At 42.3% G+C, this 140,964-nt stretch overlaps 11 protein-coding genes across 36 annotated transcripts in view; 5 read left to right on the top strand and 6 right to left on the bottom strand.

Moving 5' to 3' along the window:
- The window catches only part of LOC114765332 (acyl-coenzyme A thioesterase 4-like), an 8,552-nt gene extending 275 nt beyond the window's left edge, over positions 1-8,277 (bottom strand). The window contains exons 1-10 of one of the 2 annotated variants that reach the window (XM_028955490.1): positions 7,543-8,277; positions 7,172-7,271; positions 5,731-5,921; positions 5,132-5,286; positions 3,781-3,900; positions 1,351-1,433; positions 1,147-1,240; positions 757-837; positions 513-654; positions 1-123 (exon numbers count right to left, since the gene is read on the bottom strand). The exon at positions 1-123 is cut by the window's left edge and continues 275 nt beyond it. In XM_028955490.1, coding sequence (XP_028811323.1) covers positions 1-123; positions 513-654; positions 757-837; positions 1,147-1,240; positions 1,351-1,433; positions 3,781-3,900; positions 5,132-5,286; positions 5,731-5,921; positions 7,172-7,271; positions 7,543-7,843 — 1,390 coding nt within the window. In that variant the 5' untranslated portion in view covers positions 7,844-8,277. The remainder of the gene's footprint in view (positions 124-512; positions 655-756; positions 838-1,146; positions 1,241-1,350; positions 1,434-3,780; positions 3,901-5,131; positions 5,287-5,730; positions 5,922-7,171; positions 7,272-7,542) is intronic. The other variant, XM_028955491.1, reaches the window with a different exon arrangement.
- A 4,626-nt stretch (positions 8,278-12,903) lies between these two features.
- Positions 12,904-21,203, bottom strand: LOC114764729 (acyl-coenzyme A thioesterase 4-like). Its single transcript, XM_028954602.1, has 10 exons — positions 20,636-21,203; positions 19,841-19,940; positions 19,218-19,408; positions 18,874-19,037; positions 16,494-16,613; positions 16,175-16,257; positions 15,859-15,952; positions 14,196-14,276; positions 13,969-14,110; positions 12,904-13,344 (listed from the first exon to the last, which is right to left on the bottom strand). Exons 1-10 carry the CDS (start codon positions 20,943-20,945, stop codon positions 13,214-13,216), a joined length of 1,416 nt encoding a protein of 471 aa, XP_028810435.1. The 5' UTR covers positions 20,946-21,203; the 3' UTR covers positions 12,904-13,213.
- A 2,200-nt stretch (positions 21,204-23,403) lies between these two features.
- Positions 23,404-37,650, bottom strand: il15ra (interleukin 15 receptor subunit alpha). Of its 3 annotated transcripts, XM_028955293.1 has the most exons (10): positions 37,401-37,642; positions 33,965-34,156; positions 33,833-33,850; positions 33,506-33,529; positions 33,008-33,109; positions 32,347-32,550; positions 26,474-26,497; positions 25,755-25,821; positions 25,579-25,653; positions 23,945-24,917 (listed from the first exon to the last, which is right to left on the bottom strand). In XM_028955293.1, the coding sequence occupies exons 1-10, from the start codon at positions 37,465-37,467 to the stop codon at positions 24,740-24,742; spliced, it is 951 nt and encodes a 316-aa protein (XP_028811126.1). In that variant the 5' UTR covers positions 37,468-37,642; the 3' UTR covers positions 23,945-24,739. The 3 variants fall into 3 exon arrangements, with proteins under 3 accessions (XP_028811128.1, XP_028811127.1, XP_028811126.1); XM_028955295.1 differs by lacking the exon at positions 33,008-33,109 and having other exon boundaries at positions 23,404-24,917; positions 37,401-37,650; XM_028955294.1 differs by lacking the exon at positions 26,474-26,497 and having other exon boundaries at positions 23,944-24,917.
- Positions 37,651-37,998: 348 nt separating this feature from the next.
- On the top strand, positions 37,999-43,587 carry rbm17 (RNA binding motif protein 17). Of its 4 annotated transcripts, none has more exons than XM_028954519.1 (13): positions 37,999-38,116; positions 38,618-38,759; positions 38,854-38,970; positions 39,086-39,252; positions 39,379-39,488; positions 39,651-39,701; positions 39,976-40,108; positions 40,348-40,499; positions 40,662-40,721; positions 41,222-41,301; positions 41,656-41,754; positions 41,987-42,059; positions 43,256-43,587. In XM_028954519.1, exons 2-13 carry the CDS (start codon positions 38,637-38,639, stop codon positions 43,357-43,359), a joined length of 1,269 nt encoding a protein of 422 aa, XP_028810352.1. In that variant the 5' UTR covers positions 37,999-38,116; positions 38,618-38,636; the 3' UTR covers positions 43,360-43,587. The 4 variants fall into 4 exon arrangements, with proteins under 4 accessions (XP_028810352.1, XP_028810354.1, XP_028810351.1 ...); XM_028954521.1 differs by having other exon boundaries at positions 38,001-38,116; positions 38,621-38,759; XM_028954518.1 differs by having other exon boundaries at positions 38,008-38,116; positions 38,632-38,759.
- Positions 43,588-45,647: 2,060 nt separating this feature from the next.
- Positions 45,648-51,592, top strand: pfkfb3 (6-phosphofructo-2-kinase/fructose-2,6-biphosphatase 3). 9 transcript variants are annotated; one of them, XM_028954511.1, is made up of 17 exons: positions 45,648-45,862; positions 46,844-46,972; positions 47,055-47,151; positions 47,311-47,377; positions 47,690-47,764; positions 47,853-47,909; positions 48,232-48,356; positions 48,625-48,832; positions 48,917-49,063; positions 49,146-49,250; positions 49,334-49,463; positions 49,542-49,604; positions 49,732-49,796; positions 49,884-50,063; positions 50,159-50,181; positions 50,495-50,545; positions 50,654-51,592. In XM_028954511.1, the coding sequence occupies exons 1-17, from the start codon at positions 45,781-45,783 to the stop codon at positions 50,658-50,660; spliced, it is 1,611 nt and encodes a 536-aa protein (XP_028810344.1). In that variant the 5' UTR covers positions 45,648-45,780; the 3' UTR covers positions 50,661-51,592. The 9 variants fall into 9 exon arrangements, with proteins under 9 accessions (XP_028810344.1, XP_028810346.1, XP_028810343.1 ...); XM_028954513.1 differs by having other exon boundaries at positions 50,495-50,558; XM_028954510.1 differs by lacking the exon at positions 50,159-50,181 and having other exon boundaries at positions 46,847-46,972; positions 50,495-50,558.
- Positions 51,593-58,740: 7,148 nt separating this feature from the next.
- prkcq (protein kinase C, theta) lies at positions 58,741-72,317 on the bottom strand. 7 transcript variants are annotated; one of them, XM_028954062.1, is made up of 19 exons: positions 72,216-72,298; positions 69,006-69,864; positions 68,226-68,619; positions 66,926-67,125; positions 66,776-66,836; positions 65,964-66,150; positions 65,847-65,878; positions 65,658-65,743; positions 64,175-64,304; positions 63,822-63,931; positions 63,632-63,746; positions 62,631-62,791; positions 62,336-62,509; positions 61,610-61,701; positions 61,340-61,402; positions 61,120-61,258; positions 60,738-60,926; positions 59,291-59,419; positions 58,741-59,203 (listed from the first exon to the last, which is right to left on the bottom strand). In XM_028954062.1, exons 3-19 carry the CDS (start codon positions 68,341-68,343, stop codon positions 59,045-59,047), a joined length of 2,145 nt encoding a protein of 714 aa, XP_028809895.1. In that variant the 5' UTR covers positions 68,344-68,619; positions 69,006-69,864; positions 72,216-72,298; the 3' UTR covers positions 58,741-59,044. The 7 variants fall into 7 exon arrangements, with proteins under 7 accessions (XP_028809895.1, XP_028809896.1, XP_028809897.1 ...); XM_028954063.1 differs by lacking the exon at positions 72,216-72,298 and adding an exon at positions 71,258-71,995; XM_028954064.1 differs by lacking the exon at positions 72,216-72,298 and having other exon boundaries at positions 68,226-68,424; positions 68,572-68,619; positions 69,006-70,707.
- Positions 72,318-73,783: 1,466 nt separating this feature from the next.
- LOC114764426 (ankyrin repeat and SOCS box protein 13-like) lies at positions 73,784-75,762 on the top strand. 2 transcript variants are annotated; one of them, XM_028954069.1, is made up of 6 exons: positions 73,784-73,892; positions 73,995-74,182; positions 74,357-74,513; positions 74,856-74,990; positions 75,227-75,418; positions 75,497-75,762. In XM_028954069.1, the coding sequence occupies exons 1-6, from the start codon at positions 73,850-73,852 to the stop codon at positions 75,649-75,651; spliced, it is 870 nt and encodes a 289-aa protein (XP_028809902.1). In that variant the 5' UTR covers positions 73,784-73,849; the 3' UTR covers positions 75,652-75,762. The 2 variants fall into 2 exon arrangements, with proteins under 2 accessions (XP_028809902.1, XP_028809903.1); XM_028954070.1 differs by having other exon boundaries at positions 75,227-75,332; positions 75,497-75,755.
- Positions 75,763-77,176: 1,414 nt separating this feature from the next.
- LOC114765242 (speckle-type POZ protein-like) lies at positions 77,177-79,242 on the top strand. The gene is made up of 8 exons (XM_028955322.1): positions 77,177-77,313; positions 77,399-77,544; positions 77,658-77,785; positions 77,897-78,062; positions 78,162-78,217; positions 78,402-78,524; positions 78,619-78,761; positions 78,865-79,242. The coding sequence occupies exons 1-8, from the start codon at positions 77,177-77,179 to the stop codon at positions 78,995-78,997; spliced, it is 1,032 nt and encodes a 343-aa protein (XP_028811155.1). The 3' UTR covers positions 78,998-79,242.
- Positions 79,243-87,903: 8,661 nt separating this feature from the next.
- On the bottom strand, positions 87,904-99,711 carry net1 (neuroepithelial cell transforming 1). 2 transcript variants are annotated; one of them, XM_028954361.1, is made up of 12 exons: positions 99,547-99,711; positions 98,355-98,421; positions 95,417-95,476; positions 92,049-92,156; positions 91,804-91,965; positions 91,133-91,195; positions 90,430-90,526; positions 90,274-90,350; positions 89,667-89,924; positions 89,394-89,564; positions 89,085-89,271; positions 87,904-88,947 (listed from the first exon to the last, which is right to left on the bottom strand). In XM_028954361.1, exons 1-12 carry the CDS (start codon positions 99,645-99,647, stop codon positions 88,655-88,657), a joined length of 1,644 nt encoding a protein of 547 aa, XP_028810194.1. In that variant the 5' UTR covers positions 99,648-99,711; the 3' UTR covers positions 87,904-88,654. The 2 variants fall into 2 exon arrangements, with proteins under 2 accessions (XP_028810194.1, XP_028810195.1); XM_028954362.1 differs by lacking the exons at positions 95,417-95,476; positions 98,355-98,421; positions 99,547-99,711 and adding an exon at positions 93,412-93,629.
- Positions 99,712-115,435: 15,724 nt separating this feature from the next.
- On the top strand, positions 115,436-123,983 carry mkln1 (muskelin 1, intracellular mediator containing kelch motifs). 2 transcript variants are annotated; one of them, XM_028954545.1, is made up of 18 exons: positions 115,436-115,561; positions 116,015-116,084; positions 116,548-116,690; positions 116,791-116,879; positions 117,112-117,221; positions 118,002-118,194; positions 118,920-118,997; positions 119,132-119,197; positions 119,413-119,525; positions 120,907-121,119; positions 121,208-121,429; positions 121,550-121,679; positions 122,086-122,233; positions 122,387-122,501; positions 122,605-122,744; positions 122,938-123,040; positions 123,125-123,179; positions 123,261-123,983. In XM_028954545.1, the coding sequence occupies exons 1-18, from the start codon at positions 115,482-115,484 to the stop codon at positions 123,380-123,382; spliced, it is 2,190 nt and encodes a 729-aa protein (XP_028810378.1). In that variant the 5' UTR covers positions 115,436-115,481; the 3' UTR covers positions 123,383-123,983. The 2 variants fall into 2 exon arrangements, with proteins under 2 accessions (XP_028810378.1, XP_028810377.1); XM_028954544.1 differs by having other exon boundaries at positions 122,938-123,179.
- A 664-nt stretch (positions 123,984-124,647) lies between these two features.
- On the bottom strand, positions 124,648-135,613 carry podxl (podocalyxin-like). Of its 3 annotated transcripts, none has more exons than XM_028954916.1 (9): positions 135,477-135,613; positions 130,737-131,135; positions 130,622-130,660; positions 130,318-130,460; positions 129,662-129,697; positions 129,198-129,312; positions 126,999-127,057; positions 126,637-126,753; positions 124,648-126,138 (listed from the first exon to the last, which is right to left on the bottom strand). In XM_028954916.1, exons 1-9 carry the CDS (start codon positions 135,505-135,507, stop codon positions 125,971-125,973), a joined length of 1,107 nt encoding a protein of 368 aa, XP_028810749.1. In that variant the 5' UTR covers positions 135,508-135,613; the 3' UTR covers positions 124,648-125,970. The 3 variants fall into 3 exon arrangements, with proteins under 3 accessions (XP_028810749.1, XP_028810751.1, XP_028810750.1); XM_028954918.1 differs by having other exon boundaries at positions 124,648-126,135; XM_028954917.1 differs by having other exon boundaries at positions 130,318-130,457.
- Between the last annotated feature and the right edge of the window lie 5,351 nt (positions 135,614-140,964).

Raw genomic sequence — 140,964 nt, 5'->3', positions numbered from 1 at the left:
TAGCTTGATGCAAAAAATCTTGGCTTTTGTGGAGATGCTGCTGTAGAAAGAGCAGTATCTTCTCCCAGGAGTCTTCCTGTGCATGTGCATGTGGTTCTGTGTGTCCTCCCCACAAAAGGACAACTGTAAAACAGCAGGACTTTAGTGTGCATGGCCTCTGACATCACTTTATTTTAAGATATTATAAATCCTGCCTTCACAGGGTGCAAAGAAGGAGATTGGTGCTGCAATCTCTTCATCGATGGTAACTTAAGCACGTTGTAAGTCGCTCTGGATAAGGGCATGCCAAATGTCCTATCTACACCATGTCTTAATTGTGAACTCAATCACATAAATACATCTTAATCATTAAATCATACTAAAAAGGATCAGAGTATTACAGCACCACTGTTCAATGGTAACCTTAATTGATCATTTTGTGGTTTTAAATGATGTCCCACTTTACAAATATAAGTTTTGAGGTTTATTGAACACCAATTCAGTGTGCCTGTGAGTGAGTGTGTCTCACTTACCTTTCTGGTTTGACCCTTGAAATGTGAAGTTACTAAAGCGGAAGTGGGGTGTGTACGGGGGCTCAATCAAATGACCAGCGCCTGGGTATGACAGCACTGTCAGGAGGTGATCATTACCCGCCTTACTCATCATCTCCGTCATCTGTAGTCACAACACATTCAACAAACATGAGCAGAAACAAAATTACATGGAAGAAAAATAAAACTGCTATGTTTAAACGATTTTTGCATAAGGGGAACTTGCATCTTCTGCAGATTCCAAAGTAGCCCAGCTCTGATCATCCTCCCCAACAACCAAAAGAACCGGACATTTTATGCTTCCAACCTGAACACATACAGATCCAGAAATATGTTCTGATTATTAAAGACATTTAACATGTACACATTAAAAGAAATATTCATTAGCATACATGAAACACAAACTAGTGAACAGAGCCCTATCAATAGTATATATTTTCCTTTTTATTAAATATAAATCTTTCTTAATAAGCAAATTTACATTTATTTCAGCAAGCCCAACCCCCTCCTTACAAACACAGAAACAAAGAAACAATCACACCACAGAGTGCTGTGAAATGTGTCTCTGTGAATTGCAGATGAACCAGCACCAAACGGGACATCAAGTGCTACTTACAGCCACTTTCTGTGCAGGGTCACTGCTGATTGGCAGTATGTGATTTCTCCCGATAATGTGATTGTTTTTGTCCGTAACCATCTTGTCCACATTCCTGTAAATCACAAATACATCATCTTCAAAAGCTGGTATTGAGCATTGTTTTTAGACTCCTGTACTGCAACCACAAGATGTAAAACTGGAATACCTCTGGGCATGACTCACTTGTTAAAATGCAAAAAGGCTTGATCAATACTTTGGTCAACAGGCAGGACATGGCTTCCATTGATACTCACACAACACTGTGGCTATAACAAACAGATGTCAGGTGCAATATGCAAATTTATATATGTGTAATGTTTTTGTTACTGTTCCACCCAAAGAAATAGAAATATTACAATATACAGTGGGTTGCAAAAGTATTCAACTTTTCCACATTTTGTCACATTACAGCCACAGACATGAATCTATATTATTGGAATTCCATGTGAAAGACCAATACTAAGTGGTGTACACTTGACATTTACGGCATTTGGCTGAGAAGTGGAACAAAAATCATATATTATTCCAAACATTTTTTACAAATAAATACCTGAAAAGTGGGGTCTGCATATTTATTCAGCTCCCTGAGTAAATACTTTGTAGAACCACCTTTTGCTGCAATTACAGCTGCCAGTCTTTAAGGGGATGTCTCTACCAGCTCTGCACATCTAGAGACTGAAATTCTTGCCCATTCTTCTTTACAAAACAGCTCCAGCTCAGTCAGATTAGATGGACAGCATTTGTGAACAGCAGTTTTCAGATCCTGCCACAGGTTTTTGACTGAGCCATTCTAACACATGGATGTGTTTTGTTTGAAACCATTCCATCAACTCTGACCAGCTTCCCTGTCCCTGCTGAAGAGAAGCACCCCCAGAGCATGATGCTGCCACCACCATATTTGACAGTGGAGATGGTGTGTTCAGAGTGATGTGCGGTGTTAGTTTTCCACCACACATAGCGTTTTGCTTTTTGGCCAAAAAGTTCCATTTTGGTCTCATCTGACCAGAGCACCTTCTCCCACATGTTTGCTGTGTCCCCCACATGGCTTGTGGCATACTGCAAACGGGACTTCTTAAGGTTTTCTTTTAACAATGGCTTTCTTCTTGTCACTCTTCCACAAAGGCCAACTTTGTGCCGACTAATAGTTGTCTTATTGACAGATTCTGGTCAGCACTGTTTGGCCTGTGAGTTTAGGCAGATGGCCTTGTCTTGGTAGGTTTACAGTTATGCCATACTCCTTCCATTTCTGAATGATCGCTTGTGCTCCGTGGGATGTTCAAGGCTTGGGAAATCTTTTTGTAGCCTAAGCCTTAACTTTATCCCTGACCTGTCTGGTGTTTTCTTTGGACTTCATGGTGTTGTTGCTCCCAATATTCTCTTAAACAACCTCTGAGGCCGTCACAGAGCAGCTGTTTTTGTGCTGACATTAGATTACACACAGGTGCACTCTATTTAGTCATTGGCACTCATCAGGCCATGTCTATGGGCAACTGACTGCACTCAGACCAAAGGGTGCTGAATAATTACTTTTCAGTTATTTATTGGTAAAAAATGTTTGGAACACCACTTTGTATTGGTCTTTCACTTGGAATTCCAATAAAATAAATTCATGTTTGTGGCTGTAATGGGACAAAATGTGGAAAACCACTCTACAGTGCTCAAAAAAATAAAGGGAACACTTAAACAACACAATGTAACTCCAAGTCAATTACATTTCTGTGAAGACAAACTGTCCACTTATGAAGCAAAACACTGACAATCAATTTCACATTCTGTTTTGCAAATGGAATAGACAACAGGTGGAAATTATAGAAATCAGCAAGACATTCTCAATAAAGGCGTGGTCCTGCAGGTGATGACTACAGACAACTTCTCAGTTCCTATGCTTTCTGGCTGATGTTTTTGTCCCTTTTGAATTCTGACGGTGCTTTCGCTCTAGTGGTAGCATGAGACGGAGTTTACAACCCACACAAGTGGCTCCGGTAGTGCAGCTTATCCAGGATGGCACATCAATGCAATCTGTAGCAAGAAGGTTTTCTGTGTCTGTCAGCGTAGTGTCCAGAGCATGGAGGGGCTCCAGGAGACAGGCCAGTACATCTGGAGATGTGGAAGAGGCCGGAGGAAGGCAACAACCCAGCAGCAGGACCACTACCGCCACGTTTGTGCAAGGAGAAACAGGAGGAGCACTGCCAGAGCCCTGCAAAAAGACCTCCAGCAGGACACATGTGCATGTGTCTGCAAATACTGTCAGAAACAGACTCCATGAGGGTGGTATGAGGGTCCGACATGCACAGGTGGGGGTTCCAGCCGAACACCATACAGCATGTTTGGCATTTAATAGAGAACAACAAGATTGGCAAATTTGCCACTGTTGCGCTGTGCCCTGGCACCCAATTCCAGACCTCCATGGGTTGATAAATTTTATTTCCATTGGTTTAATAATATTTTATAATACTTGATTCATTAAGATGTAGGATGTATTCTTTTTTTCCCTTTATTTTTCTAAGCACTGTATTGCGTATCAAAGCAACTCTAACTGCATATTAACATTCAATACATGCACCAAATCTGCGGAAGTGTGAGTGTGTGTATGTAAATGTACATAATACCTACCTGAACTACCTTGGAGTGTGCAACCAGGGTCAAAGTCACACATGCTCCTAAGCAGAGCCCTAACAGAGCCATTCTGTCTGGTGCAACCAGATGATGGGACTGCAGAACCTGATACGCTTTCTACCACACATGAACCAAAACATATCACAATAAATTTATAGCTACATTCCTTCATTTCTTTTAATAAACTTATAGCTACATTCCTTAGTATTTTAGTGGACAATGTAGGTAACAAAATATAGTGGTGAAAAAGTCTTTGCCCCCTTTCTGATTGCAATATGACTAATATGCAAAAATTTAGCAATGTTTCAGATCATCAAGTGTTGTGTCAACACAACACAAGTAAACACCAAATGTGTTTTTTAAGTGAAGGATTTTTTAATAAAGGGAGAAAAATAGCAAAAACACAGAACAGTGGTGTACTTTCCGGCCGACAATAATTACATCACAAGAGGTCACAAAAGACCCCACAAAAACATCCAAAGAACTTCAGTTAAGCTCTGTGTTCATCATGATAAAGAGACTGGACAAAAATGTCCTGCATGGCCAAGACTAAAACCACTGCTGAGCAAAAAGAACATTAAGACGTCTCAATTTTGCCAGAAAACATCTTGATGATGAAATACTCTGTGGACTCGTGTTTTTCTGGCATAAAAGATGTGATGGGGCAGTAAAAGAACTGAAAATAATAAGAACAGTAAAATATGGTGGTGGTGATGGTCTGGGGTTACTGCTTCAGGACCTGGAAAACGTGCTGTGATAAATGGAACCATGAATTCTGCAGTCTACCACAAAAACCTGAAGAAGAAATGTTCCTGACCTCAAGCTGAAACCAACTTGAGTTCTGTAGCAGGACAATGATCCACAGTAGGAAAGTCCACCCTTTTTGGCTGAAGAAAAACTTTGAAGTGACTTTGGAGTGGTCTAGTCAAAGTCCTGACCTGAATCCTGTGGCATGATCTTAAAAGGCGGTTCATGCTCAAACCCTCCAATGTGGCTGAACTACAACAATTCTGGACCAAATGTGGACCAACATTTCTCCACAGCGCTGTAAAAGACTCATTGTAAGTTATCGCAAATGCTTGTTTCTAATAATTGTGGTCCAACCAGTAATTAGGTTTAGGGGAAAAACACAGAGCCATGTAGGTTTGTTTTTTCTCCCTTAATATCTACCTTCACTTAAATGCATTTCGTGTTTACTTGTGTTGTCTTTGACTCATTTTTATTATTATTTGTCTGTCTGAAATATTTAAATGTGCCTAACATGGAAAAAAGAAATCAGAGAGGGGGCAAACACTTTTTCAAACCACTATACTTCAATTTTGACTTAAATTAATATAAATTTTTATACCTCAAAGTAACTAGGCTTAACGTCCAACCTATCTGGAGAAAGGTACTCTAATGCCAGAGAAGCGTAGCCGTGTGATGCCAAGAGTGCTGCCCGATACTCTACAAGGCCTCCTCCTCCACCCCACAAATCCAGTACTCCTGGGAATGGTCCTGGGCCTGGTGAATGACAGAAAGAACATCAATACTACCAACCCATCATGCATTGCCTGATCAAGTGACCCACTCCTGTTAAAGGCTAATTGCTAGGTAGTTTGTGTGTGAAATTTGAAAATCGATACCGATACTATTTTACAGGAATAGAAAAAAACAAACAAACACAGGAACAGGAATACACTTTTTAAAGAACTGAAGAACTGCCCGCTTTAAAGCACTTCCTGCAAACGGTCTTGTCCACATCATTTGGACGGGAGGGGCTGCCCACTGCAATGCCTGTTGAAAATTGTTGTAGTCTTTCGGCAATTTCTATGAACCAGCAGATGCAAAACTAGAATTTAACTATCGATATCATTGCTTAAGTGATATTGAAATCGATTATTATCTGAGAATCTACTTTTTGACAACATTAGTGTGTGTGTATGTGCGTGTTGAATGTATTTGTACCCGGAGGCAGAAATAGCGTTCCTTTCACTTCATGTTCATCAATGTCCACACGCTGTACGCCTGGTGCTGTGTACCATCGCTCAGTCACAACTGTTGCCAGGGCCTTGATCTCACTGAATCCTTTACTCACATGGCCTCCGTACACCGATACGGTAACTACCAGTGGTTTGAAAACATCCTTTTTACGTAACCTATCAAACGAGAAGAGAATCATGCAGTATGATATTATTGTCATACATAGCAAAATTAAAGCATTGGCATTAAGTTTGAATTGATAAGAATTTGATCCTGAAGAATCAGTTGTCTAAATCAGGGTCCAAAATGAACATTTAATGTGAATATTTAAAAAAGCCTGGCCATGTAACTGCTAACTACTTATTACAAAAATGCTATTTCCCCATTTCCTCAGACCTCATTTAAAAAATCACAATTGACTCCATGCCCATCACCCACCTCTCCACCCTCATCACATTAGGCAATTGGTGGGAGTGCTAATTTTATACCTTACTTGCAGTTTAATTTAACAATGGTATTGTGTCTCATGATGAATGGGAATGGCAGGGTTCATACACATTTTTACAAAAGAATTTCCATGTTTAAGGAAAAATTTCATGACCATTTGTTGTCTGAAATTTCTGTGCAAAAAGTCAACTTTTCCCAAAATATTGTTAAGCTAAAATTATGACAACCCAGAACCCTGAAAATCTACAATTCAGCAGCCATTCAGTACTCTTTACTTGATATTCAATAAGCAAAAAGTGGGAGAGTTGGAATGTTGACTCCACCTACCCTGTTACAACAAATACATGATCAAAAGCAGTCCACAACTTGGACTTTGCCAGAGGCCAGTCTCGAACTCTGGGGCGGATAGAGTGTCAGAGGAATCTTGGTCGTACCAGAAAAACAGGTCATTAACATCGGTGGCAGATGAAAGGCAGAAGGGCAATCAGGAGTGAGGCTTGATCAATGAGGATATGACTTACAACAATTATATCAATGAATGAGTTTGCACTTGTCTGTTCACATCTCTGACATTTTATGCTGTGTGCTGACGTCAGGGACGCTCCTGCGTCCCCTGGTTGCCCGGACAGCAGCTGTGTCAGTTCTGCTGTAATTTACATGACATTTAAAAGGGGACACGTGCTGGCAGAGGTGCTAGAATATAGAAGCAATGCTTTTCATTATACATTCATGTACCAATCAGATTTCAGTGACCTTTCCACAATTTGCGTGTTTATTTCGTATTCCAGAACTTTCATGACCTGGAAAATTCTCTTTTCAAATTCTAAGACTTATCCAGGTTTTTAATGACCGTAAAAACCTTGCAAACTTTGGTGTCCAGTAAGGGTCCTTCCAAGTAACTACCAAAACAAGAGTGAAGAAGCCAATTTTCTGCCACCCGCCAGTGACGCATCAAATTTTCACTGCCTTTCTATTTTACCTCAGTCCAGATCTGCTCCCTGGGATGGGCTTCATGCTCCAGAGAAGACCCATGGGTTTTCTCCCCACGTACGTTCCTCCCACACTTGCATCCTCCACAACTACAAAACACAGTGGACGCAGCCTCCATAAGACAATAAAATAAATCCAGCCAGTAAATATAGGACTTTGGAGGAGGGCGTGACTGTCTCATCATGTTACAAGGACACATTATACATGTTCCTTAACATCACATGACCAGCTGGAACTCTGAAAAATCTTTTATTATGTCCACTTCAAGTTTTTTACTCAACATAATGCTCGACGTTGTTGTTCTGATTCATGCAGACACAGGTAACAGATTTGTCCAGATCGTGTTGTGGGTTTATTTACCATTAATTACTCCGTTCTCGTCGCTGATGTAGTGGCCGAACGCCTCCCAGAAGTCCTTGTCCTCGGAGTGATGCAGGGAGCGCAAAGTCACCTCTTGTTTGGGAAGTAAGTTTCTCAGGACGATGCGGAATTTCTCGTCCACCAGTCCCCGCTGTGGCCGCACGGACAGCAGCGGGCAGCACGAACACTCGGTCATGGCCACGCGTGTCCCGACTCCACGCCACGGAGCTTGTCCGCCGCGCAGCCACGCAGAGTTCAAGCGACACGGACCCGCCAATATCCGCGCTCGGGCAAGCGCCATGTGACCCACTCTGGGGACGACACGCCGCACAAATACACCACGGCTGTGGTCTGCGGTTCAAACTTCAGTCGAGTACAAATATCGCGAGTGAGAAGCAAGAGATTAGATAAAGTTGGCAAGCAATTGGCGGGAAGTTCGCGGTTCAATAAATCATTAGGGAAAGGTTGTTAGAGCACAAGAGGCAACTCTATCCAGCAGTGGCAAGCAGCATGGAGCACCTCGTTCGTGTTTTTATCCCGACAAGCAGCCAGCAGAGAACGGAGAATAACAGTGGAGAGTAAGGGACCGTCTACAAAGAGCACACCCTTAAACGCGAAGCGACGTAGTAACGCAAAGATACTACATACTGCATCACACTACACACTCCAGATGTTTGTCTTCAAGAAACTTTGCACCAATCGAGTGTGACGCAACCATCTATGAAGTGATCAATTCTAGTTCACTAGCACCCCCAACTATGAATGCAATCTTTTTATTTACTCTGTTGTAGTTTCTATACATAAGTCATACAATAAGGTTACAAGTTAATCTAAATATTCTCTAAAGAGGAAGGTCTTGAGCTGCCGTTTGAAAATGCTCAGTGACTGAGCTGTTCTGACCTCGAGGGGAAGTTCATTCCACCACCGAGGGGCCAAGACAGAGAAGAGTCTAGATGAATGTCTTCCTTTTACCTTCAGAGATGGAGGGACCAGGCGTTTACTATTAATTAATGTCTAATGGCTGATTCTATAGTGTTAAACCTGAGTTTACTGAGAGAAGATGACAGTCATCCAATAAGTAAAGAATTAAAGAAGTTCATTTTTGACATAACAAATGCATGTACCAGTTTTTCTGCATCATGCAGAGTTAGGCTCCGCCTTACATTTGAAATATTATGGAGGTGAAAGAAAGCATTATTACAAATTACAAAAGTGAATGAAAGTGAAGTGATTGTCACAGCACAGCACACTGTGCACACAACAAAATGTGTCCACTGCATCACCCTTAGTGAGCAGTGGTCAGCCATGACAGGTGCCCGGGGAGAAGTGTGTGGGGACGGTGCTTTGCTCAATGGCACCTCAGTGGCCCCTTGGCGGATCAGGATTCAATCAGATCACTGTCAATTAGGGCTGCAACTAACAACTATTTTGATAGTTCACTAGTCATTGAGTATATGATTATATAGATTATAAATGGCATAATTATATAATGGCTCATATTCAACTACCAGCTTCTACATTTAGCCTGAGACTACTTAAAGTACAATAAAATACTGAAGGAGAATACCTGTTCATCTGGAATTATGCAAAGATGAGTGGACCAAAATTAGGGCTGAAACGATTATTCGAGTAACTCGAATGATTCGATTACAAAAATGTTAGAGGAAAATTCTTTGTCTCAAGGCTTCATTCAATTCGTCACCAAAGTCCATCTATTATCGTATCACTCCCGCTTTGTAGACTACTGTGCAGCACCGGTATCATTGTTTTACACGGACTGTTTTAAATGAAGTGCATTTCAAAGATTTAAGGAGGCGCGATTTATTTGGAGCTCTATGGCAATGGCGGAAAATGAAGATACCGGTATGCGTAAAAGGCATAAAATGTCTAAAGTGTGTGACCATTTTATGCTGCAAAAGGTGGACAACGTAGTGCAGTGTATACACTGTGAAACGGACCTGGCTTACCATAAAAGTACTTCATCAATACTACAGCACCTTAACCGAAAGCACCTTCACGTGAACCTCACTTCTCCAAGTGGACTCGGAGCTTCTAGAAGGTATCAAATTTTTTATAATGGCTAACTAACATTGGCGCTTCATAGAACGTACATTATTAGTTTTATGAGTCGATAGTGACGAGGCACGACAAGGCATGAGATCTCACTCATGTAATTCATCCCTCCTCATCTCTCCCTCCTGCCACACACACACACACACACATATACACATACACTCAAAACACACCTTCCCCATACATAAGGTAGTAATAATAAATGCAACAGATGGACAAATCTACATTCATTAGCATATAGATTTACTTTTGGGGGAGTTTATAGCATTTGTTGCACAAATTAATGTTTTCTTCCCCACAGTACATCACAGTGGCGCAGGCTTGCACATGCACTAAGACAAATTATTTACAAATAAACTGTACCTTTATACATTTTTTTCCTCTTTATTCTCAGATGGGCTATAGCTGGGGATACACCCCTTTTCCTTTTTTTTAAATTAAAATAAGACTAAGGGCAAATAGGCTAACCTATGTTTCATAGTTTTTTTTCATGTACATCATGAATGTTTCAAAGAAAGATTGATTAAATGGGCTTAGTTCTGGAGCCAGTAACCCAAAGGTTTTAAGCTTTGATCTAATAAAGTATTGAGTTTGAATAAAAAACTTTTTTTCTGAGGAACAGCCAATTGCTTGGTCATGTTGCATAACACACTATTGATAAGAGTTGTTTAAAAACGCAAAAGTATGAGTTATCCGATTACTCGATATCTGATTTACTCGAAATCAACAGAATACTCGATTCCACTCCACAGCACTTTAAAAGACTCATTGCAAGTTAACGCAAATGCTTGTTTGCAGTTGTTGCCAATAAGTGATCTGAAACATTTAAATGTGGCTAACATGGAAAAAAGTAAAAAATCTGAAACAGTGTAGACAGTGTTTATATATACATTGAATAGACTTGTAATGGTCTCCATATTGTAGTAATAATCTCTTTGAATAGCTTTGTTAGTATACTGTCTAGTATGCAGGTCAAGTTTTTCGGTGTTGCTAAAATTTACTGTGGGGTGATCAGGCTGAACAGGAGCAATCCTAGAGCTTTTAAACTCTAGTGGGGTTTTTTTGTAAGAAAATGCTTATCATTGTTCATCAACCCAATGCACAGTTCCCGTGTGAAATGTTCAGTGAAAAGTGTTGGGCCAGACAGGTAACACTTGATACCATTTATGTGTACTGCAGCCTGCTCAGCTGTGTGTAAGGTGGAACTGACAATTCAAAAACGGAGCTAACTTCAGCATCATGTTTTATTTTACAATATTTTTGGGCGTACTTGATGCCGCCCAGGGCAACTGCCACTGAGGCGGAAGTTGTCCAGGCTAACGTGTTTACTCTGCAACATCAGCTACGTGAATTTGAAATCATGAAGTCCTCAGGGTTAAAAGGTGAATTTCAGATTAACTAGGAGGCTGCTGTTATTCTTGCTGTGTCAATTAGCCCTGAGAGATATTCAGTCTAGGCTGTTGGTTTCCATTTTGTTTTTAAGATGATTATTTTGCTTCATCCTTCATGTAGCAAGCTTGAGTTCATGAATATTTTCATCGTGCCAGGGATCTTGTTTTTTGTCATGATTCTCTTCTTCTGGGTTGGTGCCACATCATCCAAGGTTGTGCGAAGAGTATAATCAAATTTCTCAGTTATGTTACACATGATACACATGACAGTTACACATGATAAAGTAATCTAAAAATCTGAAATGCTACTATTTAAAGGTAGGATGATAGGATCTTGACTGTGCTTATTTCAATATTGCAGCTAAGTATCAAATTTAGAATGTGCTTGTGGCAGTGAGTGGGTTCAAAAATATTTAGTTTTATTCAAATTGACTCCAGAATTGAATTAAATGCAATTCTAAAAGAATCCTTATTACTTTCTAGGTGTATATTGAACTACCAACCATAATGGCTTTGTCTGTAGATAAAGGTATTTCATTTGTATTAAACTATTAGTGATCATTTTTCTATTACATTTATAAAACTGGTGAAGTCAGGGTATAGACACAGTATCATTGTCTATTGTGCAGTGTCTATTGTACAGTGTCATTGTCTATTGCGTGGGTGGTCTATGTGATAGCTGTAAGCTGTTAGCAGACACCAGGCTCAAAATGTACAAATAAATCGCATGCAATGAAAAAAAGCTCATGAAAAAATCTAATGATTTATATGCACACAGTGTAAGTGCTATACTCGGATGTGACCTCACAGCTCATGCTACACAAGCAATATGAACACATCGGATTGCTGTACTCTAGAGCGCAAGCACTAACTTTAGCATTATTGCAGTAATTTTGCGAAATTTTCAAGATATCAATTTATTAATTTGTGTATATTAATTTGTTGTGTTGTGTATTCATTTGTGTATATTAATTTGTGTATACAGAACACTGCCCCCCACCCCACTGCATCACTATTGGAATGGTATTTTCCTGGTTATGATGCTCACAAGAACGTCTTGAAATGTGTCTATTATATCAAGAAAGGAGTTTTCTTAGTGGCCAATATAATGTTGTGATTGCAAGCTAACAAGCTAAATGTGTCGTGGAGGAATTGCTGAAGATAAATTTACGCAATAGGAAATTGTATTGCGTGTGTCCTTCTTCCTGTCTCACAAAGTGTGTGTGAGTGTTTGTGAAATACCAGTTTAGTCATTTAATCACTGATTATTTATATAAAAAACAATTAAACAATAAATATTTTCCATATAATTAGATGGGAGATGAGGCAATTGTTATAATTTGAGTCTTGGTCATGTCAAAGATAAAAAAAAATTGATTGCATTAGAATGTTTGCTGCCGTAAAATCCTCATCCATCAATATTTTTTTATGATTTTTGTTTTTCAATAATCACTTGATCAATCACTTGAGCCTTTGACAAAATTATCAAACATTCAATTATTTTTTGAACATTCAAAAAATTATTGAATATTTGATCGTTTTGAAAAGGGCTGAAGTTGAGCAAGTGATTATTGAAAAACAAAAATCATAAAATAATATTTATGTATGAATTTTTTAAAATTCATTTTTAAACATTGTATGTGATCAGCCCACACAGACCCCTGAACTCCACTAAACTCCTTTGAGGTGAAAGCACAAAGATTGAGAGCCAGACCTTCTCATCCACCATCAGGATCTGACCTTTCCTCATAGTTCGATGAAACCAGACTGTAAGTGCAGCTCAATCTCTAACTTTACTTTATAGTTCGAATGGAACTATATGGAACTTGTTCAGCAGAATCCTTCTCCTGTCTGTTTTTAAAATTAAGACCAGATATGTAATGTGTGTAAATGTAGGTCAAAGGTTGCATGTTCTTTATTACACTGTACAGACTCTGCTCAAGTCACAATCTTAGCAATCTTCGCAAAAGTAGTGTACAAAGTTCCTGTGTGAAGGATCAACTCTCACTATAACAGGTGAACTTGTGATGTACAGATATAGCAAAAAATTAAATCCATGAGCAAATGTCACCATAAAGAGCAGCTGTGCAAGGCTCCTCCAGGGTCAACCTTGATTTAACCTGCCCTGTCATAAAATTATCATTCTGATTTCAAAAAGTGAAGCAAAACAGGACAGTATTGCATCTTTAAAACATGTAGATGTGCTCCTAAAGTTTAGCCTGAGCCATAAAGTCTTGGCGTTCACAGAGATGCTGCTGAAGAAAGATCAGAATCTTCTCCCAGGAGTCTTCCTGTGCATGTGCATGTGGTTCTGTTTGTCCTCCCCACAGCAGGATAACTGTAAAACAGCAGCCAGGGAGGGCTTTAGTGTGTGTGTAGTTGTTGTAGTCCTGGTTTATTTGTAAGCCAAGCATAAATACAATCATTTTTACAGGTGGCATTGATGAGAATTTTGGTTAAATAAAAAATGTGAAAAATGTCTGCAGTTGCCTGAAGAAATAATGCACCTTATTTGCACACTGTACCTGCAACAAAATCCCTTTCTGGATCTTGGTCGGTTATACGTTTAAATCTCTCTCAAATTGTACTCAAATCTCTCTCAAACTGTAGACTGTACTCAGGTCGTGTTTTAGATAATTCCCTAGATTCAATATGTGCTTGAATAACTCTGGAATGTAATTTGAAAGTTTACTTAGTATTACCATCTTCTGGTTTTAGTGTTTTCCCTTAATCACTGGAATTGGACTGTAAATCCGTACTCATCATCAATTATGATATCAAGCTAGCAGCAGTTACACCATCTTCTCTTTAAGAGGTCAAGGTTTTTATGTTTATATTGACCAAAACTCAGTTTACACTGTTACATGTATGTCATGAAAGGACACAGTAATTGTGTGTATAAAAGATGACCTATTTGAGGACTTTCCTTAGTTTGATAATGACTGTTCATGTACAAGCTTACCTTTGTGATTTTGTCCTTGCAACATAAAGTTGCTGAAACGGAAGTGGGGTGTGTACGGAGGCTCAATCAAATGACCAGCACCCGGGTATGACAGCACTGTCAGGAGGCGATCATTACCCGCCTTACTCATCATCTCCTTCATCTAAAGTAACAGACAACTAAAATTACACAGAAAAGAAACAGAACTGTAATATTCCATTTAAACACTGTGGACAATATGAACTCACGTCTTCTGCAGATTCCACAGTAGCCCAGTTCTGATCATCCTCCCCAACAACTAGAAGAACCGGACACTTTATTCCTCCAACCTGAACGTTTCCACATGCACACACACACACACACATTTTATTTTTTAAGGCATTTGATGTACACAATCAAACTAAATTTACATCTGTCCATTTTCTAAGGACCGTTTCCAATTCGGGGCTGATAAAACATACCACATATATTACATAATATTCATTTCATAATATGACACAAATAATTTGTATTAAATGTGTATAACCTGAATTCAAATCACATGAGCCAAAATTTCATTCACAACAGAACACATGTTTAAACTAAAAAATGTGACAATGCTACAGATCTCAAAATGGTTCTTATCACGTCAGCGTTGCTGGAGAAGGTGAGGTGAGCGATACGCTGAGGTCAACATGCATTGGTGGAGGAGGTGCAACAGTCTGGGCGGGCATCACCAGTAGGTGCAAGACAGATTTGTTTCTGACATTATAGTACCCATCATCATGCCCCAATTCCGCCAGCACACCCCCAAATGTTCATGGATGATAATGCTCCACCACATCGTGGCAGAATTGTCACAGCTCGACTTGTGACAGTCGGAGCCTCATATGGTACGAGGCCATCAATGTCCCCTGACCTGAGCACATCTGGGACCAGTTGAAGCAGAGACTGAATGATCGTACCCCACCCCCGTGTGACCTGGCAGAACTGCGTGTAGCACTTGTGGAAGAATGGCACACATCGCCTCAGAACAACATCATGAAGCTGGTGAGGAGCATGAGACGTTGCTGTCAAGCTGTCATTGCGACAAATGGTCAAAACACCCGCTAATGATATTGTCAATTTTTGTTATTTGGGGTTATCCCTGTTATTGTAAAAGTTTGGGGGGTAATAAATATTAAACTAATGAAAATGGTGTTTCTTCACATACATTATTAGTAATATAAAAAAAAACTTTTACTTATTTCATTCAAATTCAGAGCAAATAGGAAAAGCACTAATGTAAATAACAAAATATCTAACAATCAACAATATCTAAATATCCAACTTATTGGCATCTGAGGGCCCAGAAAACCACAGGCATCCAATAAAAGTTTTAGACCTTCTACCTTATGCACAGAGATATCTCCAATTTCTCAAAATCTTTTGATGATACTTCTGAGAGACACCCCCTCTAAAACGTGCCTTTTCTTGATAATAATGTTACAGACCTGATATCAACTAACTTAGTTGCTAGATGTTCTCCCAGCCAAATCATTTTAAAATTTCTTGCCATTTTCAGCCATTAGTTGCCCACATACCACATTTTTGACACCTGTAGCAAACAAATTTAAAGCTCATTTAATCTATAAAGGCTGAAGGTTTCCCAGTATTGGTTATCTGTGTTCTGTTGTGATTAAAATATTGGCTCATGTGCTTTGAAATTTTCATTTTTATTAAATGCCCCAAGCTTTCTAGAATTTGGGATGTAAATCTTGTAAATTCTCATAAATTTTTACTTTTTATTAGCATCTCCTCTTTTGTAGTGGTGGCATACTACAGAACTATGCTGCCCCAATTAAGGTTTTGCAATAAAAATACTGGCAAAGTCTCTTTACATTTACATGTTTCACCAATACCAAGAACAATGGGACATCATGTGACACTTACAGCCACTTTCTGTGCAGGGTCACTGGTGATCGGCAGTATGATGTTTCTCCAGATCATGTGATTGTTTTCATCCACAACCACCTTATCCATTTTGCTGTAAATTACACAAACATATTCAGAACCATTTTCATTTTGGCATGTACTTTGTAGTCAGATTTGTACAAAAATGCTTATTATTTTTGTCAAGTATTTTGGCACATGGCATTTTTATGGCATTTCAGCATCCTTCATTCCTCTTATACTGTCCCACATTGGAGCATGTTTCTTCTGCATTAGTACACCATACTATGCTGAACATTGTGATCCATGAACTCACTTGTTAAGATTCATGAAGGCATCCTCAACAGATTTGTCAACAGGCTGGGCATGACTTCCACTGATACACACACAACACTGTGGCTATGACAAACAGATTAGATGTCAGATGCAATATAGGAATTTGTGTTGCTGTTTTAACAATAGCAAGGGAAATAGTACAGCAAACATAAAATGACAATGATTAGCAACAAACATTATTATTGCATATTAATTTTTCACCTTTTAATACATATAGAATGTCTAGCAAGCTAAAGTCTGCAGAAGATTTGTGTAGTTGTACGGAAGTGCTTGCTTGTGCCTTTGTGACTAGCACCAACCTGAACAACTTTGGAGTTTGCAACCAGCGTCAAAGCCACACACGACCCAAAAGAAAGACCTAACAGAGCCAACCTCTCGGGTGCAACCAAAGGATGAGACTGCAGAATCTGATATGCCTTCTGCAACACAATGAACCAAAACACATATAATCACATAATCAGATTTCCTTCGAGTTAAAAAAATAAAAATATGTAGAACAACAGCAACAATTCACTCATGCTGTGACAGGGCTTACTGTCTTCACTTCCCCATGCATACTACCACAATATTACAAAATACAGCACTGTCAGTTTATGATGCTAAAAGGTCACTCTATTCCAGTATACTCTGTGTCAAACTTTGCAGGCCACTTTATATAGGTGCCACTGATGGCCCAGCAATATGAAGTGCTGATAACACACAAACTACAGATCCCATAATGCAGTGCGCACTTTGCTGACAAACTGAGCACCCTATGGACTGAGTTCAAAAATTCAAGCTGCTTCACAACTCATTTGCAGTCATTGTGGAAACTGCTCCCATACAGATTCAGCTGTAGTTTAAGTAAAAGTGAAGTGATTATCATTATGATACATATCACATCTCCTCCATACTGCACTGACCCACCTGGACACTCGGAAGGGAAATTATGTTAAAATGCTCTTCATTGACTACAGTTCAGCATTTAACACAATAATCCCTTCCACACTCACCACCAAGCTGGAGCACCTGGGACTCAGCTCATCTCTCTGTCAGTGGATCTCCAACTTCCTAACCGGGAGACCACAGGCAGTAAGGATGGGTGGACATGTCTCAACCTCCATCACTCTCAGCACTGGAGCCCCCCAGGGCTGTGTTTTGAGCCCCCTGCTGTACTCTCTGTACACATATGACTGTACAGCCACTACTATCTCCACCACCATCAAGTTTGCTGACGACACTGTCGTGGTGGGCCTGATCTCTGACAATGACGAGACGGCCTACCTGGAGGAGGTTGGAAATCTGGCGAACTGGTGCCAGAGGAACAATCTCCACCTGAACGTCAGCAAGACAAAGGAGTTAATAGTGGACTTCAGTACAAAGCAGGAGAGGACCTACCAGACCCCTGTCATCAACAGGAGCCCAGTGGAGAGAGTGGACAGCTTCCGTTACCTCGGTGTTAACATCACGCAGGACCTGTCATGGTCCTGTCACATCAACACCGTGGTGAAAAAGGCCCGGCAGCGTCTCTACCACCTCAGACGCCTGAGAGACTTCAGACTGCCCTCCAAGGTGCTCAGGAACTTCTACTCCTGCACCATAGAGAGCATCCTGACGTGAAATATCTCAACCTGGTTCGGGAACAGCACCATGAAGGACAGGCGAGCCCTACAGAGGGTGGTTCGATCAGCCGAACGAATCATCCGTACCAAGCTCCCTGACCTTCAATCTATCTACAGCAAACGGTGCTGCACCAGGGCCAGGAAGATAGTGAAGGACCTCACCCACCCCAACAACGGACTCTTCTCTCTGCTGCGATCAGGGAAGCGCTTTCGCTCCCTGAAGTCCAACACAGAGAGAATGAGGAGGAGCTTCTTCCCGCAGGCTGTCCAAGCTCTCAACAACAGTACATAGAACTCATGCACTTTCACCTCCAATCACTCCGGACTCTTTTGCACAAAACCACTTTGCACAAAATGACTCTGCGCTTTTTAAAGTCCTTACTGCTCTTCTTTTATGGCTCTTTCTTTAAACATTGTAAAAAACTGTAACTCATTTGCACACCTTCACCCTACCAGTTACACTTATTTTATGTTAAAGACGTAAAAGTGTAATACTTGGTTATGTTTGCAATATTTGCATATTGGTTCATTGTTTACTTGCAACATTTGCAATACTGTGGTCTGTAGCAGTTGCAGAAAGCATTTCACTGCACATCATACCGTGTATGACTGTGTATGTGACAAATAAAATTTGAATTTGATTTGCAGCACAGCACATGGTGCACAAAACGAAATGTGTCCTCTGCTTTCAACAATCACCCTTAGTTAGCAGTGGTCAGCTATGACAGGCACCCGGGGAGCAGTGTGGGGGGGTGGTGCTTTGCTCAGTGGCACCTCAGTGGCACCTTGGCAGATTGGGATTCGAACTGGCAACCTTCTTATTATGGGGCCACTTCCTTAACTGCTAGGCGCATTAAAAAACACGTTAGGCAAGGCAACTGAAGCACTGCATTATGGGACCTGTAGTTTGTGTGTTATCAGCACTTCACATCAATGGGCCATAATAATAGATCTTTATAAAATAATCTGGCCGTGAGTTTGACACCCCTGATTTAGATTAATTTACAGTACATGGAGAACAGCTCATGAGTGCTGCTTGAGTCTAATAATTTGTATTTAATTTGTAAAAAAGTTTTACCTCAAAGTAATTGTTCTTAATATCAGACAAGTTTATCCTGTCTGCAGCAAGGTACTCCAGTGCCAGGGAAGCATAACCATGTGATGCTAAAAGAGCTGCCCGATACTCCACAAGGCCACCTCCTCCACCCCACATATCCAGTACTCCAGGGAACGGTCCTGGGCCTGATTGGTGACAGAAAGTGTGATCCCACAGTTATGTGTTAATACTTCATGGATTAAACGAATTATTCTGCCACCGTGCATTAGCTGACCTCACCACTGTGTGCTTTAAGCTACATTCTGAGTGTGCTGAGACTGTGTGTGTTTGTGTGTGTATGAAAGCACGTGCTGAAAGTATTGTACCTGGAGGCAGAAATAGCGTTCCTTTCACTTCATGTTCATCAATGTCCACACGCTGTACGCCTGGTGCTGTGTACCATCGCTCAGTCACAACTGTTGCCAGGGCCTTGATCTCACTGAACCCTTTACTCACATGGCCTCCGTACACCGATACGGTAACTACCAGTGGTTTAAAAACATCCTTTTTACGTAACCTATCAAGCAAGAGCAGAATCATGCAGTATGATATTATTGTCATATATAATTAAATTAAATGCAATGGCATTAAAGTTTGAATTGATAACAATTTGGTCCTGCAGATGTGTGAGATGTAGATATGTATTTTCTATAGTTCTGACCTGTTATTTGTCTCAAAGCGCAATATTACAATGTCATTCTGTCCAAATGACAAGATGCTGAAAGACACTCATTTGGAACCACAAGATCCACATTGTATCAGTAGGGACATTGCTGGTTTATCTTCCCAATATAGCCATTTATTAATATTAAAGGGAAAATAACAGTTTTATTGCAAAATACAATTGAGATGATGTTTTTCAATACGAAATTGACAACAGCAGGAAAAAATGGGCAAAACTTTGTGTTATAGCACTAATACATTACTACTTCAATAATTAATCTAATACCTCAGTCCAGGTCTGCTCCCTGGGATGGGCTTCATGCTCCAGAGAAGAGCCATGGGTTTTCTCCCCACGTACGTTCCTCCCACACTTGCATCCTCCACAACTACAAAACACAGTGGACGCAGCCTTCCATATCAATAATAGCTTGAGGATGTAGACCTAGATGTATAACACTCAGGTCAGATGACTGATCAACTGTCATGTACAGATCAGCAGACAGATCCCACTTAGGTCCTGCTCCTGGACGAAATGTCACTATGACCTCAAATTGTATAAGGTGAGTAACTGCTGGTTTGCTCAGATTAGGCCATGAGCCACCTATTACAGCTAAATATTAACACACAAAGCTTGCTTAACTTCATCTTGGAGATGTACTCAACCCCTACCGGGCTTGCCAAAACCGTACTGTACTCACTATTTTATAAATTATAAATACACACATTAGTTCCAATTATGGAGCTTAGAAACACATCTGAACACACAAACAAGAGATCTCAAGAGTAGTCGTGCAAATTGCTCATCTGTGCTGAAAGTTTGTATTTCCATTACTACACTATGAATATGACCTGGAGGTCAGTTAACTTGATCCCTGGGATGTGCTTATTACTTTTATACTGTAAGTAGGTTTCACTCACCTCACTTTAATAACAGGAGTTTACCAGGGTAACAACTTAATGGCCGTGATCAAGGGCATTAACATTTCCCCCCGTTTCATGTATACTTCAGAAGCATAATTCAGGAGCGCATGCTGGTCCAGGTAACAGATTTGTCCAGATCGTGTACTGTGGGTTTATTTACCATTAACTACTCCGTTCTCGTCGCTGATGTAGTGGCCGAACGCCTCCCAGAAGTCCTTGTCCTCGGAGTGATGCAGGGAGCGCAAAGTCACCTCTTGTTTGGGAAGTAAGTTTCTCAGGACGATGCGGAATTTCTCGTCCACCAGTCCCCGCTGTGGTCGCACGGACAGCAGCGGGCAGCACGAAGACTCGGTCATGGCCACGCTTGTCCCGATTCCACGCCACGGAGCTTGCCCGCCGCGCTGCCAGGCAGAGCCACCGCCGTTCAAGCGACACGGACCCGCCAATATCCGCGCGCGGGCAAGCGCCATGTGACCCACTCTGGGGACGACACGCCGCACAAATACACCACGGCTGTGGTCACGTAAGGTGGGAGAAGTGTGCTGTCCAAAGTTGAGGTGAACACCTTCCTCCCCACAGACGGCCACGAGGGGAGACAGGCTCGTGTAAATTGGCTACAGCATCCACGGCCCACAAAACAGAGACGCAAACTGTGGCAAAAGCACCTCTGAAAAAATGTCTCCGCTGCAAGGTCCGGGCACAGCGGCCGGTCAGGACTCCGTTCACCTCCACCGCCACACTGTTCCACGGAAGAGGCGGGCACTGCTGCCAGCAGCCAATCGCGCCATCCGCTCCGCGCATGCGTGCTCTGAAAGCCGCCATGCTTCTGCCCGATCCGCCCCTTTCATGCGCATTCTTCCACTGAGATCGAAGCCAGCGAGGATGGCTGTGGTTTTACTGCAAAACTCGCACAAGAAGAGTAGTTTTCATGTACAGTATGTTATATTAATCTGCCTCAGAAACTTACGTTTATATTTCCAAGCTAAGATTACACGTATTGTTTTTCACTTTTAGTTGAAATATGACCTTGATAAAACACTCAAGGTACAAGAGCTTATTGTGCGTGATTGCCCCATCTGCCTAACACGTGAAGACTTTGGGGTTTTTGGATTGAAGAAGAACATGGAAAGCAATGTAAGCAGATATTTGCAACAGTTTGAGTATTTTTGTGGGAGGGTATTGGGAGATTTTGTAATCATTTCGGCACTTTTTGGGAATGTTTTTTTCAAAATCATTGCAGAATCAGCCTACAGATATGTATGTCAGTCATAATTGCCTCAATGATTTTTTTTAATTAAGTCAATGTGGATTAATTCATCTTAAAATACTGGTTTATAATAACTAGGCAATGGATGTCCATATGGATTTCCATATATGGTTCCCACTTGGAAGATGATTGAGATGCGTTTACCTGTGAGTTCAAAAACTTCAATATGTCACATAAATGCCGCACACTTAATAAGGCAAAGGTTTATAATACCTGCATGGAGTAGTCAGCCCGGAGACCACTCCATGCTTTGTGTACAGTTTCAGTTATTGCATTCGTTTCCATAGGGACGACCCGTATGCATGTTTCTGTAATCCTTATTATATGCAGCATGTTCTTTACAGAGACATTTGAGGGAGGGGGGAACACACTCTGTCTCTCTCATGCACTGATGCCTGCAGAGTCCAGTGCCTCATAGACAGGGCAAAAAGAAAAAAAAATGAGAAAGATACATATGGCCATAATGCGCCTGCTTTTTAACGGGTGGTTAAACACGTTTTATGAAAAAGTGGCGCTTTGAACGCTGTTTATAATGGTCTGTGCACATGCTCAACATGACCACGCATTACGTGGGCTTTTCTTACACACTATAACATGTTTTTACACGCTGTGATGGGCAGATGACTAACTACGCCCACAGCCTAGTGCCGCATGCATTTAAATTTATAGTGAAGTGATTGTCACATGTGATACACAGCAGCACAGCACACAGTGTACTACACAAATATACAACTATATATTTAAAGGAGTACTACACAAATATATACGACTGTTACATGCTGAAACAGAGCTCCCCTTTCACACTCTGTTTCACCAAGTGTGATGGTTAACACATTTTATTGTGTCACCAATCACTTCACTTCTTATCTCTGCATATCTGACACATCAACACCATCTGAGCGGCTGTTTTCTGCAGCAGGCAACGTAGCCTCGAAGAGCAAGCCTGAGCCAGGAGCATGTGAACATGCTCACATTTTTGCCTTGCAATGCAAAGTGTCTGAACAAAGGGAGAGAGAGAGAGTAAGTGTGTGCATCTGCAGTGTCTTGTAGAGAACCCTAACCCTAACCCTTATTTTTATTGTCTAAAATCTATATTTGGCAGATGTAAAGCATACATGGTTTTTTTCGTGTTAGTCCATTTTTATTTTATTACTAAAATAAAAGCACAAGGATCATCTGTTTGTGCTCTTTCTAACGATAGTTTTGTTAGTGCTGTTTTTGAATAAAGGGTTGGAAATTAATGCTTGTCTTTCTTTTTTTTATCCGGCTCTCTGATTAATAAAATCAGTGGAGAAGGGTGGATTTCAGAGATTTTAGGTTGTCACATAAAATACAGAGGCATTGCTCAATAGAAGTTAAAGGAATAAATAGTTTCTAATTTATTAACACAATGTTACCCTAAAAAAGAGAAAAGAAGAGAGGAAAAAAAGAGAAAAACTCCAGAGAGGGCCAATGCAGGAATAGAGTTCAAGTTCAAATGTATTTATAAAGCACAAACAACACAGTTGACCAAAGTGCTGTACACAGTCAAAAGAAAAGAGAGTGAGACACCGAATAAAATAATAACAACCAATATAATAATATTAACATGAATAAAACAGTAAAACCAACATCTCAGACACATATAAAAGCCAAGGAGAAAAAATGTGTTTTGAGGGAGCTCTTAAAAGCAGGAAGGGATCTGCCTAATGTTCAAGGGCATTGCATTCCAAAGTCTTGGAGCAGAAACTGAAAAAAAGTTTCCTCCTTGTCTTAGGGACAACTAACTATGAATGTCCTGCTGACCTGAGAGCTTGTGGAGAAGCATAAAACTGAAGCAGATCGGACAGATTTGTGGGGCAAGGCCATGACGACATTTAAAAGAAATAAACTCTGCCCAAGCACTGTATTTTAAACACTCACTCATCTGATGTTACCTGGCAGAAGAATTAGAAGAATGAACAGTTTCTAATTTATTAATACCAGTTGATTACTATTGCAGTTACATGTAAATATTGTATGTAAAATTGTATGTTACTGAAAACTCCAGGAACCAGGAAAAAAGCCAGGAACCAAGCTGCAGAAATGGCTGCTTGGTCTATTGGGGAAAGAGGGAGCACCAGCAAGAAAAGAAAAGGAAAGTCCCAGAGTCCACAAGAGAAAATTCTTTTATACATTTTAGACATTTCCCAACAAGTTCCCACAGACCAATCAGGATTTTTCCTTTGCTGTCTCTGTCTTTGTTTCTTTCTCGTTACATTAACACCTCAAGTAAATGGCTGGCCCTTGACTCCTCCTGCTTGGGGGGTGTCGCAGCCCGACAAACACACAGGCGGGGGACCTCCATGCAAGACAAAACCCCAAAATGTCATGGACCTGGGACTTCCCATCTTACAAACAAAAGAATTTTTTAATCAAACCGATAACGAATCGGGAGCCAATGTAACGATGCTGGAACTGAAGTAATGTGCTTGTGTGTTTTTGTACCAGTTAAAAGCCGTACAACAGCATTTTGGACCAACTGAAATCGATCAAGTGACCTCTGGTTAAGCCCAACATGAAGTGAGTCCAGACGATTTGTAAAAAAATCACAGAGAGAGAAGTGGTTTGACTCTCGACAGTTGTCTCAATTGAAAAAAGCTGGTTTTGACCACTGAGCTTTAGGTTTGGTTCTTGGTTTTATTAGAGTTAAAAGCTGCAGAGAAAAACACCGGCAGAGCTGGGATTAGCTCAAACAGGTTCATCTCAAAAATGGAATAGGACGCTGTCAGGGTGACCTGTATGCAAATGTAGTTTTTTCTGTATGGTCTGAATGGTCGCTATACCTCCTCAAACGACATGATGTCCTCGGAAAGCTGAGATACGTGCAGTCAGAAGGTAAAAGTTCACAAAAAGCACTGGACTCACCGGCAGTCATCAAGGTTTCCGGATTTTGCATAACAAAATTCAACCCGTTGGACGTGAAGAAATCTTTCAGAATGAAAGTTTTATTGGCTAGCGTTCTGGAGTGTACAAAAGTCATCCTGGCATGGGCTGCTCCTCGTCCACGCCGATCAAGGGACCCAGACCGGAGCAGACCGGCTTGATAAAACGGCACAGGATGAAGCGTCTCCAAAAGAAAGCAACAGGAGAGAGCAGCAAGAGGGCCTTCAGTTTGACCAGCACGGCACTATGTTTTCCCTGACGATGGCGCTTTCTGCACACAGGTAAACCAGAAACACGGCAGGGGTGTGCCGGTGTATTACAGAGGAACGGGGGCTGAAAAGTTTTCTGTACCAGATCGACAAGGTCGGAGGTCCAGGAGTGTTTGCCGATCATAGTTCACACAGGCACCATCTTGCAACAGTAACCAAATGTCCCAGGAATGCAGGAATCGGTCTAGATGTTATGAATGTACTAATTTCTGTGTAACATAGCTGGAGAAAAAAAATCCTAACCATACCTTTATTTCTTAGTGTAACTAATACTCACTTTCATAATTTTCTATGTTGTTTTGGAGGTTTATCCTGGATTTTGGCCCAGTTGAACTGGAGGTGAACAGCTGCATTTAATAAATTTAATGTTCTCTGAATGCGGATATGGTTGTTGACAGTGGAGTAAAGTGGTCCATCTGTGGGGCTTTTAACAAGCAACATCCATGTATGTCACACCAGCACCAGTCTCATAACAGCTTTCTGACCCGGTATAGCCTCACATTCACAGTTCCATATCCATATCATTAAAAAAAAAAACCAGCTACTTTGTACCTATTGCTCAGATTACATTTGTTTCAGTATTGCAAGCAGACAAGAAATATGAAAAAATACATATACATTTCAGAATGTACATTTTATTAAAAAATAAACATAGCACTTTACATTAAATTTGTGTCTGGCAAGTCTTCCATCGGTATTTCGGTGCTCACCCGATGAACCCATCGTTGTCTCTTTTGGCTGAAAAACAAAGATTCAAAGGAAGAAATATTGAACCAAAACACACACAATATGTATACTTAAAAAGGCATTAAAATATCAGACACTATTTTATGACTTGCCGGCATTTCAGTCCAACAATTATTCCAAATCCCAGTGCCAGAAGAACTATCACAGTGACACCTCCTCCTGACACAGCATATCCAACAAAAAAGAGAAAGGAACAGTTATGCAACAGAAAAATGATCTACAACATGCATCGTGTTCTCAAATGCTGAAATGCAAAATTGTCGCACATAGCACAACGGGGACTTGGAGCAGCACCAAATGCGTTCCTCATTCTTGACACACTGAAAAAGGTGAACACAATCTAAAATGTAACAAAATTGAAGTAATCTGTCACACCTATTTTAGTATTGATGTTATGCAAACAAACTAATCAAACCTGCTTTAATCTGGTTTATTTACAAGGCTAAAGTATTAGGTGTGACAGACTACTTACATTTTTTGCTTCCTGGTTAGATAGAATGCAGTGGGAACCCCTGACAGAATGTTTCAAGTCCAGCCTAATGTGCTTGTTACATGACTTGTGAAAAGTTAGATTGTGGAACACAGCACAGCATGTGGTGCACACAACAAAATGTGCCCTCTGCTTTTAACTATCACTCTTAGTGGCAGTGGCTCAGTGGCACCTTGGCAGATCGGGATTCGAACCAGCAACCTTCTGATTACGGGGCCGCTTCCTTAACCGCTAAGCCACAACTGCCCAGGACCAATATCGTCTTTGAAAGAAAGCACATATGAAGATTAACAATGCAAAGGGGAACAGATTTCTACTTACCAATAGCATTTGTAATATACTTTTCTGAGAAAAGAGAAGACAGGAGGTGAGTAAACAAGAAATGTGTAGTATTTTGCCATATGAATTCATAAAGTTAATGTAAAAATTGTAACTATTACATTATAATTACAGTACTGCCTGGCAGACTCATAACTAGAAGGTTGCTTGTTCAAATCTCAAGCAGTCAATGTGTCACTGAGGTCCCCTTGAGCAAGGTACCGTACCCACACACTGCTCCCCAGGTGCCTTTCATGGCTGCTCACTGCTCAATAAGGGTGACGGGTTAGATGCAGAGGACATTTCTGTTCCACTTCAAATGGATAATAGGATCCATTAAAAACCAGGGATGAAGATAAATATTGAAGTCATCACAAGAATATTTTGATTATTCAAAGGTTACAGATAAAACAGCTAAGAAGACCCATGTCCAAACAATAAATAAACATACACACTGTATTTCCACAGTGAACTGCTTCAAAGTTGCACTCCCCAGCACTCACTATTATCTTTAAAAGCTCCTCCTCTTTCACCAGCTCTGCTCCTAATAATCTGACCCTCCGGATTTTCTCCCTCTCATTCACACACATGTATTCTGTCTTAGTCCAACTGACCTTCAGTCCTCTCCTCTCTAGAGCAGATCTCCACCTCTCCAGGGTCTCTTCCACCTGCACCCTACTTTCAATACAGATCACAATGTCATCAGCAAACATCATAGTCTGTGGTAACTCCTGTCTCATCTTCTACCCCTAATTGGGATACAAAGAGACAAGAACCATAATTCGAAAGTTTATTTTGTCTCCAAAAACCGTGATCCTTGGAGACATTTTTTCCATAGCAAGAAAAAGTACAATTCTGGGGTTACCAAGCTTACAGCCACCATCAGACAACATCTCATGTATCATGGCCCCAGTCTATCAGTTCTATCGGCCCTTACCTCTTGTCACACCCTGGCATAGCGCATATTAGTGTCATCAACTTCACCTGTCCGCCCCAATCAGCTCCTGCAACACTCTGCATCATTACACTCTATATCAAATGGCTGCCGATTTTAATATACGTCAATTGTCTAAAACTGCAATTCTGTTCTTTGTTTAATAACTAAATCTGTTTTTATTTAAAACACTTGCACCTTGGTCCTTCATCCCCCGTCATGACAGAATGACGATCCCACACTGCCTTCCCACACTGCCAACCAACACAGATGGATCAGCTCCCCAACCAGGTGGGGTTGCTTTGGCAGCAGTTTCAGGAGAACTGTGGCACCTCATCACCATTACTGGCTCCACCCACCACAGCTCACACCTCTCATGATGTCATAGAGAATCCCCCATCAACGGCCGTGCTAAATCCATCACATTCCCACAATCCCTCACTTCAGCTCCTGCATTATCGCCAACCCAGCCAGTCACTTTGCCTGTGACCCCACCAGTCACTTTGGCAGTGACTTTGTCAGGGGCCTAGATCTCTGGCTGCCTCGCGCCTCTGCCTCCCCATGTCTCTGCCTCCCCATGTCTCTGCCTCTCTTGTCACAACTCCCTGTGTCTCTGCCTGCCTTAAGTGTCTCTGCCTGCATCTCTGCCTTTCTCGGCACCTCTGCCTGCATAACTGCCTGTTTTGGTACCTCTGCCTGCGTCTCCGCCTGTCTCTGCGCTGTTCCTGGCGCCTCTGCTTGTCTCTCTGCCTGTCTTGGCACCTATCCCTGTGTGTCTGCCTGCCTTGGTGCCTCAATGCATCTCTGCCTGTCTCGGCACCTCTGCCTGTGTCTCCGCCTGTCTCTGCCCTGTTCCTGGTGCCTCTGCTTGTCTCTCTGCCTGTCTTGCCACCTATCCCTGTGTGTCTGCCTGCCTTGGTGCCTCTGAATGCATCTCTGCATGTCTTGGTGTCGATGCCTGCGTCTCTGCTTGTGTCAGCATGCTCTGCCTGCATCTCACCTTTGGTGTGCTACTTCCTTCCTTTGGGCTCTTGAGCCATTTGGCTGCTCCCTTTTTCTCTGCCTGACTTGGCACCTCTGCCTGTCTTGGCAACACTCCCTGTGTCTCTGCCTGTCTCTTCACCGCTCCCTACATCACTTCTTGTCTCTCTGCCTATCTTGGCAACACTCCCTGGGTCTCTGCCTGTCTCTGCGCAACACTCCCTGGGTCTCTGCCTGTCTCTGCGCTGCTCCCTACATCACTGCTTGCCTCTCTCCCTATCTTGGCAATACTCCCTGGGTCTCTGCCTTTCTCTGCGCAACACTCCCTGGGTCTCTGCCTGTCTTGGTAACACTCCCTGGGTCTCTGCCTGTCTCTGCGCCGCTCCCTACATCACTGCTTGCCTCTCTGCCTATCTTGGCAACACTCCCTGGGTCTCTGCCTGTCTCTGCACAACACTCCCTGGGTCTCTGCCTGTCTCTGCGCTGCTCCCTACAACACTGCTTGCCTCTCTGCCTATCTTGGCAACACTCCCTGGGTCTCTGCCTTTCTCTGTGCAACACTCCCTGGGTCTCTGCCTGTCTTGGCAACACTCCCTGGGTCTCTGCCTGTCTCTGCGCCGCTCCCTACATCACTGCTTGCCTCTCTGCCTATCTTGGCAACACTCCCTGGGTCTCTGCCTGTCTCTGCACAACACTCCCTGGGTCTCTGCCTGTCTCTGCGCTGCTCCCTACATCACTGCTTGCCTCTCTGCCTATCTTGGCAATACTGCCTGGGTCTCTGCCTTTCTCTGCGCAACACTCCCTGGGTCTCTGCCTGTCTTGGTAACACTCCCTGGGTCTCTGCCTGTCTCTGCGCCGCTCCCTACATCACTGCTTGCCTCTCTGCCTATCTTGGCAACACTCCCTGGGTCTCTGCCTGTCTCTGCACAACACTCCCTGGGTCTCTGCCTTTCTCTGCACAACACTCCCTGGGTCTCTGCTTGTCTCCGTGCCGCTCCCTACATCACTGCTTGCCTCTCTGCCTATCTTGGCAATACTCCCTGGGTCTCTACCTTTCTCTGCGCAACACTCCCTGGGTCTCTGCCTGTCTTGGTAACACTCCCTGGGTCTCTGCCTGTCTCTGCGCAACACTCCCTGGGTCTCTGCCTGTCTCTGCGCAACACTCCCTGGGTCTCTGCCTGTCTCTGTGCCGCTCCCTACATCACTGCTTGCCTCTCTGCCTATCTTGGCAACACTCCCTGGGTCTCTGCCTATCTTGGCAACACTCCCTGGGTCTCTGCCTTTCTTTGTGCAACACTCCCTGGGTCTCTGCCTGTCTCTGCACCGCTCCCTACGTCACTGCTTGCCTCTCTGCCTATCTTGGCAACACTCCCTGGGTCTTTGACTGTCTCTGCGCTGCTCCCTACATCACTGCTTGCCTCTCTGCCTATCTTGGCAACCCTCCCTGGTTCTCTGCCTTTCTCTGCGCAACACTCCCTGGGTCTCTGCCTGTCTTGGTAACACTCCCTGGGTCTCTACCTGTCTCTGCACAACACTCCCTGGGTCTCTGCCTTTCTCTGCGCAACACTCCCTGTTTCTCTGCCTGTCTCTGCGCTGCTCTCTGCATCTCTGCCTGTCTCTGCACCTCTGCATGCATCTCTGCCTGCCTTGGCGCCACTCCCCATGAAGCTGAAGAGGACACAGGAGAGGGCCTGAGGACAAGGGCTTGAGTGATACATCAAGGTCATTGATTGAATCAAAGGGGGAAAAAATACAGTGTTGCAAAAATATACATTGTGGCAAAAAATTACCTTGAGCATTGTTGCAAAAAATGTGCAAGACACGCAATTGTGGGTGTACTTCAATGTATAGAGAAGTTATTTTCTAATTTGTACTCAGTGTTTGAGTAGGCTATACCGCAGATAACTTTGCCCGTGCCCATGATGCAGCCCATGTCCATGATATGTCGCTCATATAAAAAAACCAACACTATTTCAGGCTACTGTTTGTTCTGTGTGAAATATATCAGTACATATATACACACTACATACTCATGTTTTCAACATGTTAAATTCTGTTGTTCAGGAAGGACGATGTGGTCGACTGGCAGCTTCCATTGCTTTTGTTTATTTGAACACTTTTGTAGTCAAGCCCCAAAGCTTACATTGGTTATTTAAAGTGATAGCATTGAGTTGCATTACATTTTTTTTTATTGAATACTACATCTGACATTAGTTTGTACTTATTTTACTCTTGCTTGAATTTTATTTTGTAATTTTGAGATTACATATATTGGAGATATGCATGTATTGGAATGTTAAGAAATTAATGGTTTTTCATTCAGATATGTAAATTAGAATGTTTAAATTGCTATATTAGTCAATTAATGTGAAAATAATTGAGAACAGAATTGACTCAGAAGAGACGATATCTATTGTGGTTACAGTGTTATCCAAAGGAATACGCTGAATATTTTGAGTCAAAGTCTGGAGAGGTAAATGTGAAGCATGTACAGAGTGCCCAGTCTAATTGTGGTTGCAAGTATACAAACAGGAGTAGCTTCACACCTACTTGCATTACATTTAGTTTACATGTAATCCAATTTTAGTTGGACTAACACAGTAATTTGATTTTCTCAAAATTTTCTAAATGTACTGAGAGTCACAAGGCCTCAAAAGCCAAAGCCTATTTACAAGGTAAAGCAGTAGATCTTGGCCAAAACACTGGACAGTAAGATTAAACTTAACTCTTACTTCAACTACTATGTTGGGGGAGAGCAGAGAAAAAACATGAACTACATGGGACAGAATTAAAGTGTTTCAGTCATTACCACAGGTGTATCAAGCACCATCCATGCAGTCTCCATGTACAAACAAGTAACCTAGTGGGTAACACACCTGCCTATGAACCAGCAGACCCAGGTTCAAACCCCACTTACTATCACTGAGTGTCACTGAGCAAGGCACTTAACCCTGAGCGTCTCCAGGGGGATTTTCCCTATAACTAATGACTGTAAGTCACTCTGGATAATGGCGTATGGATAAATGCCATAAATGTAAATGTAAAGGATGTGATAGACCTTTGCAATAAGATGGTTTGTGAGGGTTCATTCGTGCAAGTCAACTGTTAGTGTAATCCGTGGTAAGTTCAGAAACAAGTCATAAAGTGGGGTCAATGACTGCTAAGGTCTGAAGTGCATAAAAGTCAGCAATATTCTGTTTATTCCAAAGCTGTAGAGTTCACCTACCGTGGCAAGAGTTGAATGGAGTGGTGTAAAGCACACTACCAATGAACCGTGGAGCAGTTGAAGCCATCTGTGGCATGATCAATTGTGCTTCTCTGTTTATCGGATGGATGAGTCTGTGTTTGGTGGATGCTGGGAGAATGCTACCTGCCTGACTGCACTGTTCGAAGTGTGAAATTTGATGGAGTGACCTTAGTTCCAGTCAAGGGTAACCTTAATGCATACCAAGATATTTTGGACAAGACAGTGCATCCAACTTTACAACATTTTTAGACACCCTTATCCAGAGCGAAATTAGTACTGTGAAGTAGTAGTTTGGAGAAGGCCCTTTTCGATTCCGGCATGACTGTTACCTAGTTCACACAGAGTGGTCCATAAAGACATGGTTTGATGGGTTTATCAAACACCTTTGGGATGAACTGGAACAGAGATACTCATCAAACACCAGTGCAGCAATACCACCAAACACCAGTACCACATAGACCAAAATCTTGTGAAAAATATTCCAAGACAAGTGGAAGCTGAAGCAGCTTCAAAAGGAACACCAACTCTGTATTAAAGTCAATTTGTTTGAAATGCCTGTTGGTGTAATGATCACATAGCTGTAAGGGTAGCTTATATGGTTGTACAGTCAGTGAGAAAGACAGGGTGACGTAGACATGGCTGGTAAGTTTGTCTTCCTTACAACATCAATCAGAAGCATATATATATTCACAAACACACAGAGGACAGCATTACCTATAATGGGTTGTTGACTGGGTAAGCTAATATTTTTAGCATTTGCAGATCTTGTTGTTATTGTATTTGCACTGGTTCCTGTTGGTATGGTTGGTGTGTTTGGATCTGATCCTGTTGAAATGTCTGGCCTGACTGCTGTAGTAGGAGACGCATGTGGTCTTAAGGTGTATGTGGTTTTCTTGCTCTCTGAGCTTGTGTCTGCATCTGAAACATATGTAACACAAAATACACTCTTAACTCAAGCAAACTGATAAAGCAAACAGCCACAACATTAAAACCTCTGACAGTTAAAGCCTCTATATTGTTACAGTGAAGGCCGTTCGACAGCCAGTGAACTGTCAGTTTTTGAAGGTGATGTGTTATGTGCAGGAAAAAGCAAGGATCCCATCTGCAACAGAAGCTAAAAAGCTTAATGGTGTTTCTGAAAAAGATATGTTGCTGCTTGGCTGTGTAGTTACAGACCAGAGTAACCATTATGACCCGTGTGCACCTCTGGAAGATACAACAATGGAGGCATCCGAACTGGACCATGGACTAGTTGAAGTTCAGAAGTACAAAACAAAATTCTGTATCAAAATTCAAAAGTAAGTGATCATCTCAATCTTGACCCCATCACAGAAGTGAGCCCTTGACAAACCCTCAAATGCTGAAGACTTCAGACCTTGAATTACTACGTCCGTGCTCTTCTCTTGATAGATAAATGGAGTTCTGCTTTCTGTGCAATGGGAGCACAGCGTGGTAGCTGTCGTCTGATTAATTGTTCCTATATAGGCAACAAAATTGAATATTTTAAGGATTGGTTGTCACAGCATATTTTCAGATAACGAATTGTGTATTCTGCCAATTTACTATGCTGCATTCAGATGTCAAATATACACACACCCACACACACAATTATATCCAAATATCTGACCAGTAGTAAAAGTACATCAGTGGTACATCATTTTTTTTAATGTGATGTACATCTCATATAAGACTTGTATTTATGTCTTATGTCTTGATGTCAAAAATTGCTGACAATTTTGAATGGCCTGAGGGTGTGTATCTCTTTCTGAATCTACATTTTGCTCTAAATAGTTAGTTTTTCTATCTGTAAATTACAGCCTCGTACTTCTGTTTTTAAAAGGGTACAGTAGACATAGAGGGTATGTGTTCTCACCCGGTGCTGTGGTAGCTGGGGCAGCTATGGGATCAAAGATGAAATTTGGTTAGTGACATAGAACTGAACACAAATTCAGAAATGGAAAAAATGTACTTTGTAAAATTGACACGGGTGGGTTAGTGGCTGTTTATCTGCACTAGGTTTTACAGTAATAACCAGAGGTGAAAGTAGGCCAGTGGGGGCTGGTAACATGAATCACATAAAGATTCAGTAATGGCATGCAGTACTGGACAGTAGGGAGCTGACTCCCTAAATCTGACTGCCTAAATATTCAGAACCACAGTCAACATTCAGAAACAGCTCCTGGACATTATTATTTCTCACCATTTTTGTCTGGAAAATCTGTGGAAATAAAGATTGAATAAGGTTACTAAACATGTGTGCTTTTATGCATTATATTGCAACAATTACAAAAATAATATCACATGTTTATTGTATTTATTCTCAGATTCTTACATATGCATTCGAGTGGTAATGAAGTCTCCCACGTGGGTAGGTTTGTCATTTTATTGATTTTGCATACAATGAGGCTTGATGTTCCTGCGCGCCTCTTATATCCTTTTACACACATATAGCGGATCTTAGTGCCCACGGGGTGAGAGTCACTGATTGGTACCGTGCTCTTTATTGTATGAGGAGGGCCACAAGCTGTAGTGTGCAGACATAAAAAAGAAATATGTCAGAGGTAAAATGCACAGAATTACCTTTACATACAAGAGAAAAGCAGTTACTGAAAATAACCTTTAGGTAGAGGAGTGGAGACTGGGTTTAGGAGAGTGTCCATGAATTAGCTCAGAAGGATATGACTGGACCAAATTGTGGACAAAGAGGATAATCAGAAAGCCATTGAAGCTTTTTGTGATTAGATTAGATTAGATTAGATTAGATTAGATTAGATTATAGTAAATTATTATGCAGAGAATGGGTGCAAAGACAATGAAATACAGTCAGCATTGTGAAATTTCATGAATTGTCATGCATATAGTTGTGATTGTCTTTTACAAGATATTCCACTATTTTATAACAAGCCTAATCATATTTTATATTAAAGCCTACTGGCCTACACAATGCATTTATTGCCATTGAACCTTATAACATGAATAAATATTTAGCACAAAAATAAAAATGAGTTAAATAAATTAATTAGTAAAATGTGTGTCATTTATTATGTCATGAATTTAGTGTAATAGCTGTTAATAGCGGGATCATGTCTTCATAACCAAAGCCAGGACAAGTTTAATACTTGAATACTAGTTAGATGCACCTGGACACTGGACTTCCGAGTGCTCAGTGAGAGGTGATTGTCTGCATACCAGGAAGTCAGTGTCTGAGCCTGTAGGCTGACTCATTGTCCACACATCTGGTGAATCGGCGTGGTGGAATCTGCAGGATTAATTACTGTGCTGGAGCCACATTCACGGTTGACGGGGGTTCAGGCATTATTTTTATTTTTTTTATTTATACTCATAAATGCATGTCTGTCTCTTGGTCTCTCTGTGCACTTGTTATATCTTATATATACATTTTATGTACATTGTATGTCTTCCCCTCTGTGCAGTTGTAGTATAAGCAATTTCCTTTGGGAAGTTTTCTAATTCTGATTTCAGTGACTGCTTGGGGCTACGCAAGAAATAACTGTTTGACTGATACAAAATCAATATAATTTTCTTCATAATTTATAATTGAGATTTTAATGCAGTACAGCTGTGTGTATATATATCTGCTGTCATAAAACAAAAATGGACATCACATAACACAGGATTACTTGGTAGTAATATTACCATTTTGTATGTTGTAATCGGTAACATTATTAATATTAAAGTAACAGCTCTCCACAGACTCCAATCTGTAGGTGGGTGGTAGTAGCCTAGTGGGTAACACACTCACCTACCAGAAGACCCAGGTTCAACTCCCACTTACCACCATTGTGTCCCTGAGCAAGACACTTAACCCTAAATTGCTCCAGGGAGACTGTCCCTGTAACTACTGATTGTAAGTTGCTCTGGATAATGGCATCTGATAAATGCTGTAAATGTAAATGTAAATGTAGGCCATGTATTCTCTTTATTCATTTTCCCTTTCCTACAGCTGGCACAGACATCAGAATTAATAAGCAACTTCAGAAGATCAGATATCTGCTTTTCTTTTTCTGATTTTCTTGGTCACAATGTGCATAGAAATGGTTGTGCTAGTCACGGGGGCTGGGTGGGAAGTGGCTGAAAGTATTCCATGCCACATGCATCAGAGGTCAAAGTTATTTACTGCCATTTGGACTTCTTCTTGTGAATGAGAGAGCTTTCGTTTGCTTTTGTGCTGTTCACACACCTATCAAGGCATGACCTGTCACTTAGCTGAGTCGGTGTTAAGTGTCCTGATCAGGGACAGAGGTAGTAGTGAGGGTTGGAACCTGTGATTTTGTGGTGATCGGTTTCATAAGTAAGTGCTTTTCACTTGTCTAGTACCTCCCATAGAAGTATGTTAGGAATCCGTGCTGGCAGGAAATAGAGGATGCAATCACACGACTTACACAAACAGGGGATTTATTCCAAGATAAGCCACATAGCACACAGGACCAGATAGGAACAAGAGGAAACCAGAGCAACACCGCTGACCCCACAATCACAGAAAATCACAGAAATGCACACAATACTGCTATTAATGTATAATGCTAATAATGTTTATGCTGTTCCAAAGAGTATCATAATTTCTGTGATTAAATGATTCTATGATAAAAAAGTATATTGGCATGAATTGTGTTTTTCTTTAAGGGCAATTTCTTTTCTTTGGTCCTGTTAATTACAGAATCTGAAAGAATTTATAAGAATTAAGTACAAATTACATTTAAAAATATAAATAAAGGGCCTGAGGGATCTGTCAAATGAAAGTGCTGTAGGTGGACGATAGTCAAGAAAACAAAACCAAAACCACCAGCAGTACCTTTGTACTCAATCTAACATCTCATAATAAAAAAACGACACAGTGATATTGTACAAAAATCAGTATTCTGGTACTTCGTCTTAGTCTGAATCAGATCCTGTTGTCAGATACTCTAGTCATTTTGAAATAAACAATCTGGACCCTAAAAAAGATTGAGGAAACAAGCATTTATTCGCTGTTAGAGCATATTCCAAAAATGCCACAGCAAAATTACAAGATTCAATATTCTGATAAATCCTTTTACTTTCTCTCAACTCCTCCTGTCGATTTCTCTAGACACTTTGAAATAAATTATCTGGGATGTAAACAATTATGCAAGTCAACAAGCTCTGTTTCACAATTGATAACTTTTTGCATGTGAACAGAATGTATCAGATTCGATTATCAAAGACTGAAATATCATTATTTTGCTTTTTGATATTCTGAATACAATGTAGCAATAATTAGAGAAGCAGTGCAGACTGTGCACTTTACAGCGGCCCGTAGCCTCTATTGCAGGGTCCTGGAGGGCACCATTCCTGCACATTTTTGTGTTTACCTTCATTTAGCATGACTGATTCTGGTGACCCCTGCTCTATTGACAGCTTCAACCGTGTTATAGGGGGCCCTATAAAACCCTCACACAACCAGCTCACAGCACACCACACATGACAAAAATATAATAAAGTCAACTTAGTACACTTAAGAAGGACATTCATACATCTATAGAATTCCTGTCAACAGGGCTTTGTTTGGTTTACATAGCTGGGACTAAAATACACTCCATTTAATATGGCAATAAATAATAGGACGTCAAATGGAAAAGTCTGCATTGGCTGAATTCAGCTTAGCTTTCTGTCAAGTTCTGAGTGACTGTGAGTGAAGAAGAGTCTTTGGAAATAAACGAGGGAAGCCTCTGGGTCCTTTAGAAACACAGCATTCGCCTTTATTTCGCGGGAAATGGTGAAAAACTTACATGTCGTTTCCATGCCATGGAGTAGGTTGTGCGTGGCGAGCAGAATGATCATGAAAATGAAAGGCATATCCAGTGTGAGCCGCTGCCGCGGCGCGTCTCTCGCTTTTACTACACCACACCCCGTTCGCTTTCACTTTCACCTGTTCCTCTTTTTTTTAAATCCTCCTCACGCCATACAGGGATCATATTAATGTCATCGTTCTTATTGCTCTTCGCCAGAAAACGCACTGTTTTTTTCCGCGTTTTTCCAAATTCCCTGATGTCACAGTCCCAAACGCAGACCACACGAAGTAAACTAAATACTGAACGCATTTATTCGTATAATGTCACAAAACAGTAACATTTGCACATTAAGACATATTATAGCTGGACATGTTTTCTGCTGATTATTTTGTCGAATAATAAATAATGCAGGAAGCAGAGCAACGTTGTTTCCCGCTAAAACCATGAAATACGCAGAAATGAATACATTCTTAATCTGTCGGAATTTATCGGGGCTAAAAAAGTACATTATGTACGATTTTAAAAGTACAAATCTTATACTAATGTCTGAAAACAGCCACCAAGTGGCAGCAAAGTGCTGTGCGTCAGCGCCAATGGTGATGACGTCATTGCTCGGCGACGCCAACTGATCTATTTAGCACTGCGCAGAAGTGTGTGTAGCTGTATTTGTCATTTATTTCGATTTGGGCGAGCTTTAATCGTCTTTTGACAAAGTAAGTGTGCGACGTTTCATTAATAGCTACAAATGTGCAGAGATTAATGTATTTGTCTACGACAGAGAGTCGTGTTGATCTGTAAACTTCGTGATGAATGAAAAAAGAGCTTTAGCCTTGCTAGCTGCTAATTCATCACACATTTGATAGTGCAGCCTGCCCTATTACATTGCAGGTTGTGTTAGTTTGTTGTAGTCGTGTCCTATGGCGTAGTACATGTTATGTGAGCTCATGTTCCTGTGTTTGGATAAAACAAAAATGTACATGAGTCGCACAGAGGCCTACGTTATAATATGATGTACACCAAATCCTTCAAATGATGACTGACAGACAGTTCTTCCGTGACTGATTGTCAGGTCAACCTAACTGTGATGTAATTCTGCAGAGCTCGTTTTTAAGTTGTATTTACTTTTTTTTTTGATAGAATTTTGATGCATGTCTGGTTATAAGTAATCAATATTATTATTATTATTATTGGTCTTTGGCAATTGTGTGATGAAGAAGTTGTTGAACAGTGATCATGTCACTCTACGATGACCTGGGCGTCGCAACAAGCGACGCCAAGACAGAGGGTTGGTCGAAAAATTTCAAGCTACTCCAGTCTCAGCTGAAAGTGAAGAAAGCCGCTCTCACGCAAGCTAAAGTACGTATTTGTGGCGTTCAAGGACACTGCTCTGTTCACAGTGGATGTCTGACAGTGAGTGTGCATGATTTATATACAAGTTCATCATTTGCAGAGCCAGCGCACGAAGCAATCCACTGTACTTGCTCCAGTCATTGATCTGAAAAGAGGAGGGTCAGGGGAAGACAGACAGACCTCAGACACGCCCCCCCACATAGCAGCAGGAATCAAGGTGTGTTTCAGCATGCATATATATACATTTTTATGCCGTCTGCTGTGATTTTCTTAATAGTGTTAGGATAAGATGATATTGGATAGTAGCGACTGACTGTGTGTGTGTATTGCAGGATGCCGCATCAGGCAGTTTTTCCTCTGGTGACGTTCTTATCCCTTTAGCGGATGAGTATGACCCCATGTTTCCCAATGACTATGAGAAGGTGGTGAAGAGACACAGAGAGGAGAGACAGAGACAGAGAGAACAGGAGCGGCAGAAGGAGATAGAAGAGAGAGAAAAGTGAGAATTTTTTGTTTGTGTTGTCTGCTTTGGGGTGAATTTGACTCCATGAGTATATAAAAAAGCTGCTGATGTGTTGTCTTCAATCCTGTCTGACTGTGATTCATATAATAATTTCTGTTGCAGGAAAAGGAAAGAAAGACATGAGGGTGGAACCCCTAGTGGATTTTCTCGCTTTCCCACAGATGGAGAGTCAGATGAGGAGGAGGACTATGAGAAAGAGAGGAAGAAGAGAAGTGAGTGTGAGCGTTGGAACAGGAGCTCAGATTATTTTTAAATTTTAAATATGACTTATCAGTATATTTATGTAGCTTGTAATCACGCATGTGCCACCTTACCCCTGAACTGCTTTAATGTACCTAAAAATGTTTTTTGTCTGCTGTCTTTTTTCCTTTCAGGTATGGGAGGTGCTGCAATTGCCCCTCCTACCTCACTGGTTGAAAGGGATTGTGAGTATTGTGTAGATACCTGGTTTCACTCAAGTGTCTAATTAATTAAACCATTATCATGGATTCAGTCGTTACTGATAGCTTTTTAATGTTTTTATGTAGCATTGTAGCCTAAAGTGTTATTATAAAGGTGCAGAGGTGTTTTACATTTCTATGTGTAAAAAAACTGGCTGCAGAAGGTGTGAATGTTTGCGTCCACTAGATGGCACAGGAACTCTACTGCCAGGCTGGGCTGTACCTTTGAATTAATGTTTGTGTCTTGTTTTATGGACAGCTGCCTCATATTCATATGATGATGATGGGCGAGGGTCCAGGTCAAAAGCAGCAATTCCGCCCCCCAGTTATGAAGACTCTGAACGCCCACGCTCTCCACCAGGACCTACAAACTCGTTTCTGGCCAATATGGGGTATATCCTGTCGTTTTAGATTGGGTAGAATTTTAAGGATAATGAAGTATAATGGAAGTATAGAAATTATAATTTTAATGTATAAATACAAAATAATTTTTTGCCTGTAACTGGATAGGAAGACCCATGCCATATTCAGTTTCTAATGAGAGATGGGATTTAGGATGTGTCTATTAATGTCTGTGAGTGTCTGTTGTGTGTTGCACACTGTGCATCATGTGTTCCTATTTGTTCCGCAGTGGAACAGTGGCGCATAAGATCATGCAGAAGTACGGGTTCCGTGAAGGCCAAGGCCTGGGCAAACATGAGCAGGGCCTGAGCACAGCACTGTCGGTTGAGAAGACAAGCAAGAGAGGAGGAAAGATCATCGTTGGAGAGGCTGTAGAGAAATGTACACGCACAGTTTTAAACCATAAATAGAACACAAAGAAAAGAAAACAAAACTGATTTAGGATGTTGTTACTCTTTGTGTGTTTTTTTTTTTTTTTTTTTCCTCTTATGTCCGTAATGTTTTTTTTTTTTTTTTTTTTCTCCACTTTTTGCTGATTAACAGTAGCTGCAGGATCAAGTCAGAGTGCTGCTGAGACTCCTGGTTGGACAGTGGCGGCTGTAGGTTAGAACTTCCCTTCTTTTCTCACTTTTCTTATTTGTTTATTTAGGACAACAAATCGATTCATGCATTCATTACACACATTTGAATGAGACAAACACTAGAGTGTTTTCAGACAAGATTGTTCAACAACAACAACAACAACATGGAGTTCACTTCAGCAATCAGAAACCACAAGTACGTTGGAGACTATGAACTTTGGCACCTGAAGGACAAGTTCAGTGCAGAGTAATTATGGGGGCAGCTTTTGTCCTGATTGTTTAGATCATGCTAATTCATTGTGGGGTAAGACAGCACTGTGGGGTGTCCCCTGCTGTGCAAATTCCTGCCTGTAACACCTTACACCCGAGGTCTTGAATGCACCCTGCTCCTACTGACTCTGAAGGTCAAGCTGTACGATCACTGACACGCTATTACATTTTCCAACAAGTGCAACAGTTTTTCTGATCTTGTAATATTGTGATTGTAATTATTTTGCGTGGATGCTCGGCCCTTTCTTATAGCTGATGCAGCAAAGAAGACAGCGGATGCAAACCCTCTGACTGAAATCCTCAAATGCCCAACCAAAGTTGTGCTGCTGAGGGTGAGCTGTTTGTGTTTGTGCGTGTTTTGCCCAATTGTATCATTTGATTTTGTATATATCATATTTTATAAACAGGCTGGTTTATTTATTTTATATGCAGGAACAGAAATGTGTGAACGTTAAAAGAGACATATTATTCATTTATCTGTGGGGGCGTCTTCCTTCTCCCAGATAGAGTGGGGCTAGTTGTCCTTTGACTTGTGGTTCTGAAAACATATTGCTGTTGATTATTTTATAATATTTTTTTCCAAGAAATCATAACCTGCTTAGTGAGGGATACAAATCTTGTTAGGTGCTTTCATTGCTGGTTTCAGCAGCACGTAGCACCACCTTAATATCTCTCACTGTGTGCAGAACATGGTGGGCCGAGGAGAAGTGGATGAAGATCTAGAGGTTGAGACAAAAGAGGAGTGTGAGAAATATGGCAAAGTCATCAAATGTGTCATCTTTGAGGTGAGTCAGTGTGTGAATTCAAGAATTCTGTATTTTACATTAGATTGTATCTATTTGTATATATTTTTTTTTGTCAAAATAAGTCTATGCATCATCTAATTTCTGCATAAGCAGTATGTGTTACTGTTGCAGTAATTGTAAATACATGCACTTGTATGAAATTGTGTTAGGGAGGGTTGATGCGGTATTCCCATATACAGCTTTATTTACTGTATTATGTGTGTTATCTCAGATCTCTGATGCTACTGATGATGAGGCGGTACGAATCTTCCTGGAGTTTGAGAGAGTGGAGTCTGCTATTAAAGGTTAGTATAACATGACTTTCAATTTCACTACTGTGCATGTGTGTCTGCGTGTCTGCATGTCACTCTAGTTCAGGTGTCCCAGATAAGTGTGTTCTTAAAAAGGTGGAACTCCCTCATGTGTTACATCACCCTCTCGAGAACAGAAGCCCAGTTCCATTCGACTGAGTTAAAGAAATGTTTTCATTTTAAGAATTTCTGTACAGAAATCTCCTGAATTTTAATAATCTCAGCTGTAACTTGTGAACTTGTAACTTGTTTCTGAAAAACAACAAAAATCTTCCCAGTGGCAAACTGAATTGAAGGCATCATTGCTGGACTCACCACATACTTCAATGTATTACTCCCATAAAAGTCCGTCCTTTAAACTAACGCTTACGAACACCAATCTTTCAATAGAATGTCAATAATGTATGAAATTGTGTTAGGGATATTGATGATATTGAGGACAAATCAATCAAGTCTGTTGAAACAAATGAATAAATACATTATTTGAGAAGAGACAGAAGAGACATTCACAGATGAGTTCTACCTTATCTTGCATCAGACAGACCAAAAATCTGTAGAAAGATAAATATCAATAAGAAGTGTATGATTATGCATATTCTACAGGATCGTGTAGGATCGTGTGCTATTTTTAACCTGTTTTATCCACTCATAAGCAAAAAGGAACAACCGATTTTGCTTAATTTAGTGAAGTAAAAATGGTTTTATTATTGACATTAAAATGTAGTGGAGTTAAATAAAGAGTCAGTCCAAATTTAAATAGTTTACTAAAAAGCTGCTGAATGGGCACTTTAATTTGCAAAGCACACAAAATTACACTATAAGCTCTGGTGGATGATGGCAAAATAAAAATCTTGGATATTTGGTTAGGGTTTTATTAGTCCTCACGCTTGTTCCTTCCCTTCCTAATGTGTTCACTGTTCAGTGCAAGGGTACCATAACCATTCGAATCCCCTTACTGGAACACATTTTTTATGAATTGATGAAACGGGAATCAACATTTTGACCCTGATTTGTCTACAACAGGGACAAAGATGTAAAACTCAGGGGGAGGAGACAATCGTAAATGAAATGCATCACCATCTATGGTCCCACCCCAAAGAACTACTACTTTTTCTCACAAATTTGCTCAGATTCCGTCAGGCAGGCTTCCATATAATTATGTGTGTTGACCAAACCTGCTTTCCCTGCAGCTGTGGTGGATCTCAATGGCCGCTACTTTGGGGGACGTGTAGTGAAGGCTTGCTTCTACAACCTGGACAGATTCAGAGTTTTGGACCTTGGAGAACAAGTGTGACCAGCCATTGAACACCTACCTGTTGTGCTCTGAGAATTACACACCCACCCTCATCGAACCCGTCTAATCTATTTCCTGTGTATATAGCAACAGTACAGCATGTGTCGTGGATGTAGAGAATAAACTCTTTATACTGGTGAACCCGTAATGGTTGATCGTAATGCCTTATTGTTTTATTTGCTTTACCTGGAATAGGCTAGAATAAATGTAGTACATGTTCTTTTAAAACACTTGTCTTTCATTTTTGTGTTCTTCAGTGTAACATGTGATGTCATATTTTTGTGGAACAACTATTCTCCCGTCCCAGTGTGGCCTGGCATGGCCTTTTAAGATGTGTGACACTGTTCCCTAGAGGAACTGAAATTGGGGAGACCTATATTCAATGTCTGACATAACTCACTGTGCCCCTTAAGAATACATCTTGTTTCATAGACTAATGATGGGTGGGTGTGTATAAGAATAAGGTTCAATGATGTAAGAAATGTATCATGAGTATTAGATAATGTTAATGAAGTCCCTATTGAGGGATTTCATTCAGACTGTTCACATAAATACACACTGAAAGACCCCCTTCACACACACAAAGTGTTACACTCCCCAAAGTGGTTATATGATTAATAGATAGCGTCATACTCAAGCCCTTTAAGACCTTTCAAGAGGTCCTCAGTTTCATGAGGTTAATTTTGTGATAAACTCTCCTCTCTACTTTAAGACCAAGAAAGTTTCACTTATGTCACACCTATCAGGTCATCAGCTTGTTTTGCTCCCTTCAACACCAGTACATATCTTGGTGATGGACTGATGGCAGAGCTCTACTGGTCTCTTGGTGTTATTTGGCCCCAGGTCTTGTTCATGCTTCTTAGCCACGACCAAAAACCACCTCTGTGCAGCCCAAGTTGTAGAGCATATACTCTTGAGCAGCCGGACGCCTGGGCTCTCAACTGGGAATACGAAGCCACCGTACCTGGCTTTACTCTGGATTGATATTGCTGGACACTGTCATGGACATTTGGCTTCAGTGGTGGTTATGAGAACTCCGCTTCATTGTGCAGGAACAAGATATTTAGGCTTAGGCCATTAAATGCCCAGAAACAAAATATGTGCATCAGCATAATACAAGAGCAAAATGTGGAGGAGAAAGCATATAAAGAAAGTGTAGAGTTGATTAACAGAAACATCATATCTACTCAAGTTCAACCATCAGCCTACATCCACAAAATCTTACCAATCAAAGCAGGAGTCAAGAAAATTATCAGCATGTGTTCCACATCTGAAAAGGAAACAGAACATCAAGTCCATGAAATGAGCAGCAGCTGAAGATTCATTACAGGCTCTGCAGTGAAGATATTCAGTACTTGTCATTTAACAGACTTCAATTTATTGCATACAAGTAATGTTAAAATACCTTTTATTTCCCAGATATGATGGTGCCCAGAAACGTCAATGATAATCCGTTATAGTGAAATCCAAATCTACCCCAAAAAATCTTTTAGACCATAGGGTGAATTCTGATCCAGATCTGAATTATGCACTTTCATTGATCCAGCAGCAGTCGTGCCCGAGCGCAGGTTAAAGCTACAGTGCAGCATGCATGCACGGTTTATGCAGGGAATCCTCCAGTTTACATTAGATGTGTGAGAGTGAATGCATAATCTTTATCCTTTACTGTCACCTATTTTCCACGCGTTGCCGCCCGTACCTGCAGATGCGACAGTCGCTGTTTGAAAGTATCAAATTAAAATGATAATAAATGTGATGGATACGATTAAAAAAGAGGATGTCTGAAAATAAAATGAATAATAAAGAAGTCACACACACAAACACAATTTGACACAAAAACAATTTAACAATCGAAATAACAATTACAGTATATTTAATAAAGATGAAGTGAGCAATCTCTGTGTTTATTTGAAATGAAGGATGCTTTTTATTAGGATGCTAAATCTTGCTGACGTGACTTCCTTCACGTTTGTCCAGATGCGGCGACTGGCGGCATCTCGCGCTCACGTGAAATACGTGCTCGGCACCATCACTCATTTATTCATAATTATGTGTGAATTTGTGTGTAACAATAACATCTATGCCGCTATTAAATGTCCACGTAGTCCTCTTGAACATTAAAAATGCATGCATTGCGCAGCGTTATGCAGAGTATAAACTTGATCCGCGCTGTTGCTGAAGGTTCCAGGCGGGGGCGCTCGTGTTTATATATGAGCGCCGGATCTCCGCCCCCACGCCTACGTCACTCCGTCACGTCGCGTGCGCGTCCTCATCCGCCTATAAGACGCGGAGCCGGTGCCGCTGTCGCCGTGCGAGAGAAGAAGCTTCAGAGTTGCTCGCCGTGTCTCTATTGGCGGAATTATAATCCATTTCCACCAGTTCGCTCAACGCTCCTGCTCTCCATCCGCCGAGCCCCGAGGAATGCCCAGAGAACTCACCCAGAACCGGATCCAAAAGCTCTGGATTCCCTGTAAAGATGACCGAGCCTCCATGCCGAGCCGAGGTGAGTGCGCGTCAATGCCGGTAAAAAATCTTTTTAAAACATTTCCACACAGTTTGTAATACGTGGCGTCGGGTTGTATGAATCTTCATCGGGATTCGGGGCGCATAGATGCCTGACTCGTCGTCATAGCAACCACTCCTCCTCCTCCTCGTCCTTTCTTCTTTACATTCCGTGTGTCACCCTGGCGCCTCCTAATGACGTCATTACCGTAACATTATTAGTCCAGTAAGCTGCCTGGAGTGGCACCTTAATCTTACCTCTGCATCCGTTATCCTTATTCTGCACGTGTCAATATTGCAATGTAAACAGAACATTATCTTGGCATTTATTGTAATTATTTATCTGTCTGTCTGTGTGTGTGGCTATTAATGAGTTCAGTGCTGGTCTGCTGACTGAGTTTCCACTCAGGATGTTCTTAAGGGAGATTACAGAAGCAGGCGCCACATTAGCTCATTCATGCACCTTGCCAAGCAGTGCTCAGTAAGCACGTCCACACACACTGATGCAAACACTGCACATCAAAGCCTATCTATTTGTGTGTATGTACGTGTGGTTGTGCAATTTATTGCTACGTTTGAGGCGTCTGAAGCTGTGTACATTTTCACAGGGTTAGCAGTGCAAAGTTGACGTAGTGGACTGTGTGTGTGCTGTGTACAGTACAGAATACTGGAATGGGGGAGGGGGGTCATCATGTCTGTCTGTCTTTTTTTCCTTTTTTTTTTTTTTCCCCCATGTGCACACAAAGGAAAGCTGCCGAGTTGACCTCATTCTGCATATCCCACACTGCAGCATGAGCCATTTTACAGGATTATCCAGTCACACACACACACATGCACACAGTGGGCATTGATTGATTCATTCTTAAATCAGTTATACTCTACCTGCACACCCATTTGTTGCATTAATTACTGCTGGTCAATAAAGCAATCTCACTCTACCTCTCTCACTCGTGCTCTCTCTCTCCCTCTGACTCTCTCTCAGCAGCAGGGGACCCTCACTTGGCCAACCCCCCCACTGTAATTGTGATGGTGGGTCTCCCCGCCCGAGGGAAGACTTACATATCAAAGAAACTCACTCGTTACCTCAACTGGATTGGCATACCCACCAAAGGTGCGTGTAAGGAATACATCCAGTCTTTGTCTGATTCCAAACATTCATCTGAAATGGTTCATGTTGTTTTTGGGAAATGCAGTTTTTAACGTTGGAGAGTATCGCAGAGAAGCGGTGAAGCAATACAGCTCCTATGACTTCTTCAAATCGGACAATGAAGATGCAGTCAAAATACGAAGGTGATTATTCCTGTTACACTTTGAGAAGCACAATCCAGGGCTGAATGCCAGTCATAGTACTATTCACGAATAGATATTTTGATTTTAGGGCCATTCTAAAGACTTTGGCATTATGGAAGAAGGCTTGATTTAGTAATCTTCTTGTCTTGGTCTCTTCAGACAATGTGCCTTAGCTGCCCTCAGAGATCTGAAAGCGTACCTTTCTGAGGAGGGGGGGCAAGTTGCAGTAAGTATTCCTGCAAGTGAACCCACACATGTGACTCATGTACTGGATCATAAACTGTGTAGTGTGGTTATTATCCTGGTAAAGTCCCCAGTGTAGTACAGTGAATATACTCACTAGCTGTTTTTTTTTTTTTTTTTTTTTCTGCAGATATTCACTGTACTACCCTGAGGATATTATGAAATGTATGAGAACCGCTGTGTTAATCCACTTAGTTTGAAATAACATACATATTGTATAAAGTTGTAAAGATTGGTTGATTCTGTGGCCATGATTCCTGTAGAGGTAAGGTGTTCATTTTTCCCCTCCCTGCAGGTATTTGACGCTACAAACACCACCAGAGAAAGGAGGGATCTGATTCTGAACTTTGGGATGGAAAACAACTTTAGGGTGCGTGATTGGCTTTAAATTAAATGCTTCACTTTCTCTCTTCACACCTTTTCCAATTACAGCATGGTAACTGCTTGTGTTTCTGCAGATCTTCTTTATTGAGTCTGTGTGTGAGGACCCAGAGGTCATTGCCACCAATATCATGGTGAGTTTAGGATCTGTTTCATGTTTCCCTCTCTAGAGTCCTGTCTCAGATCATATGTCCTATTTTATCTTACCTGAGGAAATCAGTGATTTAATAGTGAATTAGAGTTTTAATCATGTCGTGGGCAGTTTTCACTGGGAAAATCAGGTTCCATCATTCATCTTCTTAGTCATGCAGACTTATAAAGAGTTATTGTTTTCAGTTTAGGACTGGGATTTTATCCTCCTAACACAGCATTTCTGACTAAATTAGGACCTCTGTAATAAACCCAAAACGGAGGTCAGACAGGGCTTCTTGACTTGTCATTTCACCCTGCTGACAGGAAGTGAAGGTGTCCTGCCCGGATTATCAGGACTGCAACAAAACCGATGCCATGGCGGACTTTCAGAAAAGGATCGCATGTTACAGGCAAACCTACCAGCCGCTGGACCCTGATAACAATGACAGGTAACCACACAGAACAGATATACATCATACCTGGAGTGCAGTAGGTAGCGGATTTTGGAACTGAAGGACTGCCAAGAATGCCATTACGGGCCATGTAAGAAATGAGAGATGTTCTCTAGCGGCAGTATTTGTCTTGTCCATTCAGGGATAGGAGGGGGGTAGGATATCCTCTAGGATAGGAGGTGGATGGGCGCAAATGTCTTGTGTTCAGCCAACCTTCATGCTAATTTAACTTTTTTTTTTTTTTTCTTGTTTCTTCACTCCACAGACATCTGTCTTTTATAAAGGTGATTGACGTCGGCCGCAGGTACTTGGTGAACCGCATCCAGGATCACATTCAGAGTAAGATTGTCTACTACCTGATGAACATCCATGTGCAGCCACGCACCATCTACCTCTGTCGTCATGGGGAAAGCGAAGACAACCAGCAGGGCAGGCTGGGAGGCGACTCCGGTCTGTCCGTCCGTGGGAAAAAGGTCATTCCTCTATTTATATATAGTTTGGTTGTGGGTGGAAGTGCATGCATGGATGATTGAATCATTGATTTATTGTGTGAGCAGTTTGCTGCAGCCCTGGGTGGGTTTATGGAGGGGCAGAACCTGAAGGGTCTGAAAGTCTGGACCAGTCAGCTCCGCCGCAGCATCCAGACGGCAGAGGCTGTGGGGGTCCCGTACGAACAGTGGAAAGCTCTGAACGAGATTGACGCTGTGAGTCCACCACACACAAATACACACACACAATCTCTCCTTGCCTTTCCACTGCCGCTGAGCTGCAGTGTTCCAAATGCAGGGGGTGTGTGAGGAGATGACGTACGATGAGGTGAAGGAGAAGTTCCCTGAAGAGTTTGCGCTGAGAGACGAGGATAAATATTACTACCGCTACCCCAGAGGGGAGGTAGGCTCATTTTCAGTCTGCTGTCCAAGGGGCGAGAGTGACAACAGTGGTAATGGTGGCGCTGCCATTTCTACGTCTCTTAGTCATATCAGGACCTGGTGCAACGAGTGGAGCCAGTGATCATGGAGCTGGAGAGGCAGGAGAACGTTCTGGTCATCTGTCACCAGGCTGTGATGCGTGGTCTTCTGGCTTACTTCCTGGATAAGAGTGCAGGTGGGATCTGTAAACCTTCTAGCATTAGCTTCTCTGCGTTTGCAGGTGTGGCTTCTGACCTTTTAATCTCTGTGACAGATGAGATGCCATATCTGAAGTGTCCTCTTCATACAGTTCTGAAACTCACTCCTGTAGCTTATGGTGAGCAGCTTGATCTATCTCTCTTTCTTATACACACACTCACTGTCATAAGATATGTGGGATTAAAATGAATGGTTTATTTAGGGCGATTGATTTATTGCAATTTTTTTTTTTTTTTTTTTTGTAGGTTGCAAAGTGGAGTCTATCTTTCTCAATGTAGAGGCAGTCAACACCCACAGAGAGCGACCAGAGGTAAACCAGCTTACAAACCCTGAACTGAATCCAATCACGTCTCCCCACATCAGCCACAGTGAACCCTGATCATCTTCTCTCCTGTAGGAGGTAAAGAGGGGTCCTGGGACTCTTATCCGCAGGAACAGCGTCACCCCACTGACCAGCCCCGAGCCTCTAAAGAAGCCGCGGATTGATGGTCTGGAGGAGTCCATCATTCCGGAAACTGTTCCCAAAACCCTGTCCCTCTGTGCCGCTGCACACCTGCCCCTGGCTATGGCCAGTCCAGTGAGTCTCCCTCCTTCCACTCGGTCCCATTCTTTCCCAAACTCGTCTTCTAACCACCCCTCTTCTGCCATTTTCTCCTCTGTCTGGCATGACAGCACTGGCTTGGCAAGGCTTGTCTGTAAGTACCAGCTCTTCTCTGCTTTCTGTCCCCTTCTTGCAGGAGTAGAGTAGGGACTGGACGAGTAGAGCTCAGTTAAAGTAAACAGGCCTCTGTGTGTATGTGTGTGTGTTCTAATCACATCCTCATGCTTCCTACTTTTGCTCCTCTTGCTCTCCTCCTGCCCTCAGTTTAATCACTTCCTGTTGTAGTATTATACCCAGCGTTCTCTCCCTCTGATGTAAAGCTACAGCTCCACTCATTCAACACTCATTAATCATATGTATGTGTGTGTGTGTGGTGTTTTTCTCTGTCTGTCCCTGTCTGGATGAAGGTACTCCATGCTGAATTATCTCAAAGTGATGTCAATGCTGGTATTTCAGAGGTAAACCTCTGGGGTGTGTGTGTTTCACTCAGCAGTTTTGAGTTACTAGTTCGCTGGTTAAGATTGGATCTTGGTGACTGAATCTTCTGTCTCCTTTCCTGCTCCCAGAACATGAAGAGATGCGCCACACTGCCGTAGCCTCCCACAGCTCTACCAATCAGATTTCTCGGATGCACCGCCTGACCTCAGCCAGGAAGTGCATTGATGTAGTAACAGACGCTTGAAGCTTCAGGCTGGAAGGAAACTGGGGCCACGCCCCTCCTGCTGCATCGGACTGTATCAAAGGGAAATCGAACCCTGATATGATGCTGCTTGCTTTATTTTTTATTTTTTTTTACATGGTGTATTTGTGTTTACTGACTGATGAAATGAAAGTGCGTGTTCTGTCCTGACAGACCTGGTGTTTACTGTGTATGCAGCGTCTCGCGTGTTTTTGTACTGGTCTTAAGGTTGAGGTAATGCTGTTATTAATTATGTCTTATGGAAAAAGCACCTAGAGTGCCTAGTGCGTTCAGGGCTGCTACCCTCTCCTGCTCATAGACTGAGCCTGATGGCCTGTCTTCACTCTATTTTTATAGAACAGTAACACTCTTGAGACTCTACTTTTTATCTCTCATTCTTCCTCTTCTTGCTTTTATGTTTACTCTCTGAAGAGCATTTTTAAAAAAGCTTTCTTCGTCTGTTGAGTCTTATACACGTCTAAACATATGCACAGATGTCCCTCACTTTACTGCTTTTCAGGGTAACGCATGTTCTCAGAAGGGGACTCTAGAACAGAGAACGCACTTTTATACAGCTGCTGATTGGCTGCTTCATGATCCACTAAAAATGGGATCGTGGGATTGAACAGCTTTAGTAACTTGATGCAATATGTTAACCAATTAATGCAGTTCAAGTGGTTTTGCTTCTAATACTTGAATCCAATTTTGTAAACCATATTTTTTGGTAAAACCTATTTATTTGTATCTACAGCAGACCCCTTGACCCTTCAAGAAATGTACAGAATTTATTTTGCATTTGTTGGATTAATAAATTGTATTAAAAATATCTGGCTTTGTCCCTTTTTTTTTTTTTTTTTCCTCATTGCATCTGGAATATGTTTGGTTTTGTAAATTGAGGTCACTGGAAGATGACCGCCCCATACTGAGTCTAGACAGCCAGACAGGTTTGTCTGTGGCCCTAATACGTTACAGCCTTCAGCTGTCCCTTTCACCCTCTGACTGGCCTATTGTTGCCACGGACACCAGCCTTCCCGGCAGACATTACCCAGGCGTCATTTTCATATTATGCACACAGCGACGTATCACGCCCTGTTTGACATAGATACTCTCCAACAGCACTGCAGTCACACTGTGGTCATTTCATGAATAACTGAAATAAATAAGCTGTTATTACATGATGTCATGTCATCTTTGTAAAGGACTGTGCGTAGGTGATACCACTCATTCAAATAATGAGCCACTCGTATTGACTCTGTTTATCGCTGCACCTTATGTAGGTCTAAGTCTCTTTGTTAACTGGAGGAAGTTAGCATGGAAACCCCAGTCCGACATCAAAAACATGTTGGTTCAGATACTCATTGTTGAGTTTTAATTTAAATATGCTAAAAAAATATTATTCTCATCAATGCATGATGACCTTTTTGTTTCATGTGCTCTATGTAATTATTAACTTACAATTGCACAACAATAATATGATATGACTTATTCCTGATTACGTGACAGTGGGTCATGAGAGGAGTGGCATTCATTCTGCAATAAATTATTAAATATTAAATATAATGTGTTAATATACAAAATAAGGTGAAAATTGTAAACACATGATAATGAATAAATAATCTTGCTTTTTAAATTATGTGTTTCTTTATTTGCAATCAGGTAATGTTCGCTGCATTAGGATGTGCACCACATATCCAGGGTGGGGCATTGGTAGTTTTAACACTGAATCTCTTGCAGGGTCTGGTTATGAATTGAGTCATTTATATTCTTATGAATGAGCCGTGGGCCTCGGGGGGGTGGACTTAAACCTTGTTGCCAGACGACTGAAGTCCAAAGGAGAAAAGTATCAGATGAACAGTGGCAACTGGACACAGTCTGACTCAGCGTCTGGAGTGACCCACTGTGGGTGACGATGTGCCTGCTCACATGTCCCTTTCCTTTTCAAACTACAGTATCCATGCCGCTCATTAAAACATACTCACTGATTCTAACCAGAACTTTTATATTAACACTTTAATCTGTTTGTATTACATGTATGTTGAGAACACTACATAAATCAATGTCACATCCAAAACTGCTAGTCTGGCACGTGAATTTATCTGTAAAGTATGACATTGGAAAGTGATGAAATTTTCATCATCGCTGAATGGATCTGGGCGCACGCTAAAACGTTGCCTTGCACCTGGACCGTTGAAGGTAACAGACACAGGCAGTGCAGGCAGTATTCCCAAAATAGTCCTGTAATTCTCACAGGGATTAGATGACGGAGTTGAGGTGCAGTGAAGGGCTTCTTAGTCATGTTGCTCACACTGTTCACTTACATTCCTTTGCATTTGCAGATATGCTATATAAATATGCTAAATGTATATTATACATTTGAAAACTTTTAGTTGCATAGGCCATGGTTTCTTATGTCAGGACGTTTGCACACCACTAACGCTCACATACACACACGTTGACATTGACTCTACCTCTGCGACATGTGCTAGTAAAACCAAAAGAAAACAGCCAATCAGATAATGCTGCACCCTCTTGGAGCGGGAACTGGAGCATGTGACTTCTGACATCACACCTTTTGTAACTTTACAATCTGCCTTTCCCTGCACAGATCTGAGGATCTGACGGGAACAGCAGCAGCAGCACTGTGGCCTTTTTTTAGACGCTTCCTTGTTCACCGTCATTCTGAAGGCCAGAAGAGAATCGCTTCCTTGTGAAAAGCAGGTTCTTGTTATGCACGAATGAATGCGGTGCATGTCTTGGAAGTTGGAAGGAGAGGATGGAGGGTGTTCTATTTTGCCATTATGTAGGACAGGGAGGCCAGTGTGGGGGAACTGGTTCTCTATCTTTTGGAGCAAACAGAGGAAGAATCCTGAGAGAAAAGTTTATTTATTGTTAAAGAAATTATTTGTCAAGATCATTTTTGCTGTGTTTTTTACAACCAGTTCTCAATGAGAGCAGCAGGGTGGTAGTATTCTAAGACATTGTGTAAGACATTCACCTATGAATCAGAAGCTTTACAGGATCAACCCCACTTACTTCCATAGTGTCCCTGAACAAGACACTTAATACAGATTGTAAGTCACTCTGGTGGTGTTATTATTATTGTTGGCTTAAACCAGTGTTATGCATGTTTCATATGTAATCACGTGATTGGTGCGGTCTCCAAATGTTAAGAGGAAAGTTCCTTGCCCACCACTACTGCTCTAAACGCTGCACAACAGCATCAACACATGGGCTTCCAAGGAAAAGTCTCTTCTAACATAAGCTTTCAAAAGGCTGTCCCATATTATATCATTTACATTTACATTTACAGCATTTATCAGACGCCCTTATCCAGAGCGACTTACAACCAGTAGTTACAGGGACAGTCTCCCTGGAGCAACTTAGGGTTAAGTGTCTTGCTCAGGGACACAATGGTAGTAAGGGGGATTCTGGTTCATAGGCGAGTGTGTTACCCACTAGGCTACTACCACCCAACATTGGACAATGCCCAATGTTGGACAATGTCGGTGGAGATGATGTCTAGGGTGTTGTTTAAAAAATCTAAAATAGGCGCTGAGTGGGGTTGAGACCATCATCATCTTCATCAATTAGGATTTTACCAACCTATCCACCACGTATCTCTAAACCTGCATCTGCCACATGAATAAATGCGAAAGGGAACAAAAATCTATAGAGCAGGGCCTGGGAGGACAGGCCACGATAGCTGAGACTGCTTTGGTAGGCAAATAGTTTTGAGGTAGACAACACGGCAAACCAGGCTCTTTCCTTCCCTCCCTGCGCCCTTCATTGCTTGCATTGGCAGTCTCCTCCTCCCTCTTGGCTTATGTCCCTTGTGGTGATGAAAAATTTATTCTAGCATGTGTTGAATGTGCCGCTGCTCACGTACGACCCACCCGGATAGGGTGGGCCCATCGTTTTTCTTTCTGACCATTTAATCCCCTCTCATCCCTCTCTCAATCTGTCCATTCCTGCCTAAACCCGCTCACCCATTTATTTTCATACCCCTCTTGTTCTCTCTCAGGACTAAAGCATCTAGAATTCCCCTGTGTCCACCATGGCGCAGGTAACACCACAGTGTCATTCCCAGAGTCGTTGGATTTGTTTGATGATGTGCCACTGACCAGAGGAAAACTTCTGACTCATCAAAAGAGAAAAAGCTCTTCCCCGCAGGCCCAGCCTGCATCCTGCGGAGGTGATGGAGGGAGTGAGAGAGCTGGAAAAGGAGGTGGAGTTAACAAAAGTGGACGTGAGCTACATCACATCCCAACTTAGGTGCCCACATTTGACCCGGAGGACATGCGAGTGGATGTGTGCCCCTCCCCCACCCATGGCAAACAGTCACCTGTAAGAGGTCTTCAGACACACACACACACACACAAAAAGCACTGACACTCACATGAACTGGGCTAATCTTTGTTAGGTGATAACCGAAATATAACCCTCATCTATTTCAAACATAGCAGCGGTGCTGCCGTCATCTGGACTCAAATACTCCACCAGACCCAATTCTCTCTTCACCGCCTGTAGGACACGCCATGTTATTCCATGTAGACAGTGCATCAATAAACCAGACCTTTAATAATATTAATAACATAGAGTCCTGATGCCAGGGGTTTTAACGGAAGGCGTGTGTCTGGATTTTGGTTCCTTGAATCTGCATATGCATGAAAGTGAAAGTGAAGTGATTGTCATATGTGATACACAGCAGCACAGCACACGGTGCACACAGTGAAATTTGTCCTCTGCATTTAACCCATCACCCTGTGTTAGCAGTGGGCAGCCATGACAGGCGCCTGGGGAGCAGTGTGTGGCACCTTGGCGGATCAGGATTCAAACCGGCAACCTTCTGATTACGGGGCCGCTTCCTTAACCGCTAGGCCACCACTGCCCCGTGCATGGTGAGTGTAAAATACGCCATGGCAAAGTTCAGAGTTCAGCTTGAAAACTGGGAATTTTACAGTAGAATGAAATATGATATAACAGCACAGGATGTCTGAGTTGTTTTTGTTGTTTTTTTCCAGTGGCTTATTACAAAAACAAAAAGATTTTACAATCATGCCCTGCTGTGTGTGTGTGTGTGTGTGTGTTTATTCAGTTTTGAATAACAGTCAGCACTATGTCCGAAAATTCTCCATCACAGTAAACCTTTTGTAGCTGAGCCAGGGACACTGGTTATTTATTTTAACAACAACAACATCATCATCTTCATCATCGTCATCTGCACCAGTGCAGCAGCAACAACGTTCGCACACGCACATAAAGCCATGTTACAAAGAATTACAAGAATGGACCTGCTAAGTGTGTCAGGACCTTTGCCAGGCCACAAAATAACACCCATCATTATGCCGCTCATGTGATTCCGACCAGAATCTTTGCACCAATATAATATTACAGCCGCTGAATAAAACAACGCTGGTATGTCACATTTTGTATAAAGTCCTTTGTCTGTCAATCTGAGGTCAACATACGGTGCAGGTCCCAAATTTAATTTGGAACATTATGCATGTACTGTGTGTGAGTGTGTGTGTGTTATGCTTTGACCATATTGTGAACAACCAGAAATCTCTGGTCTTGCTCTATAATGGTGTGTCTTGTGTTGTGGCTCATTTCTGAGGCAATCTCAGCTTCAAAAAAAGGTTTGTCATGCCATTTGTTTCATACACCATTTTGCTTCTTGTGTAAACTGGGAATGGAGCAGATTTTGGACAATTCAACATTTTACCTTTGCATTACTTGCAACATGCAAAGTTAATTAACATAAATAACCACAAAATAAAATGGGGCTGTTTGATGGCTCAAAAATGCTGTTTTTGTGTAATAGTAGAACAGACAAATCTTTGTGAGGATCAAGAGTGATAATATGAAGCATTTGTAATAAAGATTATATTTTGTATAATAGAACATTAGTACTTCTGTTTAATAAAATCAATTACTCTGTAAATATTTGGGGAAGAAAAAAAAAAAAAAAAAAAAAAAAACAATCTAACATGCAGGCATACACACAAACACACACACACTGATTGCTGTATGATGACATGTTTAACCCGGTTGACTGTAATTTGACTTCCATTCCCGGGAAGGAAGACGTGAAGACGTTGGAGATTAATGGCCAATCAATACCCAGCCAATGGTCTGGAGGGCACTTAGCCAGTCTGCACAAGGACTGTGATGTGTATGACTGAAGTAGATGAAAACATTTACATCCAGCATTTATCAGATGCCCTTATCCAGAGCGACTTACAATCAGTAGTTACAGGGACAGTCCCCCCCTGGAGACACTTAGAGTTAAGTGTCTTGCTCAGGGACACCATTGTAGTAGGTGGGATTTGAACCTTGGTCTTCTGCTTCTAGGCTACTACCACCCCTGAAAAGGTTTTAATGCAATAATTTAATGCAAAACTTTAATGCAATAATTGTAAACTGTGATGTTGAAAAACTTCACGTGAGCCTTAAAATGTGAGCCTGTGTGTGAAAGAGAGAGAATGTCAGAAATGTTCTGACTGAGTCACTTTCGATAAACCATGACTCACAGGGTCACATGAGGGCCATTTCCACTTGATAGTCCAACCTGCTGTTTCATTTCACAGCCACGTTGCGCCCCCTACTGGTAAATGAAATCCTGAAAATCAACAGGAAAAGAACTCCTCTCCAATACACATGAGAATGGCAGGATCATAGGGTGCACTTCTCTGGACCCAAATTCAACCCTAATCTAAACCTTCTGCTCTTTATATTTTTTCACAATGACTGTATGACAGTATGTGTTAAAATACTCTCTGTGCTCTGGACTTTCCATAAAAACTAAAACAGTAATATAACTAACAAGAAAAACTTCCATGGGTTATATTTGTCACGCGAACCGGGACCAGAACGAGAGAGACGTGTAGGAGGAGACGAGAGACCTCGGTGCGGCGGGACGCAGGGAGGCAGGTAAGTTCCTCCGCGTTTATCTGCGAACGTGGACGGCGCGAGCCGCAACACCACACTGATGTTGTCGTTCGCGTTTTAAGACACAAGACAGGGCGACAGGAAGGAGTTCGTGGGTCAGGAGAACAGAGAGGACAGGTACGGTCTTACTGGGTTGAAGGTTTTCGGGGCCGAGTCGAATGGCGTGCATCATTCAATGACTGAGCAGTTGGCAGCTGCTCTCCAGCCTAATATATAGGAGTCACGTTACCTCGTTTCCGTGTTACTCCCGGTCACATGATGGAATCATGTGACAATATTTTAATATTTTGAACCTTTGTGGTGCCTTGTGGGATGTTTTTGACTTTCTGTTCCACAGAGAACCTGAGTAATTTGACATTTGCAAAAGACACGTTTCATGAAAGAAGTGGCAGATGGAATAGGGAATAAGGAAAAACATTTTGACCAATTTTGACCATTGTAGAGTCCTTGTGTGGATAAGACATATATTTCCATGTGTGTGTATGTCTTACTCTGTGTGTGTGTGTGTGTGTGTGTGTGTGTGAGTCTGTCTCTTTTTGGTGACCTTGGTGGGAGTCACAGGAGTCACTTACCAACTAACTGCTGATTGGCCACAACACCCCATTTAAGGAGACTGTTACTGTTTTGGAAGTCTACTAGAGACCCTGCCCTGAGTTGCTTTGTGTGCTTTAGGATTTTCCTTGGTTGCGTGTTTGTGTGGTTGCATGTTAGAGTGGTTGTGGGATTTAGTGTTAGAGTGGTCGTGTGTTTGTGTGATTTTGTGTTAGAAAATGATTCATTACAGGATGTGTGTGATGTAATGACATATTTATAATTTCATAATCCAACATAACTTAAATCTATATAAGACAGAAAGTACAATGAAAGCTGGAAAATGAGGATGAGGCAATTTGAGTGATTGAGTGATATGTGAAACACATCAAAGTCACATCAGAGTAACTTTCTAACAAAAGTGATTTAATTCTAATAGAAGACAAAGACTTCTATCATATTAATCAATAAAAAGAAAAAAAACAATTACACACATTTTGGAAAAATATTTCATTCTTGTGCTACAATAGCATACATATTACAATATGCAAAGAGTAAAACACACCTCTATATACACACACATGCACACAAACCCAACACAGCATTAACTGTTTTTCTATACATGAGTCTGCATGAATGGTTTGATGGTGTATAATAAACTGATCATGATTTTTTTGTGTGTATGTAAAAATCTTCTATACAGCATTAAACATCACTGTACACCAATCACAAACAAATCTTACCACATTTTAGTACATTTCTATGTGTTTAGTGGTCATAATGTGTCATAATGTGTGTATCATTGAATTTTGATGCGGTTCGTGCCTGGATTGACAAAAGAGAAATTGCTGAACATGGTCTGGTCCACACTGTTAATAAGCGTCCGGTCAGCACAAGACAGCCTGGGCTTCTCATTAATGAACTCCTTATCAAAATTACTGCAGTCGCTTGGAGATTTCTGCAAAAGAGAGACAAGCACACATTTTAAAGAATACATCCACACACACATTCCTACGCAGAAGCCTAGCTTTTGTTGGTGTCTTACCACTGTTGGCCTGAATGGTGGCTCCACCTGACGCTTTTCAAGCGCGTTCCAGTCTGTGTCTCTGAAGAAAAGGTGCGCACGGATGTTCCCCCTCACCCCCAGGCGACGCTCAGGCTCACGAACAAACAGCTGCAACCAACACCATCCCATTGTGAGAGTCAGCTGTCATCACTAGGGATCTCCCAATGACACCCAACACTGACACAGACTCACTACATTCAATATACATTGAAAAAAAAACTTTTTTCCTTGTCTGATAATCAGTACATGGATGTGTTAGTCCCAAGCCTACAAATTCCACCTTAAGAAATAAGAGGACATAAGTGGTGAATTTGCACATGGCACAGCAACCTAGAAGTGTCTCCTGTACCTCTGTCATCCCTTGTTTTTCTGTAAAGAGATTAATGAAGTGAAAGTGAAAGTGAAGTGATTGTCATTGTGATACACTTCAGCACACAGTGCACACAACAAAATGTGTCCTCTGCATGTAATCATCACACTTGGTGAGCAGTGGGCAGCCATGACAGGCATCCGGGGAGCAGTGTGCTTTGATCAAGGGGAACTCAGGTGTACCTTGGCGGATTGGGATTCGAGCAACCTTCTGATTACAGGGCCACTTCCTTAACCACTAGGCCACCACTGCCCCAAATAGATTTGTCATGGCCTGACTGCTCCAGCGGGGTGCTCCAGATCTGTAATCCAGTCCAGAGTTTACTATTGACTTTGTGTGTTCCTGATGACCTGATTGTCTGCGCCTGATTGTCTGCGCCTCATTGTGTCATTGTGTTTCGACTTTGTCCTCTCTGTATGTGCAATATTAAAAGTGAGTCAACGATTATATACTTTTTCCTGCCATCGTGATTTTGTAGGCATTTAATTAATTTATTTGTATAAATGTGTCTGTTGTATAAATGGGGCAGTGGTGGCCAAGCGGATAAGGAAGCAAGCCTGTAATCAGAATGCTCCTGGTTCGAAATGTGTCTGTTGTATAAATGGGGCTGTGGTGGCCTAGCGGATAAGGAAGTGGACTCGAATCCCGAATTGCCAAGGTGCCACTGTGGTGCCACTGAGCAAAGTACCGTCCCTACACACTGCTCCCCGCCTTTCACTTTAAATGCACTATGGGGGTCTCTGTGATACGTTATCTCAATACATTATATGCTGTGTCTGTTGTTGTGTAGACAAAATGACTCATGGGATTGCTCATAGGAAATGAAGCATGAGATTGCTGTGTCTTTCACGCCTACATTTGATGTTTTTTGGTAAATTGGTGTCTGGGTAGGAGGTAAAGGAACTCTAAACTGAGCACAGCTTCCTCTATGAAATCCCCTCAGCTTCCGCATTGTGAGCGTACGGGATAGGTTGGGAGCCAGTGACTGTAAATATGCAGATGAATTTTTCCATAATTAATGGCTTTGACAGGAACAGTTGCTATGCAGACAGTTACCTTGACAAGAATATCCCGAGCTTCCTTAGGAAGCCAGCGGGGATAGCAGGGGTCATCTGTGCGTATCGACTGGAACAATTCCTCCTCATCGCGTCCATGAAAAGGAGACTGGCCTATCAGCATCTCATACAGCAGCACCCCAAAAGACCACCAGTCCACAGAGCTGCCGTACTTCTGCCCCAGTAGGATCTATCCATGGAGACAGATGCTCTGAATCCCAGTGCAAATGGAACCGCATGTGTTCAACAGTCATTAAAAAATGATCTGCCATAACTAAAGCTTTAATGTTCGTCCTCGTATAAAATTCATGGGAATCTTTAAGGCAGTGTAACGGTACTGTACAAAATGACATGATGGTCAATACACTGGTGGGTGTGGGTACCTCCGGAGCAATGTAATCTGGTGTTCCACAGAAAGTTGAGGTTCTAGCCTCCCCTGTCATGTTCTCTTTGCACATTCCAAAATCAGCAATCTTAATATGGCCATCCATGTCCAAAAGGATATTATCCAGCTTCAGATCCCTGCAAAGATGAAAGAAAATCATTTTTTCAGTTGTCTATACACATTTGTCCAGGGTCACATTCATTTGTATAACCTTGTACCTGTAGACAATGCCTTTGGAATGAAGAAACTGGAGCCCACTGACTATTTCAGCAGCATAGAACCTGTTAAGGAGCAAATAAAGAGATACATTACATTAGGGACACAATACTACACTAAAGCTTTATCTATCATTAGAAAAACCCTTTTCAATTATTTAATTACTTATTTGAATTATGAAGAATTACTTATTCTTATTTATTTTGTAACATTTTCCATTGAAACACTTTTCATGCAATGTACATGCATGTGCAGTAGTTTATGTAACTCACGTTGATCTGGGGACATCAAATCTATGACAGGCCTGTATGTGGAACATGAGATCTCCTCCATTTAAATACTCCATCACAAAGAACAGGTTCTCCTGTTGATGCACACATGTAAACACAGAACAAACCCGACTATAAATCTTAACTATCCGTGTGTTTGCACAGAAGAAAGAGACCAAGGCTGACCGCTCTTTTACTTTTATTTCCCATAATGGGATGATGAATGTAACAAAATAGTCTGCATGGTCTGTCATCAGAAGGCAAAATGGATGGATGATCAGTAAATAGATAGGAAAGGAAAGAAAAAAGCAACAAAGAACATAAATAAAAAAAACTAACATATAAATTTTCATGTTTTAAAATTAGCTTGCACTGTGTCTAGCACCAGGATGGATGCCCAGTTGTTGTTGGGCAAGTAGTGGCCTAGCGGGTAAAGAAACAGAACCATAATCAGAAGGTTGTGGGTTAAAATCCCAAACTGCACTTGTTCCGCTGAGGTCCCCTTGATCAAGGTACCATACCCCACACACTGCTCCCCGGGCGCCGGCTCATGGCTGCCCACTGCTCACCAAGGGTGATGGTTAAATGCAAAGGACACATTTCACTGTGTGCACTGGGTGATGTGTTGTGTTGTGTCAAATGTGACAATCCCTTTTACTTCACTTCACTTTCATCTAGCAAGTTCTCAAGAATGTATGACTCCCCAGGCCTTCATCATGTGCCTGTCACCTTGGTCTGGAAGGTGCAGTAGAGGTGTGTTAGGAATGGCTGTTCCCATGCCAGTGAAAGGACCCTCCTCTCCACCATGGTACACTCCACATCATCGTCCATCAGAACCACGTCCTTCTTCAGGGCCTTCACAGCAAAGAACTGGCCAGTGGCTTTCAGCTCAGCCAAAAAGACCTATAGTATGAACACACACGTACCACGCACACTGGTGCAATTTATAATGCACACATTTCCTTTGAGTTCCATGGGTTAAATGGCACAGTTTCATTTATATTTCTGCAACAGGAAAACTCACCTTGCCAAAACTGCCTTTGCCAAGCATCTTGTGCAAGGTGAACTGCTCCAGGGTGAACTTATGCGTTTCTTTCCTGGGCACAGCATACAGCGGCTCCTGTTCTGCCTGCACCAGCGGGGTAGGTCTGGCCCCTTCAGTCACCTCCCATGAAATGCCTTCCTCTGAAGATGTCAAAGAGGCAGAAAACAGACTTGGAATGACAAAATCATCTATTGGCGAACAAAGGGTCAGCAGACATCCCTGCCTGACCCTGACAGTCATGGACAATATTTTTTAAATATCTAAGACTCTAATGTGTATGATTGGATGGCTATAGATTATACATTATGGACCTGATGTTAATTACATAATTGAAATGCAATTTATTATACTACATCTGGGCTGTTGTTCATAAGGTAATCCAAGGTCATTTCAGATAACAGATTGGATTGAACAATGGGTTGTTCAAAGGGAAAACAGTTCAGATCACCTAATCCAAATCTCAGTTTTAATCGAAAAAATCTGGATAATCCTGATCCCAATACAACAGTGGATTCAGTGCGAATTTCAAGCACAGATATCCCTAAAATATTTGTACTCAAACTACATTTCAAGGCCTTAAACCAAAAGGCCTACTGTCCGTTGTATTTTTGGTTTCTTCCACACATAATTGATTTATGGCTCCTGGTATTTTTGGTCTGCCTGTTGTAATTTACATAGCCAGTAGTCTAGACTGTGAGTTCCATTTAAAACATTTGTGAAATGGATTTGGTAATCCTGAAATTTCTGTTTTTGGATAACAGTGATCCAAAATCAATTTTTTTTGTCACATACATAGTCATACACGATATGATATGCAGTGAAATGCTTTTAGCAACTGCTACAGACCACAGTATTGCAAATATTGCAAGTATACAATGAATCTGGTGTTGGTTTGAAAAACAGAATAAAAGTAGATCCTGGATAGCAAAACAAAGGATTTCAAAATCCACATCATGTACTTTGTGTTTGTTGTGTTGTACCTTTCCTCCCAGTGTTAGAATTCCCACACCCTGATGGTTCCCTCACCACACCTGGCTGCCCAATGCCCACTGGTCCTTCCCGACCGATGATTTCATTTTCCTTGGAGCTCCGTGCCTGTTTGTACATGCAGGATCACTTGATGCTCAGTCAGTCACCATGACTCTTTTAGCCTGTCAAAATCCCACTGACCTGCTGGCTGATCTCAATGGTGGCAAGAGCCTCGGCCATTAGCTTTTGGTTCACACCACACAGGTTGGCCACTTTCTTCTGACACTTGTGGTGAACGTTCATTCCACACTCTACAACACAGGAACATCACATGGACCACCAAGAAATGTGGGTTGGAACAAAAACGTCCTGTCAGATGTTCCTCCAGGACCAGGGCTGGGAAACGCTCATCTAAGTTAGTGTCTTCATGTATTATGTTGCTGAGGAAGATGAGGTGTGCTTCAAAGCATTTAAATGATTCAAACCTTATTTTTTATAGTCATTGGAGAACTTTGACAAAGTCATGTGCTGCCGTCAGCTCTGTGGTGCCTCACCCTCACATTTGAGTCCCTGTCTGGCCAGACCCCAGAGCAGAGTGCCACAGTGCTCACAAAATGTGGGGCTCTTGTAGTTATACACCTTAAACCTGTGTGGCATGTCAATCTTGAAGCGCTCCTTGTGGATCTGAAATAAAAACAAAAAATCTGAAACATTCACTATATCATAAAATATGAATTTAAAAATCCAGATCTGACCAAAAAACATTCAGAGCTATGCATATTATTCTGTAAAAATCTTGTCACTGAATCAATGGGGGTGACATCAGCACCAGTAATAGATGTGATGCTTGTGGAATGATCTAAAATATAACAAAATGTTCTGTATTAAATGCTTTTAATTTGGAAGTGATTACTTAATTGGGCCAAATATTACATTTCTAAATATATATTTATTAAATTGAAATGGTTTTGGAGCACCATCTGAAGTCTGTCTATGCACATGCTGGATTACATTGATACATTTAGCAGTTATTTTTAATCGTTTTACTGAAAAACAATACGTTGTGCCATAAAATGTGACTTGTTTTATATACTAGAAAACCTGAACATGTGAGAAATCTTTAAACTTCTATTGTGATTCTGTATAAAGAGAACTGTATACAATTCACTAATGTAAAGAAAACATTTGAAATGTGTGTAATTATTGCAAAATTAATTACAATGTATTTAATAATTTCAGATGTTATCAAATATTGTGATGGTTCTGCGATGCAGTGATAAATTGTAGCCAAAGAGCAGCCAAAATCAAAATTACCCAGTAAACAAACAAACACACACACACATACACACACATACTGACAATTTTTGCGATGAGGTCCCTCCAGCTGTGACTGACCTGCATCCTTCTTTTCCTTGTTGGTCACACTGAATCACGCAGTGGTACCCTCATTTTTTGTAGAAGTTTCATTTACAAAATGAAATGAGACGTAAAAGAGCTGTCATGGTGGCGTGGTCGACAGACGGACACATTCGCACGACTTTCACAAACAGGGCTAGTTACAAAGTAAATGAGCACGTACCAAAACAAGAAATACAGGGCAAGGCCCTGACAAGGACAAAGCACAAAAGACAAACATTTATACATGCCAACTGCTGTACACAATCAGGATGAATGGCCCAACTCTGGCCCAAACTCTGGCCCAAATCGCAAAGTCGGACTGCCCCCCCCGGAGTCAGTCCCTGACAGGACCTCATATGACAAGGTTGTAGTTGAGGGTATTGATAGCTGGCTGCTCTAGTAAAAGTTGAATATGTTTTGCCGCAGCATTGTATGTATGCGTGTTTGTGCGTTTTCACCCATTCAACCCCTTTACCTGTTATAAACCCGACTAATATTCGTGGGCCAGAACCTTATAAACTGAACCGCACCACTATGATGTATCCATTCAGCAAACTCAGCACCAGCAAGATGCATACCATGAGCTAACGATGACAGGGCCCGTCACATCATTGGTTATGGATAAAGGTGTGGCATTACCATGGTTTCCTTGCTGTTGACAGCAGAGCCAGTGCATTTGGCGATGACTTTATCAATGCATTTCTTGTGGATGGCAGCATTGCATTCTGGGTGATGGATAAGAGACAGATTTTGCCAATGTTTCAGTTGACCAAAACGTATGTGTGCAGGAGTGGTGCTATTCTTCTATTTGATCCAGTTGTCACTCACGCCTGCACTGGTATCCTTGTTTATTCAGACCCCTGCAGAAAAAAACAGAGAAGCTATCATGAGCGAGCAGGAATCCCTCATTCAGATTTATATGAAATTAAACTGAAATATTCCTACCAGACGAAATCTTTGCATACAGAGCAGAAAGTGGGCTGGGGGAAGAAGGTGGCAGTGAACTCATGGCATTTCACCACATGGACCTTGGCCTGCTTGATGGCTCCACGTCTCTGGTGTAGTGCGAACAGACCTTCTCTTTCTCTCTCCCCTTCAACATCCTTCTCTCCCTCACCATGCCCTGCAGCATCTACACACACACGCAAGTTGCTAAGAGACTGAACAGAAATAAGCTTGCAGTTGCTTTTATGAGCATCTTTCATGTCTCTGTGAATGCTTGTGTGCGTGAACAACATTCATATATAAACAAATTATAAACTACATAGTAAAATATTCCAAATCATGCCCAGGCAGTGGGCCTCATCTCCACCAATCACTAGAGGCTGCAAAACTACACCCGAGCTCCTTCTAAATTCTCATTCTGCATCATCTATAACACTGTGTGCAGTTGAATGTTGCCAGGAACGTTGGAACCCAGGTGACAGATTTTTCGGGGTCTACACTTTTTTCTCATCACCCTCAGGATCAATTATGAAATGTAAAATCGCTGTCTTACTGCATCTAACCTTGGCATGGATGGCGTGCTGTGAGTGACTACCTGACGAAAAATTACATGAAAGACCGAGTTTTGGTGAAATTCAGCATTTTAAAGGATGTGTTTTTTGTCTCTTCTGTTTCGTGTTTCTTGTTTGAACATATAAAACCTCTATTTACAACCTGGTTATGATCCACCAGCACAAATTGCAAATATTAACTGATTTCCCCCCGTTTTAGGATTTTGTTCAGGAGTGTATATTGACAGAAGGCACACTTACCACTTCTTTCCAAAAAGTAACGTGCTTCCATCAGCAAACGACCCTGTGGCTTCAGCTCTACCTGGTAAGGCCAAACATGCATATGTAAAATCGACACAGATACAAAAACAATTATGCATCAAACAAACAAACTCAAACATACAAACCCACCCAGATCTCCAGCTTTCCGTTCTCCTTCTTGCAGCGAGAGGCGAGTGTGTCCAGCTGGACTGTGGCCTCGGACTTCAAATCGGCGGTCTTGTCTTTAACCACCACGTGCATTACCCGGCCGCGGTGGACATGGGCATCAAAGGTGCTGCTCCAAGGAGGGTACATGGTGGGCCGCTTCTGTTTATACACTGGACCCTTCTCTGAGATGCACATATACACACAGACACACTGGAGGTTGAGATGATGAGGCATTTAAATGGTCAGTGTTAGTGACTCATTACATTTATTTCCACAGTGTGACCGAAATAAACACACACACACACACACACACACACACATTCCACATGCATCAATGTGTACACACACCCCTGTTAAAAATACTCCACAATAAATCCTTTCCCCACCTCTATTCATCTGTACAATTCCATTAAAAAAATGTATGCTTATTTATTTTGTTCCATTTTCTTTGTTTTTGAGTTTGAGTTTAATTGAGGCTATTAGGAAAGTTTTTAAACATCAGGTGTGTACATGTTTTATATCCAGTGTACATATTTTGCAGTAGCCTCTCAGTACATTTCATATCAACTGCTTAATAAATTCCTGATTATGAATAAACGAGTGGAAGGACATGATGATGGAATTGCGAAATATTTTGTATTCAGACTAAAATGAGACTGAAAAGGAAAAACCGAGAAGCAGGTCAGATACTGATGGTGTGATGGTTATGACTTGGCAGTAATAAACAGCAATCCAAATAGAGGCTTTGTGCTATTTAAAAAAATGACTACAGGAATTTTGTGCTGGTCCATTATAAATGATCAAAACCGCTCAAGTAATAGCTAGCACATAATTAATATAACAAGAAATATAGAAATTACCTTCACAGGAATAAAAATAAGTTTACATACAACAAGGTTTTTAATTAACAACGGCGTCCCCTGTCGTCAGTTCATCTTCTTCATTCATTTCAACATTTGAAAATACAAACAGACAGTTTTGACAGAAAAATATGAAACCGGAAAAATCCCTAAAACCAACAAATCCTCCATCAACTGCTGTAAAAAGTACTGCCTCTGCTCGCCATTTCTTTCAACTAATCGGACGACATCGCATAATTGGCCTGCTGGCATGAACATGAAGACCATGAAACACATCAGATTAGATGATTTGTGACATACACACACACACATGCATCTGATTTCGACTTTTTTTCTCTCTGGCTCTCGCAGATATTGTAAGTAGCTACATGCATTAGACCAGCTTGACCCGGGGAGCTGTAAGGACATTCAGAGGGACGCACCTGTCTCCATGGCTTCCTTCATGTAGACGGCGCAGTAGGGGTTGAGGACTTCCTCATGGTAGGCCAGGCCAGGGTCCATCTCAAAGTTGGAGAAACCAATGCGAAGAAAGGGAGACATGGTTCCTAAAGACGACGTGTCCTCAACACAGACCTTCAGACGGCCTTGAGTCACACCTTCTTTCTTTTAATCCAGAGCTGTCTGAAGGGACAAGAGAATGTCTTATCAAAAACCAATCATCAAGCTGTGGATAATGTACCATGTATGTGTAGTAGCAGTGTGTGTGTGTGTGTGTGTGTGTGTGTGTGAGTGTGTGTTTGTATGTGCATGTGACAAGTTCTTGGTTACTACAGTCTCTGTCCCCTCCTCTTCTAATAAATCCTAGCACAGAGATGGCTGGAGGAAGAGACAGAGAAAAGTAAAATGTACATTTACAGCCTTTGCCAGACACGCTTATCCCGAGAGAAGTTCTGGAAACATTCTGACACTGGAGCTCCAGGATCAGGGTTAAGAATACCATCTGTCTAAAACTCAGTCAAAATGGGCCTAAGTACTGAAAGAGCTAATCTAATAACTATTACATGATTACGCTGCAAAACACCATATTATATCCCTCAAAACATAAATGAAGCTAGAATTACAAACCGTATAGTGGTGGAGTCAAACATAAAACACCTTTTGGTCTTTAGAAAAGGCATTTTTTACAATGATGTAGTACTCAGCATTTTTTACAATAATCGCCAGACGCACACACGTACACATACACACCCACATCCACTTACAGAGCTGCGACGTTCCTTGTGTACCAGCTTCAGAAACCTGTCTGCTGTGCACAGAGAGCCGGGCTCCTGACAGCATGGATCATGCAGAGTGTGTGACATTTCGGTGGAAGTGGGGGGGGCTCTATTAATAGGCCGGTAATACTAAACCTCCCAGCATTCATAACTTTCCCGTAAACACGCGCAAACACACACACAGCATTGTACGCTGGTCCTTTTGGATGCACAGCATGGTACGCTGTCACCAACCCTGCTGGTCCAAACAGGGATTCTGGCCAGACCAGTAGACTGAGGACCGTGGTGACCACTATTTTCCACCACTACACCTGATGGACTTTTTTTCTTTTCTCATACAAATCATCACCAACCCTGCACTGACACCAATTGCAGGGTCACTCTACCCTGGAAGGGCGTCCCGCTCTGTATCACTCCTTCCCAAGGTTTCTTCCTTTCCTTTTTTCTCTCTCCTGGAGGTTTTTAAAGCAGTGTATAGCCCATTGAGATACACCATATGTGATTAGGGGCTATATAAGAAATGTTGTTGTTGATGATGAAGGTCTTGCTTTGCACTTCACTGCATGTGTGTGTGTGTGTGTGTGTGGTGTTAAACCTGCAGTGCGTGTGTATTTCCTGCATTTCGAGGTCTACACTGGAACTGGAACGTGTGTGTGTGTATCAGCGTGCCTTCCCTGCTACTTGAGTGCTGTTTCTTGCCAGACACATCCTGTGTTTGAGTGACAGCTGCTAACCACACTTCCTGTGCCTCAGATGGGTTCCTACGACCCAGGTGGGTTGTCCTTCACCGATGGGGTGTAAAAGACAAGCAGAAAGTAAAGAACCTTTTACTCCATACCATTCAATGCTGTAAAGAAAGGAAAAGAGCGATGTGGAATAAGTTCACATGAAGGCCTAGACCTCCCACACAGTGGCAGGACTTCAAACAACCAAGCACACTTTCATCCTCCATGCTTCACACACTGGCACCCTAAAGCTTCAAACACGCCTGTCAGTGCCGACCTTTCCACAAATGACCGTCCATGATACTGGTGACAGCGTAACCCCATTCCTCACACACATTATAAGTGAAAAACGAAGCGTAACCTCGTAATGGTATTATGGATATTGTCAGCTAAGAGTCACACATTCATGGGTGTGTGAAGACATGTGGAGACCCAGCAAACAAGCAACTTTCACAGATATTCTGAAAAAATGACAACTGAGTCTAAAGTCTGTGGGATAGGAACTTGTTTGAAAGAAAATGTCCATCTGATGGTCGAAGCCTGAAACAGATCTCTGCAGTGGGTTTCCTTTGGCCGTCCTGTAGGTGCTGTGATCAGTTAATTGAGCAGCAAGACATGAAATGAAAGACAAGTCAGCATATGCAAGATTGATGAAAAAAAGGAACAGCGCAAAAAAGCAGAAGGAAATGAGCTCATAAATTATGGCTTGTTCATAATCATCACTAAGACAGACCAGCTGATGTGATTGTGTCTGCTCAAACTTTTTCCGGCTAGAAAAACCCCTAGTGAGGATTTCTGAAGGTTTATGTAGATTTGGTGCAACGTTCTGCTGTGCAGTGACAGCAGAAGAAAACATTTCCTGCCTCCTAGCCATGAAAAAAAAAATGACATAGATTTTAACACAAACATCTTAATAAGTCTTTCATTTACAGCATTTATCAGACGCCTTTATCCAGAATGACTTGCGTTCAGTAGTGACAGGGACAGTCCCCCTGGAGACACTCAGGGACACAATGGTAGTAAGTGGGGCTTGAACCTGTGACTTTGTAGTCTTCTGGTTCATAGGCTACTTCCACCCTACTACCTACTACCACCACTTTGAGAGTCTGGTTGACAAATAAAGTCAAAATGACCACAATGTGCAAAAACACCTGAATAAAGTCCTCTCTCTGACCCACTATTAAAAATCAAGTGGTGGAGGATTTGACTGCAAGATAATATGCAAATATCCTAGACACCCCTGAAAAGTGAAGTGATTGTCACTTGTGATACACAGCAGCCAGTGCGAGGGTGACGGTGACACCAGCCAGACTGGAAATGATAGTAATAGGTGTTTACTGACCATGTTGAGATATTCTGTGCCTGTAAATAATGGATAGAAAATGCAGCAGGCCAATTTCAGCAAGCGTGCCTACAACTCATCATGCATCTGCATCAGCATTACAGAGTGCCTTCCTGCCAGCTCACTGCTTGTGAAGACTGAAATTACGGTTAGAAACCGGCACAGGGCCACACCTCGTCTCCTCGTGGTGTCTGGTGTCTTTGAAGAGGCTGGTATCTTCTTGCCTTAGATCAGAAAGTCTTGATGTTTCTGGAGAGAACGTGACCGGCCTGACTCAATAATGCCAGCACACACAGCTTTTTTCCACAAAGCGCGCTGTGCTCACCATGCTCATAAAAAGGTATTAGCATTTGTCTTCATGATTTGTCAAATAACTTTATGACCTCCCCCTGTGTTTGACCTCAAATCCATTGGGGTAAAGGGTCTCTTGTGACTTTGTGAGCTGTGATTTACAAGAGAGACGATTGCAAAGTTCCTTACGCTCCAACAGAAGATCAAATATATTTATAACACAAACAAATTTTTTTTTAACCAGCTTCTTCTGATTGGACACCAGCCAGCCATTCAGATTCTTGCCCATTAATGTTGAGACTGACAGACATTAGAAATAATTTAAATCCGATGGATGGATATGTCCTTTCTGCTGAAGACCACTTTCTACTGTGACAGATCTTGTTTTTGTAGTGGTGATGTGTGTAGACCGTGCTTACACCATGGTGCTGCCATGAAGAAGGTGAAAAAGCAAAGCAGGCCACGGCTTTTCATTTTTTCCCTCTCCGTCCACACATTCCACAAACACAAGCAATTAAGGCGACTTTAGTGGGCCTGGGAACACGGTAAGACCATAAGCAGCACCATGTGGTCCCACACATCTCTGCACCGTCGCTGAAGCTGTGAAGTCCCAGGCAGGCAGGTCCAGCTGTAACCACCGTCCCATCACCCACCTTTCTTGGAAGTCATTTGCACCACGAGCAGAGGGTGACACCATGAAAAGTAAATATATTTATTCAGGCTGCTGGTCTGGTGAGTGAGTTGCCAAGTCTCTTCTAGTGAAGAAAGTCTCTCACTCACCAACACCGCCATGTCCCGATGCACAAAGCCTAATAAAGTGCAGAAGAGGTGAATACTGACCAGGTTCTGGCGGGTTATGACGAGGTGAGGCTGCTCGCTGCGGTGAACTTGTGGCGCTCCATACCGAAGAGCAGAGTGCAGCACACACACACACACACACACACACACACACACACACTCTCTCCTCCTCCTCCACCGCCTACTCTACTCCGCTCACTCTTACAGGCGCGTTTAACTCTTTAACTGAACAGGACTTATGAAGACTAATATTAGCATGCTGTCAAAAACAACAAATACGCAGATAATAAAAAAAAAAACACAGCAAGGAAAATATGTGCCGTTTCTCTCCGTCCTGAGAGATGATAGAGCAGCCTACACACACCAGACATGGAAACAGGGGGAGAGTCCAAAAACTGCCTGTCTGTCTGTCTACACAGGCCAGACACGGAAACAGAGTGAGAGAGAGAGGCGCACAGTAGAAAACTTTCTCCATCCATCTATAACTCCATCCCTCCATCCGTCCATGCGTGCGTCCCAGCGCCCTCTGGTGCACATTCCATGCATCTTGCACGACTGGGTTTATGCTGAAGATTACTCTAATCATGTCTTTTTCACAGTTTTCCTTGATTGCTTTGATGCATTTTGCCCAGAAACATCAGTCTCTTCCCTGGACGCCTTTCATGGCTGCACACTGCTCCCAAAGTGATGGGTTAAATGCAGAGGACACATTTCGTTGTGTAACAATGACAAAAAACAGTCACATTCACTTTCAGAATGCATTTTAAGACTTTGATGCCAAAACCTGGTCAAACAATAACCAATATTAGAAAAAGTAAAACCTGGGTTAAGACACAAAAATATAATAATAAAATGTGAAGTATTTAATTACTGTCTGGGCATTTTGAGTTGGCCAGACCATTTACTGAAGGGTACCGTTTACACATCAGCCAGTGTAAACAGCATGATAGTGGATTACCTGCAAAGGTGTGTGAATTCTTGGTTTAAAAGCAAGCATTTATGGAAATGAAAGTGTCAGTACAATCAAAATGTCAATTCATTATGCCATTGTCTATGAACAAGATAAAATAATTGTCAAATTTACAAACAAATGAGTCCATGATCTTTAGTCTATGCAAAGACATAAGGGGCAGTGGTGGCCTAGTGAGGGACAGTGAAGGAAGTGGCCCCAGAATCAGGTTGCTGGTTCGAAACCTGATCCGCCAAGATGCCACTGAGGTGCCACTGAGCACACACTGCTCACTCAGGGTGATGGGTTAAATGCCGAACTCCAGTTAAACCACTAATTGAGGAAATTATAATATGTTACCATTAAGTAAAGATGTTAAATGTAAATGTTATTTGGTGTGTATAAGATTTACATTTACAGCAGTAGCCTAGTGGGTAACATACTTGCCTATTAACCAGAAGACCCAGGTTCAAATCCCACTTATTACCATTGAGTCCCTGAGCAAGACACTTAACCCTGGGTGTCTCCAGGGGTGGACTGTCCCTGTAACTACTAACTGTAAGTCGCTCTGGATAAGGGAGTCTGATAAATGCTGTAAATGTAAACGTGTATGACTTGTCTGTCAGTGTCAGTCGGTTACTACATTTCCCATAATCCCCTCCAGCAGCGGTCACGTGGTGCGGCGAAGACGTAAACACCGGCGTGTTGAAGGGGATCAGCGGGAAACATGCAGGCGAACGCAGCTCGGCCGGAGTTTTTTGGTGACATCGGTGAGTCGCAAAGTGACTGTCACCTGCTCCAGATTCTCATGCGTGTCAGGACGTGTAGAGGTGGCTCGCTTGTGGCGGTTCTCTGATCCTCCCTCCCCGCAGGATGCTGGTCGGAGCGCACCGAGCTGCACAAGGCGGCGTATGCCGGTGAGGTGTCCGTGCTGCAGGGTCTAATCCAGGCCGGGGTGTCGGTCAACGTGGTGGCGGTAGACTCCATCACTGCGCTGCACGAGGCGGCTGTTCGGGGACAGGCGCAGTGTGTCCGTATTCTGCTGGACGCAGGGGCTCAGGTGAGTCAGGTCAACAGGTCGTCAGCTTTTACCTCAGGCACGAAATAAACCACCGTGTTTCTCTCTCTGTCTCTCTCTCTCTCTTTCTCTGTGTGTGTGTGTGTGTGTGTGTGTGTGTGCGCGTGCGCGCGCGCGTGTGTGTGTGTGTGTGTGTGTGTGTGTGTGTGATTTCAGGTGGACTCGCGGAACGTTGATGGCAGCACTCCATTGTGTGAAGCATGCTCAGCTGGAAGTGCAGAGTGTGTGAAGCTGTTGCTGGAGTGGGGGGCAAAGGTCAACCCCACCCTGACTTCACGTACAACGTCTCCCTTACATGAGGCCTGCATGGGGGGTGGGTAACAGTGGAAGAGTTGATATGGAAAGTTTATGTCCTGAATGTGAGAGGCATCATTGGAAATATATAAATATGTGTGTGTGTGTGTGTGTGTGTGTGTGTGTGTGTGTGTGTGTATTTCCACCACTGTACTGATATCACAAATGAAAAACACCCAGCCTGGAGGAGGAAGGAATCATCCCTGGCCCACCCTGACCATATTTATTTATCACATGGTCATGGTGCTGGTTATGCATCCCTATTATATATCACAATATTCAAATGTCAGAGCTAAGAATCTGAAGCCACATTTAATTGGTCATATTATATATGTATGTGTGTGTGTTTTGGTTTTCTCAGGAAACGCAGAGTGTGCTAGGTTGGTCATTGCTGAAGGAGCACATTTGGAAGCGTATGATCTGTACTATGGGACCCCACTGCATGTTGCCTGTGCAAACTCCCACGTAGAGTGTGTTAAAGCTCTCCTCACTGCAGGTGATACACACACGCACAACACGCTGCTTCCTGGGTTAATGCTGTGTAATGTCATATCCTGATACTGCAGTTCAGGTCTCAGGCCTGTATTCTATATCTCTGTTGTTTCTTCAGTCAGAATAAAGCTGAATTTTGTTATGGTGATGAGCAATGGTGCAACGTTTAGGAATTTTCATTCACAATTTCCCCTTGTTTGGTTGTTTCTTTCCACTTGACTTGGGTGTGTATGTTGTCAGGTTCGAATGTGAATGCTGCCAGGTTACATGAGACGGCAATGCATCATGCTGCAAGAGCCGGCAGTGTGGAGCTCCTTCAGCTGCTGATAGAATTTGGGGGGAACGTGTACGTCCGCGACAAACATGAACACACACCCCGACATTACACTCACCCTGGATCTGCTGCCTCACTCCGGCTTCAGTTTTATGAGAGTGTGTACAACACACACACACACACATATACAGACACATGCAGACAGATTACTGACGAACTGTGTGTGTGTGTTTCAGGTACTCCCCTGTCCCTCCAGCAGCTGTGTCGGATCACAGTGAGGAATGTTCTGGGCCAAAGACTTTTGGAGGTTTTACCTCAACTCGACATCCCTCCACTAGTCCTCAGCTACCTCGGCTATCATGAGTGGATGACCATAACAAAGTCAATGTAATTCACTCCTGCACTTCAGTAGTAGCAGAATCGGTCGTTCCTCACTCTCACGAGTGAGTTTTCAAAAATATAATAAGGTTTTCTTATTAAACATGCATTGTGTGCAGCTCCATCCTGACTCTGTCATTGATCTGTTTATTTGCTGAATTTCTCATTTCTTGCATGAAACAGAAATATACTATAAATATAAGTATCAGGAACAGTCCTAACATGTTTGGTACCATGGGTAAACTCTCAAACACCCCCTTCCACACACTGAAACATAACATATTAAGAACATTTTATATTAACATATTTTATTGTAAAACCTGTTGTCACAACCATTCTGAATTTAACCAGATAAGCATATAAGTGAAGTGATTGTGACACACAGCACACACAACAAAATGTGTCCTCTGTTTTTAACCCATCACCCTTGGTGAGCAGTGGGCAGCCATGACAGGCGCCTGGGGAGCAGTGTGTGGGGACGGTGCATGGCTCGCTTCCTTAATCGCTAGGTTACCACTGAACTAGGGCTTTGTGTCCATCTTCTTCTGCAATTTCGCACAACCCAGGGAAAATTAATCATGACAATATTACGAATAAAATGTGCTTTAATTGGAAGCTGCCAGCCTTTCGACATATGAGACTTCAGCGCCGCAGCAGCAGCAAGCGGGCAAACTGAGGACTTCGAATTGCCTGTTCCACATTGAATACAGCTCAGCAGGCTGCAGTACATTTATTACTCATTGAATGTAGCTTTATTTTAAGAGCCAAATCACCAACATAAAATCCAATTTTTTTTTTTAAATCGCCTCCATGTTTTTATTAGAATCCGCGCTGCGCTGCACGTCGTGCGTCGTTGTCATGGTAACGGAGTTTATCGCAACATAAAATTAACCGTCAGAGCTGCGAGGCGACAGATCCGAGTGGCGGCGTGTTCGGTGAGTAGCTAGTTTTCTGCTTTCTGACCTTAAACACTGTAGCGCGGGACTGGCGCCATGATTTATAGATAAAATACAGATCGCGTTTATCAACCCGGCTCTGACACGAATATTTTATATATTTCTGCACATTCGCGGTTAATTTGCATATTTGGCAGCTTCGCCGTCACAATTTTGAAACACCAGGTGAAGTGAGCAAGTAACACAGGCCACAGTGAGTAGCACATGGAATAAAACATTTCCATTCCTACTCTGGTTGTGTGGCTGTAGTTTGCCTGTGTACTTTTCCTGCTCAGGAAGATAAATTCAGCATTTTATAGTTCATGGTTCTGTTCTTTAGTTACGTGGTTCTCTCCCTCTCTCCCTGCATGTTGAGATGCTGAACGCTTTATACACTTGTTAGCTCTTTAATATCAGGACATATATGTCCTCATCATTGCTAATAATGTCCTGTGCAAATATTCAATTATGTCTCTTTATTCTCTCAGTTATTTCATACAATTAGAGATTTGTGAGATTCCAGAAGAAGATAGAGAGGTTCCTGTTTGAAGAGAAGAAGACATTCATCAGAGAGAAGAGAAGATTCCACATCCAGCAGCAGAGATGACCAGCGATGACCACTTCTACACACAGTGCAAAGCTGAAAGCTTTTCACTGACCTGGAACATCACAGACTTCAGCTTTGCTGATGGCACTGTGCAGAGCAGCATCTTCACCAACGCCAGTGAAGAGTCAAAATGGTATGTGTGGCATCCTGGACTGCTGCTCGAGGTTTTGGCTGCTGGTATTTCTCATGCTGCATTTCTTTAATCTCTGTCTTCTCAGGACCCTGCTAATGTTCACGTGTGGTGTGCCCTATGAAGAGTACCTGTCTCTTTATTTCCATTGGATCAGTGGTCCAAAGACAGGTATCCCTGTCAAGGGCAGGATGGCCATTCTCAACAGTGAGGGAGAAGAGGCCATATCCAGGGGTGAGTACGTCTGGAGATTCAAAACGGTGAAACTGAAGAACACGAGGTGTGTGTGTGTGTGTTCTCTCATTTCCTGAACTCACACAGCCTATTTGTGTGCTTTTGTTCTACAGAGCTGGATAGAACCTTCAGAATGATGCCTGGGAAAGTCGTTGGATTTGACACCTTTGCCAGACTGGAAGACATCATGAACGAGGAAACAGGAATTCTTCAGAACGACACCCTGACAGTGACCTGTGAAGTATGTTCTGTCTGCATAACCACACTGACCACATTACATTATTGGATGCTGACAGTGTGTGGATGTTGTAGCTGAGTAAAGTGTAGTAACCGCTGTGTTGGCTTGTTGTAGCTCCATTTGTTGCACAGTCCCGAGAACACCCAGCGTTCGCAGGTGAAGGTGCCCGAGTGCAGCATGGCTGATGATCTCGGGGACCTGTGGGACCAGTCCCTGCTCCCAGACTGCTCTCTGGTTGTGGCGGGACAGGAGTTCCAGGCCCACAAAGCCATCCTAGCAGGTACAATGCTCACATGCGCAGAAACGCCAACAGTGATTGGTGGAAGCAGCGATCTTCAGGTGATCTAACGTTGCTCCTTCTCTTTCTCTACCTCTGCAGCTCGCTGTCCAGTCTTCAGGGCCATGTTCATGCACAACATGATGGAGCGTCAGACTGTAAGTCTCTATGCTTCATCTTAGCCCTTGACCTGTAATCCCCAATATGTTGCATGTTAAAGCAGAAAAGAAAGATTTATAAGACTCTTTCTGTGTGGTTTAACAGGAGCAGTCCAAACTCTGGCTTCACTCTTACTGTCATTGTCTAGAACCGAACTCATCTCAGGTCTGCTTTCCTCTCTAGAACCGTGTGGAGATCCATGAGATGGAGCCAGAGGTTCTTAAAGAGCTGCTCACCTTTATCTACTCCGGCAAGGCACCTAACCTACAGGACATGGCAGCCGAGCTCCTAGTAGCAGCAGACATGGTAGCTAATGCTCACACACACACACACACACACTAATGCCCCTCAGCACACACTCAGCGAACAGGATCTTAGACGCTCTTCTTCTCTCTCCCAGTATCTTCTGGACCGACTGAAGAGGATGTGTGAGGAAGCGCTGTGCAGGAGTCTCACGGTGGAGAATGCTGCTGAGATCCTCATCTTCGCTGACCTCTACTTGACCCCGAATCTGAAGGAAAAGGCCATCACCTTCATCAACCAGTGGGTGATGCTCCCACAGCTCATTTAGTCTAGACTGTTTCTTATTTTCAGAAGATAGATGGTACTGTAAAAATCTTTAACCAGATCTCTTTTTCTCTCTTAGATATTCTTCGGATGTCATGAGGACACCTGGATGGAAGACCATCCAGAAAGACCATCCTTACGTCATGGCAGAGCTGTTTCACTCCCTGGTCTCTGCTGGAGCATCACCATCCAAACGACCTCGGCATTTTTAATTTCCATTTTTTCAGTCCATTTATATATTTAAGCTCTTTTTGTAATATTTGTTTCATATTGATGTTTTGCAGGACCTGGAGTTTTACGCCATGTTGGAGACATCAGCGTTCCTGGAATCTTTGATCATATTAAGTGAGGTAGTTTTTCAACCAAAATGTTTTAATTTAACATAATTGTTAGAAAAGACATAAAACATTCTCCTACACACCCACACACATAGAGTTTAATTCCATGTTATACATGTTAAGTATTATTAAATTTATTAGTATTACTCTTTTAAATATTTTAGCATTGTTACTATTTTGAGAATAGTTTAATCACACTATATATATATTTATTTATTGTTGTTGTACTTTTATTACAGTTAAACATTGTTTAATTCAGTTATTGAACATTTAATATTGGTAAGTTAGGTTAGTATATAGGTTGATAAGTATGTAGGTAGGTAAGTATTGACAGGACTGAATATAATTGACATGATGTCTGCATGTTGATGTGTGTTGTTCTGGTGGCACGGTAGCACAGTGCTTGGAGCTGCTACCTTATAGAAAGAAACTGGGTTCTAGTCCTGGCCTGGGTTCTTTCTGTGTGGAGTTTGCGTGTGCTTCCCGTGTTCACATGGGTTTTTCTCCGGGTACTCCGGTTTCCCACATGCAAAACAAATGCAGGCAGTTTCAGATGATTTGATTATTACTTTTGGCTTGGAAACCTTTCAATCTTTCAACCACCACACATTTCAACTATTCACAAAATGTAACAAATTTAACCACATTTAACCTCTTTCCCCTCAACTCTTATCTTCCACTTGTCATTTTTCTCTCCATTTTGCTATTCACTCCCATTCTTTTTACAGAGCAACAATGACAACACTTTCAGCCTTTAAACCAGCACACATTTAAACTATTTAACAAGTTTAACCAATTCAACCACATTTAACCTTTTTCTCCTCATCTGCTTATGCTACTCCTCTTTTTCATCTTTCCATCATCCCAACGAAGCCCATTCATTTTACAGAGCAACAATGGTAACATTGTTGTAATTAATGTAATCTGTAATTAATTGTAATCTTCCACTTATCGTGACCATGCTCTTTTAGCATTCTTGACGTTAGCATTCTATCATTAACATTCTATCATTATCATGCTAACATGTACATTTTTTAACATGCTTTAGGCGTCACCTAATTTGTTGTGTTAATATGCAAATTCCAGCGCAAATATATAATTTTTACCTTAACTAATTCAACAATGATTCCACTCTTCCCCTTCATTCTTTCAATCATTCATCTTTTAACCTTTCACTGCTTTCCAAGCCAAAATCTAGTTTGAAATCTGTCGCTTGTAATTACTTCAATTTGGCAGCTATATTTAGTCAGACTACTGGTTGTTCTGTGAACCAGTATGAATTGGCAAACCAAAACCCAAACCCTGGTGGTGTATGGTAACACATTCACCTTTCTGGTGGACACACCAGGTTCAAATCCTGGCCAGGGTGGAATAACGGGTTTGCCCTCAACATTGTTGTGCATATATGTCATATAATATGTAATAAAAATACTTTATTACAAATAATATAACATAAAAATACTCTTCATTACTGGTACAGAAAGTATTGCTTCAGTGCTGGTTGTACTAAAAATTGCCCAGGTTCGCGCAAACAACCACTTGACTGTTAGAGAATGTTGCCCAGATCATTAGCATCAGTTTATCAATGCTGTCTTTAACCTAAAAGTTTACAGCCTGCAGCATGAAAGCATGTGGTAGTAAGCAGAATAACATATACTGTGCATCTAGAAAGTATTCACAGGGCATTCGTTTTTCCACATTTTGCTGTGGCCTTATTCCAAAATGGATTAAATGCACTTTTTTCTCAATTCAAGACACAACACCCAATAATGGCAACATAAAAAAGTTTACTTTTTGGCAAATTGATTAGAAAAAAAATTAGAAATCACCTCTACATAAACATTTACAGACTTTGCTCAATACCTTGTTGATACACCTTTTGCTGATATTACAACCTCAAGTCTTTTGAATATGATTCCAGCACCTGTCAAGCTCCATCAGGATTCAAGTCTGGGCTCTGGTTGGGCCACTCATAGAGTTGTCCTGAAGCCACTACTTTGATATCTTGGCTGTGTGCTTAGGGTAATTGTCCTGCAGAAAAAGTGAAGTGATTGTCATTTTTCAGACACCCTTATCCAGAGTGACATACAATCAGTAGTTGTAGTTACATTTGGGACCTTCAAAGCAGCAGACATTTTTCTGTAACCTACTGACAGTTCCTCTGACTTCATGCATGGTTTGTGCTCTGACATGAATTGTCAACTGTGGGACCTCATATAGACAGGTGTGTGCCTTTCCACGGATGGACTCCAATTAGAGGCAGTGGTGGCCTAGTGGTTAAGGAAAAGGTTCCGTAATTGGAAGGTTGCAGGTTAAAGTCCTGAACCACCAAGGTACAACTAACCAAAGTACCGTCCCCACACATTGCTTCCCAGGTGCCTGTCATGGCTGCCCACTGCTCACTAAGAAGATGGTTTAAATGCAGAGGACACATTTCGTTGTGTCAAAGTGTGCTGTTCTTGCTGTGCTTCAGAATGACAATAAGTTCACTTTCAAGTAAGCTCATCACAAGGATGATCAGGGGAAACAGCAGGCACCTGAGCTTAATTTTGAGGCTGTGAATACTTATGTATATGTACTGTCTCAGTTTATTTTTTAATTTTTAATAAGTGTGCCAAAAGCTCAAATAAACCTTTTCACATTGTGTTTAAGGGTGTTATGTGTAGAATTCGGTGTGGAAAAAATGAATTGAATCATTTTGGAATAAGGCTGTAACAAAAAAAGTGATGCGCTGTGAAAACTTTCCAAATGCACTGTATATGCTTTTACCCCGTGTATACCCTGTGTATAGTCTAAAAATGTAGTATTCAGAGGGGCAGGACATTTTATTTAATTTCTTAAATCAGTAGTCAGTGTGCTCATTTGTCAGTAAAGACAACTGATATATTTATGTTTGCTATAGGAAGAACAAAAAGTCTGCACATTATACTGTAGAATTTAAGAATTTATGTAAAGGTACTTTTACTTAATTTAAAAATTTCAGTACTTTTTCCACTTCTGTGCCTTACCCACTATGCTACTACCACCACTGAACCACTGATATAATGCCTGAAAAGTTTGAGGTTTAGTTTTGCTCTGTTTAAATCCGAAGGACAATAAAAAGAGAATCTGACATTTTCTTTCCAGTTGTGTGATCTGGTTTGCCAGTGTGCAAAGGGCATTGCTCAAATTCAAATTTTATTTGTCACATACACGGTCATGCATGGTATGATATGCAGTGGATTGCTTAAATGCAGTAAAATGCTTTATTGGCCTGTGGAGGAATGTAGACTCGGTTTCCCAAGGTGGCATTGTGGTAGAGTGGCATCTAATAGTCAGGTAACAAAATAAAACAAGATGCTAAAGTTAGCTCCTTATTCGAATTTTCAGTTCCACCTTAAATACTGCTCAGAAGCCTGCAGTTCCCATATTTTGCCAGTAGGGGGTACAGATTGTATATATTACAGCCAGGAAATTTATTTTAAATCTGTATATGGTTATGATCTCTGTATCCACTCAAAATTTGGAACTAGTAGAAATGGTATCAATTGTCTGGCTCAACACATTTCACATAATTGATTGATGAATGGCATTTTCTTACAAAAAAAAAAGCTGCTGCTTCTCCTGGGCTGAAGTCTCACACCTGTCAAAAGGGGAAGGAAAGGGGGGGGCTTCCAAATAACACAAATTGCATTCATATTATTGTCAATCCAAGCTTATTATGTCACAATTAATTTTGGATGGAAGAAAAGGTCAAAGCCCTATATATGCTAACAGTATTTGGTTAAATTCAGTATGGTTACAACAACAGGTTTTACAATAAAATATGTTTTATGTTTCTGTGTGTGTGTAGGTGGGATGGTGCTCCAGGGGGTTGTTCGCCCAGGGCACCAAACAGGTTAGGACTGCCCCTGTCTGTGAGCTCACATATGAACCATTTTCTGACCCCTGCAAGCCCTCTAGTTCTCAACACAAGAGTAGCAGAACGGCTATAACAAATACTTTTGTACTTTTAATAAAGTGGAGATTTAAAAGCTTTATTTGGTGGATATTTGCTTTAATGTGTGTGATTTGTATACTTTGTCCACCACTGGCTACCAGGGACTCATACTGATACACACACACACACATCAATTTACACGCTTGTTGTACATGAAGCCCCATGGCATCATCATGGCACATTTCATTGTGTCAAAGTGTGCTGTTCTTGCTGTGCTTCAGAATGACAATCAATTCAAGTAAGCTCATCACAAGGATGATCAGGAGAAACAGCAGGCACCTGAGCTTAATTTTGAGGCTGTGAATACTTATCTACATGTACTTTCTCAGTTTATTTTTTAATTTTTAATAATGATTTTCATGATTTAATCATGATTTTTGTGTCCACCCCGTTTTCAGCAGCAGTGATCGGGGCTGTGCTATGTGCTGCAATATTCATGTGTTAAACAAAGTATTTAATGTAGTAAATGGTTATTCATTTGGTGATTGTTTCTGAATGGGGGCTCTGTGAATTGTACGTGTGATTATGAGCTCTGTACAGTATTTTCTGTCAGCCAATAATGAGAAATAATAGATGTGCCAAAAGCTCAAATAAACCTTTTCACATTGTGCTTATGGGGTGTTGTGTGTAGAATTCTGTGAGGGAAAAAAAAATTTAATCATTTTGGAATAAGGCTGTAAAAAAAAAGTGTCTTTATGCTGTGAAAACTTTCCAAATGCACTGTATATGCCTTTAGCCTGTGTGTTCCATACATTACATTGCTCCAACTGAACAAGAGCTTTACAGTCTAAAACTATAGTATTCGGAGGGGCAGGACATTTTATTTAATTTCTTAAATCAGTAGTCAGTGTGCTCATTTGTAAGTAAAGACAACTGATATATTTATGTTTGCTATAGGAAGAACAAAAGGTTTTGTTAATAAGGAATGAACATTTCACAGTCTTGGCCACCACTGACCCTGATGAGGAGGAGAGAGAGAGACAGTTGTCATCATTATGAAGCTTTTTATTCAGATTTTCCAAACACAGTATTTGTATAAAGTATCAATGTCGATTGTTACGTCCCTGGACGTATGCTCCCACGTGTTCTGTGTGTCTGGCTGTGTTTTTGCGTCCTGTCTCTTTTAGGTTGACTTCATGGGAGGAGTTGAAGCCTTCCAGCTCCATCTACCATCTGCCATTGGTCACCTCCACCTATTTAAAGAGACTTCAGATGGTGTTCGGGAGGTCCCCAGGGTCGGCTAGGCCCTTATGCTTTCGGGAGGTCCCCAGGGTCCACGGAGATCTGCAAGGAGCTCCGTTGGGGATCTCATTTGTGTCTTGTTGCCTTGTGTGATAGATCCCTTTGTTGTTAGCCTGTTAGCTGTTAGCCTGTTATGTGCCCTTTTTGTTGACTTGTGCGCGTTTTGAGATATCCCTGTTATCCCATCCCTTCCTTTAGGCTGTTTTGATGTTTGTTAGCTGTCCTGAGTGTGCTGTATTATCGTACCTGTTGGCACACTGTAAATAAAAGCACTGTTTTTATCGTTTGTTTGGTTGCATGTGTAACAGTGGACCTCCTCCTCTCCACACCCTTGTTGCGTTTCTGAGACCCCTAGACTTAGGAACGTGACACGATGCCAAACTGAATTTTACTTGGTATCGAATCAGAGAGGAAATCTGTTCTGTATTGCATGTCACTAATAAATTCTCCATTTAGCTGTAGGGGAAGACCACAAACCTGCTGACTGACAACCAATCATGCAACCCACCTCCACGAGCATGTCCATTACCCCAGCACACACACACATTCAAACACACACAGGGAAAAAACTCCCGTTTCCTGCCTGGGTTCCGCTCAGGGCAGCATGATAGTGGAATTTTCTATTGCACAAGAACTGTACCTTGGGTTTCAGTTATGGCTCTTGGTCTATTTTGAGAGAGCTGGGGTGATACTGTGTCATGATTTTTGTGTCCACCCCGTTTTCAGCAGCAGTGATCGGGGCTGTGCTATGCGCTGCAATATTCATGTGTTAAACAAAGTATTTAATGTAGTAAATGGTTATTCATTTGGTGATTTAGCCAATAATGAGAAATAATAGATAAAGAACATTTGTTCTGGTAATGGTGCCCACTGAGTGAAATGTTATTCTGATTAAGAACAGTTGACTGTCAGTGTTCAACATACAGTTACAATGTGTGTTACATTAATACATTACATTAATAATAATCCAGAATTGAATGTGTGTGAACTGATTGTCATTGTGATACACAGTACACGGTGCTTCTGTGCTTTTAACCAATCGCCCTTAATGAGCAGTGGGCAGCCATGACAAGCGCCCAGGGAGCACCTCAGTGGAACCTTGGTGGACCGGGATTCGACCCGGCAACCTTTTCATTATGGCGCCACTTCCTTAACCGCTAGGCCACCACTGCCCTTGCTACTGTGCTCTCCAGGATGTGTGTACTGCAGCACACTAGTGCTCACCACACTAGTTACTGGATCATGTCATTTCAGAAAAATACACATCTCACTCACTCCATGACCCCTAATGCTTAGACGACCCCTTTCTTACATATGAAATGGGCACCTTTCTGCTGGGCAAACTTCTGATGTTTAATTAAACATGAAGTGAATTAATAAGTGTGTGTGTGTGTGTGTGTGTGTGTGAAGTGGTTATAGGAGTGTAGTCTTCCACATGAAAAGTGACACTTTGCAGTCACTATGACATCATTCACCTGCTCTGCTGACAATGGTGTCTTTATGCTTTGCACACACGCAGCGCTCATTACAGAATGTGTCTGTGAGACAGTTTTTCCAGTTCACCAACACCCTTACACACCCACCACCTACACTAACTTTCAGCAGTCTGGCACAACACTCTCTTTGTGTGTGTCTCACTCCTCTTACTGCCAGCAGAAGCAGGCTGTCGGTCAGGAGGAGACTTTCAGGTTTCAGGAGATCATCTGTACAGTCAGTGTTCTGATTACTGTTCTGGATCAAACACACTTCACTTGAAGGTCATTGTTTGTCCTTAATGGGTCTCTCACCAATGTCAAGGCACTGTGGTGGCCATTCCAGAACATTCTTCTTCACCATCTACATGAATGCATTTTGAATTGTGTTTTGGGTCATACAAAGCTCTTTCTGTTATGACCAAGCAACTCAATCTTTCTCTCATCAGTCTAAAGCACTTTGTTCCAACACAAATCTGGCTTGTCTAATTTAACTTTTGCATAAAACTGTTGATAGTGTGCTGAATTGAAGAACAATGTAGAGAAAGATGTGAAGTGATTGTCATTGTGATACACTGCAGCACAGCACATGGAGTACACAATGAAATGTGTCCTCTGCTTTTAACCCATCACTCTTAGTGAGCAGACAGGCTTACTAAGTTTCCATGACAGGCGCCCGGGAAGCTCAGTGGCACCTTGGCGGACTGGGATTTGAACCGGCAACCTTTTGATTACGGGGCCGTTTCCTTAACTGCTAGGCCACCACTGCACCCATGGATCATCATCATAGAATTTTGTTGTACCTCTAGTGTGTGTGTCTGCCTAGAGAGACTCTGTTTCCGCTGATTGTTGAGAGGCAGACAGCATAACGGATGGATGAAAAGCAGGTAACAAAGACGGGACAAACACACCCACACAGACTTATGTGGTAACAGAGACTAAGATTTCCATCTGCAATGATCTATTAAACAGAATTCCATTGTTTTAAAGATATTCTAAAACTACAGGCCAGCCTTGTAACACACCTTTTTGATATTAATCTAGTTCTATGCAGGTTTAATGTAATACTGATGTAGATAAACATGTCTAGTGTCATTCTAAAGCAGTGCTTGTAAAGAGCGACTAGGCAGTGGTGGCCTAGCAATTAAGGAAGCGGCCTTGTAATCAGAAGGTTGGTTCAAATCCCGATCCGTCAAGGTGCCACTGAGGTGTCAGATGATTAAATGGCACAACAGGAAACATGGTTCTAGAAGAGCCAGTGCTGTTTACAGATTACACAGGAAATATGGAAGTGTTATATTAACACTGTACATTGTTTGTATAATCTACACCCAAATATGTGTTGCATTTAACTCCTCTAGTGTTTAAATGACATTGACTCCACCCTTCACCAGGTAACATGCACCCAAGAGGGGTTAAAAATTATTTTGAAAAGGTAACTTTCAGAGTATGCTGGCAGCACCCAGGAGTCTCCAGTTTCTCACATAGCTCAACAATACTGTGTTTAGGTGTGTTAGTGAAATTCCCATAGCAACTGTATCTTATCATGAGCCAGTGTAGGTGTGACTCACTGAATCAACTGTGGAGAGTTGAGTTGAGTGGTGTGTGTGTGTGTGTGTGTGTGTGTGTGTGTGCATTTACCTCCTTCCCTCAGTACCAATGTGACAGGAACAGACAGGAAGGGTTAAAAGGTGCAGTTTACCTGATGCCCCAGGTTTAACCTTTCACTTCTCTCAATCTCAGTCAGACATTCTTGAGAAGTAAGATTGGAGCGTGGACACACACACCCTGGAGACGTCATACATGGCAGCTGACATGCTTAACAACTTCAGAAAGGCGAGCTGTACACACACCCAAATCCGAGGTATATTTAAAACATAATGGAATGCTCGTTGTGTTTTCCACTTTTTGGAGGTGTGTGTAGGTGCATTGCTCTCGCGCAGACAGGTCTGGGCGCAAAAAAACAAGTACCGAAGACTTTCTGTTCAGAACAGTACGTGGGGTGGAGTAGGGTTGGGTGACATGTCCTGATGGAAAAGGGCGCAACATGAGCAGCAGTTATTCAATAAAAGGCCAGGAAACAAAAACAAGGTCAAAGCCACAGGTTCTTTATTATTCGTTTTCTTCCAGCCGGCGGGTCCGTTCTCATTCCAGAACATTCCGCTCACCCACTAACAGTCAGTCCCTACATGCACCTCTCTTCTCTCTGCTGTGACCCTTCACCCAGGAGCCACCCGGGGGTGTTTACTTCCAAAACCTGGGTACGTTAACAGGATGAGCGTTAAACCCCCTCACCCTGGTACTCTACCCAAAAAAAGCCTTCTGCCTTGCTAGTTAAAAACACCCCCAATCTTTCTGTAGAATACACTTTCAGTCGTCACTACTTCTGCTTCAAAACACACACACATTTCCTCAGAACACACCGCCCTCAGCAGCAGCCTCCCCCTCACCACACTTCACATCATATTTTGTAACATCAGTAAACCAATATTGAAAGAAGAAATGATAAAAATAAAAAAAAAATGCATCTGCAGTAAACAGCAATGATGCTAAAACACAGCCAAAGCGCTACAGGTCATAAATGTAAAAAGTGTTCAAATTAATTACAATCAAAAGAACATAAATAAAATCAAATAAAAAACACACACCTTAGTAAACAGGAGATACGTACAGCATGTCCACACACACACACACAGCCAGATGACTGTGGTGCGAACTGTACAGATGCAACAGGGTTCAGTTCTGGATGGGTGGAGGGGATATAGCTGCCATTTGTGACAGGATGGATGGACACACACGCACGCACGCACACACACACACACACTCAGGGTTGGGGGACTACAGCATGGTCTCCTTTCTCTTGCCCATGGAGCAGAGGGAGCGCCGGCTCCTCCTGCTTTTCTGCGGGGAGGGGGAAGATGGGAGCTCTGAGACATTTCTGGGGCTGTTCTCATCCGGTTCTATGGGGAGCTCGGCGGGTTTACACAGGGTGTCCAGGGCCTGCCTCTGCTCCGCAATGGCACTGCGAAGGCAGTTGAGCCACTGTTGCTTATGGAAGACATCATTTCCCTGCAGGGTGTGTGACCGAGAACGAGAACCATCGGCAAAACGAATACGGAAGATGTTCTTGGCTGTAGAGTCATGGGGAAGAGAGGAAGAGGGAAAAAAACTTTTAAAAATCATAATAATAATCAAAGGAGTAAAAGCCCAAATGCATCATGTAAAAGGTTGGAGGTTATGGTGAACTCCACGACCAGAGATGACTCACTTCTCTCCACCGTGCTGAAGGCTCCTCTGAAGGAGCCGCCCATCCTGACGTCTCCATCCTGCAGGTCCTCCAGCTGCAGGTCCTGTACAGGGATTGGCTGGCGGTACACCTGATACACCTGCCTGTCAGTCCGTGTCACTGGCCGGGTGAGGACCAGCACCTCAGTAAAGAGGAACACGTGAAGCTTCTGCAGAAAATAAACCCCCCAAAATATGAGTTTGGCTGCCAGAAATTTGGTTTCTGTGACCACAGAACTGATTGAATAACAGAGGAACATGATATCTGTGTGTGTGTGTCTAAGTTTCTCACCGTGCCGCTCTTGTTGCGCAGCTCCCCATGGCAGAGCAGATTCTTACTGGCCTGGATACGTGGGTCCCTCTGGCTCTCGTGTAAAAATTCCAGCTTCTCGGTGTAGTACTGACACTCAGACTCGCCCTGACGCATGTTAATGTCCGATAGCACGTCCTGAATAATGGAGATCTATCGGGACACAGAGTCTCAGAGTTGCTTCCTGGAAGCCGTGTGTGTGTGTGTGTGTGTGTGTGTGCGTGCGTGCGTGCATGTGAGTGTGCGAACTCTCACCGCGGTCTGCAGAAGGCTGGTGTCGGGGTGCTGTGCAGGCGTGTGTCTGAGCACCTCACGCAGCAGAAGGGGATATTTGACAAGGCGGGAGCGCGGGACATCCAGGAAGCTCCAGAGGTCGAGTTTTCGGCTGAAGGGCGACTCCAGGCAGCGCTGCAGGAAGTCCTGGACCCGCCGGTCCTGTTTGCGCTGGTCCAGCAGAGCCTTCGCCGCTAACTGGTTACTGCAGTAGTCCCTGTAGGCTCTCAGCCTGGGTAGCTACACACACACACACACACACACACACACACACACACACACACACACACACACACACATTGTAATCTCAGAAGCAGGTGTGTGCGACATCTCACATCATGACTAAATAAGTCAAATAATGCGGCATGAGAGGCCAGGAAAGCTTTTTAATTTTTTTGCCTCAAAAACATAAAAATACATTTCTGTCATTTATTAATTTTAATATATTTATTAATTTCTACAATCAGTAGACAAGCCTACTGTGGGCTTATAAAAAGAAGGTCAGCTAAGTTTTATAAACTGATTTTACCACTCAAACCCTTCTTGTTTCATGCTACAGGGCCCAGGGGTTAAAAGGTGAGGTACTCACCCAGCCAATAACAATTTGGCCAATCTCCTTAACTGTCCCATCGGGACCTGTGGCCTTCGCCAACTGTGCCAGAAGATCTGAAAAAGAGAGAGAGAAACTTTAACACACACGGTTACGCACGCACACACGCGCACGCACGCACACACACACACACACCTTCATGCAGCGGGATGTATGCGTCCAGATCTCCAAAAATGTGGGTAAGTTCCTCCTGAGACATGATTGACAGCTTCAGCATTGGGTCATGGTATGCCTGTGAGTGAGGAGGATCATATTTTATTGTGCAGTCCGGTGTGCAGGGTTCTTACACATTTTAAACTAAAGAATTTCCACGACTTTTCAATGACTTATGCCAATTTTCATGACAATATGTTCACATTTACCAGAAAACTAAACTTATGACACACCCTGAAAAGATTAACTTTAAATGACAATGTTCACGCAAGCCAGAGTTCAAGTAAAACGGGTCCCACCATGTTTTGCCATTGATCATCGGTGGTCATTTACATGATTTTTAAAAAGGAGACACGTGGTTTTGGGTGCGCTGGAATATGGAAGCAACAAACGAAGCAGCACGTGACGTGATTCACTATGTAAAGCCAGCAAAGATACTATAGACATGTGCTAGTTTTAAACGTAGAAAGTACATTGATCTCGTAAGATTGCACGAGAAACGTTTTTCTACGTTTAAAACTAGCACATGTCTATAGTATCTTTGCTGGCTTTACATAGTGAATCACATTCGTGTGTCAGTCAGATTTCAATGACTTTTCCAGAGCTTTATGTGTTTATTTCATATTCCAAAACCTTTCAAGGCCATAGGAACCCTGAGTGTGTGTGTCTGTGTGTGAGAACAAACCTTGCGAGCCAGATGGAGGTCCTCAATGAGGTCCTGTTCCCCACGTGTCAACTCATATATTGCCTGAGGAACAGACAGCGGCTAAAGTTACAGCAGACCAGAACAAACCACGCCCGCGACCCCACCCTCCAACTTTTTGGGAACAAAAAAAAAAGAAACCAAAAGCTCTTCAAAAAACCAGCACACCTTCAACATGGCGAGCTGCTGATCATCCAATCAGATCAACTAAATCTCACCAAACACAAAAAAGACCCCCTGCTGTGAACCATTTACATTTACATTTACAGCATTTATCAGACGCCCTTATCCAGAGCGACTTACAATCAGTAGTTACAGGGACAGTCTCCCTGAAGCAACTTAGGGTTAAGTGTCTTGCTCAGGGACACAATGGTAGTAAGTGGGATTTGAACCCGGGTCTTCTGGTTCATAGGCGAGTGTGTTACCCACTAGGCTACTACCACCCTAACCAAACCATCCAATTTCATCAGATTTTGTCTGCTGAACCCTTCCTAAGAATGTTTTCATCCCAATTGAAATTTGGATGGAACTCAGTTTCTTGAAGGATATAAAATGTTCTCAGCAAAAAACTTGGTAAAAGACTGTGTGCCTTGAGTGCGTTGGAGTGTGTGTGTATCTTGAGAAAGACTGGGCCTGTCTGTGTGTGTTCTTACCTCCTGCCTCTTTATCTCCCTGCTGGACAGAGGTGCGGTTTGACTCCAGTCTTGCGATTCAGACCACAGCGTGCTGTTGCGGCGTTTGGGTGGAGTCGGGGCGGCGCTCTTGCTGCAGGGTTTGGGGGCTGGGGACTTAGACTCTCCACGGAATGAGATGGACTGTAAAACAGTAACAACAAAACTTAATTACACAGGACCATATATGTCTGGACTAAGGTTGACCTGACGCGATGAAGTCTCACCTGGATGGTGTGTCCGAAGCGGCGGACGGCCCCATTTTTCACTGGAGAAATCAGATTGGCCAGAGAGGTGACTCGACCCAAAGGACGAACGCGTTTACTACTGGGCTCCTAAAATACAAAGAACAAGCTGAATGAGAACACGCACGCACACAATACACCTAATAACAGTGCGAACCTCCATGTACTCTCCATGCTAAACTGACAATTATCTTATCACAGCAGCATAAAATAATTACGTCCTGACACACACACACACACACACACACACACAGTGTGTAATGTGCAAATGCTATTTGTTGGGACCCTTACAAGAACCTATCCATAAGAAGACCATGAGTGGACCCCTGGAAGAATGAAAAGAATGAAGACCCCCCCCCCCCCCCCCCCCCCCCCCCCCCCCCCACACACACACACACACACACACACACCTGTCTCAACACACACACACACACACACACACACAGTAAAGGTGTGACGGGAACCGGAGAGCTGCTTTGTGTTCATGCCGGGACAGGTTTAACAGAAGTTGCGTGAGAAGAGGATCAAACCAGAGAGCCCTGCAGCTGTGTGTCTGTGTGAGACACCCAACATAACCCACAGAAAATCACAGGCTACAACTAAACCAGACAGCCTGTCCACATAACTCCCACATAATTTCCACTTCAGTAGTAGACGCGCCCCAGCAGAGACGTTCCAGTGTCTCTGAAGTCTGGCTGAACTGTGGAACGGCATTCGCTCCAGAGGACTCTGCTCTCGTTGTGAGGACAGATTACTGATAAAATGATAAAACAGGGACCAAACACCCATCAGCAGCTACAGATTATTTGGTTAATCATCACACACATACACACGTATATCCTCTGCATGGCAGCAACTCCTGCCCTCCCCCCAAAACACACACACACACACACACACACACACAGCAGCTGGCTCAGTGGGCTGTGAGTGTGTTTTTGTGTGAGGCCCAACTGAATCCCAGTGTGGTCTAAAACACAAGAGCTTTTACCCATTTCAACAGCCAGAACCTCATCTGTGTCTGTATGTATGTGAGAATACGTATCCAATTCACAAAGTATTTAGCTCTCTACGAAAGGGACACAGTACGTTTTTGTAAAAATCCTGACAAAAAAAAAAAAAAAAAAAACTTTGATTACTAGGTTATGAAGACCAACATATTTAAATGTGCCAATGTGAGCACAAATGAAATATCAACTGATGTGCTGACACACACAAAACCAAAATTCTGCACAAGGAAGTTGTCCATAAAACTGAAGCCATTTAAATCCAAGCTCTCTAGGTTTACAGTGAGATAAGAATTCATGAATCTTATTCAGCACAGTTCTCATGCACACACAGGTCTCACCTCAATGTCTCTGCTCAGCTGGCTCTGATGCTGGATGACCTGTAGGGTCCGCTTGGTAGGTACCAAACCGCCCAATTCATCATACGCCCCCATAGCGTATCTCTCCGCTTCCAAATATTCCCAGCCGGTAATTATATTTCCACCCGCACTTCAGCCGACCACGCGCACACACAAAGTGTGTTCGCTGTAAAGTATTGACTGTTACTGAGAGACTACCTTCTCTCTCATACACCCACCCAACTCCTGGTGACGTGGGTGGGAGGGGTCAGGAGCAAGCCACACCCACCAGATGTCAGGAGTGGGGGTTGGTAGAAGGTCACACAGCGCCACAGTACAGGTAACCCAGCACAGCACCACACACAGTCAGTCTAACAGAAGAATGTCGGCAGAATGGCTGTGTGTGGTCTTGTATTTATAGCTTAGTGACGAACAAATGGCCTCACAAATATAGAGGAAACATAAAAAATGGCCATGAGTTTCAAGGTGAAAAGGAACTATGTAAAGAAAGAAAAAAAAAAAAAAAAAAAAAGAAGAAGAGACAAAGTATTTAAAGTATTTTAGTGCTGCAGCAGCTCTTATGTAGCATTAGATTTGTTGGTTCATACTTTTTTGATTAAAGAAAGACTGTTAGCTGCACCACCTACAGTTAATGTACAAGGTACTCTGTATGGTATTAAGTGGTATTAAGTATGGTATTATGTTTAGTTTCAGTGTTCAACTGCTTCAATTATCACCTTTTTATCAATAGGTGTGATGATCTCACACGCATTCACAATGGAACAATTTCCATAAGAACAGCAAAACTGCCCAGCACACACACACACACACACACACACACACACACACACACACACACACACACACACCCCAGAGCAAAGATGTCAGTAAAAGTTTCACAATAGAAACCTGGCCAGTCAAAGAAAACCTCAGGAGCACCAAAACCTTCAGTCTCGGCCGTGCTGAGAAATTGTGTCAAAATGTTTTATATTACTTTACATTTCTTTATCAGACACATTCAGCCAGGGTGACTTACTTTTAATCAGTAGTTACAGGTCCAGTCCCTCTGGGTTAATATGGATACATGTAATCACCTAGTATGCAGGCGAGTGTTTTATGGTATTTATGTCATTGGAAAATACAAAAATCTGAGTATAGCAGTATAATCGTAATATGGAAGTAGCCATATTTGTAATTGTAATATGGGGTGGTAGTAGCCCAGTGTAACACTCGCCTATGAAGCAAAAGACACAGGTTTAAACCCCACTTGTAAACCCCAGAGTAAAACACTTAGCACCCAAGTGTCTCCAGGGATACTGTCCCTGTCACTACTTTGTTTTGTGTCACAGGAGAGGGCAGGATGTTGCTGAATTTATTGAGTACCTCAGAGACTTCGACAACCTGGCAAGAGAAGCTCTGGATACTGGAATATCGCCACAGTGAGGACCAACTCAGCTGTTCATTATTGTGATCAGTAAGGGACAATGGCTGATCCTAGATATCGTACCTGGACTAGTATATGGTCAACTTAGGTGGGGGTTCCAAGGTAAATGAAACACAGTGGTGTTTCAACAGAAACTCAAACACACAGGAATGGGAAGAGAAAAGGATATTGTAATTCTGATAATCTGGAATTACAGATTGAATTACAAAGTCTGAATCTCTTTTTTTTGCCCATATCTCATTTCTGCATCTGTGGCTCCAGTTCTTAAATCCTTTCAGGATAGTGAATACCATGAGGTGATATTCTAACTTCCTTACATTCATAGTGAAAGAACCAACTGCAGTTATAAACAGGGTAAGACAACAACGAGTCTCTGTGGTGGTCATCCTAAACACCCCAAAGAGGTGTGAAAACAATAAGTATAGGCAAATGTATTCAAATTACTAGGGACTGAACTGTTAGTATCAGAGGGCAGTGGCTGGTATTTCAACACTGATCAAACAGTGGGAGTTGGTCTGGTCACTTACGTCACTGACACAAAAAAAATAAAAGAACTCAACTCACCTTAAAGTCAAAACTGCAGAGACTGACCACATCATCCTCTTTGTCCCTCCTCTTCCGCTTCTATAGACAGAGGAAGAAGAAACGTTGGACATGGACACTCTCCACAGCTGATTCAGCAAAAAAACAACCCCAGAGCCAGAGCCACACAAAATATTAATCTGGAGCAAGACAAAAAACAGTCCCTTGTTCTGAATATTCCTGAGCGCCACATTGTCCAGGCTGTTCAGTCACATGGAGGCACAGTTTCATTTAAGAGGAAAAAAAAAATAGAATTGGTCCTTTGAACCATAGCAGCTTTCCATTCTCAGACAAAGCATCTTACAGGTAATGAGACACTGCTATGGTCCAACAAGTGTTTTAATTAGAAATGTAATTTAAAATGCTGAATGTCAGTATTTAACAGATGGTTGTTGTTTTGGTATTACTAACATGCTGTACAGGCCAAAAGTTTGGACACACCTTCTCATTCAATGTTTTCTTTATTTTCATGACCATTTAAATTGGTAGATTCTCACTAAAGGCATCAAAACTATGAATGAACACAGAAGAGTGATTGAGTGCTATGGCAGATGACCTGGCCTTCACAGCCACTGGACTTGAACCCAATCGAGATGGTTTGGGGTGAGCTGGACCGCAGAGTGAAAGCAAAGGGGCCAACAAGTGCTAAACACCTCTGGGAACTCCTTCAAGACTGTTGGAAAACCATTTCAGGTGACGACCTCTGGAAGCTCATCGAGAGAATGCCAAGAGTGTGCACAGCAGTAATCAGAGCAAAGGGCGGCTGTTTTAAAGAAACTAGAATATAAAACATGTTTTCAGTTATTTAACTTTATTTTTGTTAAGTACATAACTCGACACGTGTTCGTTTATAGTTTTGATGCCTTCAGTGAGAATCTACCAATGTAAATGGTCAGGAAAATAAAGAAAACACACTGAATGAGAAGGAGTGTCCAAACTTTTGGCCTGTACTATATGTGAAAGTGAAGATTAGGTATGGGTCAGTCACCGGCTCGATAAAATGCTGCAGTTTGAAAGCGATGTGGTCATGAAGAAGAATTCAGCCAGACCATGGCTCCACTATTAGTTTACAAAGGGTTCAATAAAAAATGCTCATGGCTCACAGGATGATATTCACTTCACTTGCTTCCAGACACCAGGCCCTCTCGGCAGTCAGAAGGAACAGGAGAAAATAAAAGCATGATGCAATCCTGCTCTGTTTATTCCAAAAGACACCCCAGAAGTAAATCCAGAAGTACTCAGCACACGGCTGCCTAGTCTTTACAAACACAAAACTCATCCCCCATATCAAATCCCTTTTCAACTCACTGGACAATATGCGCTACTCCATTTCACCATTGCTTCATTTTCCTGATTATGTAATCTTGTCCAGCACTTAACTAGGGGCGCTTTCACACCTTAGACTGTTTGCTTTGGTCTGAACCAGTCAGTGAGTTTTGAACATGGTATTATTTTCATCTTGGTTCGGTTCCCTTTCACACAGGGAAAAATCCAAGCAAACCAAAATGTGTTGATTCAAATAACACAAAATTGGCAAGAAATTTTGTTCCTGCGGGAACGGAAAAAGTAAATACAGGAATCAACAACATATTTCTTATATTTACATTTTACATTTATAGCATTTATCAGACGCCCTTATCCAGAGCGACTTACAATCAGTAGTTACAGGGACAGTCTCCCTGGAGCAATTTTGGGTTAAGTGTCTTGCTCAGGGACCATAATCGCTTTGACAGGCCAAACAGTTGACACACCGCACACTTGACCCTTCTGCTCAGAAGGAAAAACTCTCTCACACACACACAAATAAATAAATAAAAAGAGAGAAAATGAAACTTTGGGAAGGACTGATAGGGACCCCCTTGATTTGTCTAAGAAGAGAAAAAGTCCAAAGTGTAGTGTATAGTATCTGTCCCTGTACTGGTACTGGAGAGTGCGGTGTAGGTTTTATTCCAGTGTCATGGTGTACATTACATGTCCACTATGTTGCTAATGGTCCATTTGAAGATCCCTGAAGCTTTAGCCGTTATGGTGGTGGTGGCTGTGGTGACCCTCTGGTTCATTTCATGCCAAGTCGTCTCGGAATCAGATCTGCTGTTGTGGACTGTGTTTGCATGAAATTGGAGGGACATGATGGAAGTATATTTACGTGGGTTAACTCGAGGGGTTGGTGCTGTCAATTTTACATTATGTTACATGCATTTACCACTTTAGGCAAAACATAAATTTTGAAAATGTAGTTCGTAGGGTTGCAGGGATTAACTGGATTGATTTAAGTCGCATCATACAAAACTGTGAAAAAATGAAAAAGACATAAAAATTTACCCCAGTACCACTGTTCTCAAACCATGCGAAAGCTTTTGGTCCCGTTTGGTTCTCCGCACCAGAGTTGATTCGAACTGAGACCGGCTCTTTTTCTGAGTCTAGTGCGGTTGTGTTTTCATGCACACTTGAGAGTGATTACTGTGTTAATACCGAACAAAACAAACCGCACCAAGGGGGAAAGCAAGTTCTTGAGTTCTTTATTCATGTCATTATTGTGTGTATACTGTGTGTATACTTCCAATTACGACTTACTGAGGTTAGAGTCTTGCCCTACCCTGCTACTGGTTGTGGTAGTAGCCTAGTGTGTAACACACTCGCCTACGAACCAGAAGACCCCGGTTCAAATCCCGCTTACTACCATTGTGTCCCTGAGCAAGACACTTAACCCCCTAGTGATTGTAAGTCGCTCTGGATAAGGGCGTCTGGTAAATGCTGTAAATGTACTGCAGCATAAGAATTTTGCTGTATAGTAAAATACATATGAAATTTGAAACTTCAGTAAGTCAGAAACTGGCGCTGAAAATGAAGAATGGTATTCTTCCCATCTGATTTCTTTATTCATGTCAGTATTCTACTGTTTGGGTATGCTTCCACTTACGAGACTGAAGTCCCACTGGGAGCGTGGAGTGAGGAAGGTAAATGAGCTGCCCCTCCTCAAAGGTACGCTGAAAGAAAGAGAATGTCACTTGTTATAATTTATAAATGATAAAAGTTGGCAACTTATTCTAATTAGAATGTAGAAAACTTTCAAAGGCTAGAGTGATAAAGGATTTGAAAGAGTGGACATTTCTTTCAGGTGCATGTAAATTAATTGACATTCTGAGACAGAGATAAAGAAGTTTTCAGCTCTATCTCTAAAATTTCCATTTCATTCTTACATTGACAGCAATACAAGCTCAAAACAGAGAAGAATGACAGTAGGCCCTGGCTGCGTTATTAAAAGTAAAGTGTCAGCAGTGTGCAAGTGTCACCTGCTGCCATCCATAATGCTACTTCCTGGCAGAGCACCACTCTGATCTCATCCGCACCGATCAACAGATGTTGGGCACAGGAATCAAGTACTTTACAAATGTTTAGAAAGGGGTGGAGCCAGATGCCATATAACTGTGCCAAGGCAGATCATTGACAAAGGTGGACAAAGCACCCACATTCATTACTTGAAATTACAGATGCCTTACCTTATAAGTTAAGGTACTACTTTTATTAAAAGTATTTTAGTATATAAGTGTCACTACATGTTTGCATTATTGGCACAACATATACAATACCTAATTCCTCTGACTGGCTTGTAGAACCTCTAGAATAAGGAATGAACTTCTAACGAAATGTGTGCACACTTCAATACACACCAATTAAAACGAAATGAATATTTAATGTAAAAATTTGATCAAGTCATGGACATGGGTGCAAAAATGTCACAAAGAATCACCGTCAGAATACAGATACAGATTACCCTACTGATTACTGATCGCTTTATTCCCAAAAAATACTTCAAGTGATATACTTATACAGGCGCTCATCAGTCATGATAAATGATTATAAAACGAAGTTAAAGAGATTTGTGTGTGTTTACACAGCGCCACTCTACAAAGCTGTTCACAACACGAACAGAACTAAGAAAACCCCCAATACGGCTAATTAATAACATATATCAATCAATCAATAAAAAAAAAAACGATCAAACAGAAGATTATATTCATTTCTACAAGTATATAGAGCGTGAAGTGTTTTTGTTCACACTCGGAAAGAAGGAACAACGTGCGTTTCTATAATCATGCAATCTCGCCCACCGATCCGTGTTATTGTTCGGCTCAGCGGAGCTCCTCTTTCCACGACCTTGTCCTCTCTCCGGCTGCAGCGCCGCGACCGGTTCATCCGTGTTTACCTCCATTAAAAGCTACTACACGAGTTAACTACGAACCCGACACGTACAATAGAACAATTCCGAAGAAAGAATAGCAACAGGAAGTGAACGCACTCAAACGGTTTGAATACGGCGGAAGTGGTATGGCTTCCAATCACAGGCTTTCGCCGATCTAAGGGCGGAACCAGTTCTCGACCAATGATTGCAGCGGAGAGTAGTCACATGACCACCCTTCCGCGGCTTATACAATACACGTTACAAATTGAGGAGAAAAGAACTACGCAAGATGGCGCTCATGTTAAAATAAATGTATATGTATATGTCATACATTTGCCACCCGTTTAAGTATGCAGGACAAAGTAAAGCAAACAACTAATCCTGAAATAACTGAAACTGTTCATCTACAGAAAAAACTGTGTTTAGAAATTGTTCCAAAGAAGACTTTTTTCATAATTACATTTAACCGATCTGCAAACATGACACTTATTTTAAAAATGTTATACTAAAAGTTTAGATTGAATACATTTACAGTTATGGAGCAAAACAATAAAAACACAATTATTATTATTAATCTTGTCCACATTAATCACCATAGCATAATGAGAGAAATAAATAACATATACACATATATACATACATACATACATATATACATACATATATATATACACATACATATATATACATATATACATATACACACACACACACACATATATATATATATATACGTGTGTGTGTGTGTGTGTGTGTTAAATATATGATACACACTCACTCAATTCCCATTACTGCTTATTCCTAAACAGGGGCAATCCAGAGTCAGCTGACTAACCATCCGTAGGTAACAGTCATGCCGCTGAGCAGCCTGCTGTGATATATCATGTTGGGATGATTACTTTGGAAGTTTAATTTGTTCCAGTTACAAGTTAATCTATTTAAAATGTTATAGTAGGGTAAATATCTCAATTAAAGGAAATTCCTTTCAATACATGAATTAACATTATAGTTCAGCAATTTAGTTAATTTAATAACAGCGTCCACAAGGTCAGATTTTAGACTCAATTTTACTGTAAGATCATACAGTTATAAACCACTGCTTATGAAATATTTAACATTCAAGACCTTAATAACGTGAGTGCTGGTCAGTTTTCATTCGCTCTTCCTCACCTCCAAACCCACAAACACCTGGCAGGTCTGCAGAATCATACCAACTTCCATGCGGTGTTGTGCTAAAATGATACAGTTGAACTAAATTACTGTAATTCATTTTTAATCCCTGCTGCAATGCCTTGTTTCTATTGGTGGCGTGACAAATCACTACAGTGAGTACGGTGTGTGCAGAATCTCTGTATGCCAACAATTTTACATTCATTTAAAGTTTGTTCCTTTCTTTTTCTGACAACCCTTTAAATTATAATGGCAGGCACCAACTAGCAACAAATATACTGTCACCTTTCCCTTTACTTTACAATAGCAGATGCTGACTTTAACCAAGGAGTAGCCAAACTTAGTTAGAAATGTTTAGAATTGCCCAGATTTTTAGGCTGCTTAAACAGACATCCCAGTCTGCAAAGACTCATTTCAGAGGTCCACCCCCTGCTGAAACATTAGTAAGGGTGAAAAATAATATCAGGAGACATGACCTGGGGCACAATCGCAGGGGCCAAACTGTCCGTGGGCAACCCATGGTCCGTCGGGCCTCCACACGTCAACGTGGAGCAGCCAGGCTGGAGAGGAGTCAGGTTAAAAGGGGTCTTACCGTGAAAGTTTGGATCGTCCGTGGAGCAGACAAAGGCAATGTCGTTGGGAGCGCAGGGGTCAAAGAGCATTGGGGTCAAGCATGAACAGGTAAGGAAAATCCAGAAAGCAGGGTCGGGGTCAGCAACTCCATAGTCAGAACAAGCCATGGCTTACATCGACGTGACATGAATCAACGATGAGTTTGCGGTTAGCTTAAATGCTTTTACTTAAGTGAAGTGATTGTCACACGTGAAAAAACAGCAGCACAGCACACAGTGCACACAGTGAAATTTGTCCTCTGCATTTAACCCATCACCCTGAGTGAGCAGTGGGCAGCCATGACAGGCGCCCGGGGAGCAGTGTGTGGGGACGGTGCTTTGCTCAGTGGCACCTCAGTGGTACCTTGGCAGATCAGGATTTGAACCAGCAACCTTCTGATTACGGGGCCGCTTCCTTAACGACTAGGCCACCACTGCCCCAACTTAGGTTGTTGTCTTCTTCGTGGGTTCCTCCCTGGTTGGTGGGGTCGTGGAAGGTCGTGCAATAAGAAACTTTTTCAATAAGTAACTAATTTAATTACACCATTTCCTACAGCACAATTGTAAAATTACATAACCCACTGGCAGGACATCAAGATGAAGAACTGGTCCCAGTCTTTATAACTGATTTCAAATGGTGCTAGATAGCAGAGGGGCTCTAAACACCAGAGGAAATCAGTGATTTTTGGTGGGGGAAAAAACTGATTCAGCAGTAACACCCTCATGTGACATCTGTGTTGCTTCTCTGTCTGCAGGAACACTGATTTCAAATGGTGCTAGACACTCAGCACACATCTACACCACCACTAGAAACCAGCCTCCTGCAGCAGACACACACACATATGTAGAACCAAGACTAGTTTTTCCCCACAAACACACAAGTTAACGGCAACGATTATCGGTGGAGCAGGAAGAAAAAGTGTCCTCCCTCTCTAAAGCAAACGTCACTGTTGCCATGGAAGCACAGAAGCATCAGCATCTACTTCCTCCTGTCTGTGAGAGCTGAAGCACTGAACAAGAGACATTTTAATTATGTCCAATGTTTGTGCTTTACAACTCTTTCTTCTGTTTGACGTTGTTTTGAATAATAGTTTTACGAACCAAAAGAAGGTGATAAATGGTCTACTGGGCCTGTCAACTTGTACATCAATTTGTACCAACAAGCCTTTGAAACTCGTAAGATCTTCTGTTTATTTACTCCTATTTATGCCTGGTGTTGTGTGTGTGTGTGTTGAAGAGTGGGGTACAGCTGCTTCTTCAGGAGTCTCCCTGAATCAGATATGTTGATCAGTTCTAGAGTTGATCTTGAATGAAAGCTCTGTGGACTGCAGCATTTGAACTCCCGACTTGTTTGAGGTCACTGGCCAATCTGTGGTGCTCTGTGTGGAAAAACTACAAAACAGTGATAATCACAAGTAGAGACATTGAAGTAATACTTCAGTGGAGTCCTAAATCTCACACCCACACTCACACAAGTTAAATAAATCAGATGTATGCACTTCAGTAGCACAGCAGCAGAGGTCAGGGTGGTGCACACACACACACTCACACACACACACTAATCTGGGGCATACTTCCAGTAAAGACTTAGTGACTCCACTGCAATGTTCCAGGAACTGTGTGTGTGTGTGTGTGTGTGTGTGTGTGTGTGTGTGTGTGTGTGTGTGTGTGTGTTCTATGTGGCAGGGAGCAAGATGTGGTGACTCAGCCCAAAGTCATGTCACTTTTACTATGGCCTCCATGTAGGTGGCAGCTTTGATCCACCAAACTCTCTCTCTCACACCACACACACTCTTCTTGTCCCTGAGTCATAAATAAGCGGTAACTGAATAAGTGGTGAACAGCAGGAGCACAGAGGCCTAGCAGATGTGTCAACACACACACTCAAACACACACTAGTGTGTGGTGTGTGTCATCTATGAGGTTTTTGTTGGTCAAATAAATTTAACCACAGACAGCCCCCCCCCCCCCCCCCCCCCCCACTCGCTCACTCCCTCACATACACACACACACACACACACACACACCAGTCTCTCCTTACTGTTTCCTTTTGGCATAATGTCAAGTGAACTTCCCAAAATCCACGAGCTTTTACTGTAAATCCCCTCCACCTGCTGCCTGCTTCTGTATGACTGTGTCCGTCCATCGCCTGTTTACACCACCTCACATCAGAGAGAGTGTGGACTGTTACATTTCATTTCGAGCACTCACAGACTTTCAGATTTTACTTGCAGAGTTGTTTCTGTGTGAAAATAGACCAGTCATCCATTTATTTTTAATTTCCCCATTTTCAGTTTCACTGACTGAATATTGACTTTCTTTTTGACTTTATTGGTATGTGTGCTTCACTTTTCTTTTCCTACCTCTGGAAGTGTAACCTCGCAGGGGAACTGGATCAGGGTTTGACTAACTTTAATCGCAAGGATGTTGGACTGGACATCCAGCTCTAAACAAACAGCATTAAACAATAACGACTATTTTTGAGGAACCCGCTGGTGTACAAAAATGTTGAAAATGCAGCCAAACATTCTGACTGCCATGAAAACCTAGAGCTGGGAGCCACGCCCTAAACATGACTGTCACAATGGGGCAGAGTGCAGGCTGTAGTGCATGGGAAGTGTTCACTGATGTCACATTCACCAATCCCCCTATCAGAACGCTTGAATTAAAGCACTGATAACGTGCATGCTGGTAGTGGGCATGGTGACATTTGTGACATCAACTGACATTCCATGTGACTGCCGAAGCCCATCCTGGGAACACTGGGTGCAGGGCGGGGTGCAGCCCACTGTAACCTTTTGAAACTTCATAAAAGCATCATTAAAATAAATCGTCCATGTGTGGCAGAAACCAACAAGGGCTGTATCTCAAAGATACAGATAACTAGCGAGCAGCCATTCCTATCTGTACCACATCTTATATAGCAATCTTATAATGCAATATATTTCCGGTGATTATCGTGGCATTGCATTCAAATTCCAGCTGTACAAGAAAGTAAAAGATTATTACCAAGTAGTTGATGAATTAAGAGACTGATGTTATGATAGACTACATTGCCAACAGACTTATGCTATTTACATGTACTGTTCAAGGGCCTACACACAGGAAGCGGCTATGAGCAATGAGGTGACCAGTGATAACAGAATGCGAAGGAATGCCAGAATGCCACTAGTGGAGTCGTGTGTCACAGATGGACACACAATAAACAAAATGTACTCAGACACACACAAACATACACACAAACCCTAATATTATACATGCCATCTTCACGGAGGCCTGGGACAATTAAAGAACAATCCAAACTATCAGCTGGAATGATGTAAAACACAATCATAACCTCATACTTACACACACACGTCACACAGACTTTTCATCAAATGCAGAGACATTTGCAAATGAACAAATATACACAGACTCACCAGTTTACTCCACCACATCTGAGCCAATCGGCAGTTCTTCTTACACAGTTTAGAGGGAGAGTGTGTGTGTGAGCGTGTGAGAGTGTCTCTCCTCCCTCACTCGCGTCTACTCATTGATGACACATCCTCACTACAGATGTCCCGCCTTTTTTTCTCTGTACATTTAATTTAAATATTTTCAGAGCATATGTTTTGACATATGCTTTTACCTTAATATACAGAAGACATCCACTATTTACATTGAAACACTATTCAATGTAAAAACATTTGTTATATAAAAATTTGTGAGATTTATGAAGAACACCTATGATTTTATGGAATGGCAGTGGACAGAACAAGGACAGACCAGGGCACGGATACATTTATACAAACAATTTCAGAGCAAAACAGGGTACCAGGAGACAAGGCAAAAATAATTAATTATTCCAATATCCCCCCAAGCACCCATTTGGCACCAACATTTTTCCTAATGAAGTGTAATGAAATGTCAAATACTATTATATATATTCTGTTGACATGGAATTTTTTTTTTTTGCTTTTATATCAGTCTTAGTGTCCCCTAATATTGTATCTGAAGTCTCTTTCTGAAATTCAGCCGTGGTGCAGAATTACAGACACTATCAAAATCTAGTCCGGTAATGAGATTTCCCCAGGAAGCGCCATTTCAGTGTCTGTAGCTTTAAATGCTAATGAGGAGGAGAGAGGCGGGATGAGGAGGAGAGCGGCCTACAGAAGTTGGAAAATGACGTCATCAACACCATTCACCAACCACAATGTCTGGAAGAAGGAAGTTGTGTAGGAATGTAGGAAGTCGTTTCAGCATTTTTCCAGAAAAAAAAAATTGCCTACTTGTTCTTCAGAATCTCACATGACGGAACTAAAAAAATAACACTGCAAATGCTTCGCATGTTTGGAAGCCATGATGGTTGGTTGAGGTACTTTTTCTAGGGGAGGGGTGGGAAATTCTCTGGGCGGGCAAAGCATGAAAAAAACTAAGTAAACCTTTCCTCTTATGAGCTGCCACTCTCTGAACGGTGAAGCAGAAAGCACTCTTTACACCTACACCTAGGGGAACTCATATTAATGTTAAATAATCTCACAATGGGACATTTTTCATGATAGGGGACCTTTAACATGCCCCTGTTTTACTGAATGACCATGGTTTGGTACTGTTGTTGTTTGAAGCATTGGAGAGGTTGTCCTGAATAAGTGACACCAGAATCATATATTGTGAAAAAAACAGTTGTGCCACCTGAACAATAAGCAGGACCAAGCACTCTATAGTGCAGTGGGAAAATATAAATGGTCATTGTATAACTGGTGGTAATATTTGATATTACTCATCTATTTGATGGGTCTGCATTTGTTTTTGTGTTTTTTCTTGTGTGTCTAGTAACCCTCTCTTTGTCTGGAAACGTCTGTTTCCCCTAAAGTTATATGAAACATTACAGAACACACTATAGTATTGTTGTATCTGTTATGAATAATTTAATAAATTCAGATCAAGAGAGAGGCACGTCATACACACACAGTCACTTACACAAATCCAACCGAAATAGAAGTTCCACTTGCTCTGGATCTGATTTTTTCTGATATGTCTTATTCAGCCTGTGTTTCAGCCGGAACCACAAACATCCCGCTCTGAAAGAGACAGAGTTCTGATGAGATCTTAGAATTCATTCCTTTCCCCCCTGAGATGTTACATGCATCTCCTGCATCCAGCCAGCCTCCATCGCTGCTGCCGTGTCCAGCTTCCAGCTCTCCAGACAGGTAAACACACAGAGATACACACACACACACACACACACAAGCCACAGAACTGCTTAATGTGCTGTCCGTCGTCAATGTCTGCCTGTTACAACAGCTATGCCCAACCAGGAAAACACCCGTCCTACACACACACACACACACACACACACATACACGTTTATTTAGACACTATGGCTTAGTTTCTTACCTGAGAATCCAATCAGAGGAGCAGAATACAAGAATACAGCCTCTTTAGGGATGAGCTTAAGGATAAGCTGAAATTCATGTCCAGTGTAGTCAATTTACCAAAATGGGACAACTGGCCTTTATCAAGACTCAGGAACTGAAGCCTAATGAATGATTTACTCTTCTGAAGATCAGCAGGAGCTCCAGGAAGGAATTGCGCCTTTAAACGGCTCCGCCCACTTTCTACTACTACTACTAAACCAAGGTAAAAGGTTACGATCCAAACTGAGAGACACGGTCAGACGGTGGTTTGCACTGCCCCCAGGAGGACAAGAATACCAAGACACCCCGAAGCTCAATCAACAATCAACAGTTATATGAAAATAACATAAAGCATGTACCAATGTATAGATAATATAAACATCTGTGTCAGCCAGTAATCACCAAAGTATCTGTAAATATGATGACAATCACAGATAATATTGACTGATGTTTATCTGTTTTGTGGCATACATCTTCCTCTGAATAAACAATAAAACAGAAGGCAATGGTTCAGTTATTTTTATTCATTTCTTTCCTTATAATGATGCTTTTGTGTCTGTGTGATGGCTGGAGGTGGCCATAAAGTAGCCATTTGCTACCTTACAGTTGGACTGCTGTCTGTAGGAGTGACTGTGGAAGCATTTTGCAGCGTGTGCTCTTGTTTTAGGACAATCTGAAGACCAAATGTAACCAGCTTAATGACATGTTACACCAACAACATGCATGATGGAAACTAAAAATTGTGCATTAGAGCTGTTCATTATTAAGTGAAATCACTGAACTCATCATATGGAAAGTGATGATGATATAATGTTAATAATAAAGTGAAGTGATTATGAAACAATGCAGCACAGTACACGGTGACAGAACGAAATGTGTCCTCTCCATTTAACCTGGCATCAGCCTTAGCAAGCAGTTGGGAGCAGTGTGTGTGGACGTTTCTTTGATCAAGGGGACCTCAGTGGCATCTTGGTGGTTCAAGAATTGAACTGGCAACCTTCCAATTACGGGTCCACTTCCTTTCCCACTAGGGCACCAGTGCACCTTCAAAATGCCACTATTTACGGTCTCCTAAGATCTTTAGAATACTTAGACAAAATACAGTTTATAATCACATAGACATCAGTTTTGCCTCACCTGCTTTCACTATGGCTGCTTTCTTCAAGACACAGAAGCCTCCAGATGTCCTCCTTCTTCACACCAGTCAGTCCCCAGAACCTGAGTATCTGCACATCATACACTGTGATCTTGTAGATCCGCATGTTTCTTCCCATATCTGTACACAGACAACCCAGATAATGAACCAGAAACTAAATCTTTGAAGGAGCGACGGTGCTAATGCGTAAAACTCTGACAGGCTATGAGGGCAGCATGAAGTCTTCCGGACCACGCCCTGCTCAGTTGCTGCAGCGGATTTTACTCCTACTCCATTTGGTTGGACTTACAAAAAGTAACCGACAGATATACACACACTTTTGCTTAGCACAGGAGTGAAAAAACTGAGCACAAAACTTGTTTTATTATAAGAGAGGGTCTCTGAGTCATCCTCTTTCTGACTATTACTCTTCTCATTTTGTCTCCTTCGGTTATTATTCATACAGTTCCCAGACGAGTCAACAGAAATAGAGAGAGACGGGTCTCACAGAAAAAAACAAATCAAGGTAAAATACCCTAGATGACTGACAGGCCAGACAGCCAATCAACACACAATACATCAGCAGTAACGTACCCCAGAACTCTAAAAACCACTTACCACAGCAGAGGCCACCCTTTACTTTTCATTTGCCCGTGCGTATGAAAGATAAAGTGATCATTTAAAAGCTCCTGTAGCCCTAAACTGTCTACGTGTAGTGAAAATTATTTCCTATATTTGTGAGAATACCTGCATTTCACTAAGACATAAGACCAGGAATACACAGAGATAAACAGGTGTGTACTGAACTGTCTGACAATGTGAGAGTGCAAAGATCCTCTCTCCACCAAGCTCTTCTCAAATAAGTCTTCTCTATGTCCGTCTCCCTTTATCCTTCCTGCATCTCATACATTTTCCTATCAGTTTCTTTTCTACTTCATAATGAAACTAGAGCCTGACCACATACACACGCAAGACACTGCTGTGAAGGATAGGCTTATGTGTGTGATTCTCCTTACGCTACTCCCACTGAAACAGAATCCACCACACTTTCTGCAGGAAATCTGTGAATATATCTAGAAGCTGACACTTTGTTTCATGTTGCAGGGGACAGAAAAACCAAAAAACTGGATGTCCCTGCATTTAATAATGGGATTCATTTTACTGAGGTCCAAACCCAGAAACACCTTCCAAGAAAGGTGTTACTCTAGGAAAGAGCAATTTGGAAAGGCTAAAATCACTCATTGATTAGAATGAATAAAAAATGAAAAAAAAAAAACAGACTTTCTGCTGCAGTATATACATACCATTGAAATTATAGACTGATCGTTTCTTTTGACAGGCCCTACAGTTTACACCCCGACACTTGACCTTTCTGCAAGGTTCAAATAATTATTTCCCACACTGTAGCTTACTTTTTAAATATAGTAAGTGAAACATCTTATGCACAGATGATGTTAACAGAAGAATTGAGACTTTGCAGACTAAAGGCATCACCATGACAACAAGTGATATGATAAACCCATTGACCCAGTTTAGTGTCTGACAAAATAAAGCACCAACGTTTCTTCACTTACATACTGATTACATCATTTTATTATTTTTAATTCAGGCATATGCTTAATTCAGGCAACAGAAGTGAAGTATAAATCCAAAGGCATGACCGTTTCTTCATTACCGTCCTCTTCCTCTCCTACTCATATTGTTAAGTGAGTCACTTCTCACCCTGAGGACCCTCACTGAAGTCACACACCATGAGTAATTCATGCTCTCATGACTCAGGCCAGTCCGAGAATGTTATTCGTCCACAGGATAAGAATGATGGCAGCCAATCACAGAAGTTCATCAGATGAGTTTATGTTAGCCAATCACAGACAATCTACTGATAGCCCTGTGGCAGTCATCATGTCAGCCCTGCTTAGTCATTGGTAAACTAAAACCAATAGGTTAATATGCTTCTTTCCCCCTCTCTCTCTCACACACACAGCAGAGATGGCTCTTGGTTATTGAAATTAAGCTGTTGATACAAGGTAGAATATGCAGCAGAATAAGAAACTCTATCTTAGCTATACACAGCTGAACAAACTCTTGAGACCAGGGGAAAATGTTCATATTCGTTGTTTGCATTGGTGGATTGTAAATTCAAAATGTGAAAGGGAAAAACAGTACCATAGCCCAGAAAAAAAAACACCGTTAAGAGTGTAAAAAAAATGACTGTAAATTATGTTTATCATTTTAAAAATCTGGATAAGCATGCTTTATTTCTAGGAGGCTGCTGCGAAGTAGTGAAGATCTCCATAAAGGACAGTTTTTGTAAACTTCTCTTGTTACTTGTCCATCTATGTCCTTCATGGTATTTAGCTCAGGATAGCATTAGTCTCTTGGAAGAAGACCTTTATCAGGCGAGCATTGTACGCCCAAAGCTAAAGGGAGAGGAACAATGAATGCTGAGGAAGCAATGCACAGGGAAAACTAAGGCACTGCATCACATGCTGAATAAGGGGCATGAGCTTGCAGTTAACCAGTACGTGATCACAGCTCATGTCCAGACACACCGGAAACCTCGGAAGTCACATTACGGACTTCGCATCACACGGGGCTTATGAAGGGAGTGGATTAGGCACAGCAAGCTGCGCCTGATGCTCGTTACAATGAGGAGGATCCTTATCCATGCCGATTGGACCCAGGAAGGGAACGTGAAGGGGAAGTGCGAGAGAGGTAACGGCAAGTGCACAACTTATACAGAACGTGCATTAGTGAATGTGCACATGCTGAATGTGCATTAGTGAATGTGTACATTATTGAATGTGCACGCGGCTACAAGCAATATGACATGCAGGCACAGACCCTAATCCTTAGGGGAGGGGAGCGTGTCGTAGGGGCATGGACGTGCAAGTGTCATCCTGTTGAAAGACCATAGGACCATTCAACTAGACTACCGGCCACCACATCCCAAACCTCCACCTCATGTCTTGTTTGCCTGCTGTGCTGGAGTGGCGAATGCAGGCCCAGAAGATCTCCACATTCATCGACTCCGGGGCCGCAGGTAACATCATATATCACTCCTTCGCCAAACAACAACACATCCCATTCGAGCTGCTAACCATCACCAGTTGGTGGTGGCTGGACACATCACTGGACCTACCCCATGTGTCTCCGTCTGAAAGCCCATGTGGAAATAATCAGCTTCCGGGTCACCTCTGTTGTCACATCCCCTCTCCTCCTGGGCTTCTTCTGGCTGTCCACACACAACCTCACCTCTCCTGGTCTTCAGGCCTGGTTTTGGAGCAGCCTCAGTCACCTTCATCACCAGTCTCACTTCCTGCCATGTCTCCACAGTCCCTCACCTCTTTCCCGTTTTGTTATCACAATCAGGTGGCCATCTTCAGTACAGCCAAGCCAGCACAACCACACTATCACCAGGAGACATGGCTATTGATCTCATGGCTATACTTTTGATGGAGACTCATCTGCCTCCATTGCACCGTACTAGACTTCGGCTTTTGTGTCAACACTGACACATGCTCTTGTTTTTCTCTGTCCCTTTCTCTCATGACTATTATATACATCTGATCTTACTTTAGTGTGAAAATGACAGGGCCATGTAAGCAGTTATACCATAGCTCTGCTTCATGTATAACATCTTTCTTATTACATTACTACTCAGAGCAGGGCAGCAGAAGCACCAACAGGAACATGCACATATTTGCAAACTGACACATACACAAAGAATCAACACATACATTATGCCACATTTATACACCCTTACTAATTATTCATATCTTATTATTCATACAGAATTCACTGATGCACTCAGGCTCATTATACACATTTGAAGTACATGCACTCACCCCATAAGAATTTTACAGATTGCTTATCAAACATTTCATCAGGAAGTGAACCACAGTGATGTGAGAAAGCACTGTGCATTAGGTGCACTTACTGAATGTGCATTAGTGAATGTATGCATTAGTGAACGTGCACTTAATGTATGTGCATTAGTGAACATGAACATGCTGAATGTGCATTAGTGAATGTGTGAATGCTGAATTTGTGTCTGTGGGCACACAAAGACTCTGTCACAATTGCAGACAAATTGTGATTTTTGAACAGTGGCAAGTGTGAGATCAAATATCACATCTGAATCATATGTTGCATGGCAAATATATTTTATTGATTAAAGTAGTAATAATAGTTGTAGTAAGGCAGTACAGTAGTAGTTGCTACAAAATGCAGCTCAACACAACTGTTTTATCTAGATATAGGTCAGGTAACATTCAACTTCTAGTGTGTATTCAAGAGTACCATGCCAATCCATTCTCCTGCCTTCCTCAGCCCTGCTTCCCTGTTGTTTCTGTTCTGTGAGCATCAATCTCCGTGGGGGTTGCAGTGTATGCTAAATGCACTTGCAGAGTAAATGGTCGAGACTCACTTGCCGCTTTTCGTCATATACCAATTTGGGTCCACGTCTCCTCCAAAATATACTCTTTTATCGTGTCACATCACAGCAGTGTGACACTACTTACCTTTATGAAAATGATAATCAGTAGCCATTTAGGCCCAGTTGACTTGCCACACACCTGTGATGGGTGAAGGGGACTTATGGGAAGTGTGGCTGTTTTCAGAGTGCCAGCTCTTTATTTATTATCGACCTCCTTTGGCCAAGGACAAATTCCACTATAAACATCCTGCCACAACCTTAGCTCCTTGCCAACTCTTCAGTAGCAAAAAGACATAGACATGTTGGCAAAGGCACCCCCTAGGGCCTCCTGTGATAATATCAGCTCAATTAAATTGATATAATTGATATAAATTGATATAAATCATACACAGCTAAATGAAAAAAAACATAGAGATATCCTTATTGATATATCAATACAGCCATTGCTTTATTTAATGGACCAGGAGGCCAGGGGTGGTAGTAGCCTAGTGGGTAACACACTCGCCTATGAACCAGAAGACCCGGGTTCGAATCCCACTTACTACCATTGTGTCCCTGAGCAAGACCCTTAACCCTAAGTTGCTCCAGGGAGACTGTCCCTGTAACTACTGATTGTAAGTCACTCTGGATAAGGGCGTCTGATAAATGCTGTAAATGTAAATGTAGGAGGCAGACAACAAGGCAGTGGGTGAATTTCTCATTGAAAATATAGATGGACACACTGTTTGCTTTCCAATTGAAAGGGAGGCTAAACTGCTTAGTTGGGCTGCATACAACCCAGCTTTTATATCAGGAATGCTTGACCATATATACATAAAATGGGTTTCCATCAGTATTATTATGTATTATTATGCAAGATCCTCCTCATGCTAGATTGACTTATTTTTTTAGATGCATTCAACTCTAAGATTACTTTTAAAAAACGTGAAAGGTGAACAGGTCAGAAGCTACACAGTAGATACCAATTGTTGTTCAACTATTTATTGATGAAATTTATTGATGCAACAATATTTACAGGAAGCAACAAGTGTCTTGTAACCAGGCAATACCATGGTATTATATGAATGAAGGCTGACTCCACAGAATACATGAAACACAGATGAGATAGAGAGTTGAGCACTGTCATATCTGAGGACATTTGGCTACAAGCCTGGACAACATAATCATCTTCCACTAACTGGACCTGAAGGGACGTCTGATGGAAAAACCCGATCACTCAAAAACAGAAATATAAATATCCTGGGACTCAGCTACCCTATTGTAAGTACTGCAGTGAAAAGTGAAAGTGAAGTGATTGTGAAACACAGCACCTCAAACGGTGCGCACAACGAAATGTGTCCTCTGCACTTAACCCATCTACCTTAGCCACCACTGCCCTACTGTGACTGTGGAGAATCCTCATCTGATCATGCTTACGTTTTCTGGTCTTGCCCCACCATTCAACCTATTTGGTTGAATATTACTATTGTAATATTGATGTGACATTTGCCTCTCTGTACCTTAGTCATATCAAGAATTTTGCAGGGATGATGCTAACCTCTTAAAAGTTGTGGAAGCTGTGGAAAAGGCTATTTCCTTCATAATCCACACCCCTATACCTTTTTTATTTAGTTTGGCCAGAATGTTTATTCAAATTTTTATTGTTGTCTTTTGTTGTTTTGTTTTTTTTTAAGTTCATTTGGTATTTGTGGGTGGCTCACAAGGTTTCTGATCTGATGGAGTGAAGGGCCTAGGTGTGTCTCTAGCGTCTGCTTGCATTATTAGACCATACCTGTCCTTTTTTCCATGCCAAACAACTCAGGGGACAGCATTCAGAGATATTGCTCCAAGATAATATGTTTTATTTTCTGGCTCAGTCCATTTCCCATAGAGCTCCTTCAACCAGTCCTTCAGGGTTTCGTTGGGATACATTTCAACTATTCCCACCCCCTAATCTGAGTCATCTTGGTCTCTTTCGATTTCCCCTTGCTTCCCGCACTCATTATCCTCAGCTGTGGAATAGTCCTGGGGACAGACGGCCCATCCTTAATAGGTTCCATCCTCCGTTTTAGGTAATGTGCTTTTTTTGGTTCATACATTTTGTGCCAGAGAAAAATTACCATGGACGTTGAGCATATTTCTCATGTCTCACTGAAGTTATTTGTTGTTTCCTTGTTCGGCTGATTTGTCATTGTTCTGACCTGGTTGATCTTGGGCCATACCCTATCGCTTTTGAGTTCAGCCAGAACTACCCTTATAGTAGATGAGTCTAAAATCAACATATCGGGTCAGGTGAGTGTTCCTAATAAAGTCACCAGTGAAGGTAGAATGTGGCTCACTTACACACAAATGCACTTACCCAGGGGATTGGGTCAAGCTGAAAAACACAGAGATAAATGAAATCTTGATTTATGGTAAATAGAACAAGAGCCTTGCCAAGTTACATCCACTGGGGCACTTAGCAGAAATTACTTTATTGTCCAGACCTGACATCAGCTGGGACAAATACACCTCACTATGATTCACTGATGGATGATTACATTTAAGCTTGGGAAGGTCAGATTTACATAAATGGGTGACTTCATATATATGGGTGACTTCATATTTATATGTGTGTGTGTGTGTGTGTGTGTATGTATACACACACACACACACACACACACACACACACATACTTTATCAATCCTGAAGGAATTGGCTTCTCTGCATTTAACCCATCACCTTTAGTGAGCAGTGGGCAGCCATGACAGGCGCCCGGGGAGCAGTGTGTGGGGACGGTGCTTTGCTCAGTGGCACCTCAGTGGCACCTTGGCGGATCTGATTACGTGGCCGCTTCCTTAACCGCTAGGCCACCACTGCCACTATATCTTGCACTGTCACTTAATCAGTTTTCCTGCACATTTGTGTTGTACAATGGCAATAAAAGGTCTTGGAAAAACCACTGCAGCAAGGCTTCCTTTCTTTGCTGAGCCATAATTTTAAAATTATGCCCGAGACAGTACAGCAAACACAATAAGACGTGATAATGATGTAACGGTGTAAAAGCGTTCGGCGTGAGCTCCCGTCCGCCGTGGCGAGAAAGCGCCCGTGTGGCTTTAAGAGCCGCGGAGCTCCGTCCTCTCCTGCTGCAACAAGATGGCGGAGTCTGCTGAGAGCAGAGCGCTTTCCTACACTGTGTACAAATGGAGCTCGTACTCCTCTACGTATCTGCCGGAGTGAGTAACGCGTGCGGCCGCGCCGCGGCTTCTCTGGGGCTCGGTTCTGGTTCTAGTGGCGGCCCAGCGGGGGCCTCCCTGCAGTTTCAGTCTCGGAACGAGGGCTTTTGTCTCGGACCCGGCCCTTCGCGGAGCTAACGAGCTAACGGGGCAAAACACGCACCGAGGCGCGGGCTCACGGCGAGCGGGGGACAGGGCTGTTTAAACCCGGCCTGAGCTCCGCTGCAGACGGAACCGCAGCCGAACTCTCACTCAAATTCCAATTTTATTTGTCACATACACGGTCATACACGGGATGATATGCAGTGAAGTGCTTTAGCGACTGATATAGACCACAGTATTGCAAATATTGCAAGTATATGAACAGTGGTGTCACATAACGAGTTGAGAAAGCCGCTTAACGACCATGACATGTCTCCTGACGCGACATCTCTCTTCCTTCTCCTGTTCCAGGAACATTTTAGTAGACAAACCCAACGACCAGTCCTCCAGGTGGTCTTCAGAAAGCAACTATCCTCCACAGGTAAAGCCATTCAGAACCCGACGGCCCTGTACACCAGTTCCAGCGTTCATCAAATATTTATTTAAGCTTGGGATTGAAGTTCAGTGTCATTCCTGCAGCAACAGGTCGGGGCTGTTGGTGATGGTAGTTCAGTTGTCCATCCTCTCTTTGAACAGTAGATACGCCGCAATGGCCTTCAGGAAGGATGGATGGATGGATGGATGGATGGGAGTTTGCTGAGATATGGGCTGAATGCGGGCCCACCCCTGATGTTAGCAGGCAGCCATTTCTCTGTGAGAGAGACACCTTTTAGTAGCTTGGCCGTTGAAAAGGGCATCTTTTGATTTTAGGTTCTCTTCTTTTACAAATGACAGCATCCATAATGCATTGGGTGGGAAGTGTGTGTTTCTCAGGGAAGTCCCAGGGTGCTCAGCCTGTAGGGTGAAGGGGGTCATCATGAATCAGTTCTGACTCTTCTCTGCAGTTCCTCATTCTGAAGCTGGAGAGACCGGCCATCGTTCAGAACATCACTTATGGCAAATATGAGAAGACGCATGTGTGCAACCTGAAAAAGTTTAAGGTGTTTGGTGGAATGAGTGAGGAGAACATGACTGAGCTCCTGTCTAGGTGAATTTTTTATTTTTTTTTCTTCTCTTTCTTCTTCTGAGATTCTCTGCTGTTTCCAACACTGCTGTGCTTATGCTGTCTCTCTCTCTCTCTGCTGCAGTGGCCTTAAGAACGACTTCAACAAGGAAACATTTACACTTAAGCATAAAATCGATGAGCAGATGTTCCCCTGCAGATTCATTAAAATTGGTAAGGTGCCTGTCATTCTGCTCCCTTTGTTTTTGATGGAGACTGATACGTTATTCATCCCAGAGGGAAATTCCCAGTTCCCAGCAGTTTAAACTTAAAAGCAGACAAAGTTCACCCTGAACAAAGCAGACAATGTACACACCATATGGACGTGTAAACATGAAGAAACTGAAGAGATGTTGCTCGTTCAGCATAAGACCTGTTTCTCACTTGGTGTGTGTTGTGTGCACAGTGCCTCTGATGTCATGGGGACCCAGTTTTAACTTCAGCATCTGGTACATTGAACTGCATGGCGTTGAAGATCCAGATGTGGTTCAGCCCTGCCTTAACTGGTACAGTAAGGTAAGCCTGTTCTAACACACCGCTCCATTGCCACGGTTACGTCTCTTAGTCACCTCAACATGTTAGAGGGGAGTGGGTCTTTGAGTGGGTCTATGACTAGGGGTGTGGGTGACTGGGGAATAAAAACCTTAGTGAACAGTTTGCAACTATGCCCAGGAAGCAGTGTGTGTGGTCAGTACCTTGAGGTACCTCATTTGAACCTGCAACCCTTCAGTTACGAGTCTGATTCCTTACCCACTAGACCACTGCCCTGAAGCAAGAGTTTGCCTGAGCCATTCAGATTTAAAAATCTGATGCTCCAGGCCCTTAAATTGAATTTAGAATTCCCTGGTAGGTATGCAGGTGTAGCACAGCTGTCTGATTGGTGAACACACCTCATACACACACACACACACACACACACACACACACACACATACGTCTTCTATTACGGCACAAAACATCCCCTAACTTTTTTGCTATGTTTCTTGCCAACTCTTGATTGGGGCAGCGCTGGCCTAGCGGTTAATGAAGTGGCCCCATAATCAGAAGGTTGCCGGTTCGAATCCCGATCCGCCAAGGTGCCACTGAGCAAAACACCGTCCCCATACACTGCTCCCCGGGCGCCTGTCATGACTGCCCACTGCTCACTAAGGAAGATGGTTAAATGCAGAGGACAAATTTCAGAGCATCCACCTGTTTGTTCAGATCTTATTAATGTTAAATAGACACGTCATCATGGATATATTCTACAGTGTTGTATGTCAGCACTGTTTGAGTGGTTCTCTTGTGTTCCAGTAGTACCGTGAACAGGAAGCTATTCGGCTGTGTCTGAAGCACTTTCGCCAGCACAACTACACTGAGGCTTTTGAGTCACTGCAGAAGAAGACGCGGATTGCGCTGGAGCACCCCATGCTTACACACCTCCATGAGCGTCTTGTGCTGAACGGAGACTTTGACGCCTGTGAGGAGCTCATCGACAAAGCTGTGAGAGGTAATCGGTCATCTAGTCATCTGACCTCACCAAGGCCCTATTGAGCGCTGAGTTCATGATCTGAGGACATTTCATTGCTAAAACCCAATCCGACTCAAACTTGCGCCATCTCCCAATCAAATTCAATTCAGCCATGACTAAGGCTGACTTAAAGCACAAACCCAAGGTATTTAATGGATTGATTAACAAACGAGTCAGAATAACAGCAAAATGAGAGCAGAACAATACTGAAGGAGCCTTCTGAAGATTATCAGGCCAGGGAGATGCGTGGCATAAAGTTTCTGACCGATTAAATGTGGAAGATCCTAGCGACCAAATATATCGTCAAAACCAAATATAAAACATCTTCCATAATGCTAGTGTTTTTTTAATTACTTAATTAGTAATTAATAACTATGGTTTAATATAATTTGTTTTCAGGCATTGCATATTATGTTTAAATAAAATGCTGAGATTTTATTACATGACGTGAGCATGTGGAAATCAATCTTTTGTGAATCTAAACTAGGGGTCTCAATGGCACCACAAGCTATCCCATTTTAACAATTAAATTTTTTTTTATGTTTTTTTTTCTTTCTTTCTTTTTTTCTTTTCAGCATATTTTATGTATTTTAAAGATTGTGTGATGTGGACTGCACATTCATCCACTGATCTGAAATGAATGCCCAAACATTTGTTGTCTGTCTGTATCTCTTTCTCTCTCTCTCCCTGTGTCTGGACTGCAGATGGGTTGTTTAACCAGTACATCAGCCAGCAGGAATACAAACCACGCTGGAGCCAGATCATCCCCAAATGTAACAAAGGTAGACTGCTTGGCAACCTCGGAAAATCCTGCAGATGTTTTATTATGATTACCAGCATACTTCCAATCTATCACATGGACTGCATGAATTGTTCTCCTTTTCGCACCCTTCTCACACACAGTCTGTCTTGTCAGGTGATGGGGATGACAGCAGACCAGGGATGAGAGGAGGGCATCAGATGGTGATTGACATCCAGACAGGTTAGCACATATCTGTACTCTGCATGTGTCCCTTCTACAGTCCACCAGTCACACTTACACTGCTTATACCTGCTTTCTGACTTATCATTACTTTCTCTGAAGTGTTTAAATGCTCCTTTACACTGAGCAAGGGGGCTTTTTAAAATATCTGGTTATTTTTGTCTGTTTTTACGTCATTTTCGTGTGACCTGTAATTCATCCCCCCTCTTTCTCAGAAACTGTGTACCTCTTTGGTGGCTGGGATGGAACACAGGACTTGGCAGATTTCTGGACGTACAGTGTGCAGGATAACCAGTGGTCCTGTCTGTCACGAGACACCGAGAAAGAGGTTAATGAGGAAAACTTCACCGCACAGACATTCTAACTGTCAATCCATTTTGTCCTGATGTAGTGTCATAAAACATACTCTGCATCACAAAAGGGATTATTTCCTGATTGAGTCTGATATCCCAAATGTAATGTTCTATAGCTGGAAACTCATTTTGCTTCAGGTGAAGGAATGTGCCTTCAACTAGAATGTTTGGGTTAGAATTTGAACCCAGCGGGGGTGTGATTATAGAAGAATTTAATTGGGTTGGAATCTCATCATTTTTGGGGATTATTTTATCATCAATTGAGCTTTTAAAGTAACTTCCTCTTAATATATTTCATTCCTTTTGGAAAGTGTTACATTAAATTTATTGGATTAACAGAAAATATGCATCATTACAAAATTAGACGGCTGAATAAATTTGGGCACCCCAACAGAGAATTGACATTGATACTTATTCAGCCTCCTTTTGTAACTATAAGAGGCTCTAGACGCCTCCTAGATCCTTTGATGAGTGTCTGGTTAAAAATTCCTTAAGAATGAATTCAGAATTCCTTCTTCCATTCAAAATCTTTCCAGTTCAGTTAAATTTGATGGCTGCTGAGCATGGACAGCCTGCTTCAGATCATCCCATAGATTGTCAAATTCAGGGCACTGTGGTGGCCATTCCAGAACATTCTACTTCTGCATGAATACCTTTGCAGATTTCAAACTGTGTTTTTAAGTCAAGGGTCATCCATCCCTTATCTTGAACAAGGACCCACAGCATGATGGAACAGTCACCAAATGTGTCTGTAGGTAACAGCTGTTTTTCTTGGAATGTTGTGCAAAGCTCTTTCCAAATTACTTAATTTTTATCCTAACAATCAGCACTTAATGAGATCTGGCTTGTCTAAATTAGCTTTTGCATACAACAAGTGACTTTTTGTGGTGTGAGAGCAGAAATCACCTATTTCTAGGCTTTACCTAAACCATGATATGGCACAGTCTTAGTTTTGAGGATCCCATTCTGTCACTTTTTAGAGGAGAATCAAAGAGAACCACAGTTTCCCCAATTCAATCATAAATACCTTTTCTCATGATTAGACGCCCCAGTCTATGAAGTTTAAGGTTTAATGAGCTAATCCAGCTAATTAGGGGTTGCAATTAAACAGTATTGAGCAGTTGCATGTATTCAAATCAGCAAAATGACAAAGATCCCCACATTTCTGTACATCCAGTTAATTTCATACAACTAATAACTGCTTTACTAAAATATTTGTTAAATGTTCAGTACTCAGGTATTGCTAGAAATTGAAAGACATACCAATGTTGGTGAAAGTAGAGTAAATTATTATGCAGACTTTTTCAAACAACTGTATCAGCTGGTTTCAACAGGGTTGTGATTGTCCTCTTTCAGGGTGGGCCAAGTGCACGCTCATGTCACAAAATGTGTGTGGACTCTCAGCGCCGGCAGATCTACACGCTGGGACGTTACCTGGACTCGTCTGTCCGCAATAGCAAGTCCCTGAAGAGTGATTTCTATCGCTATGACATTGATGCCGACATTTGGACCTTGCTTAGTGAAGACACTTCTGCTGATGGGGGACCCAAACTTGTATTTGACCACCAGGTTGAGGCCTTTTTTTACTGCTCCCCATCTACTATCACTAAAATGTAACCCGAGTTATGACAGCATGTCCAACTCTCTCCCCCCTCAGATGTGTATGGACTCAGAGAAGCACATGATCTACACGTTTGGTGGGCGTATCCTGACATGTAACGGAAGTGTGGATGACAGCCGCTCTTCTGAACCTCAGTTCAGTGGGCTGTTTGCTTTCCACTGCGGTGGCGGGGCGTGGACGCTGCTCAGAGACGACTCTTGCAATGCTGGTCCTGAGGACATCCAGTCTCGCATTGGTCACTGCATGCTGTTCCACACGGTATGTGGTTCATTTTTGAAATAATGATTCCTACGCAACACCATTTGACGATTGAAGAGAAACCACTGTAGTTCAGTATCATTCACTGATGTTCGCCCGCTTTCCTTTTATGTGCTTCAGAGGAATCGGTGCCTGTACGTCTTTGGAGGTCAAAGGTCAAAGACATACCTTAATGACTTCTTTAGCTATGATGTGGACTCTGACCATGTAGAGATAATCTCAGATGGTACCAAAAAGGACTCTGGCATGGGTAAGACATCAACAAGCGTGTGCACTCTCTCTCACACACGCACACACACACCAGAATAGGATTTGTAGTATCGCAATCGCTGTGAATCAGTGAAAAGATGTCTGCTATTTCCTGTTAAAATGATCTGCTGTCAATGAAGCATGACTCATGTATGTGTGTGATTGGCAGTGTCTTTAGTGTAGGTGTCAAGTAATTGCAGTAACACACACACACACACACACACACACACACACCCTCCCACTACCGCCCAGTCAAATTTCAGCTATTTCCTTAACTTCTAAGTACCACCCGCACACTGTGCCTTTCCTTTTCTGACGGCAGTCAGTAACTACATACATACACATTTTAATGATCTGACATTAACTTTTTGAATGCACAATGGTTTTTTTTTGTTTTCTTTTTGTAGTTCCTATGACCGGCTTTACTCAGCGAGCGACCATTGATCCAGAGCTGAATGAAATCCATGTTCTATCAGGTCTCAGTAAAGACAAAGACAAGCGTGAGGAAAATGTCCGCAACTCTTTCTGGATCTACGACATTGCACGTAACAACTGGTGTGTAATACAGTCCACACACACCCTTTATAGTCAAATAGTCCTTTTAAAAAGGGCACTGATCACATCTCTGTTGCCAACCCTGTAGACACCGCTGTCCAATTTAATAACTTCAAGTTAACACACCGCTATTTGGCTTTCTGCTGTCTACAGGTCGTGTGTGTATAAGAACGATCAGGCGGTGAAGGAGACTCCAAGTAAGACACTACAGGAGGAGGAGCCATGTCCCCGATTTGCTCATCAGCTTGTATATGATGAGTTGCACAAGGTCTGTGTGTCACTTGTTGTCACACACGTAAACATGACATTCAGGCTGGTATAGACATGCACTATGCAGCATGTTTTTGAGTGATTACTGGTTTTATGTGCAGGTGCATTACCTGTTTGGTGGAAACCCAGGGAAGTCCTGCTCTCCTAAAATGCGTCTGGATGACTTCTGGTCCCTAAAACTGTGTCGTCCCTCTAAAGAGTATCTGCTGCGCCACTGCCGCTACCTCATCAGGAAGTACAGGTATGCACACACATACTCAAGCTGGACCTGCTTAATCTTACTTACACATTATAAAGCACTAATGCTCGGTCAAAAAAGGAGGTACAGATTCAGTGTCAATTCATACCGCCCTCTAGTGGCCAAACACTTTAATTACAGGACTTGTTTCACAATGTACGCTACTGATCTTGCCAATGATTTTGACTGTGTGTAGGTTTGAGGAGAAGGCACAGACAGAGCCACTGAGTGCGCTGAAGTACCTGCAGAATGACCTCTCTCTGACTGTTGACCACACAGACCCTGACGAGACTAAAGAGGTTTGTGGGCCCCTCCCCTCAGACATGTCCAGCACCTTTAACTTGATGCTACTGTGCTGTGTGTGTTTGTGTGTTTTTTTACAGTTCCAGTTGCTTCCTTCAGCACTATTCAAGTCCAACTCAGACTTCATTCCTCTGGGTAACACCTTCCTGCTTGTACATGTACAGTAAATGCACTTCAGTGTGTATGGCTGGTTTAATTCTCCCGTATGTGTTTTAGGATTCTCCGGTGTAGACCAGACGTATGCTCAGCGCACACAGCTCTTCAATACGCTCGTCAACTTCTTCCCCGACAGCATGGCCCCACCTAAAGGCAACCTGGTGGACCTCATCACGCTGTAGCTCCGCTCACACCTTTTCCTGACCAATCACTTATCCTGACACAGAGTCTCTGCACATGCCGACCTCATGCACACATCACTCAGTGGTGTGTTCATGGCATGGTGCTGTGATCACTGTGGGTCGGACGTTACAGCGGAGGTGTTTTATTTGTATCTTTCATTCATGTGAGAATGACTGGTGACTCTACGAATAAGAAACTACAACGAAGATACACAGATGTGAAGAGGGTGTGTGTGAGAGAGACTTAGGACACAACACCACCTTTACATACCCAAACCAACAAAAAGCTCTTTAATTCTTTATGGTTTTTTGTTGCATTTTTACGATGTTAAAAACTGACACCGGAACACCGTTAAATCCGGTCATGTCAAACATGTTCATAATTTTGTGTGTGTGATCAGCGTACTTCCGCTTGCATTGTCCACTCCAGCAAAATTCCAGCTGGTTTCTGTAGCTGCCATGGGATGTCCCACCTGCTACCTGAACAGTGGCCTTGCTGACCTGGTGCCATCTGGGGGTCTGTAGTGGGGGGGGGAAGGCGCACCTTTTTTCCAGTAACAATCTATTTTTTTAAACATGGGAACCTAATGTATGCAGCTGAGGGCTTTTTTTTTTTTTTTTGTCCCCCCCCCCCCTTCCTTTGCACCCTCCGGTGTCTGTATGCGCACTGGGAGGACAGGCTGCTGCGTTGGGCCCAGATGAATGTGTACAGTTGGCTCTGATGTATGTAATGTACAGAACCAATAAAGATTGTATTTTGTTGATTTTTTTTTTTTTCAGTATAGCTTTTGAGGGTGTTGCAATAATTATATACAGCGCGCGCACACACATACACACCAGATTCAATGATACAAACTGTCTTTAAGTTCATTCTTTCATATTTGAGGCCATATTGCCACATTCTGTCTGAGTGTCAGTTATATGAAAATATTGTAGACAATGAAGATTATTGCCCATCAAACCTTAATTTACAGAAATCTGATAATAATAAACTAATTGCTTATATGTATTTTTAGTCTCAATGATGGAGCATCAGGAATGCAAGCTACACCCCTCCTGCTTATTAATATTCACACATCTTGTTTCTAGAATAAAAATGACAAATCTGAAATTAACGCAAATTTTAACCCACGCTCTTTAGAAAAACCTGAACCTGATTGTGGTAGGTTTGGAGTGAAGGTTGGGGCTGGCTATCCTTCAGGAGCAAGAACAAGGAACTCCTGTTCCTGCCAGTTTATGAGACAGAGAAGACCACTAAGACAATCCAGCAATTAAAAAACAGATTTATTGTAGGCATAAAAAAATCCACCCTTATCAATTTTAAAATGACTGACAGGAGTGGTTCCAGTGTGTCAGACCCCTGCTGTTTGCGTCCTTCAGCAAACCAACTAACACAGCTATAGACACACAAATAACTACAGCTGAACTTTGGTAGAAAAATATCAGACATATCCAGGATGATCAATCCAAATCTGAAGTCAGATTTTTTTTTATCGTTCTAGACATTATGAATATGAAAAAAAAATTGTGTTCACTTATTTACAAAAACATACAAAACCAACAAATACCATAAAACAGCATTACATCCAAGAAAACTGTATCATGCTATGGGTTCTGCTGATTGCAGCTCGCCAACCAGCCACAACACAGCAGGAGAAATGCATTTCATGGTTTTGGCTGGCAAACCTGCTCACATTTGAGACTTAGGATCACTTCTTCGGACTGGATAGTTCAGTCAATTGTCAAATTCTCAACATATTTTTCCACAAATTAACAACATTTCAATACAATGAGAATGCCGAATAACTGTACGCCATCTTGATGATCGGCGGCAGGCTTGCAGCAGACGATGCAAGACAGGAACTGGCATTCACTGAGTTCTGTGTTCTGAGTAAACTGTTCATTCTCAAGGCTGATTACCTTTAAGCCTATAGATTATACAGTATAATACAATTGTAGATAAATAGAATCAACTTGTGGTATTTAACAGGATGTGACAGCTGATTTGATGCTGGCCTCTAGCTGATGGCTGGTGGCTTTCTGACAGCTTCCAACAGCTGGAGCACATGGCAATGAGAATATAGACTCGGTGTACAGCATCAGACATAATGTGCAATTAACAATTTCAATATCTTGTGTGTAAGTGTGAGCACCTAAATATGACCTGACTCACAATTAAATCCTCATAATAAATAAAGAGAAAATCTGTTCTACAGTGTCTGTAACTTTACTGGAGATCTAAGTGATAAAAACAGAGGACCTGTGAACCAGTAGGTTGAGGACTTCCCAAGACCTGAGAGGATCCGCATCCAGTAATAAGCAGTTAACGTGGTACGTCCCGATCAGAAAGGATCCCCAGCCACTCCGCATCTTTTTCCTGTTCCACACATTACTCACATATCCCGAAATGGCCAGGAGCTGGAACTGTGCAAAGGTGGGTGTAACAGTGTATAAGCTTTTAATTACAGGTTCACACACTTTTCAGTGACATCATTGCTGATTTATGACATTTGTTTATGTAAATGTTGTGCAAGTGTGTGTGTGTGTGTGTGTGTGTCTGTGTGTGTGTGTGTGTATGCTTTATGTGCCTACAAGTGTGTGTCCTCCTCATCCGGGAGGCTGTCATACGGGACAATCCAGCTGTCATTAAACTCATTGAAGACCTTCTTCTCCTCCTGTAGGCCCTCCATCACCTCTAGTGTGGGGTTGTCATGGTAACCATTCTCCACTGTCTGCAGCTCCTCAGTCAGCTGCTGCTATAGGGGACAGAATTTGTTAGTGTTAGTGTCTGTGTGGTGGGGGCATTATTGTTTTTTATTGGTTATTGTTTGAAATCTGATGATCGTATCAATGCCAGCAATATACTGTTTTTTTTACTGGTTTTATCATATTTGGGAAATGGAGTTATGAAACTATTTGCGATAACATGACTCAGAGGGCTTTTTCCAGGTTCCAGGGACATAATCGAGATTCTTAAGACACCCAATCATAACTGCAGCCTTCATGACCATTCCCACATTTCCATTTTACAACATGCCACCAGCAGGGCATCACAACAGCTCAGAACAAACTGAAATGAAGTAACATGACTGGTCCCCTTCATCAAGGTAATGGTTAAATGCAGAGACCACTGGGTGATGTGCTGTGGGTGTCACTTTCATATTCATGGCTCCATTCAGCAACACTACAGAATATAACCAGCTACTGACGGAGGTTGTGTGTGTGTGTGTGTGTGTGTGTGTGTGTGTGTGTACCTGGTTCTTTTTGTAGCTCCTGCCATGGCAGTATGCATAGAGAGCAAAACCAATGATGATGAGGAGGAGTGCGACACATGGCAACAGGATTGCAATGAGGGTGGTGTTATAAGGTGACTGCACAAACACACAGAATACAAAAAGAAGCTGAACCCCACTCAAAGCGCATACACTGTAAAAAAAAGTCCAACACACAACACTTCCAGTGACAGACATCTTAAAGCACTAATGTAAGTCGCTGTGGATAAGAGCAGCTGCCAAATGCTGTGAATGTAAATGTACAGATAATCTACATCCTACCCTCCAACCTTGCCACACCCACCCACCCACACACACACACAAACACACATGCACACACATACCTGCGAGCCACTGACATCATTGAGCTCGTTGTAGAGCTTCTTCACCACGCCTCGGTCAACTGCAGCAAGAAACAGCAGGTAGTGTCAGTGCTCTGGCCTTAAATCTGTGTGTATATCATATCATAATGCAATTGAGTCAACTGTCCAAACCTGTCCAGGAATGCCTAAATTGCATTTAGGTCCCCACTGGGGAAAATGCTTATTAACTCAATTAAACTATTTTCAAAGTGGTTATATATCTTTGCTTGCTAGCGTAAGGTCCAATTGAACCGGCAACCTTCTGGTTGCTTCCTAAACCGCTAGGCAACCATTGCCCCTTGAAGAAGGCCCAGATGAAACGAACTACCCATTATTCATGTACATTTGGAGAATGTATTTGACCTGAGCAAACCCCACAATTAGGGTGTGGCACTTAATGCCAGATTGAAAATAGTACCAGTGGACGTAATGTTCTGAGAAAAACCTTGTTACATAGCAGTACTTATATACAGTCAAATGAAACAGTTTGGGAATCCTTCTCAGTCTGCATAATACTTTACTCCACTTTTACCAAAGAACATGTTTCCTTGGAACATCGGGTAAGACACTCGCCTATGAACCAGAGGACCACAAAGTCACATGTTCAAACCCCACTTACTACCCCACTTACTACTGAGCAAGACTCTTAACCCTGAGGGTCTCCAGGGGGACTGTCCCTGTCACTACTGATAGTAAGTCACTCTGGATAAGGGCATCTCATAAATGCTGTAAATGTTTTCCACAACATTTTTTGTGAAACATTATTTTAAATTAAATTAATAACTGGCTGTGTGTGTGTGTGTCTAATTATGACTAAATATATTAAAAGTGGCCAGTTGCAAATTGTGATTCATTTTGATTCTCCTCTGAAGAATCAAATGAATCACGTTCAAAAGAATAAGCGTTGCATGGAATCCTCAACGCAACGCTTAAAAGATCTGAGAAAAAAGGTTTCTCAGTGTCAAGATACAAAAAGCTCTCAGAGGTTTAAATGGTCAGAATATAATCAGGAAATTACACAGGAAATTACAGAGCTGCTGTTAAACCCAGCCTGGCAAGCCAAGAAAAATACTGGAGGATTATTGTGGTTACTGACACCACACAGTTACAAAGACCTGCAAGAACATCTTGCTGCAGATGGTGTAGCTGTAGATCATTCTACATTTCAGCACAGACAACATCTGTATGACAGGGTGATGAGAAAGAGGCCGTTTCTGCTCTCATACCACAAAAAGAGTCACTTGTTGTATGCACATGTTAAGCCAGATTCATTTTATAACAAAGTTATGAGAGAAAAGTTAATAGACTTATGAGAGAAAATTAAGTTACTTGGTCATAACAGAAACAGCTTTGCTGTTGGGACGATTTGAAGCAGGCTGTACAGGCTCAGCAGCAATTCTGTATGGAAGAATGGTTTGCAGGAGCTTGAGAAGGTGAGCACCTGCATACAGAATCCAGACACTCATCGAAGAATCTAAGAGGCGTCTAAAGGCTCTTATCTTTACAAAAGAAGTCTGTAAATTTATAGTGTAAATTCTCTGTTGGGGTGCCTACATGTACACCTGTCTAATATGATGCGAAGCTGCTTGTTGATTGAATGTAAAAATTAGCACAAATGTGTTTTTTAGTTCTGTCATGAGAGACTCTGAAGAACCAGTGGGAAGTGATACTGCTTCCTTTTTGCACCAAACATTGTGGTTGGTGAGTGGTGTTGATGACGTAATTTCCACAAATGCCCCCTTAACTTCAATGGGCCGCTCTCCTCCTCGTCCCACCCCTCTCCTGCCTTATTAGCATTTAAAGCTACAGACACTGAAACGGCGTGTTCTGGAGAAATCTCATTGTGGGACTGAATCTGAAAAAGTGGCTGTTATTCTGCACCAAGGCTGAATTTCGGAAAGAGAGTTCAGACATAGTATTAGGGGCCACATAGACCAACATAAAAGCAACTTAATGTCAGTGCTGAAATACTACTTTCCATAAGGCTTTACATTTATTAAGTTGTTGCTTTGAAAAATATATAAAAAAGAAATACTGATTCATATGACTGATATTACAATATATTACACTATGTCCTGTGTGTGTTTGTGTGTGTGTGTGTGTGTGTGTGTGTGTGTGTGTGTGTGTGTGTGTGTGTGTGTGTGTGTGTGTGTGTGTGTGTGTGTGTGTGTGTGTGTGCACCTTCTCCGTGGGTCAGCACTCTACTCGAGCTGCCTGCTGTGTTGCTTGGCAGGTAACATACTGCAGTTTGGTTCATGGTCTTCAGAATTTTACAGAGCTGAGTTACCAGCACACCCTGCAGAAATGAAAGCATTTAACAGGCAGAACCAGCAGCTTAACTCATCAACACTTCTACATGTTTGTCCAAGAAATTCCACCATGAAATTTAAATGTGTGTACCAAATGTATCTTTGTAAAATGAACAACCATAATCAGGCAACAAATCCATTACGGACATGATATACTTCTTCCCAACATGTTTATGTTCCTTTTGGGAAAAAGTGAGAGTGCAGTGGGCAGAAAGTCAGTGTTTATGGTGTGTGTGTTATGAATCTCATGTATTTTTTTGTAGTAAATGTTCTACTGTATGCATATGAGTAAAAAGTGGCATTATAGAAAGACTGAATTGGTAGTTTACTACTGACCTCGACCTCAATGCCTTCATGGTTAAAACAAATTTCCTATAAAATAGAAGAAAATTGATCATCTGACTGGACAGGATGGCTGCAGATCACTGTGTAATCAAGCTGATACAGCTTCTCTTTAAATATCATTTAAAGCAGCTTTTTACAAAGTTTATGGTCACAATGTCACATGGCCAGCTGCTTAGGATCAGAGATTGATTACATAATCACAGACTATAAGTGAACATTTCTCATTCACAAGCATAAAATTTATGAGGTGGGCTGGTAGTTGCCTTGTTAACCAGAAGAGCACAAAGACCCAGGTTCAAGCCCCACTTACTACCATTGTGTCCCTGAGCAAGACACTTAACCCTGTGTGTCTCCAGGGGGACTGTCAGTGTAACTAATGATTTTAAGACGCTCTGGATATGTAAATAAGCAGATTTCAGATGAATCTGTACCTCACACATCAGGTATTGAGGCGGATTACGCTGAAACCTGGAATTTTGCACACAGAACAAAGTAATCCTGGCATTACATTTCAACTTCCAGGACAACTTACATTCACTAGCACCCTGGTGACAACTGGTGCAACTGGTACTAACACATCATTAATCACCATCAACCTCAGAATCCCTTTTCCACAACCTCTTACTCCCACAGGCAGTTTCTCTTACAATCGTGTCTTTAGTCGTCACAGACACAGAAGGTTGTGGGGTTGTTGTGGGCTGCTCCGTTGGGGCCGTGCTCAAGGTTCCAGTGTCTGGGGTCTGGGAGGTCTTGTGTGTCTCCACTTTTGCTGATATTGTGGATCCACCTGCTAGAGAAGAATTTGGCAAAGTTGTAAGATTCTGGACCAAAATTTTAGAAATCAAAGGGATTTCTTTCTTCATCTTGAAGTGTTAGTGAATACTAAAAATGTGTGTGTGTGTGTGTGTGTGTGTGTGTGTGTGTGTGTGGGTTGGGGGGGTGGGCTCTGACCTGTGATTTCAGGAGTGTTGGCTCTTGTGTGTGTGGTTCCTGTTGACATAACGCATGTGTCAGTGCAACATTCACTACTTTATACACGCTACATGATCAAACATCAAACACAGACCTGGAGATGGCAGTGTGCTGCTGGCTTCTTTGGCAGTGGCAGTAGGGGCAGGGGTGGTGGCGGTGCTCCATGTCTCTGTATGGGGACTGGTGACGATGGAGGCTGGTGTTGCAGAGGGTTTTGTCTCTGTAGGAGCTTCTGTACTTTTACTGAAGGTAAGAATGCTGACATCAGTTGTTGTAGGGGCTAGGGTCGTCTTGGAGGTCATTTGGAGAGTTGTAGGAGCTGCTGATGTTGTAAATGAGGAACTTTTGGTTGCTGTGGTAATGGAGGGAACACTGATAGATGATGTCCCCGGTCTGGTCGTGGCAGCACTGGATCCTATAGGCGTAGTTGCATTAACAGAGCTGGTAGTAGCATTGGTGACTTCTGAAGTCTCGGCCATCTGGAGTAAAAAACCTGGAAAAGCAGATAGAAGAGACTCTTATGAGCTGCAACTGGTTCAGCTACACCTTGGGCGCCTTCACCCTCCGCCTACCCACGTCCATGTGCACGCACACATCACAAGTGCCATTCCAAACCAATTACAAACAGTGGGCTATGTGACCAGTCAGCATTGATGCAGATTTACACACAACCTGTCTCAAAAACATGTGTCATTGTGAGTTTGTCATTGTAGCCACTTTCTATTGTGTGCAACTGGATGTGCAATTACATCGCATATACGAGAAAGAATGACACAATTTAATTAATAATCTACAAAGAATACATTTTATGTACTAAAAATTTTAAATATGAACACTCAAGTATTGCAAAACTGCATATTTGGAGGATCATGACACAATCCTTCCAGTCCCAAAATATGCGGACAGGAAAGCATGGTCACAACAGAAACAGTGACAACGGTTCCTGTTTCCTTCATTCTGAAGCTGCTGTTTTTCATCACAGTGTGAGTGTGACTGCAAAAAGAATACAAAAAAGAAGTATTTATCTATTATAAGGCAGTATTCATAATATAGCACAAATCTTTTAATTTTTTTTATCTCAATATATTAAATTAATGTGTATATTATATGTATACACTATATATTAATGATCACAATAATACTAAAGCCATAAATCAGCAGAAGAGACGTAGTATGTCGGTGTGATGGACATGGCTGCCGTTCACCTGCTGGGTCACCAGAGGGCGCCAGGGCGACTTTGCCAACCTGCTACATCCACTCCAGAAACCACACACACTCGTCTACCCTGCTTACAGCCGGCTGCCTTCCTTTTTAACTACTCTTAGGGGGGTGCCACCTCAACTGTCCACGCCCCACGACCTCCTTCTACTATGGAGAAACCCCGAGGCCTGCTCACCTTCTCAAGCTCCTGCAAACCAGACGCTAATGCGCCCCATGTCCTTGTTTCTGATAATTCATTACATTTACATTTACAGCATTTATCAAACACCCTTTTCCAGAGCGACTTACAATCAGTAGTTACAGGGACAGTCCCCCCCTGGAGACACTCAGGGTTAAGTGTCTTTCTCAGGGACACAATGGTAGTAAGTTGAGTTTGAACCTGGGTCTTCTGGTTCATAGGTGAGTGTGTTACCCACTAGGCTACTACCACCCTATAATAAAAAATGTCATGTTTTTCTGATGTTTACAACATGGTATAACTACACTGTAACAATGTTATTTACTGGCGTCCAGCATAAGCACAGTGCGATGAGTGCAGGCCCCAATTACCTGTCCTGTTCTCCCTCCTTTGATATAATAATCATACAGTGCCTGTATTCCCTGTATGCTACTGCCTCTCCAACACTGCTAACTGTGAACTCTGCCCAGTGGGACACGATGCTGGGGGCCTTTCTGATCATGGCATTGAACATCAATAAACACCATGAAATAAGGGGCAATACATCACTAGAAGGAAACACACAGACACCCCGCTACCAGTGGGACAGCTACATTCTGGTAGTGTTCCTACCACACGGCTGCATGGTGGTGATCATTTTCTTTACAGCCAGGGTGCGTTTAGGTTGGCCGTGTCTGCTGATGCCGAGTTGTGTGGACTGTTCAACCACTGGAACGTGGACAGTCAGTTGTCATTGAATGGAAATCTCAATTCTTGCATGGCTTTAACAGCTTTAAAGGAGAAATACTTTTGAGTAATTTGAAGTTATTTTCATTATTTTTAGATATGACACAAAATGCAATGGAATTGACACACCTAGTCTAGAGGGATAGCAACAACAAATGAACAATAGACAGCCCCGAAGCCGGACCTCTTTGAGAACAGAACACGCTCTCCTACTTACACACACACACACACACACACACACACACACACACACACACACACAATAAGGCTTTCAGGTCCTTAGACTCTCATCTCATCACTCTCTCATCTCTCAGACACGTAGACAACATCAGGATGGAAAGAGGCAGTGAAAGGGTGTGTGTGTGTGTGTGAGTGAAAGAGATCCTTAATTATTCTATTTGCATTTCCATCACAAGCCACTTTTTTACAAGAACCAATGTGAGTAGAATTAGTGGGGCGTGGCACACATGGCTCCTATATACTCAGAGAGAGAGGTGGGTCTGTTTTTTCTACTCCTCGGTGACCCCTATTGACCCCGCCCATTAGAGGAAATCTGTTTTTCACCCAGAGACAGGATCATGGCTACACCCTTATCAGTGGAACATTCCCACAACACACACACACACCAACCCAACCTGCACCCCATCACAAACACCAACTAGCCATGGAAACACACACACACACACACCAGAACATTCTACCCGTTCCAAACATACATGGCAGGCACCTTTACATGCCCTCTGCTGCAAAGGCACAAAGGCTGTCACCAAATTATCTGAAATCAACGGCAGCGTCAACAGCGTGTCGGGGCGATACGCACCACTTCTTTTCCTCTGGATACCAGGCAAATAAAACAACTCTCTTCAGAGTGATATTGGCCATATCTAAATCCACCCCGGGTAGTAACTCTCAGAACACAGCACACAGAGTGATCTCAGCCACCGCCAACCAAATATCTAGACCACCTGATATTCACAACATGTTGCGTCGCTAAGATAACACAACACACTTTATAACCCTTTTTTTCAGTCGTGATTCATTACAGTCATATTAGTGAGCTAAACTGGCAATATATTGATAAAATACACTACCAGACAAAAGTTTGGATGCCCGTATATCTAGCCATTTTGTGGAATCCAATCCAAGACACATATTTAGTGAAGTATGTTTGATGAATCTTATTTTTCAGACTCGCCTCTTTTTACCCTCGTGGGGGCTTTGTTCACTAAGTAACTGTTCGTCTCATGAGCTGCTCCTTAACATGAGTGAAGAAAGTGGCCCTGTGGGCCAGACTGATATCAATGCAGAAACATGTCATCTCCAATCTCCGAAATCTGCACTTTTCAACTACACTAATGCTAAATAGAATATTCCTCCACGAAAGGCTCTAAACACATATTCTATATTCCTGGCATTTCAATTCCAATCACTACAGAACACACAGTACGACATGTCTTACTCTGCCAGCAGGGTCATACCTTTTCCCCACCTAATGTGAGTGTGTGCGTGTGTGCGTGTGTGTGTGTGAGGGAGAGAGGGAATAACTGGTACCAGGCTCCTGAGTGCTCCCTCCTGAGGAGTGAGAGGAGGAGGGCACTGATGCATCGCTGCAGGAATGTCTGATCCTCACTCCTCTACCCTCTCTTCTAAATGAATGAAAGACAGTCAGAGATGGAGGCCGAGGCTCATTCCACAGGACACACTTATTATCAGCAGTCGTATTACTTAAATGTGGTGTGTGCGTGCGTGTGTGCGTGTGTGCGTGTGTGTTGGATAGATGGAGCATGTCAGGCCCTCCCTGGGAACAGGGATGTTGACAAATCCCTTTCCTTTTCATTGTTCTCAAGATTCTCATGCCCCCACTGACATCCCAGCATCCACAAAAGCTTCAAAACCAGCAAAAAAACTGCATTCAAAATCCCGCTAGTGCTTCAAAGAAAAAGCATCACGTTTAATGTTTCTTTGGCACAGATGCTGGGTTGTGCGGGAATGTTCCGATGCAGCAGCAGTGGCAGTCGCGCCTCCGCCCCACTGCATGCTCCTGATCAGAAATATTCTTTCGGCCTGGGTCTGCGCTGGTTGTTCATAAATCATATTCGTGAGCATCGTCATGAAAAACATTGTGTGTGGTGTTGTGGGAAGGACCAGTACCCACCACAGCCACACCCTACAGTGGGAATACGTACAATCCAAATACAGCAATTATCTATTATATTACACAACATTTAAAAATGAGTTTCTCATTTCTAAAATGTATTTTTAAATTATATTTAATTATATTAATTATAATACATGTAATCATTATTCATTTCATTATGGTTCCTACTCTCTTCAAAAATTAAGACCTACAGCAAGATAAGAATAGAATAATTAAAAATAAACACAGAAACTTGCCTGTTACAATACAAACAAAAGTTTTAAAAAGTTACATGAAAAATGCACAATTATTTGGTGACTAAGGGACTCTGCTGAAGGAGGCAGGCACGTTAATTAAAAGACAACAGTCCTACTTCAGCAGAAAACTGAAGACTCCTTCACACACACGCACACACACACACACATACACACACACACACACACACACACACACACCGAAAGTGCATCACTACAGCACACGGGGTTTTCTACATAACCAAGTTTTTGAGACTCGGGACAGTCTCCTCATCCTCCTCCTCCTCCTCATCACCCCTTCATCCCCATGGAACTCACCCAGCAGCGGGACGAGGGAGCTGGGCCGCATTCTTCAGGAGATGGTGGATGTGTCCGGCCTGGAGCAGGAATGTCTTTGTCTGCGCGGCGCTGCGCGGCGCTCGGGACGTTTTAAGCGTCGTGACGCGCGCCCCCCGCGCGCCCCCGACGTCCCACTCCCACCAGCAACAGGCGCGAAGCGAGCACGAAGCGCGCAGCGCGGTCCCCTGCGCCGCGTTACCACGGCAACAGCGACGCGCACCGATTCTTTTTAAAAGAATCACGCACTACCTCCGTAAAAAGTGAACATTATCCGATGGTATATAATATGTTGCTCTCCACAGAAACAAAACGAATTCTGATTCTGATTCACATTCATTGCTCCTGAAGAGGGAACTATCCATCATTCCACCGCTTCCAAATGTTCATTTTGAGACATTTCAGACATGTATGTAGAAAATAATACATACAAAATTCAAACTATAGCAAGGAGTCAGAAATTGCAGAAAAAGATAACTAATAACTGAGTAAGTATGTGTGAAAGTGAAGTGATTGTCACACGTGATACACAGCAGCACAGCACACAGTGCACACAGTGAAATTTGTCCTCTGCATTTAACCCATCACCCTGAGTGAGCAGTGGGCAGCCATGACAGGCGCCCGGGGAGCAGTGTGTGGGGACGGTGCTTTGCTCAGTGGCACCTCAGTGGTACCTTGGCAGATCGGGATTTGAACCAGCAACCTTCTGATTACGGGGCCGCTTCCTTAACCACTAGGCCACCACTGCCCCTATGGGTTGCATATTACTGCACATTGCCTCAAAAGTATTTCACCACAATGATGAATGTGTAGTATAGTGGATGTTGTATAGTGAAAATAGTGCAATTATGCCATATACAGATATTGCACAGTATTCATGTGCAAAATAAATATTGCATATCTGGAGGACAGAAGTAAGTAAGTCCGGGGGTTTGACTGTGCAGTCAGTGCATGTATGAGTTTAAAGTGGCTTTTGAGAAGAAACTGTTCTTGAGTCAGTTTGTCCTTGTTGTGATGCACCTGATGGCAACAGGTCAAGCGGATAAAGGCCCGGGTGGGAGCATCTTTCATGATGATTTTTATTCGGCCGAGGAATCAGTAGGTGTCTATCAGGGAGGGGAGAGGGCAGCCAATGATTACTGCTCTCTGAAGCCTCTTCCGGTCTGCCATGGTGCAGCTGCCGTATACCATAATGTAATACAGTACGTCAGCACACTCTCAATGGACGAGCAGTAGAAGATCAGTGGCGGGTTGGAATTAATAATTATACAACACTAAATCCTATATTACACATAAGGTTCTGTCAAAAACACACAGATTTTACAAAAAGAGTAGAAACAATCCCCATAAAATCCAGCAAAATCCCAGAAGGACTGATCCCGGAAGGTGTGAGTGAATGATTCCAGTAATGCTGAATTATGCTTGATCTTTGACCTTATGTCCTACACAACCTTGTAAACAGTGATGGAGACTGAAGGAATCCTTGATGACTCCTCACCTTTCACAGGCACAAGAACGTTCATGAACGTTCCAGTCAAATGTTGAGCAGATGCTGTACCACCCTGAGATGGAACTGGCCAGCGCACTCTCCATGCTTCATCTTGATCGAGGAAACAAATGCCCCTTCTAATTAAACAAATATGGAAGGGACAACGCAGAAGATAAGCAGTCAGGTTTTGATAGGCTATAGGGAAAATATGGTGTAAATGGTATATAGGTGCTCTCCATGCAGCACCAATTCAGGGTTTAAAGTGAAAGTGAAGTGATTGTCATTATGATACACTGCAGCACAGCACATGGTGACACAACGGAACGTGTCCCCTGCTGTCATGGGAGGGCTGATGCGGTGCTGTTCCAGACACCGCTGGTGATTGGGAATGCCTGGTGGGTTGCAGCTGGATGATGGAGGGAAATCCAAAAAGGCAGAAACAGGTCATAGGCAAAAAGGTATGATCTGATCTTGCTAACGCCTCACGCCGTTGTTATCTTTTACTCTTTTAGATTGCCCTTGTCTGCCATCATTCACCCTCGCCTGTGCCCCAATGCGTTTCTACCTGCTCCCTGTGTGATACTAGCCCTCTCAGAGCCAAAGATACCAGCCCAGCTCCTCTTTCCACCAGCCAAGGTAGACCTTTCACCTTCTCCCACGCTGAGTATCCTGCCGCCCACAGGCAGGCTATCGGACCGTCTTCTGTCTCTGCTGCTCTGCTCTCCACCTCCACTCCTGCAGCCCCTCCGCCCTTCCTGCTGTCCCAACATGAAGACGGTGCTAGTGTACCCCCAGGGCAGTCCCATGGCACCCACAGGCGAGGGATGTTGGTTTGGGGTGATTTGGACTCTAGCCTTTTCTGTTGCCTTTTTCCACAGTCCCCTGTTGACCAGAATGTATGATATATTTTCCCTGTGTTTTCTGTCCCTCCCGCCATCGTACTGTGTTGTCGCGCCCCCCCCCCCCCCCCAGCATGGCGTTACATACTCACACACAATAGAATTAGTAATTACTATTATTAACTATAATATATATTTTCATTTGTTTTCAGAAACGTTAAGGGTTTCAGAAAACATACTACAAAAAATGCAGGTTTAGTTCAAAGCTCTCTGTCTTTTTCAAATTAAAGTGGATTGTTTAAAGGAAATTCTGCCAACTACTCAACAACTCACTCGCTACTCAAATAAACACCAAAATGTCTTCACTGTGTTCTACAGAAAACAGAGTTGCAGAAAATCAGAGTGGCAAATCAGTGAGACTGAAATCAGGAGCTTCTGAAATTCTGCCCTGCTGCTCTTGTGGGCTCCTGACACTTTTAACATTTACATCCAGGAGAGACACCATGACCCCTTCTAAACTATTTAACTCAAAATCAAACTTGGCAACTGAAAGGGCTGCAAAGGGGTGCAGTGGTTGGTCTCTTTGCTACAAAGACATCCATTCTCCATGCGTGTGAAGTTTTGTGTGTTTCCATCTTCCCACACTCCCAAGAAATGTAGGGTGCTTAATTTGCCAATGCTAATGTGACCCTTCTGGATGTTGTGTGCGTGTGTGTGTTTTCACTTTACAATGGAACAGCACCCTGTTTGGCAGCTCTTGGGCCCCATCTCCTCTGCCACACGGATTCTGATTGGTCAGGACAGAAAATGAATGGATATAACGTGGAATTCATTGGTTCCTAGTAGCTGTAAACTGGCAATGAATGTGATGGAGTTCACCATCTCTGGTATGTCACACATTTACATTCTGTTCTTGTGTCTATAGTGCAATATTATAGATATTAAACAGATATTGCTCGACCAGGCCTAGATAGATGGCTATTGCACCCATCTGCCCATACCCGAGTTCATGGAGAGCAAGGTGGTGAACAAACATTATGCAATCTAATGTAATTACAGATACGAATCACAGCCGCTGTCAAATATAACACCTGAAAAAAACTGAAAACCATTCATGTACTGACCATGCTATTCCATAGGAATTCACCAAGAGGATTTTAAAAGCTGGGTGTGGTGGTTGCTGATGTACAAATGATCTCGTCTTTATCAGTGTAGAGAGAGTGCAGTGTCAGATGCTCTGTCTGGACTGTCATTATCTCTTTATCAGACTCTTTAATTAATGAAGACACTGCTGAAGTCCAGATAAATGACCAAATGTTCTTGTAAATTTATATGTTTCTGTTTGTGTGTGCGCGCGTGTGAGGGAGCTGAGAGGAGGAATGTGTTAAGGAGAAAGTGTTTGAGGGGGATATGTAGTTCAGAGAGGAATCAGAGCACTCCCTCCTTATCTGGTACCAGCTGGAGCTGGTGTGTGTGTGTGTGTGTGTGTGTGTGTGTGTGTGTGTGTGTGGTTAAATAGATTTCAGTCCTAGTGCTTGGAGATTTCCTGACAGCTGGGATGCCAGAACTGTGACCTCTGACCTGTCTTCTCCTGTAGACTGCCTGACTATAAGTGTGTGCTGATATCCAGAGTTCTGTGGATCTTCAGAGTGTGTCAGAGGCAGGAGGTTCAGATTGGGGAGGGTGTGTGTTAATTTTAGCAAGTTCCTGTATATGACGTGAACAGAGCTGAGAGGTGTGTATGGTGCTTCAATCCATGTTTGGGAAATGGTCACTTTGAATGGCAGTCACTGAGATGTTGTACATACACACACAGTTTTGTTCGCCACAAGGGTGTGGTGCAGGAAGTGGCCAATAGGAGATCCTGCATTTCTATAGGAGGAAATGAAACACAGGGTGTATTCCAGAGGAGGGGTCCACTTCCAGTTGCTTTTAAATAACATATGTGTACACACACACACACACACACACACACACACACAAGCAAACAGGAATACTGAATTAATAATGTGTTAATACTATATTGTAGCCCTATCTACAAGTCCAGCATCAAATTTACTACAAAAGAAAATCTTCTTTCTTCCATGCTTGTATGGCACAGTAACATGAACAGAGACGACGTGGATAAATTTGAATACATTCAGATTATGCAAATACTCAATACTCTAGTGAAATGATTTAAAATAAAAGAGTAATGTTGGATCTGGAGCGCCATGTAACAAACTGGGAAGCAGCTGGATAGTGAAACTGGAAACATGGCCTCACACCTCCAGTTCGAAGTTTTAATCTCAGCTCTGACCTTGTGTGTTCAGGGTTCGCATGCTCTCCCTGTGTTGGCATCCAAAGGCATGTACACTACATGACTAAGTTTGACAAGATAGCTTCAGATATTCAGATTTGATTTATATTTGTTTTTATAGAATCAATAATGAAAACCTCAGTCCCAGGGTTGAACTCTTTGAAATTCATTAAAACCGACCAAGAACACTGTGGCTTGGGTCTGAACCCAAAATATATTAAACTGTGTAAGTAGTTTACTGTCAACGTGCGAGTTCGGGACGCCTTTGCGGACATGCTTGGAGCATGGGGACAAGTCATGGGGACACTGGAAGAGATGGGGAGGATGACGCGGGTGGCATAGGTGGACACCGTTGCTTCCTGTGGTGTATGAGGCTCCTCCCACTCTCCCAGGTTGTTTCAGGCTATAACACAATGTTGGTCATTGGTCTAATATAAATTTTAACTCTGTGCGTCTTCAGAAAAAAATTCCACATTAAATTTTCTTAGATAAACCTTTATTTGTACTGTTGTCTAGTCTCCATTGTGCCTTAAAACTAAGCATATAAATAACTGCATAGAAAAGCAATAATTCTGAATACTAGAAACCAAAATTCCATGGAAATTTTGATGGGTCTGTCCAGGCGTTGATCGCAGCAGCAGGTGTGGTGTCCACAGCTGTGTCAGATGTAAGAGCAAGCGGTACAACTACAGTAGCCTATGGAACAGGCGGTCACATGACCTTAGGTGATGTTTAGAACATGTTCATGGAACATGGAACATGCTAATGCCAGCATGCTAACATCAAAAACGCTAACAGGGCATGGCCAAGATGCATTTACATTTGCAGCATTTATCAGACGCC

The sequence above is a fragment of the Denticeps clupeoides genome, chromosome 15, assembly GCF_900700375.1.
Source record: "Denticeps clupeoides chromosome 15, fDenClu1.1, whole genome shotgun sequence".
NCBI lineage: Eukaryota > Metazoa > Chordata > Actinopteri > Clupeiformes > Denticipitidae > Denticeps > Denticeps clupeoides.
The sequence above is the reverse complement of the archived record's forward strand: the minus strand, read 5'-3'. Positions and strand labels throughout refer to the sequence as shown.

Bases quoted from the DNA above. Each gene is read 5' to 3' on its own strand.
- mkln1 (XM_028954544.1), top strand. From the start codon at position 115,482: ATGGCGGAGTCTGCTGAGAGCAGAGCGCTTTCCTACACTGTGTACAAA. The intron at 118,998-119,131 runs GTAGACTGCTTG...CTGTCTTGTCAG, and splicing joins CATCCCCAAATGTAACAAAG to GTGATGGGGATGACAGCAGA. The intron at 119,526-120,906 runs GTTAATGAGGAA...GTCCTCTTTCAG, and splicing joins CACGAGACACCGAGAAAGAG to GGTGGGCCAAGTGCACGCTC.
- prkcq (XM_028954068.1), bottom strand. From the start codon at position 68,343: ATGTCTCCCTTTCTTCGCATTGGTTTCTCCAACTTTGAGATGGACCCT. The intron at 62,510-62,630 runs GTGAGTTTTCCT...TTCATACTATAG, and splicing joins GCAAAGGCAGTTTTGGCAAG to GTCTTTTTGGCTGAGCTGAA. The intron at 59,420-60,737 runs GTAACTGTCTGC...TGTTGGTTGCAG, and splicing joins CTCGGGATATTCTTGTCAAG to CTGTTTGTTCGTGAGCCTGA.
- podxl (XM_028954916.1), bottom strand. From the start codon at position 135,507: ATGCGGCCCAGCTCCCTCGTCCCGCTGCTGG. The intron at 127,058-129,197 runs GTGCACACACAC...TTCTTGCTGCAG, and splicing joins AGTGCTGACCCACGGAGAAG to TTGACCGAGGCGTGGTGAAG. The intron at 126,754-126,998 runs GTATGTGTGTGC...GTGTTTGTGCAG, and splicing joins ATGATGTCAGTGGCTCGCAG to TCACCTTATAACACCACCCT.
- LOC114764426 (XM_028954069.1), top strand. From the start codon at position 73,850: ATGCAGGCGAACGCAGCTCGGCCGGAGTTTTTTGGTGACATCG. The intron at 73,893-73,994 runs GTGAGTCGCAAA...CCCTCCCCGCAG, and splicing joins GGAGTTTTTTGGTGACATCG to GATGCTGGTCGGAGCGCACC. The intron at 74,991-75,226 runs GTGATACACACA...GTATGTTGTCAG, and splicing joins TAAAGCTCTCCTCACTGCAG to GTTCGAATGTGAATGCTGCC.
- net1 (XM_028954361.1), bottom strand. From the start codon at position 99,647: ATGGAGGTAAACACGGATGAACCGGTCGCGGCGCTGCAGCCGGAGAGA. The intron at 89,925-90,273 runs GTGAGTACCTCA...GTGTGTGTGTAG, and splicing joins GCCAAATTGTTATTGGCTGG to CTACCCAGGCTGAGAGCCTA. The intron at 88,948-89,084 runs GTGAGTCATCTC...ATGACTCTACAG, and splicing joins CTTCAGCACGGTGGAGAGAA to CCAAGAACATCTTCCGTATT.
- il15ra (XM_028955293.1), bottom strand. From the start codon at position 37,467: ATGCCTTTCATTTTCATGATCATTCTGCTCGCCACGCACAACCTACTC. The intron at 26,498-32,346 runs GTAATGCTGTCC...CTCTTTTCTCAG, and splicing joins CAGTCAACAACCCATTATAG to AAAAGTATATTACAAATGCT. The intron at 25,822-26,473 runs GTAAGTAGAAAT...ATGCTGTGTCAG, and splicing joins GTATATTACAAATGCTATTG to GAGGAGGTGTCACTGTGATA.
- LOC114765242 (XM_028955322.1), top strand. From the start codon at position 77,177: ATGACCAGCGATGACCACTTCTACACACAGTGCAAAGCTGAAAGCTTT. The intron at 78,063-78,161 runs GTACAATGCTCA...CTACCTCTGCAG, and splicing joins CCACAAAGCCATCCTAGCAG to CTCGCTGTCCAGTCTTCAGG. The intron at 78,762-78,864 runs GTGGGTGATGCT...TTTCTCTCTTAG, and splicing joins GCCATCACCTTCATCAACCA to ATATTCTTCGGATGTCATGA.
- pfkfb3 (XM_028954509.1), top strand. From the start codon at position 45,781: ATGCCCAGAGAACTCACCCAGAACCGGATCCAAAAGCTCTGGATTCCC. The intron at 47,378-47,689 runs GTAAGTATTCCT...CCCTCCCTGCAG, and splicing joins AGGAGGGGGGGCAAGTTGCA to GTATTTGACGCTACAAACAC. The intron at 49,797-49,883 runs GTAAACCAGCTT...TCTCTCCTGTAG, and splicing joins CCCACAGAGAGCGACCAGAG to GAGGTAAAGAGGGGTCCTGG.
- rbm17 (XM_028954518.1), top strand. The intron at 41,302-41,655 runs GTGAGCTGTTTG...CACTGTGTGCAG, and splicing joins CCAAAGTTGTGCTGCTGAGG to AACATGGTGGGCCGAGGAGA. The intron at 41,755-41,986 runs GTGAGTCAGTGT...GTGTTATCTCAG, and splicing joins TCAAATGTGTCATCTTTGAG to ATCTCTGATGCTACTGATGA.
- LOC114764729 (XM_028954602.1), bottom strand. From the start codon at position 20,945: ATGGCGCTTGCCCGCGCGCGGATATTGGCGGGTCCGTGTCGCTTGAAC. The intron at 19,941-20,635 runs GTAAATAAACCC...TGTGTTTTGTAG, and splicing joins CGAGAACGGAGTAGTTAATG to TTGTGGAGGATGCAAGTGTG. The intron at 15,953-16,174 runs GTGAGTTCATGG...TGTAATTTACAG, and splicing joins GCCTTCATGAATCTTAACAA to CAAAATGGATAAGGTGGTTG.